This window comes from Rhinoderma darwinii, chromosome 8 (genome assembly GCF_050947455.1).
Source record: "Rhinoderma darwinii isolate aRhiDar2 chromosome 8, aRhiDar2.hap1, whole genome shotgun sequence".
Classification (NCBI taxonomy): domain Eukaryota; kingdom Metazoa; phylum Chordata; class Amphibia; order Anura; family Rhinodermatidae; genus Rhinoderma; species Rhinoderma darwinii.
Genome location: NC_134694.1, coordinates 59,242,057 through 59,386,235, shown reverse-complemented (window position 1 = coordinate 59,386,235; position 144,179 = coordinate 59,242,057). Strand labels below are relative to the sequence as shown.

The following is a 144,179-nucleotide window of genomic DNA, read 5'->3' as shown; positions in this document are numbered from 1 at the left end:
TGGAATGCGCTACCCCAGACAATCCGATTAATTCCCAATATCCAGAGTTTTAAACGTGCCCTGAAAACACATCTATTTAGACAGGCCTATAACATTCCCTAATCTGACTCCTTTCCATGGCCCTCCTTTTAGATTAGTTATCAGAATAAGATTCCCTCACACTCCTTCTCTTCATGTCCGTCATACACGGATACTGGCTGGTGACCGGCTCATGCAGCTTTATGTCACCACCGCATGTGTATAAAAATGGCCTGGACCATTGTACAGAACAAACACTATTACACTTTGTGTCTCCCTTATGTCCTCATACATTGTAAGCTCTTGCGAGCAGGGTCCTCACTCTCCAGGTTTGAATTGTAAATTAACTTTGTCACTATGTAATGTCTGATATTGTTTGATTTCATGTCCCCTCTAAATTGTAAAGTGCTGCGTAATATGTTGGCGCTATATAAATAAAGATTATTATTATTTATTTTAAAACATTTCTGCATCTATAAACGAAGTTAAAATTCTCAACACCTCTAAATATAATAAAGCGCCATACACTGCACCAGTAACTATAATAGCGCCATACACTGTGTCCCTGATTATAATAGTACCATACACTGTGTCCCACACACCATGCCCCCTGTAGGTAGTACCCCCATAGCCCCTGTAGATAGTGACCCTCATAGAGCCTCAGTAGATAGTGCCCTACACAGAAGCCCCTGTAGATAGTGCCCCACATACAGCCCTCTGTAGATAGTGCCCACATATGGACTCCAGAGCTGCAAGGCAATAGTGCTAATCACTGAGCCACCGTGCTGCCCTACATATAGCTTCCCCTATAAATAGTGCTCTACATATAGCCCACCCCTCTAGACTGTGCCCTACATATTGCCCCCTGTAGATAGTGCCCCACAGGTAACCCATCCCTGTATATAGTGTCCCACATATAGCCCACCCCTGTAGATAGTGCCCTACAAACGCTGCCCCTATAGATAGTGTGCCACATGTAGCTCACGTCTGTAGATAGTACCTCACATATAGCTCTCCCTGTATATAGTGTCCCACATATAGCCCCCCCCTGTAGACAGTGTCCTACATATAGCCCCCCTGTAGCTAGTGCCCCACAGGTAACCCACCCCCGTATATAGTGTCCCACATATAGAACCACCCCTATAGATAGTGCCCTACAAATGCCTCCCCTATAGATAGTTCTCTACATATAGCCCACCCCTGTATATAGTGTCCCACATATAGCTCCCCCTGTATATAGTGCCCCACATATAGACCCCCCTGTATATAGTGCCCCACATTCCCATATAGACCCCCCTGTAGATAGTGCCCCACATCCCCACATATAGACCCCCTGTATATAGTGACCCACATCCCCACATATAGAGCCCCCCTGTAGTGTCCCACATATAGACCCCCCTGTATTTAGTGGCCCACATCCCCACATATAGACCTCCCTTGTATATAGTGCCCCACATCCCCATATAGATCCCCCTGTACATAGTGCCCCACATCCCCACATATAGACCCCCCCATATATAGTGGCCCACATCCCCACATATAGACGACCCCCCCTGTAGATAGAATCCCCCTGTAGATAATGCCACTCGCAGTTTTATTAGAAAAAAAACTAAAACTTTACATACTCACATGATCCCGTTCCCGCGCTGTCCAGTGGCAATGCAGATCTGCTTTCTTCTGAGCAGGTCTGCTGGAGCTGAACGACACTTCGTTTAAAGGTGCTGATAAGCAGGGCAGAATGACTTGCCTCGTCAATCAGCGCCTTTCAAGCGCAGAAGTGGAGCGATGACGTCATCACTTCACTAACGTCAGTGAAAGGCGCTGATTGGTGGTGCAAGTTATTTGGCCTCGCCAATCAGCGTCATTGTAAGGCGCTGAATGGTCGAGCATGGAACATGCCCGGCCATTCAGCGCTAATGCATGTATTTGTACCTGCGTGCTATAGATGCAGGTACAATTACTGCAAGAGGGGGTGGCTGTCGCCAGCACCGGGGCCCCCTCCGGTGCTAGCGATGCCCCCGGCCATGAGAGGGCCTGTGTCACCCGGCCCATACATGTTAGAGGCTCGGCGGTGCGGGCCCCATAGTAGCGTCGCTACCGCTGTAGCAGCCATGACGGGCATAACGGGGGCGTGTCGGGTAGCGGCACAGGCCCCCTCAAGCCGTGGGCCCCGTAGCAACCGCTACGCCTGCTACAGCGGTAGTTACACCACTGTATATATAATGTTTCTGCTCTATAAGCAAACTTTTGTAAACTTGCAGAATATCATGGCGGCTGAGGAGAGAGCAGGAGAGATTGTAATAGACCATCAATAGCAAAGCTGACAATGATCAGTGACCGGCACTGAGCTTTCCTATACGGACAGCTTGCCACCTTCCACCAATAACAAACTACTACCAATAAACCAGTCTCTCCATAGTTGATGCGTCCAGTAGTTTCTATTAAGACATTCCACAGCCTCACACTCCTTCCACTGGTCACACACTAATTCTCCAGGATTCTGGGCTCCTTTCATGTCTCCCACAGGATCTGGGTTGTAGTTCTAATAATTAGAAGACATATAGGGTGAACTGCAGAGATTTAGGGGATTCTCCAGAATAACAGAACATTTAGTTGATCATTACTTAGAGTTTTACTTGGACATCTGTGCTCTGCATGGTGACACCACACCCTTGTTCACGTCTGAAAACAGAGGAAATATACAAGAACAGTGTTTTGTCAGGGTTTTCTCTAATAATAAAGGTCCAATCATGAGCCTCCTTATTTAGGTGTAAGCAGATGAATCAGGTAAAAATATGGGCATGTTCTCCTTATTTTTTTTTTTACCTCCAAATACTTCAATGGCAAGAGCATGTGCCCAAAAGGTCAAGACTAGAACAAGCTGCATATGTAAAATGTGTACATCAAATTCACATTCATGTGTGTTGCTCCATTGAGTAATATTGACTCTGTATTTAGGAATTTCCCAGTATATTTTAATAGAACATAGAAAATCTGGCTTGCATATTAGAGGATGTCCAAACAGGAGAAGCTCATTTAGGGCAACAGGTCACCCAGAAATCAGTTCTCATCAGTGCCTATACCTTAAGAATGGGCCTATGTGAAGGGATCAGATAAAAGGGGTCCTGATCTTTATGCCCCTTAATGGCCTACACCTGTCGGAGGATATTATAACATATGATATCATATATTATGCCCCTCCCTACTTATTGTTTAATATCTCACTCACTGATGGCACATGGCTCCTTGGTTAGAATCACTTCAACATCTCTTCATCATTCCATGCGGTCAGTGGCCTATCCCGCCGCTTTCCTCCTTGCTCTTCTGCTGTTGTCTCTAGTGTTATCCACCCAGCTTTCCTGGGTATAAACTGTACTGCACTAACACTACACGTTCGCAACACAATAGGTCCACACCATCCTCTGTAGGCCCCGTGACAGTCACTACCTCTACGGGCTCCGTGACAAAAAAATTCTGTCTTGGTACTCAATTAGGACAACCCGTCCATATGTGCTGTTAGGGCATATGAACAAAATCGGGGGTTCCTTGCTTGAAACCCACCTCTATGAGCAACATGCTGCAGGGGAAATGTATGGCCTGACTATATTTTCCCTAGTAAGAACAGCTTATCTGCAGGAGTCGGACCCATGTCAATTAAGGACAGCAGTAGAATGAATTCCAAGTGATGGTTGGGAAACGGTTTTCATGTGCTATCACACATTCTGAATAGCACCGTCTTTTTCCTGCACAGCTAATTACTGCTTGGCAAACCATGATCATTTTACCGAGAATTGCCACGGTTATGAAATGCTTTTCTTGGCCACAGAGTTTCTACAGGTAAAACAAGTTGAAAGAAGTTGTGCAACCAAAAAAAGCATTGCAAAGCCGCAGCCATTCACAGTAAAACACAGTTTTGCCAAGCTGTATATGGCCACACATAAAAAAAGACAATGCCATTGGCATGTGTGGCAGCACCCTTGTGATTTTAGGTTAATAAAGCTTAATCACTATATACTTGAAAAGTTATACAAGTTTTTTATATCCTTTGTTTCAATTCCTCTTCATTTTTAAAATACTTGTTTGATGTCAGTGATTAAGAACACTCTTGTTTACATTCACAGACTGCAAACCCCTACATACCTAGTCCAGCTGAGAAGTGGATACAATTGTATGCTCTATGAACTAAACAGCCTGGACTCCAGATGGATACACCGTAGCAAACGATCATTGAGATTTGTTCAACTACCCCTGATGTACAGGTTTGCAGCGTGTCAATGTAAACAACAGAGTTCTCATCCACTGACAGCAAATAAATATCTTGAAAATCCTGAGTAATTGAAACACAAAGTATATTGGGGCAGGTTCACACCTGCAGTGGTCTTTCCGTTATTATGCTCCGTTAGAGGAGCAGAACAACAAAACCACTGGCGGCTGTCGGAACCCATTGACTTTAATGGGATCCGTCGAGTTTCCGTCGGGGTGCTCATGGTTTTAACGGAAACAATAGCACAGCATGCAGCGCTATTGTTTTCTGTATTTTTAGCCGTATCTGCGAGAGAGGCCCCTAATCGAGTCAGGACAGGCCTTTAGAAAGTTATAGAACTTTTCATTTATAGCTTTATTTACATAAAACTGGAAAACCCCTTTAACCCCTTAACCCCATCCCCCAGCTTGCATTCTGGGCCCTAATGACCAAGCCATTTTTTACGTTTTCCATCGTCACATTTGAAGAGCTATAACTTTTTTATTTTTGCGTCGACATAGCTGTATACGGCATTGTTTTTTGCGGGACAAGTTGTATTTTTTAATAGCACCATTTTGGGGTACATATAATTTATTGATTAACTTTTATTAACTTTTTTGGGGGGGGGGGTAGAAGAAAACCTAAAATTTCGCCCCTCTTTTTTGCGTACTAAATCTACGCCATTTACCGTGTGGTATAAATAACACAATAACTTTATTAAGCGGGTTGTTACGATTGCAACGATACCAAATTTGTATACATTTTTTCTATGTTTTACTACTTACACAGTAAAAACACTTTTTTTTTTAATTATTTGTTTTTGTGTCTCCATATTTGAACAGCCATAACTTTTTTATTGTTCCGCCGATGCAGTTGTATGAGGGCTTGTTTTTTGTGGGACAACTTGTAGTTTTTATCGGTACCATTTTGGAGTAGATGCGACTTTTTGATCATTTCTTATCACTTTTTTTTAAGTCAGGATTCACAGAAAACAGCAATTTTTCCATTGTTTTTTATTTTATTTTTTTACGGCGTATACTGTGCGGGTTAAATAATGTAATAGCTTTATAGTCAAGGTCGTTACGGACGCGGTGATACTAAATATGTGTAACTTTTTTCCTTTATTTTGTTTTCTCTAATAGTAAAGCATTTTGTAAGGGGAAAAAATGGGTTTTTCACTTTTTTTTCACATTTTTTTTATTAACTTTATTCAATTCATTTTTTTTTCTTTACTAGTCCCACTAGGGGACTTTAATATGCGATCATCCGATCGCTTTTATATAACGCTGCAACACTTTTGTATTGCAGTGTATTACTGCCTGTCTGTTTAAAACGGACAGGCATCTGCTAGGTCATGCCTCTGGCATGATCTAGCAGGCATTCACTACAGGCAGACCTGGGGGCCTTTATTAGGCCCCCGGATGCCATCGGAGACACAGAAACTCCGGGATCTTATCGCCTGGTGTAAGTGGGATGAGCGGGAGCTCCCTCCTTCTCTCCAAAACAACTCAGATGCGGCGCACGCTATTTAGCGCCACATCTGAGGGGTTAAACGGGTGAGATCGATACTAGTATCGATCTCACCCGGTCGAGCAGGGACGCCCCCAGCTACCTTTGGCAGTTGAGAGCAGGGGGATTTCACAGCACCCTGCTCTGTTTATTTATCCTGATGCAGCGCCGTGAAATGACCGCCGTGAAAATCGAGAATTTCACCAGAAAAACAATGATGTACTTGGTTTTATATGAAAAGGCTTATCGGCGGTCATTAAGGGGTTAAAGTCCATGTTTCGTTTTCCACTCCCCACCTTCCAAGAGACATAACTTATATTTTTACGTCAATGAAGTGGTGTGAAGGCTCATTATTGGCACAATTTAAAGTAACATACAGGGTGGGCCATTTATATGGATACACCTAAATAAAATGGGAATGGTTGGTGATATTAACTTCCTGTTTGTGGCACATTAGTATATGGGAGGGGGGAAACTTTTCAAGCTGGGTGTTGACAATGGCGGCCATTTTGAAGTCGGCCATTTTGTATCCAACTTTAGTTTTTTCAATGGGAAGAGGGTCATGTTACACATCAAAATCATCGAGAATTTCACCAGAAAAACAATGATGTACTTGGTTTTATATGAAAAGGCTTATCGGCGGTCATTAAGGGGTTAAAGTCCATGTTTCGTTTTCCACTCCCCACCTTCCAAGAGACATAACTTATATTTTTACGTCAATGAAGTGGTGTGAAGGCTCATTATTGGCACAATTTAAAGTAACATACAGGGTGGGCCATTTATATGGATACACCTAAATAAAATGGGAATGGTTGGTGATATTAACTTCCTGTTTGTGGCACATTAGTATATGGGAGGGGGGAAACTTTTCAAGCTGGGTGTTGACAATGGCGGCCATTTTGAAGTCGGCCATTTTGTATCCAACTTTAGTTTTTTCAATGGGAAGAGGGTCATGTTACACATCAAAATCATCGAGAATTTCACCAGAAAAACAATGATGTACTTGGTTTTATATGAAAAGGCTTATCGGCGGTCATTAAGGGGTTAAAGTCCATGTTTCGTTTTCCACTCCCCACCTTCCAAGAGACATAACTTATATTTTTACGTCAATGAAGTGGTGTGAAGGCTCATTATTGGCACAATTTAAAGTAACATACAGGGTGGGCCATTTATATGGATACACCTAAATAAAATGGGAATGGTTGGTGATATTAACTTCCTGTTTGTGGCACATTAGTATATGGGAGGGGGGAAACTTTTCAAGCTGGGTGTTGACAATGGCGGCCATTTTGAAGTCGGCCATTTTGTATCCAACTTTAGTTTTTTCAATGGGAAGAGGGTCATGTTACACATCAAAATCATCGAGAATTTCACCAGAAAAACAATGATGTACTTGGTTTTAACGTTATATTCTTTCATGAGTTATTTACAAGTTTCTGACCACTTATAAAATGTGTTCAAAGTGCTGCCCATTGTGTTGGATTGTCAATGCAACCCTCTTCTCCCACTCTTCACACACTGATAGCAACACTGCAGCTTGAAAAGTTTCCCCCCTCCCATATACTAATGTGGCACAAACAGGAAGTTAATATCACCAACCATTCCCATTTTATTTAGGTGTATCCATATAAATGGCCCACCCTGTATAATTTCTTCATTGTTCCTGGGTTTGTTTTTTTTGGCTTTCATCGTGCGGTAAAAACATCAAATTAACTTTATTCTGCTGGTTAATATGATTATGGCAATACCAAATTTATGTAGTTTTTATAATGTTTTACTACTTTTACAAAGAAAAAACAATTTGTTAAAAAAAATTGTTTTTTGTCGCCTTAACTTTTTTTTTTTTTCATCGATTTAGCGGTGTGAGGGCTTATTTTTTGCAGGACGAGCTGTAGCTTTTTTGGTACATAAGACTTTTTTATTACTTTTTATTACATTTTTTACCAAAAAACAGCAATTTTGGCGGTTTAATTTTTTTTTATGGCGTTCACCGAGTGAGTTAAATAATGTAATATTGTAATGGTTCATACTTTTACAGACGTGATGATACTAATTTTGTTCATTTTTTACATTACATTAGAGTAAAAATGGGAAAAGGGAGCTTTTTTAACTCCATTTTTTGTATTTTTTTTTTCACTACTGAAAACTTTGACTTTTTTTCCACTTTTTATTAGCCCCCCTAGGAGATTTGAACTAGCGATTGTCAGATCGCTGGTTAAATACAATGCCACACTAATGTATTGCAGTGTATTGTAATTTTTACAGGCTCCTCTTAAGCCCTGCCAGACGCAGTGCTTAACAGGAGCAGAAATAAGGCAGACTTAGGGTCATCATTAGGCCCCCAGGCTGCCATGACAACCATCGGCACCCAATCGCGTAGCGGGGGGCCAAGGTGCTGTAGGATGGCCACCAGCGTATGGAGCGGGCTCAGAGTGTGGGCCCGCTCCATACTTCAGCCCCCTCACCATGACATGCAGTTGCGGCATGGTGCGTTAAGGGGTTAAGATGTAATGATTATTGTTATTGATCTAAATTATTTTACAATCATTAAAAGGGTCTTCTCATAATGATCATTTATCACCTATCCACCGGATAGGCGCTAAATGTCTGATCGGTAGTGGTCTGTCTGCTGGGACCCCTACTGATCCTGAGAATAGTTGTTCCTGAGTGCCCTATGTGAATTGTGCGGTACTGCGCATGCCCGGCCCCTGCTCCTATCACTTTCTATAGGGCTGCTGGAGATGCCCAGCGGTCAGACCCTCACCAATCAGACATTTATTACCTATTTATAGTGGTGATTATGAGAAAACCCCTATAATAAAAATTACTCTGCTAAACAATTGGTTCTGATTGATGGAAATCAACTTCATTACTTGGAAGAACCTCAGGCAAAGTGTCTTCTTTACAATAGTTTGCAAATAAAAATTCACAATTATTGAATTTAAAAATGATTAATATTGTGGGAAATATCTTTTTGTGTATGCCTTTTTCCCAACAAGTATTCTGATGCTAAAAAAGTTTTAACACTGTTCAATTGTGTAGTCTTTACACCTATGGTCAGCTTAAGAAATAGATCTAGTCTAAAAGTGGCTAGGGGTATCTTTAATAAACTTGCACTGAAAAGTAATTGAGACCATTTATGGGTTTACTTATCCTTTAAGCCTTCGACTAGTATTGTATGCTACAAAATATAACCAGATAAGGGATTTATTTTCTGTAGCCTCCTCTTTTATGTTTGAAATAAGTAGATGTCAATTCTATGTCCTGACTTCCCAGAGGGGGTATCATTATCTTATAAAAGTGAGTGTTATGATTACAGTAGATGCAAGATTAAGGAAAAATAACAGAGATGAAAGGCTTTTCTGAGATTATACATATTGACAATAATAAATGATGCATGAGTCCACATGTGTGCTAGAAGAACATTGGCCGCCACACCAACCCTAACAACATGAGAGTGATGGATAATGAATTGGGACATGGTGCTGTTGTATATCAGCTCAGGCAGATTAGGGCTGCTCAGGATCTGTGGAGCTGGCTTCCTTTCAGATGTCTTGGTTGTAATAGATTAGCATCAGTCAGAGACACAGGTTAGGGAGGAAGCTGTTGGCAGATAAAAGGGACCACATTGGTAACAAGGGAGCTCTGTTTGTAAGTAAATGGGGTGTCTTAAGAACTCTAAGGATATGCAGGATAAGAGGTCACTGTAAGAAGAGTGTTTAACTGTGCATTCGGACAGCGTTCTTTCTGTAATGAGGTGATTGAAAGGAAAATGGAGGTTCAAGATAAGAACCAAAGCTGGGCTTTGCGACATTCAGGTGATTCATTCTAGAGAAAATAATTCTAAACATAAACTAGTATTATAGATAAACTGATAACGGTAAACTGTAACTAGAACTATGCAGCCCAGTACGTTATTGATTTAATCTCCGACTACAATGATTACAGAAACCTCATTATGAACAGGACGGGGAACTAGGGTTAAAGGGAACCTGTCACCAGCATTTCACCTATTAAACCAGCAATACCTGGTGGAAGTGGGTGAAAAATAATTTTTATGTAACCTATAATTATCTTCTAAGCAGTCTCTGTACCTTTACTATTCAGGTTTTAAGTGTTTCCGCACCGTATGCTAATGAGCATAAAAAAGTTATATCTTCGTTTGAAAATAGTCATATCTTCATTCCTCAAGCCTTTCTGAGTTAACCCCGCCTTCATACTTTTGATTGACAGCTACTCGCCTCCCCCATGCACACACAAAATCCCACGCTTGCACATCGATGTTCTGTTCTGGTGCGTGCACACAACGGGACACCATAGCGGCGTATGCGCAGTAGCTAGATTTGAAGTCCGGACGAAGCAAAAATGTTTGCAGACCGTTATTTATGGTCAGAGGTGGACTATAAGAGAGGGGATAACGGCAATGAACTTTTGACAGAAGTGGCCAGCGAGGGGTGAGTAGAGTTTAATAGGTGAAATGCTGGTGACAGGTTCCCTTTAAAATCATTATAGTTGTAAACTGACATTTTCGCCCCATTGCATTTGGAAATCCTTTTGTAAACATCAGTACATTTTGTAGCACAAAATTAATTATATAAACATTAAAAAAATATATCAATTTGTGATGGAAATAGGCAGTTTTACAATAAAGAAAGAAACATTACACAAAATAAAGAATAGAAAAGATTCACACAAAAAAAAACATTTTGAGCCAAAAAATTCCCCCATCCCTTCCCACCAGGCGTGGAAAGCAAAACACAAGAAAGCCCAAGAAATTTGCCTAGACAGAAAAGAAAGTTAGTCTAATGACAACATGTAAACTGTATTCCATGTAAAAAACAAAACAAAACCTTTTTAATTGCTCAGTTCATTCTAAAACACAAAACTATTGTAACGTCTATGGCCGCGGTCCATTGTTCTAACTTACCCCTCAACGACCGCGGCCATGGATATTCTGCTGCTGTGCTGCGTCGTCCCCCTGTGAGGCGCCGGCACTCACTTCCGGGTATCGAGACAATTTCCCAGAGGGTGCGCACGCTCGTGCCCGCTCTTAAAGGGCCAGCGCGCGTGCATGAAAATCATCATCATGAACTCACATGATTTCTTTCCTGGACAATAAAAAGGCCACCGCCCTTCTGATCCTCGTCCGAGTGTTGTTGTTGTTTCCCAAAGTCTGTCTTGCAAATGGTCTCCTAAGTGTCTTCCAGCTTTCCAGTGTATCCCGTACCTGTATCCTGTATCCCGTGCTATCCAGTACTCTCCTGGTCTACTGCCGTGCTGAGCTGTTGTCGTGCTGTGCTGCATTTCCACGCCTGTTCTGCTGCTCCACGCCTGACGTCTACCTGCCGCCTGATCCCAGCTGAGACTGTCTTGCTACGGTCTACATTGCATCAGGTAACCTTTCTGGACTATAGACTCTGTACCATACCTGTTTGGCCAGCTGCCATCCCGCCACATGGCACGGCCCAGTGGGTCCACACCCCGTATCGTGACAGTACGCTCAGGCCATGGACCCCGCTGGTCAATTTAAGGGCATGTCACCCTCCCAAGCCATGCAGGCGGACCTGTAGGATCTCCGAGCAAGACAGGATCAACTTCTTGTGGCAGTGGACTCCATGGCGCAGCAGCTAGGGGCACTAGCTGCTTCCCTTCCTGCCTCTATACAAGCTCCTCCAACCTCCTGGTGGTTCCGGTTCGGATCCTCGGTTCTCGCTACCATTACCTTCTCGGTTCCATGGAGACGCAAGTACGTGCAGGGGATTTCTGAACCAATGCTATATCCATTTTACCCTGCACGACCGAGCATTTCCGTCAGACGGAACCAAGATCGCCTTCATCGTGTCTCGACTTGCTGGCAAGGCCCTGGCATGGGCGAACCCAATCTAGGAACATCAGGGACCTGAGACTCAAGACTTCCAAGGGTTTGTGCGGTTGTTCCGTACTGTTTTTGAGGAGCCAGGACGAGTCTCATCGGTAGCCACTGCTATCTTCAACCTGTGCCAAGAGGACACCTTTGTGGGCGAATACACCATCCAGTTCCGGACCCTGGCAGGAGAGCTATCCTGGAACAATGAGGCCTTGGTAGCATCCTTCTGGCATGATCTATCGCCCGAGATCAAGGACGAACCTGCTGACCGAGATCTACCACCTGCCTTGGATGACCTGATTCTGCTGGCTACCCGGGTGGATATAAGGCTCAGGGAGAGATCTCATGAGGTTCCACAGGAGAGACGACCAACTTCCAGTAACCCCTCTTGCCATCCTCTACTGCCTTGCCCAAGGTTCCGATGCAGGTGGATCGCCTAAAATTGTCTGTACAAGAGAAACAGCGCAGGCGCACCTCTGGACTCTTGCTCTGCAGCTAATTTCATCTGTCAAGACCTTGTGGATCTTCTCCAGTGACCCACTGTCCATCTGGAAAGGCCGTTGAGTGTCGCCTCGGTAGATGGACTGCCATTGCCTGACCCAGTTTTGTCTGTGACCAAGCCATTGAGACTTCAAGTGGGAGCTCTTCACACTGAGCTCATCTCCCTGTTTGTCCTGCTCAAGGCCGTCAACCCCGTGCTGCTGGGTATGCCTTGGCTCCGTTTGCACGCCCCAGTCCTGAATTGGAACTCTGGAGAGGTTCTCCAGTGGGGTCCCAAGTGTCTTGACCGCTGTCTGGGTCATATTCATCCACCATCCATCCAACCCTGCCACATCAGTCATTGGCAGGGTTGCCTTCTTGTTTCTCTATGTTCTCTGATGTCTTCAATAAAAGGGAAGCGAGGACCTTGATTGTCCGATCGACTTGGTTCCTTATTCATCTCGTCCTCGCGGTAGAGTATACCCTCTCTCCCTGCCAGAGACTCAGTCTATGTCGACCTACATCAAGGAGAATCTGGAGAGGGGCTTCATTCGTAAGTCCTCATCCCCGGCCGGAGCTGGGTTCTTCTTTATCAAGAAGAAGAATGGATCCTTCTGACCCTGCATGGACTACCGAGGCCTCAATCGGATCACGGTGAAGAACAGGTACCAATTGCCTTTGATTTTGGAATGGTTTGATCGCATACGGGGGGCAGACATTTTTTCTAAACTGGACTTGCGGGGGGCCTGCAACCTGATTCGGATTCGTCAGGGTGATGAGTGGAAGACCGCATTTAATACACGCGATGGGCAATATGAATACCTAGTTATGCCCTTCGGCCTGTGTAACGCCCCCGCAGTGTTTCAAGAATTTGTCAATTACATTTTTCGTGACCGCCTCTATATCTGTGTTGTGGTGTATCTCGATGACATTTTGATTTTTTTCCCCAGATCCGGTAACTCATCAGTCATGTCTGCCAGGTGTTGCTTCGTTTAAGGGAGAATCATCTTTATGCCAAGCTGGAGAAGTGCATGTTTGAAAAAAGAACTCTTCCCTTCCTGGGCTATATCATCTCTGATCAGGGCCCCAAGATGGACCCTGAGAAGATAAAGGCTGTCCTGGAGTGGCCACGCCTCCAAGGCTTAAGGGCCACACAATGCTTTCTGGGATTCGCCAACTTCTCGTCATTGACAGCCCCCATCTCTACCCTCACAAAAAAGGGTATGAATGCCAAAATGTGGACTCCGGAGGCAGAAGCCGCATTTTAGACCTTAAAAAAAGCCTTCACGTCAGCCTCTATTCTTCACCACCCTGATATGTCCCTACAGTTTTCTTTAGAGGTGGAGGCTTCCTCTGTTGGTGCAGCTGCACTATTGTTCCAGAGAGGTTCTAAAGGCAAGACTGTGGTATGTGGCTACTATTCCAAACTGTTTTCTTCCGCAGAGCGCAACTACTCGATTGGGGATCGGGAGTTACTGGCCATCAAGCTGGCCCTGCAGGAGTGGAGACATCTACTGGAAAGCACAGTCCATCCTATCCTGGTCTTCACGGATCACAGGAATCTTACCTATTTACAGACGGCTCAATGGATGAACACTCGTCAATCCAGGTGGTCGTTGTTCTTTGCTCGGTTCCGGTTCGAACTCCACTACCGACAAGAATGTGAGGGCCGATGACTTTTCTAGGTCGTTTGAAACTGAGGACACTGTGGAGTCCCCACAGAATATTATTGACCCTTCCTGCATCTTCTCTGGGAACCCTCTGCAGGTTAGTGACATTCCTCCAGGAAGAACTTTTGTACGTCTGACAGAGGAAGAATCCTTCGCTGCGGTCACAGTTCCAAGCTGGCAGGTCACGCGGGTGCCTGTAAGACCCGAGACCTAATCGCCCGTCAGTTCTGGTGGCCCACTCTGCCCAAAGACGTCATGGACTTTGTCTCCTCCTGTACGGTGTGTGCAGCAAACAAAGTTGCCCACTCCAGACCAGCCGGTCTGCTCCAACCACTGCCTGTGCCCAATGCCCCCTGGCGGCATGTTGCTACGGACTTTATCACAGATCTGCCCCTCTCTTCGGGATGCAGTGTGATCTGGGTGGTGGTGGATTGATTCTCTAAAATGGCTCATTTTGTTCCCCTGACTGGCCTGCCTTCTGCTGCTCGACTGGCTGACCTCTTCATACAACACATCTTCCGTCTGCACGGCTTGCCTCTGCATATTGTCTCAGATCGAGGGGTCCAGTTCACCTCAACGTTTTGGAGAGCACTCTGCGGCCTCCTCAGTGTAAAGTTGGACTTCTCTTCAGCCTATCATCCCCAGTCCAATGGGCAAGTTGAAATGATTAACCAAATTATGGTGAACTATCTACGTCACTTTGTTTCCAGGCGACATGATGACTGAGTGCAGCTGCTTCCGTGGGCAGAATTCTCCTATAATAACCATAATAGTGAGTCCACCACCTCGGGCCCGTTCTTCATAGTCTACGGCCAACATCCTCGAATACCTCTTCCCGTCTCTACTATGTCCCAGGTGCCTGCAGCTGACTCGACCTTCAGGGACTTTCTGCAAATATGGCAACAGACCTGATCTTCTATTCTGCTGGCAGTTGACCGCATGAATAAAAAAGCAGATACTAGAAGACGGGATCCTCCTCAGTTTCTTCCAGGTCTGAGGGTCTGGTTGTCCTTAAAGAATATCCGGCTGAGGGTGCCGTTCTGCAAATTTTCTCCCAGGTACCTCGGACCCTTCAAGATCCATCTACAAATTAACCCGGTCTCTTACAAACTGCGGCTGCCTCCTACCCTCAAGATCTCTAACTCCTTCCATGTGTCCTTGTTGAAGCCCGTGGTCCTGAACCGCTACTCTAGGACTCCTAGTTCCGCAGTGGCTCCTGGCGGCTCATCAGGGACTTAACGAGGTAAGGGAGATTCTAGCCACCAAGAAGGTGGGAGGAAGGATGTTTTATTTGGTGGATTGGAGGGGATTCGGTCCAGAAGAGAGGTCTTGGGAGCCAGAGGAGAACATCGATGCCCCTGTCCTCATAAGGAAGCTTCTCTCCCGCTCTGGCCCCAAGAAGAGGGGGCGTAAGAGGGGGGATACTGTAACATCTATGGCCGTGGTCCGTTGTTCTAACTTACCCCTCGACGACCGCGGCCATGGACATCCGCTGCTGTGATTTGTCGTCCCCCTGTGAGGCGCCGGCACTCACTTCCGAGTATCGAGACTGTCTCCCGGAGGGTGTGCGCGCACGCTCGTGCCCGCTCTTAAAGGGCAAGCGTGCGCGCATGATAATCATCATCAACTCACATGATTTCCTGGACTATAAGAAGGCCACCACCCTTCTGATCCTCGTCTGAGCATTGTTGTTGTTTCCCAAAGTCTGTCTTGCAAATGGTCTCATAAGTGTCTTCCAGTTTCCCAGTGTTCCCTGTACCTGTATCCTGTATCCCGTGCTATCCAGTACCATCCTAGTCTACTGCCGTGCTGAGCTGTTGTCGTGCTGTGCTGCATTTCAACACCTGTTCTGCTACTCCACGCCTGACGTCTATCTGGCGCCTGGTCCCAGCCGAGCCTGCCTTGCTACGGTCTACATTGCCACAGGAAACCTTTCTGGACTATAGACTCTGTACCATACCTGTTTGGCCAGCTACCATCCTGCCACGCGGTACGGCCCAGTGGGTCTACACCCCGCATCGTGACAACTATTATACGTTTGTAACCTTTTTAGAACACATTCCCCAGAGATTGCAGTACAAAAATCAAAATTATTGCAAAGTGGTATTTTACATGATGATAGTCTTGATATTCTTTGCTCCAAAATAATTTTGGTTAGTAAACAGTATACTAAAGCCTTGTCAGAACATTTTATTAAATACATTTCTACTTTACAGTATCACCCGTGCCAAGATCCGTTACGTGTTCATGCAATGGTCTTCTTTGTCACTACTTGCACAATTACCTTATGTGGCATAAAACGGCATTATGTGTGCAAATAATTTTTTGTGTTAAAAAATTATATGTTGGTTAAAACTAAAATATATTTTCCATTCAACAATCTAAGCGACTGAGTGCTTTCTTGTCTAAGGTCAATATCCATACACTATATGGACAAAAGTATTGGGACACACCTCTTAATTATTGAATTCAAGTGTTTCATTCAGTCCCATTGCCACAGGTGTATAAAATCCAGCACCTAGTCATGCAGTCTGCCTTTACAAGCATTTGTGAGAGACTGGGTTGTTATAAAAAGCTCACTGAACTCAAGCGTGGTACTGTAATAGGATGTCACCGTTGCAACAAGTCAGTTAGTGAAATTTCTTCCCTCCTAGATATTCCACGATCAACTGTGGGTAGTATTATTGTAAAGTGGAAGCGTTTAGAAACCACAGCAACTCAACCATGAAGTGGCAGATCACGAAAACGTACAGAACTGGGTCGCCAAGTGCCGAGGTGCATAGTGCATAAATGTTGCCAACACTCTGCTGACTCAGTAACTGTAGAGCTCCGAAACTCTTCTGGAATTAACATTCGCACAAAAACTGCGCCGGAAGCTTCATGGCATGGGTTTCCATTGCTGAGCAGCTGCATGCAATCCTTACATATCCAAGCACAATGCCAAGCGTCGGATGGAGTGGTGTAAAGCACAACGCCACTGGATTCTGGAGCAGTGGAAACATGTTCTGTGAAGTGAATAGAAAGATGAATATAAGCAGCACTCACCAATCCTTTTAAAACTGATTTATTTAATTCATACCAGCGTATTGCACAGGAGGACAATGCTTCCTTGGGCCGAGGAATCATTGTCCTCCTGTGCAATACGCTGGTATGAATTAAATAAAGAGGTTTTAAAAGGATTGGTGAGTGCCGCTTATATTCATCTTTCTATTCAATTATTGTGGGACTTTTATTTAATTGGCGTGCACCACCAAAAAGAGCTGCATGTTTTACCAAGTTAATCCTGTGTTCTGAGTGGAAAGCTGCTGGAGTGGAGCGGTGCTGGTGCAGTGTTTCTTTGGAGCACAAAATGTTCTGTGAAGTGATGAATCACTCTTGTCTATCTGGCAGTCTAATAGACGGGCATTTAAGGAATGCCAGGAGAACATCGCCTGCCTGACTGCATTGTGCCAACTGTAAAGTTTGGTGGAGGAGGAATAATGCTATGGGGTCCTTTTTCAGGGGTTAAATAAAATGCATGGTTGAGTGAGTTTGGTGTGGAAGAATCTGACTGGCCAACACAGAGCTCTGACTTCAACCTCATCGAACACCTTTGGGATGAACTGGAACGTAGATTGTGAGCCAGGCCCTCTTGTCCAACATCAATGTCTAACCTCGCGAATGCTCTTCTGGATGAATGGGCAAGAATTCCTACAGACACACTCCAAAATCTTCTAGAAAGCCTTCCCAGAAGAGTGGAAACTGTTTTTGCTGCAAAGGGGGAACCAACTCCATATTAATGTCTATGGATTTAGAATGGAATGTCATAAATTCTATACATTTTGTCGATATAGTGTATCAACGGTGTTGTTCCCCAGAACAATATACACCAATCTTTATTACCAGTGAAATTGCTCAAATGAATACTCATAGGTATTGAAAAAAATGGCTCAACTAACTGCTTTAGCTCATTTTATTTTTTTGTGCTAAAAGCTGCTGCATGTAAGTTCTGAATTTCCCATATGCTCTTGAGCTGCAGAGTAGCCTGATCTGCTACATATTTGACTATCCACAATGATCACAATGTGGAAAGATATCACTGGCCTGAATGATATTACAGCATATAACTAATGGGCAGGAAAGTAGGTGGCTGCCCATATAACCACCAATTATGAGTAGAATGGGTCTATAACAAGCCTTCTCTGAGGATAAAAGGGGGAATTTATGAAAGGCTTTACACCAATTCTCTGGCGTTAAAAAGTCACAAATTATGGCCATATTTTTGCAATCATTTGGTGCTTTGTGCAGTTTTTCGACACTCGTGCCACCTTTTATAAAAACAGTAGTGTCCGGGGCTTACGGAAAGTGGCAGGGCCACCCATGGCCTGGCAAATTTACTATCATTTATTCCAGAAACTTGCATAAATTATAGCTGAAATGTATGCCAACTGGCGTAGATTTCACTTTCTTTATTAACCCCTTAAAGACCAGGCCAGTTTAAAGAGGCTGTCACCAGTTTATAACTGCCCTATCTTCTACCTAATCTAATAGACGTTTAATGTAGATAAGTAATGTGTTGTTTTTTTAAAAAGAAAACGTTTATTTTTGACAAAGTTATGAGCATTTTAAGTGTTATGCAAATTTGTTCTTAATGCCCAAGTGAGCGTTTTTTTACTTTTCACCAAGTCGGTGTTGTAAAGAAAAGTGTATGACGCTGACCATTTAGCGTCATACACTTCTCTTCATTCATGTTCGGCTGTACTCACAGCACAGTGTAATTTCGCGAGATCATGATGTGCTGTCACTTACTCCCACAGTGTCAGGGGAATGAAAAGACATCGCCTTCAGCCAGGTGGCAATGTCTTTTCATTCTACCAACACTCCGGTAAAGTTACTGTGGGAGTAAGTGACAGCACAGAGTGACATCGCGAGATCACGCTGTGCTGTCACTCCCACAGTAACTTTACCTGGCTGGAGGTGATGTATTTTCATTCTCCCGACACTCCGGTAAAGTTAATGTTAATGTGGGAGTAAGTGACAGCACAGCGTAATCTCGTGAGATCACGCTGTGCTGTGAGTACAGCCAAACATGAATGAAGAGAAGTGTATGACACTGATTGGCCAGCGTCATACGCTTCTCTTTACTACGCCCACTTGGACAAGAATAAAAAACTCCCACTTGGACATTAAGAACATATTTGCACATTTTCTGTGGTACTTACAGCAGTGCAAGCGTAATCTCGCTGTAACCTGTCATTTACATTTGAAGTGTCGGGATTGTGAATAGACATCCCGTTCTGGCTGGAACGTTAGTCAGTAACGTTAATGTGTCAGTATAAGACAGCACATACTGATCTAGCAGGATCCCTATGCGCTGAGTAAATGAATGGGGAGAAGTGCATGACGCTGATTGGTCAGCGTCATACACTCCCCTGTACAATGCCTACTTGGAATAAAGTAAAAACACGCCCAGTTGGGCATTAAGAAAGTAATTAGCATAAAGCTAAAATCGCTCCTAACGTGGTGAAAATAGATAGTTTTTCTAAATAAAAAGCACTGCTGTCACCTAGATTACAGCACTGATCTCCTTATGTAGGAGATAGGACACTTATAATGTGGTGACTGAGCCTCTTTAGGTTTTTTCATTTTTGTTTTTTCCTCCCCGCCTTCCAAAAGCCAGACCTTTTTTATTTATTTGTCGACATAGCCATATGAGGGCTTGTTTTTTGAGGGACAAGTTGTAGTTTTTCATGACACCATTTGCTGTACCGCATAATGTACTGGGAATCTGAAAAAAAAATTATTTGTGGGGTGAAGTGGGCAAAAAACAGTGATTACAACATTTTTTGGGGGGTTTTATTTTTACGGCATCCATCAGGCGGTAAAACATATTCACCTTATTCTACAGGTTGATATGATTACGGTGATATCAAATTTATGTTTTCTTTTATGTTTTACCGCTTTTAAAAAATATAAAACTATTTGCTAAAAAAATAAAATATATTTTGTATCGCCATATTCTGAGAGCCATAACTTTTTTATTTTCCCATCAATTTAGAGGTGTGAGGGCTTAAATTTTGCAGGGCAAGCTGTAGTTTTCACTGATACCATTTTGAGGTACATGCAACTTTTTGATCACTTTTTATTCCTTTTTTTTTGGAGAGCTAAGGTGACCAAAAAACAGCAATTTGAATTTTTTATAGCTATTTTTTTTTACGTCGTTCACCGAGCGGGTTAAACAACTCTATAATGTGATTGTTCCGACTTTTACGGACGCGGCGATACCAGTTATGTTAACTTTAAATTTTTTAATATTGCTTTAGGGAAAAAATGGATAAGGGTTTTTTTTTTGGAACATTATAAAAATCTTTATTTACCTGTTTATTTTTTTTATTATTCCCCCTAGGGGACTTGAAGCAGGGATCATTGGATCGCTTGCATGATATACTGCAATACTAATGTATTGCAGTATATTGTGATTCTGACAGTCTCTTTTGCAGGGCTTCAAAGGAGTACAAAGATGGAAGACCTGAGGACCTTCATTAGAGTCCCTGTCTGCCATAAGAACCTTCATCACCAGCCGATCCCTTCGCGGGGGGGGCACGATGCCTTGTTCGAGGGGGCGCCCCCCTGATTCTAACAATCTAAATGCCTCGGTCGTGATTGACCACGGCATTTAAGGTGTTAAACGGGCGGAATCAAAGTGATCTTTGATTCCACCCATTACAGTGAGGTGTCGGCTGTATAACACAGCCGTCACCTGCTGAGTATGGAGCGAACTCAGCCCGTGAGCCTGCTCCATACTTCCCCTTAACAGCTACCGCATACCAGTACATGACATGTCGTTAAGGGGTTAAAAGTGTGCGCCTCTTAATAAATTTATTGCATCTTACTTCTGCAGGCTTCAGACAAAACCTGGAATATGGAAAGCCAGTCTTAGTAAATTGGCCCCAATGTGCTTATGTTTGATCATACATCTCACAACCAATACTGGACAATTGACCCAATGACACATAGTGTATTCATTTAACCCCTTAACGACCGCCCACCGTCTTTTGACGTTAGGCGGTGCATGTACTCAGTCTACAACGACGCCTTTTGGCGTCGCTGTAGTAGAGGGGGTTTAGCGGCACCCTGGTGAAGTCTGCACTAAAAACCGGCTGTAAGTAACAGGTCCGGTTCTTAGTGCAGCCATCAGGACCTGCCGATTTCGTCGTAACAGCATGTGACCGCTGTGACAGCCAATCACAGCGGTCACATGCTGTTACTGTGTACAGAGCCGCCGGGAGTGTCTAAATGACAGCTCCTGCTCTAAGAATGAGCTGTTGCTACCAGCTCTGTTCTTAGAGCAGTGATCAGGAGCCAATAGTATTGGTTCCTGATCTTTTGTGATCACTATGAGATCCAATCATAGTGATCACTACTGTAAAATAAAAGTAAAAACATGTATCTGTTTCTCCTCACTCTGTTCTAGCTGTGGAGAGAAACAGATACAAGTGTGTCAGTGTCCCCACACAAAATCACTTGTTCCTCACACACAGTTTAAAAAAAAACAACAATTTTTTCAGTATTTTATAGTATACACATATATATATATATATATATATATATATATATATATATATATATATATATATAAAAATATAAGTATATTTACTGTATGTACTAAGAATCGTACTATAAACTACTTTCTTTTTAGGGTACGCTGTTAGACGGCGTGTACGCTGTTAGACGCGTAGGGTGCTGTTCTGGGCTTGGGTTTACGGTTTGTGTTAGGCGTAGGGTTTAGGTTTGAAAAAAAAGAAACGTAAAAAAAAAATAAAAAAAACAAAAGAAAAAAGTTTAATTTCTTCAGTGTTCTTAGTTGATTAGTTGATAAAAAAAATTAAACCGCTAGTTCCATTTATTATTTGCGGTTTAGACTGTATTATCATGTATGGTTGTGTTCAGATGGCACTGGTTTCTTTGGGTGCTCGAGGTAGGGTCCCAACCCGGATGTAGGTTAAGAATTGTAGTCGGCACACCTTGCTTGTGTTACAAAAATATATATATTTATTGGATTCTCAGGATGGATGCCAGAGGCTACATGTGCGACGTCGACGTTTCGGTCGATAAGACCTTCGTCGGGCACTGAGCCGTTCATGGACGCCCATGAAGAGCGGTAAGCCGCCAAATTACTCATCATAGCAGCGCTACAAACGCAGTATATTTTGCACCGATCCAGTCCCCAGTACGGCTCAGTGCCCGACGAAGGTCTTATCGACCGAAACGTCGACGTCGCACATGTAGCCTCTGGCATCCATCCTGAGAATCCAATAAATATATATATTTTTGTAACACAAGCAAGGTGTGCCGACTACAATTCTTAGACTGTATTATCATTATGGCTGGCAGAAGATACAGCGTTGAGGAAGCCTATCAGATGCTATGCTCAGATACGGATTCTGCATCTGAAGTTGAGCTTTTACTTGAAAGTGACAGCGAAAGTGTCGCTTCAAGGGATTCTACGGCTATGAGACCCAGTACCAGTGATATGGGAGACGGTGCAGTTGCCACAACGTCCGTTCAAAGTGCAGCCCCTGAAATTGCACAACCCCACCAAACCGATTTAGTGTGGGAACCCACAAGTTTATTTTCTCCCAAGGTCAGTAATTTTTCACCACTAAATTATTTTAATATTTTTATTACGGACCAAGTTTTGGAACATTTTGTGCAGGAAACAAATTTGTATGCCAGGCAGTACATTGCAAATAAGCCTTCGTCACCTCATGCCAGGTTGTGGAATCCCACAAATGCAATGGAAATAGAAAAAAATTCTGGGCCTAACCCTTAACATGGGAATTATAAAAAAAAACCTCTATTAGGTCATATTGGGCATCAAGCCCTATACATACCACCCCCATTTTTTCTGGCATTATGTCACGCAGCAGGTACGAAATACTTATGCGATTTCTCCACTTTAGTGACAACCTACAGGCACCCCCTTCCAGCGACAGAAGCCGTGACCGGCTGTATAAATTAAGGCCTCTGCTAAATTTTCTTAATTCCTCCTTTTTAGGAGCATATACCCCTGAACAAAATTTAGCAGTGGATGAATCGCTAATGAATTTCAAAGGGCGTTTCTCATTCCGCCAATTCATACCCTCAAAAAGTGCAAAATACGGGGTAAAGATCTACAAGTTATGTGAAAGCACTACTGGCTACACATGTGCATTTAAGATCTACGAGGGTAAAGACAGTGAATTTAATCCACCAGGGTGCCCTCCAAATATTGGTACCACTGGTAAGATTGTGTGGGATTTAATTGGCCCTTTCCTACACAAGGGGTATCATGTATACACTGACAGTTTTTATACCAGTGTGCCATTGTTTAGCGCCCTTCATTGTGCCAACACCGGAGCTTGTGGCACAATATGCAGGAATCGCAAAGGTTTCCCACGTCAACCTGTGGATAAAAAACGACGGAAGGGGGAGTCATGCACTTTTCAAATTGAGAAGATGCTGGCTTTAAAATTTCGTGACCGCAAGGACGTCTACATGATCAGCACTATCCATACAAGTGCAACAGCAACTGTTAGAGAACGTGGGGCTACTGCAGATAGACAAAAGCCTGTGTGTGTCATCGGCTATAACAAATTCATGGGTGGGGTAGATTTGTGCGACCAGATGTTACAACCTTATCTGGTTAAAAGGAAAACCAGAAAGTGGTATAAGAAAGTGGCAATCTACCTCATCCAGTTAGCGATGCACAATGCATTTGTCCTGTACAAAAAAATCAGCGGGCAGGGCGACATTCTTTGAATTTCAGGAGAAAGTGATTGAAGATCTCCTATTTCAATCTGCAGACCAGAGAGTAGTCCATGAGTCACAGGATGTACGCCGACTTGTTGAAAAACATTTTTTACACCCCATCCCTTCAACATCTAACCAAAAATACCCCAAAAAATGGTGTCGGGTCTGCAGCAAACGAGGACAGCGAAGTGAGTCACGATATTATTGTTCCGCTTGTCCTTCCAACCCTGGTCTATGCATAAGTCCCTGTTTTAAAATCTATCATACCGTCGCACATTACTAATTTTCTTTTGTGAGCTATAAAAGTTAAAATGCAGGATTTAGTTAGGATTTTATTTTTCTGTAAACCTCTTTTTTTTTTTTTAGGGAAGCAGCTTCGCTGTATATTTAGGAGATGCCAAAATTTAGGGTTCTTTTAGAGATTTCTTTTTTTTAATCACTTTTTTTGGGAGGGAGGGAAATATACTTTTCTAGATTGAGTCATTTTGGGATATAACCCAGTTATAATAAGTGGAATAAGGCCCTGAAATTCATTCAAGATAAAATTGTGCCCTGAAACCTTTTTATTTCCTTTTCCGTTATGACTATGTCCTGCCATAAATAGCTGTTACTGACTGGGGATACGGCATAATTTTTTCTTTTTATTCTGAGGATTTCTAATAAGCGAGCTGTTCCTTATCAATACACTATGGGCTTTATTACAGTTTTGTTCGGGTTTTTGGTGGACCTCTTACACCCGACAATACTTCTAGAAATAGCGACATTAATTTGGGGAGTAGTGGTCCTTTACTGTATCTATACATACGGTGTGGGACACTGCCCCTTTATATATTCTACAGGTGATTGGTTGTTTTGTGCACATGGCGGTTCCTACCTTGCCGGGCAGGGGCTTGTTATGGTGTACCGCGTCACTTGGCACATTCGTCCCTTATATAGGGATTGATGGAGCTAAAGAGACGTTGTATGACCAGTCACTTTGAATAATAAAGTCATTACAGCCCTACAAATTTTCTTTCATCCTGTGAACATGCTCTAGTTTTCCACATAGCTGGATACATTCTTCCTCCTTTTTTTTTGGATATATTGCCTTTTTCCGCCAACAGTTTAATACATTTTCCCACTCTAACTTACTATATATCAGAGCGGGTTGATATACATAATGTCTATGGACATGATTTCAGGACAGCTGCTTTCTTAGCACGACATGGTCATAGGGTGTAGAAACTGTTAGGGACATATATTTCTCAATCTAGAAAAGTAGAATCCTCCCATTTTCAAGCAAAATGTGTGTCCTGAAAGCCTCCGGGTGCTCCCTTCCTTTTGGGTCCTGCCGTGTGTCCAGGAAACACATTAGGGCCACAATGGGGATATTTTTGAACACAGGAGAAACAGGGTGATACATTTTCTGGTGCATTTCCTTATTCTCATGTCCTCTGTACAAGAAATCTGACCTTAAAATGACACATTAATTCCTGCGAAAACTGTGGGGTCAAAATACTTAGTACAGACCTAGATGAATACCTTAAGGGGTCTAGTTTTCAAAATGGGGTCATTTTTGGGGAGTTTCTATCTTTTTGGCAGCTCAGTGCCTCTATAAATGTGTAATGGGACCTGAAACATTTTCAAGCAAAATGTGTGTCCTGAAAGTCGTCGGGTGCTCCCTCCCTTTCGGGCCCTGCCGTGTGTCTAGGCAACGCATTAGGGTCACAATAGGGGCATTTTTGAAAACAGGAGAAACAGGGTGATAGATTTTGGGGTGTGTTTCTTCATTCTCATGGTCGCTTTACAAAGAAATCGGTCTTCAAAATGATACTTTTATATAAAAAGTGTTGTGTTTTTTTTATTTCACCTGCTATGCATTAAATTTAGCAAAAAACTGTGGGGTCAAAATACTCACTACACCCCTAGATAAATACCTTAAGGTGTCTAGTTTTCTAAATGGGGTTGTTTATGGGGAGTTTCTATCGTTCTGGTAGTTCAAAACCTCTCCAAATGTACAGTGGGGCCTAAAACATTTTCAAGCAAAAATGAGACCTGAATGCCTCCGGTTGCTCTCTTCCTTTCGGGCCCTGCCGTGTGTCCAGGCAACGCATTAGGGTCACAATGTGGGCATTTTTGAAAACAGGAGAAACAGGGTGATAGATTTTGGGCTGTGTTTCTTCATTCTCATGGTCGCTTTACAAAGAAATCGGTCTTCAAAGTGATACTTTTATGAAAAAAGTGAAATTATATTTTTTTACGCCTGCTTTGCATGAATTCTTACAAAAAAACTGTGGGGTCAAAATACTTACAACACCCCTTAATAAATACCTTAAAGGGTGTCGTTTTCAAAATGGTGTCACTTGTGGGGGTTTCCACCATTCTGACACCTATGAGCCTCTGAAAACCTGGCTTGGTGCAGGAAAACAAAATGTACTTCAAAATGTATAAAATTATTACTAAACTTGTAAGTCTACTAAATTGCTCTAAAAAAATATTTTTTTTCAAAAGTGCTGCCAAAATAGAGTAAAGCGATGGAAATATATATTTAATAAAAAAAATTGTACAGTATGTATGTACATATGTGACATATTGCAGTTAAAAATAGGGAAAAATCATAATTTTTACAAAATTTCTTCAATTTTTTAATTAATTTCCGCAAATCGTATCAGTCTACTTTTACCACTAAAATAAAGTACAACATGTGACGAAAAAACAATGTCAGAATTACTTGGATATTCAAAACTTTCGCAGAGTTATTCTCTGATAAAGTCTCTGATAAAGTCAGACATACCAGATTTAACAAATCTGGCTTGGTCATTAAGGTCTTTTCAGGCCCGATCATTAAGGGGTTAAAATATCCCCCTTTCATACAATATAATAATAATAATCCTCCTCCAATTAAGAACAATTTTGTTAAAAGTTCTAAAAAATATGCAAGAGGAGATGGCCACCATGTTGAAAGTAGTATTACATCCGACTTGGTCCTACCCAATAGAATTAAAAAAAATAATAATAAATCTATTAATTTTATATTATTGAATCACTATTTACATCAGTGGGGGTATTCCAATATTACAGCAGGGGGGCGAGGAGAACTCAAATCCCCCGTGTCTTCCCTATCTGCAGGCTACATATTGTTTTACATTCATAATATATTCTATGGTGTCATATTCACAAGCCAAGGGCTCCGAATAACATAAGCATGTAGTCTGCTGGTGGATTTCTAGGGCAACCACAGAAAATGTTAGGTTGCCTGCAGCCCTACTTACTGATAAATGGAGGGATCCTAAAGCAAAAGGACTGATCCTACTCATGACCCTATTTTAGGGAATTTCTGATTAAGCAATTCTCTGATAAAGTCACAGAGGTTCCCCAAAACCCAAAAAACGTGCCAGTGTTAATAAAGCCAGTATTGTTACATAATAAGTCTGATGAATAAGAATCTGTATGTTTTTTCGTAACGCATGCTCTTCTTTTAACTTATATTCATCTTATTGGATTTTTATGTTTGCTTTCCTTTTTATGTAAGTACAGTATTATATATGATTGCAAGCAAAATGTGAATCACTGGTAATGTTTATGTGGAGAGATTTGACTATACAATAAAGTCACATAAAAGATAACAGGATAACAGAGACACTGTAGTGATTTTAAATTAAATAAGTTCTTTTGAATGTGGCTACCCTTCCATATCACTGGGTAACATACTGCCTGGGTCACTGGCTGCTCCCTGACCTCCCATATGTGTCATTCACATTCAGCAACGACACAATGCATGCCCCACAAGCAGCAACCACTGACGTGATTCTTTACCTCCATCCCAAAGACCTGGCCAATGAACTAGAACAACGAGCCTGGCATACAATACAGCCTAAAGTGTCATGTAACGAAATGACACAGGTGTCAGGAACTAAAGGCTTCTTAAATGAGTGACATTCACAGATTGAAATAGATGGACTGAGTGATCCGTGCTGTCACAAATTGTACATATCGGTGTAATTAGGCCTTATGTCAATCCATTGAGATTGCAGACCAGTGTGGAAGATACATTAAAGGAAACATAAGGGCCAATCCTGTCTCCTCATATGGTAAGAATCATTTCCATTAGTCCACACTCAAAGGTGGTTAAAGTGGATTAGATCTGGCATCTGTGACATCGCTGGAGCTGGGTAATTTCTGCGGTTTTACAAGGACTACGTGAATTTAGGAGCATGCCCAAAATTGAAACTGGGTGCTAATTCTGCAACCTATCCAACAGTGTCAGGAAATCACATGAAGATATATTCATCCCAGTAAATATGACATTACACATATAGTGGAAACATTCCTTCCTGAATCCCTAATGGCAATTGTACAGATTTATAGATCAAGATTTTACACTGTAATACCAGTAATCTCAAAAATGATAACCAAGTTATGCCATATTGTGTCCATTATCCCAACTTTTTGGTCCCAAATAGCTCACAGGAAACCAAACGTATATAGATAGATTCGATTATTATTTGATTATATTGTGTACTGGTCAATTTAAATTTCAGCGTTATTGGGCTGTTAACATATATAACACTCAACAGATAAATTATATATCATTATATACTTGACTACATAATTTATTAAACATGAGATGATGTGTATTGGCAGGGAAGACCTTTGCAGACTGGTCTCCAAATAAGACATTGAATTGGATACTACTCTCCACTGGCGCTCTATTGTCCCTCTCTTCTCCTATGCACTTTACTTTATGTTAAAGGTGTTGCCTGAACACATTTTAAATATCCTATTCGAGATTTCATAGTTAATAGAGGGAAGTTCCTCATTCAGGGCCCTCATTTATTAGCCAGATTAGAGTGACTGCAAAGACCTTCTCTCGTTCTGAGGACCCAGTATGTCTTGCATTACATTAATATCCTATTGATTTTAATGAGAGACATGTAATGCTTAATTTCCTCTGTGGTAGTGTTACAGGGGAATAAAACACTTTCTCCATGTTCCCACACTAGCAGATTATTGGGGATCCCAGAAGCGAGAAACCCTGTGATCAGCCTATTGTCATGGGATGAAAGCAGTCCAAAGTAGACAACTCCTTTAACCCCTTCCCAACATTTGATGTATCCAAAGTCGGGTAGGGGAAGTATGGAGCGAGCTCACGGAGTGAATCCGCTCCATACGATGCGGGTGTCGGCTGTTTGTTACAGCCGACACTTCAGAGTAACGAGCGGCATCGCGCTTATCTCGTTTAACTCGTTAAATGCTGCAGTCAATAGCGACCGCAGCATTTAAATCGTTAGAAAGAGGTGGGCGACCCCCTCTAACAGCTCATTGCGCCCCCGCAATGCAATCACGCGGGGGGGGGGTGATGGTTGCTATGGCTGCCTGGGGGCTTAATGAAGGCCCCCAGGTCCGCCATCTTTGTACACCTATTAAGCCTTGACTCCGGTAGGGCTTAATAGATGCCTGCCAGAATCACAATATACTGCATTACATTAGTATTGCAGTATATCATGCAAGCGATCTAACGATCGCTGGTTGAAGTCAAAATAAAAACCTTTTCCCATTTTCCCCATAGAGCATAGTAAAAAAAGAAAACATAAACATAATTGGTATCATCGCATCCATAAAAGTCTGAACTATTACAATATGTCATTATTTAACCAGCACGGTGAACGCCGTAAAAAAAAAAAAAATGTAAACACCAGAATCTCTTGTTTTTGTTCACCTAATCTCCCACAAAAAATTTAATAAAAGGTGATCACACCGTCGCATGTACACCAAAATGGTATTATTAAAAACGACAGCTTATCCCGCAAAAAAATAAGCCCTTATACCACTTAATCGACAGAAAAATAAAAAAGTTATGGCTCTAGGAATTTGGCGTCACAAAATAAATTTTCGTTTTTACACTTCCGTAAAAACGGCGCGCAAAAAAACATGGAGGAAACGCTGCTTTTTTCATTTTCTACCCCACAAATAATTTTTTTCTTATTTCCTAGTACATTATATGGCAAAATAAATGGTGCTACGAAAAACTACAACTCGTCCCGCAAAAATCAAGCCCTCATAGTACTATATCGACGGAAAAATAAAGACGCTATAGCTTTTGGAAGGTGGGGAGGAAAAAACGAAAATCTGAAAAAGGGCTGCGGCGGGAAGGGGTTAAGATGCAGTGTGATTAAAGAGGAGGACTAATAGAGTGATTGTCAAGTTTCTAGGTGCAATGTAACTATCATGTTTATATCACTTTAGATTGAGACCATTTTATCAACATTCTAATATGTCATTATCACATGTATAAGAAGCGCTGGTTGTCCTGGCATTTTTCATGATGTCCAATTATCAATATTTATACTCCAGGATTATGTTATGTTAGTAAAACGCCAGTAGTGTTCTAATGGAAGATTATTATAAAAGTAAGGCCTCATGCACATGAAAGTGCTTTTGCGGCCGGAATTCCCCCGAAAATCCACGGGAGAATTGCGGCCCCATTCTTTTCTATGGGGCCATGCACACGACCGTAGTTTTTACGGTGCGTGCATGGCCCGGGAGCCTGCACCGCAGAAAGAACGGAGATGTCTTATTACGGCCGTGTTCTGAGGGTCGGGCTCATTGAAAATAATGGTCGCGGCCATGTGCATGGCCCGCGATTTGCGGGCGGCTCGAGACTGACAGTCCGCTGCCGGCCGACACGAATATCACGGCCGTGCACATGGCTAGGGTCGTGTGCATGACACCTCCTGATGAAGGTTGCGAAACGCGCGTCGAGGTGCTTGGTGTCCAGGTGTCCTATCCTCCCAGTATCATGTCCTTCACAGGTATTGTGTTCTACTTCTAACTTTTTATAGCTTTTTTCTGATTAGGTCTCCTTTATCATAAGCATGGTTGCTATATTCTATTGATTTGAGGGACCTGTCACCTCATACATATGGTATAGCTATCACTTTACCTGGGATGTGATCCCTTTTTGGGAGGAATTATTTCTCTATATATAATTTTTGATATTGTACTATGTGAACCTGGTATATTTTAATTATATTTTATATGTCTATAGTATATACTTGGGAGGGGGGTTATTTTTGTATGTCCTGTATTTATTGATGTGTAATAAAGTACAAATAAATATATTTTGATATAATATTATTATGTCGAGATTTTTCTTTTCGGTTTAATATATATGGATTATGTGAAATCTTGAATCTAATGAATTGGCTAAGAGTATATATATATATATATATATATATATATATATATATATAGGTTATAATTGGTCGTGTGCATGAGGCCTAACTTTTGGTTAATGTCAGAGCAACATATTGTTCAAAATCCATGTCCCGGTGGCACTAATGTTCTTACTGTCATATTTCCATGACCACTTCAAAAGAAGGAAAGGAAAAATGCTGCAGAAAGTCCTCATTAAGAATAGAAGTGAAAAATATGGTTAATGGGTAAGATGCAGCTTATATTCTTTGAACAAGCAGTAAGCACTCTTATAGACAACAGCAAAATCATTAGAAGCCAGTTCAGTTCAATATAAACTTCCATTGTCTGGGATCCGGGTGCTGTATTCAGTATTGGATCTCCGTGACTTCTCCCCTTTGTTTTACATAGATGTTCTAAATGCTTTCACATTAGGAGACACATTAGTTTAATGGCAAACATTGTGGTTTTGGCTCAGTACACACACCAGCTGAAGACAGAGACAGAAAGAGAAGGAGGATACACATTAACTGCAAAGAATAAAAAGAGGGACGCTACAGCACAAACTAAGGAATAGAGGCACACACACGGACTCCTGATCAAATATCACAGAAGCATCCATGGTGCTAAACTTCCTCTCCACGCCTCATCTCTCCCTTCCTTCTCAGGTGTCCTTTATTCTTGCAAATAACATGGTTTTAGGTTTCCTATTCCTCCTTTTCTCTTCTCTTCAACCCCCACAGCTTCTGTCTGGCTATTTTGTTTGGTCCTGAGGGATAATCTGGATTTAAGTCAAGAAATGTAAATACCTTAATCTGGTTTGATGTGCCAGTAGGTAGGGCAACCTGGGGATTCCTAGGTGTTGACTGGACATATGAGTAGCCATACATCTAATTGTATATCCATAGAAGGACAAAAAGCTTTAAGTGTGCAGGGAAATGTGAAAAATTGTGTTGCTCAAAGGCATAAACAAGTTATAAACAGGTCGCAGTTACCTAATAAAAGGTGAATGTGGGAACGCTTACAAGACTGAGGTCAAAAGACCTCAGTCCTGAAGACAAGACAAAACATGGACCTTCAGACAATTCAGATACATAAAGAGATCACAAGTATTGGGGTCACTGTCCCATTTATAGTTCAGGAAATACAACCTCAAACCTCATGGGTAGAAGATGTCAAACTCATCAAAGTAAAATCCCTGTCCTTCCCTTTAGTCATAAGCTGCACTTTACTATTTCTTGAAGGTTGTTAGTGCTTGGTGCTAGAGGGCAGCTGTAAGGTCTACATCTCCAGGGTTGTTTGGCCTTGTTCTTCTCAAGACTTATCTTAACATGTGTCTTACATGAATGCATACTATCAGAAAAAATGAGTGTCTAATACAATCAAAGTTAAATACATTTTAATCTAAATCTACATAATGATTAAAAAGCCTGTGAAGTATTTGTTGAGAGGGAGACACAATTACTAGACACATATTTGATTTATTCTTATTGCAGATGATATTGTTCTATCATGATCATCATATGACTATAACAGTGGCAAACATTGAAGCTTCTGGGCAAAGGCTTAACCTTTCCCCCACCTTATTACTTATGACTTCACATGTGCCATGTAAAATGAAATCACACTATACAGGATCTATATACAAGATCTCTATAGCTAATACACTGGCAAAGCATTGTATGTGCCCTGATTATAAAAATACACAATATCTTTGGTAACCTTACTCCATCCAATAAACTATTTCCTCTAATGGTATACCACAATTTCCTATGTTTTACATATGTAAATGGTACAGCAGTACTACAACCACTACAGTATTTTATACTCCCACTATGTAGGGTTTTATTTTCGGTACTGTACAGTATATAATGCCTAGTCACAATACATAAGGCCTCATGCACACGACCGTAGCCATGTGCACGGCCGTGATTTTCGTGTTGGCCGCCCGCGGAATGTCACGCGCGAGCCGCCCGCAAATCGCGGGCCTTGCACATGGCCGCGTTCATTATTTCCTATGAGCCTGGACCGCAGAACACAGCCGTAATAAGACATGTCCGTTCTGTCTGCAGTCCAGGCTCCTGGGCCATGCACGGACCATGGAAACCACGGTCGTGTGCCCATAGAAATTAATGGGGCCGCAATTCTCCCGTGTATTTTCGTGGGAATTGCGGCCGCAAAAGCACGTTCGTGTGTAAGGGGCCTAAGACTTTTTCCACACACTGTTTAAATAAGAATGCATTCATTAATAGTTCTTCAAGGGGGGCCTGTCAGCAGGTCATTACTTTACTATATGTGCTTTGTATACAGGGCATTATGAACTCTGTACAAAGCAAAAGTAAGTAAGGTTTTAATGGCATTCCATTCTCCGGTCTTGAGCATATAGATCTCTCTTTGGCAGTCAGCCACTATTCATGTAATTATAAACCATAGGGTACAGTGTTTATTATAGTACAGAGCTGAATTCATAATTCTGCAGGCTTCAGAGCTAACATTTTCCATCATTTCTTGCTTTCTCTCGTGATTTGCATTCTGGGGAGCACAGTACTCTCACCAAGCACTGTATAGTAATCTGATGAAGGAAAAATTAAATCTCCTACTGCATCATAGCTATAACAACAAATTCCTCCTATAGTGTTTGCAGCATAATTATACCCACAATAGCAGTGATTTGAAATAATAGTTGCTCTTCGTATTCACCAGCAAGTTATAGATCACTGTGTACAGTATTCTATAGTTCACAAATAGGAAGCAGACCGTAGACTATCGTAAACTGACCTAAAATCTGCTGACAAATCCACAGAGAAGCTAGAGTATCCAAATCTCCTGACTGCCCAGCTCTATTTGGGATTGTTTCTATGGGTAATTGGAACTTTCCTGTTTTTAACAATATTGTAGAATTTCTATTTAAATGTGTTGTCGTATCTATTAGGCCATATGGACTTCATAGAGGGGATTCCTGCTCGGCACCCCCTATGCAAGCCAGAGCAGGGAGCAAATAGTGGCTCTTGTTCTGGTGGACTCATTTGAATGGGTGCCATGTAATGGGAAAATGATCGGCCGCACGCAGCTTTCTCTGGCGAGCTCAGGTAATCTCTGGGAGTTAGAGAAGCCAGACCCAATGAGCTCAGTTCAGTTGATTTCTGACACCATTTTAATAAGTTATCTTAATACATTTCCATAATATATTTAGTAAATTACCCAAGAAGTAAGGGTCCTATTTAACCCTTTCAAGACCAAGGGTCTTTGATGCCCCTGTGTGTAGGTCAAATTTTCCATTTCTGATATGCACTTCTTTTAACGATAATATCTTTACAACCGCTTTGAATATCACAACTATTTTTACTTTGTTTTTTTTTTTTTTTACAAAACTCATAAGGCTTTCATATTCTAGAAAAGTTTAATTAATTTCATGTTCCACATTTTTATTATAAGCAGACAAATTACTTAAAATGTGAAAAAAACGAAACTTTTTTGCAATTGCAGATATATCTTTATCTATTTATTTATTATATGTATACAGTTATATACACTGTTGCAGCTCTGTAACAATTAGTCTTCTCTCTCCGTCAGCCTTGATTCCTGTGAGGGGAGAGTGAAGAAGGCTGTATTCACACGACAGTGGGAAAAAAAAGTTTTTCACAGGCATTTTGCATTAGTGTGTCTCAAAATTTTCATCCATTTCCTGGCCGTCTGACCGTTTTTAACCACCTTTTGTCATCCTTTTTTCGTGGCTGTTAAAAAAAAGGATGAATTTCCTTTGTCAGGGATTTTTTGGCCCAACCCCCTGAAAACACCACAATGCCCATGTAGCTAGTGCAACAATGCCCCCGTGGATAGTGCTACAGTGCCCACTGTAGATAGTGCCCACATAAATAGTGCCAGTGCCCAAAGAGATAGTGCCACATACAGTGCCCATGTAGATAGCGCCAGTGTCCCCTGTAGATAGTGCCTATATAGTGCCACAGTGCCCACGTAGATAGTGCCACACCCTAAACGTAGATAGCACTACATCCAGTGGCGGATCATCATTAGGGCCGAACCGCACATGACCGCACAGGCCCCCTCATGTCCGGTGACGTCGCTAACAACGGAGGGGGACCCAGTGCTAGCGGCAGCCACATTCATTTGTATCGGAGTCCTCAGATACAAATGAATATTATAGGCTGCAGGCCACGTTAGGCCTGCAGCCTATAAGGCGCTGGGAAGACTCCCAGCGCAGGCCGGCGTGATGAGGTACTGTATCACGCCGGTCTGCGCATGCGTCTAGTCCGGAGGATTCACATGCGTCCAGCTGGAGCGGCCGCTACGGGGCAAGGTAAGTCAAATATACATATTTTTTTTAGGTGGGGGTGTATATATTCAAGGAAGGGGGGGGGAGTGCTCCGTGATACTATATACAAGGGGGGGGGAGTTTTCCGTTACACTATATACAAGGGGGAGTGCTGGGTGGCCCTATATACAAGGGGGCGGGGAGATCTCTGTGGGCCTCTACAGGGGGCTATGTGTGGCGCTATCTATGGGGTTGTGTAATATCTACAGGGGCTGTGTATGGCACTATGTACAGAGGGCTGTGTGTATGTGGTGTTTTACAGTGTATGGTATTATTATATTATATTTAGGGGCACAGTATGTGGCACCATGATGGAAATCCTTGTATTTCACAAAAAGTCTTTCTGCAGTCCAGGACTGATAGACAATTCCCCTTGTCAGGAAGATGTGTCCCAGCACAGTGTGATACTGTCAGTATGTAGGGACACAGCCCCGTGACAAGGGGAATCGTAACACCCATTTGTTAATGCTTGCCCAAAAAGGTAGTGTTAAAAATAGTTGAGGCGCGGCAGGGCGGCGGTGCGGAAGGGGGGCCCAAGTTTGGGCCATCCACCTGTATATAGCGTCACACACCCCCTGTAGATAGTCACACACTCCATAGATTGCACCATCCCCCGTGGATAGCGCCACTGAAGCTCCCTCAAGGAGTGGAATCCCCAGCTAGAGTTGCCGACGCTCTGGCCGGGGATATCGTTCCTAGAGGTAGCCCCTGACGTCACTGTCTATATATGTACAGTAACATCAAGGGCTTTCCCAAGTCAGGAGTGCCATTCCACAGCACTTGCAATGCTCTAGCCGGGTACTCTATTGGGCAGAGGGCCAGCAGACAGGAAAGTGCAGCGCTGCACACATTAAAGTCTGTTCCACACTGCCAATGTTTATATATTACTAAAATAGGAAATAAAAGGAGACACGGCGCCACATAGTGCAAAGTAAAAGCAGGATGGGGCAGAGGAGCAATCTTGTTTAAGAAAACGCTCACCTGGCCCAAGGACACAAAGGTAGTGGTGGTAATGAAACTGCTGCTGCCAAGTCCAAATCACAACAAAAGAGGTTTGCTGTCCCGAGAATATTTGTAAAAAAATATAAAAATAGGACCATCGGCGCTGGACGAAGAGACAGAAAATTGGACGACTTAGATGACCATCATGGCAATATTAATGGAAGGGCTACGCGTTTCGACACCGAACTGGTGTCTTCATCAGGCCAGTACAGACTGTGCAGAAACATCATACATTTATATACATACTGGGAAGGAGAAAAGAACCGCCAAAAACACAGCAGGTCAAGGGTCAGACACAATACAAAATTAACACATGACAAAAAAGGACAATAATGATAACTAAAAGTATGGTGTAATAACACCACATCAGACATAAAGATACATATGTTAATAAATAAAAACTAGAACAATAATGACAATGGCCGAAAAGCACAGTACGGCTCACCTTGCCGACTTTGTATGAGGCGAAACATTAGTGAAACATTACCTAAGTGGTCCCAGTGGTAACCACAGCGGTAAGTAGTTGATACTTAGCCAAATTGAGCATGGGTTATTGATAGAAGAAGCACTAGAATCGCTAGATTTCAGTGCCGCTGGAGTGGCGTCCCCGGTTGCCTAGCAACCCAGACAGCACTAGAGCCGGAAGTACGTACTAAGAAGCGAGCTGAACCGCATACAGACTTAGAGGCAAATAACTGAATAGTGACGATCGAATGTGTAAGGAATCCATTACAACAGGTAAGGGGATTCACAGTGGGTTATAATAAAGCATATTAAAATACAAGGACATACACATACGCGTCCCTGGTTGCCTGGTTTTTGTCATGTGTTAATTTTGTATTGTGTCTGCCCCTTGACCTGCTGTGTTTTTGGCGGTTCTTTTCTCCTTCCCAGTATGTATATAAATGTATGATGTTTCTGCACAGTCTGTACTGGCCTGATGAAGACACCAGTTCGGTGTCGAAACGCGTAGCCCTTCCATTAATATTGCCATGATGGTCATCTAAGTCGTCCAATTTTCTGTCTCTTCGTGCAGCGCCGATGGTCCTATTTTTATATTATATTTTTTTACAAATAATGTTTATATATGTGACAACTGCACGGGGCATCGGCAGTTGGAACATATATAGCCGTATGGCTGACGTGAAGGGTTTAATCTAAACCTTGCCTTTTAAAATCCATTAATCCTCTTCATTTTATGATTTTCATTCACTATAGTCACTACATTACCTTCTCCTTTACTTGTACACATATAGTAGTAGAACACATGTAAAATTGCTGAAGATAACTGTAGGATACATTTACGAGTCCATAGCTTATATTACTGGTGTATATATGTATATTGTAGCTTGGTGCTGGTTTGCATTACAATCTCTCTGTATTGTCCACCATTGCTGTTCTCGTTTCATGCTATCACATTAATGTAACTGTACTGGTTTGGCTTCATTAATTATTCATTTCTCATTTACCCCTTTGTTTGCACATCTGTGCAGATTTTCTTTTATTGAGCAAACTTGGCAAAGCAGTTAACATTACACAATCTTATCTAGAAGCCCAGTAGCTGCATTTATCTTTTATTTAGAAATACCTAGGTATTCATGCATGAAGCCATTATTCCAAATTAAAATAAAGATATTGAAGACTGACATTCCTGCAAGCTTAGACTGGTTATTTCTAATGTATGTCATCTGGGCATTTGGTGCGGAATAAGTCAAATATGTGCACTCAGACCTTTTACATTTGGGATGTATGATGTCTAGTCAGCACTTCATTACTATGCCATCCGTTCACTTTCAGTGAGAGGTCCCATGTCCTAACCTGTGTTGCCCTCCCCCTTACTCTTAATGGATTGTTTTTCTGTTCAAAAGCACAAAATCCTGGGGACATCAAAACCCTGAAATTCATCACACATCTCTCTGGTTTCAACACCATTAATCAAGTCCTGATGAAGAAGTCACAGGTCTTGACCTCTGACCCTGCAGAAAACTTTACAATGCCCAAGGTGTGGCAGGACTACTTTATGCCACCAAAACATTCCACTTGTGTAATCTTGTTGGACTGAAATTCAACTACAAAAACTGATCAATTTGTGTAGGTTAGTTTATTTCCTTCTATATGTAATTTAGGATCTTAGCACAGAAACCAGCAGACCAGAGAGCCCCACTGAGCCTGTTGATTGGCTGCAGCGGTCACATGCTACGTACATGTAAACAACCACCGGGAGTGCCGCTGGAGCCTCAGCGCTGGATTGTCGGGGGCAATGATAGGTAAGTATTGCTTTTTTTGTTTGATTTATTTAATTTGCAGGCCCTAAGAAAAAAAATTCACTATCGTGATGACGTCTTTAAACTCTTTTCTTTCAATTATAAGTTATATGGCCTCAATATAGCTCACAGAAGGGCTGTCACCAACTTTCCCAGACTCCTTAATTGCTATCTGTCTAGATGTGAAGTATTACATCCTCTGCTATGATATCACTGCATAACGGAGTAGATTTATTATTCTAGGGTTCTAGAAAAACTCATTGCAACCCCAGTGCGCGCTGCAATGGTGGCCAAAGTGGTTGTAACCAAAATTTTGAGAAAAAGAAGAAATGACTGGATTTTTTTATTTTATATTTTAGGTGGAAATGCATGTTTTTATATTGGCTGAGAAGTTATATTTATGGCAAGACTACACTGGGATCATTTCATATTAAAGGGTATTGAAAACTTTGAACACCATTTTACAGCTAAGGCTCTGTTCACATCTGTATCTTGGTTTCCATTTATAACGGCACTCCAAAGGGCTCTAATTTAATTAAAAATGGGATCTGTTGGGTTCAACCGTGGAGCCTGAATTAAAGAAAAAAATAGCGCTGCATTATGGAATCTGTGATGGCGGCTTTGACATAGACTTGGAATTCAAACACAAGACTCTTGTGCCAAGGGCTGATACAGTGAAACATATAAATCACCTGTATAGTTGTCCATGACTTGAAGATTTTTTTTCTCCCCCAAAACTAACTGTCCATACTTGATGGCCATGGCTGCATCTGAACATTGGGGATGCGGCTCAGCCCGTACATCCTTTCCTTCCATACTTTGTATGGAGATATATGTATAGAACCTTCTGAAGAGCGGCCACCTGACCTAGATCTATGACCGCTTCCTCTAATAGATCTGGCACTGTGCAAGTCAGAAGTGGATCACAAAATACTGGTTTTGACTCAAAACAAACTACATCCAAACTTGCCTTATCCGGATACCTTGCACCTTTGACTGTGCATTCCCAAATATATATAAATATATTTTAGAACTCCCTTTAACATTTATGCTGACCGTTTCCCAGGGAGCGGCAGGACTTTCACTTCTGTAATTGGCTGTGATTAATGATGGACTGTTTAGTAGCAACTGGCAGACAGTGACAATGACAGATGGACACCTCCTGGCCGTTCAAGAGAGGCAGGGTAAGGATAGAGTCATAAGTGAACCAAGGACCAGGACCCAACAATAAATGAATTATAACAAATATGTTTGGTCAGAAAGTGCTTTAGGTCATGTTCGTAGACAGCAGAAGTCTTCTTCATATATTGCATACTTATATTTATATGAATACGTAGATATTATTATTATTGATCTTTATATAGTCATAAACAACAATACTTTACTAGGTTAACCTTTGTTTTATTTTTCTGTCATTATTACCATTGTATATCATCAGCTGGTGAGAATTTTGAGGCTGTTTCTTTAAGGGAAGACCACAATGAATAAACTTCTTGCTATGCTCAAACATTGCCTCACATTCGGGAACAGACTATTAAAGTCTGGTTCAGGAGTGAGAAAATCTGATTGGTGTGTTGGGAATGGTAGTTTTATTCTCAAACAACCTTCGAAGGGTTACCTGCATTTGAAAATGACTCACTGATGCTGTCTATTCACTGATTCTTCCGTCTGGAGGAGAGCTATTTTACACACTTTTTCCCCAGACCCCCTATCAGCTGGATCTCTGCTGGAAGAATCAGTACCTTCCAAGAACAGGGATTCAAGAAGCACCAAAGAGAGAATCCTTGTGTCACGCACTGCCCCCTTAAGCCCTGCACTAGGCATAACACAAAGTATAAGCCGTATAAGTGTTCCCTTAACATTACTCATGTACTACACATTCCTAAGCAGAATTAAAAGTAATAGGAAAACATATGGAGAAAATGTGGGCAGGAATAAATAATGCTCTCGTTCCGTTTATTACGTACACACAGTGTTCACAGTTATAATATGCAGAATGGCTTGGACACTGCTCATGCCAAAGAAAAGCTTTGACCAGAGGGAGAGTTCCCAGCAAGGTGTGGAGGATTTTCTCCAGCGGAACAGATGCAAAGAAAGGAAACTTCAGTCTTTAATGGATACTCCTTGCTTTGATAGAGACAACATGGTAATTTACCCCCAGTATTTAGTTCATGCTCTACTATGTTGACCCGGTAATAATCATTCATAGGAGCATTTACGGTAGAGGACTTCATATACAGAAGCCTTTGTACACATTCCATGTTCTGAAGCCATGGCCCTTAGGCCACTTGCACATGATGCGTATTATGTGCGCATTTGCCATGCAGATCTTCCTGCGGCAAATCCGTGGCATAAAACAGTACCAGCAAAGTAAATGAGATATCAAGTAATCCCATCTACACATTGAAGAATTTTTCCGCATGTAAATTGACCTAAGGTGTAGATTTTAAAATCCATAGCATATCAATTTATCTTGATTTCTCTCAGAATTGTATGTGACAAATTCATAAACAAAATAAAAAAAAATGCAGCAAAATCTGCAGCATAAAAATGTAAAAACCGCACCTAAAAACGAATATAAAAAGAAAACATAAGGCTAGGTTCCCACGTAGTGTAAACGCTGCGGCATTTCCGCAATAGAATTCTGTGTGGAAATTCTGCAGCGTTTACAGTAGCAGCAAAGTCTCAGGCCCACGCTGCGGAAAAAAAAACGCAGCGCAAACGTTAATAACTTGACCTGCGGTGTGGAATTTCATTCTGCAGCATGTCAATTTATGCTGCGTTTTTGTTCTTTTTCCGTTGCGGGTTTTCCCCATTGAATTCAATGGGAATGCAAAACATGAAACAGAAAGCCAAGCGTTGTGACTTTTGCGCCGTAATCACAGCGTTTATGCCGTAAAAATCGCAACGCTGAAAGAAAAAAAAAACATACCCAGAACGCCCTCCTTCTTCCTGCAGTCCGGCCTCCTGGGATGACGTTGAATCCCATGTGACCGCTGTAGTCAATCACAGGCTGCAGCGTCACATGGCCTGAAACGTCATTTAGGTAGGCAGGAGCAACCGTCAGAGGAGGGAGGGGGTAAGTATGAACGGCTTTCCTCCGCAGCGGAATTTCTGTCCGAAAAATCACCACAATGTATACAGTATTATAGACAAGTCTATAGTACATTATTATTTCAGGCAACTGATGCTACAAATAAAACCATTTCTATTCTTAATTCGATTGGTGTAATTAATGGAAAATGAACCAGAGAAAGTAAATTACGGTAATTGTGAAAGATTGAGAGAACAGTGAAAATGTTAAAGAAAAGTGCTTGGGGTGAGAAATCTCAGAAATGAGAGAGGCAGCCAGGTGAGAAGAGATGGAGACCACACAGGATCCACAGACAGTGACTGGAATCAGATAAGAGATATGCTGACACGCACCCATACACCAGCCAACCCTCCCTCCGCCTGAGGGGGCTCTGCGCTGCCAGGACAGGTATGTGACCGAGGAAGAGAGAGAGAGAGAGTGAGTGCGAAAGCGGGAAGCAAAGACAGTATGAGAGGTCATGAAGTAATATGTGACCGTGACCCGTACTTGTAGTTACCAGACTTCCATTCTCCACTGTCACAAGGGCTCCCCTTCCTCATGTTACATAGCTTGGTGCTTTTCATCACCACAGATAAATGGTACTCCACGAGTAGAACATATATGAATAAAATGTATTATAGCATTCTGTAATAAAAGGACAACTGCTTAACTGACGTCAAATATACTTATTTTGTACCGGCCACTGCCGTGTTGCCCCTCAAGTTTACAATCCTGAGCAGCTCAAAGTGAGTGGCACTGCAATGTGATTGACAGCTCCGCTCTTAGGTCTTTTTATGCCACAGTCCTGTGTCTGAAAAATCAATACACACAGCCAGCAGCACCGTGAACTGTCATCTTCACAGCTGTAACGTGCAAGATCCACTAAAATGTTGTGTCATTGTCAATGAATGTTCAGTTACACCTTTTTGGGAATTGTTATTATTTTATTTACTGCTTGCCCTGTTGTGAATATGTTGTATCTATATACAGATCGTTATTATAAATATTTTTGCAGATATATAGACAGCACAATGTCCACCTATATCACAACACTGCTAGTACACTAGGGGTTATTTCTTTTTTGACCTTGTATTATACTGTTTTACCTTCTTTTACTCTGGGTAGACAGTATAATAGGTGTAATCAATATGTACACTCCAAAAACATTTGTACTATGGCCTGGGCACGGTTTACAACAGAGACGTCCCCCCATAATTTACCATATAGGCAGCTCCATATTATAAACCATACACAGAAGAGAAAAACGAGCTTATAGCCAGATTGTATATAATCTGTACACACACCCCCCTCCCCTGAGGAAGCACCTTTAGCGAAACGCCCGTTGGGGTTCATGTGAAGGAGCGAGCACTGACTACTACCTTACTGTTATGGGTAAGGCGGTTTGATTCAAATGGTATTTTGATGCACCTAGCACTTTATTCCATCCCCCCCCCTTTCCTGTTCTACTACTTACTGAACATATATATATATATATATATATATATATATATAGTTCACTAACTATTAAATAGGGTAGCCTCTCCCCTTTGGGTTTATACATTATTTATAGCCCATATGCCTGTATACAATACTTAGCAAGAGTCATTAATTGCTCCTATGTTCATACTAGGGTCTTGTCCTTTTGTTCAATTTTAAAACTTTGTTTGTCATATGTGTTAAATAAATTCTACTTTTTCTATACAATCTGGCTCGTTGTTCTCTTCTGTGTATGGAGTATAATAGGTGTATTTGACTCGGTCAGGTATATATCGAGGGAGAATCCATATCTAGCGATCATACTGGAATATTTATATCACAGCTCATGCTGTCCTTTATCGTAATGTTCTACGCCCTATACCTCATTTACTATACAGTACTAATGCCAAATCCACAAGTCACCGATACTGAAATAGCAGTAAAATGTGCCCCTAACTCCTCTGCAGGACATTGGGGGAGATTTAATACTAATGCAGCGTGAAACAGATTTATCATCCCAATAGTAGAAAAGTGTCAACAAACTTCAAGAGTAAGTTCACGCGGGTCAGATACGCTGCGGACTGCGTATCTGACCCAGAAACCGCAAGAAAGTCAGCTGGAACGTACACACCAAATCGTGCTTAGTTAGGTGCGTATATTCAGGTGCATTTTCTGCTACGGAAATCAGCCAATAGAAAACAAAATACTTTCACCTCTCCTGGTGCTGACATAGCGACGCATCCCCGCTCCCCCTATGGAGGGCTCCATTTGTGGACACCTTCATTGTGTCATTTTTCCGCAGTGTGTGGATGAGATTTGTTAAATTCTCATCCACTTTGCGGCTACTGCAAAATGCTGCAGCTTTGTCACCCACTAATCTGGATGTAAATTCTGCAGCGTATTTGCTATATACAGATATTTTTCAATGTATTTACAACACAAATGTGCCATAAATACAGCTGCCCCAGTATTGCTGCCAGCATGGCCATGCCGTGTGCTCACTATGGTGTGGCTTGGGTGATGTGGCAGGATCTCACTACATTCTTCACTGGATCACAGGATCATTACAACCTGCTCTGATCCTTGCAGCAGTTATGTGTCTTGTCTCCCCCCCAGGAGCGCAGATCGTATCTCCCGCATTCCTGCCCTGTGTGAGGGGCGCAGGTATGTGCAGACACTGCAGAGCATCGCGCCTGTCACATCTGTCGGCGCTGTATTATCTGTGCTGCATGGCAGGCAGGGGGTAGGAATGGCAGTGTCTCGGCTTTACACTATAATATTCCTAGATTTGTAGACGTCGTTCGGTTTCCTGGGCCGCTCGCTTGATTGTGACGTTGCATTTCCGGTCTTGTCATTAGGGACAAGTACAAAAACTGGTGTTATCTCACTGCTGCAGTTCCTGCGGTTACCAGTAAGGGGAGCTGTTGTTCCACTAATGACAAAAATGAATCCCCTGTTCTCAACTAAAGCGCTTGAAGACATGAAAACCTGATGTCCCCAGCAAGAGATCCCACCGCGTCCGCTCTGCTGTAGAGCCGCGCACCTTCTCTTTATTAAGACTGGTGTTTCTGATGTTTGATCGTTTGTTTCAATTAGATGTAGTGGAAAGCATAGAATAAGTTAGAAAAAAAATGTCACAACAAAAATAAAATGCATTAACATTCGACATAAATAAAGTGTACTATTGTTTGATGACTAGAGTTGACAAATTATATACCCCAAGAATATACAATCATATATTTCCCAAACATAAGGCCTTGTTCACACAGAGCAGATTTTGCTGCAGGTTTTGCATGTATTTTTTAAGCGAAAACCAGGACCCGAACCAAAACAGAAGAAATGTATGAAGGAAGGCCTTAGGCCTTGTTCACACAGTGCAGATTTGATGCAGATTTTTGCATGGGGGTTTTTCAAGCCAAAACCAAAGAACAGAAGAAATATATAAAGTTTCTCCTCTACTAGATCCAATTCTGGTCTGAGCCTTAAAAATGCATGCGAAATCTGCCTCAAATCCGCACCATGTGAACAAGGCCTTATAGGTCTGCTCTCCTGGATCCAATTCTGGTTTAATAAATGCATGCAAATCTGCACTGTGTAAACAAGGCCTAAAAGAGAGCCCTCTGCCAGTTACATATAGGGATCGCACATTCAATATTCTGTTACATTTATGAACTTTCCGTAAAGGCGCATTCAGACAAGAATTAGATTTCCCTCTGCCATCGACATGTATTATCTGCACTGCTCATAATATAATATGTAAAGGAACTTCCCAATGTTTGTATCTTTACATCCACATTGTATGGATACAATCTCTGTTAATAACTTTGGGCCATTATTTTACTAATCATTCTTCATGCTATTTGTGACTTTTTTTGATCATTTTATAGCAGCACAATTTGCGGCAGAACTAGGTTTAGATGTTTTAATACCTATATGTTAATTTATACAGAGAATGTGCTAGCTGAGTTACGTAGGTGTAAAGGTAAACATATCCTGTGCTGGTATATTACACATTGTGGGTGTAGTTTCGAGCTCTGTTTATATAAAGAGATTATCCTTCCAGTTTAAACAATTACAAAAATTCATAACAATAATCTCATGTAAATGAGCAAAACAATCAACAAGAAATCTATTTCATTCATTGGTTTATATATCGATTTGGGAGTAATCCCCTATGAAAGGAAATGTATTGTTGTGCCAGAGGAGAGAAAGAGACGATCCATTTGTATGAAGCCTGGGTGACTCTGTGACAAACAGTCGGTGCTAGAGTAGAGGTAGACGAGGTCAGGAGTGTAACCAGCTCTGGTAGGAAGAAAGCACAGCCCAGTGATAGAGCTCTCAGCAAAGCGGTTTAGATTTTATGAAGGTTGCACTTTACGACGTTCTAGTGAAAATCCACAAAGAATAGTTGTTTTCCATTGTTTGGCTCTTCATCATTGCTCTGTAATCTAACTCCATGTGGTCAACAATCACAAGACTTAATCCGTATATTACCTACAAAAACGGCCCTTTTATTGAGCCGTCGCCTTCACACCTCACAATAACTGCGCAGATTCTTATCTAGAAGCACTAAAAAAGCTTGTAAATCAGATAAGTAACAGAAAGGAGTCTCCTCTCTCAGCACCGACATTCCCTGCCATGATCAGTGCCTGAGGTGACTTCACACATGACAACGGCCGGCTAATCTGTTTATTCAGACTTCTTAGCACTTTCTTCCATTCTTGCCCTGCCCCCGCAGGAGACCTGAGTGCATTAGTGACCTGTATGGGGGGGGGGGGGGACACCTCCATGTATTGTCTTCTTCCCTGCCCCCTCAATGACAAATAAACACAACTCCTCTCATACCATTTCAAACCAAATATTTAGGCCTATTTTCTGCCCACAGACCTGCGTGTATCTGTCACCTCCTTTAGGGTCAGTTCACACTGAGCTTTTATTCGCTAATTTTAATGTGGAACCGCGTTGAAATCAGTGCCAAAAAACAGCAGAAACAGTCCCCCATTGGTTTCAATGAGAAGCAGAAGCGTTTTTTCCCGGGCAGGTCGCGGAAAAAAAGTGCATGTTTTTTCTTGCAGCAGTTTGCGCATTTTTCCCTGCATTTTTTGCCCGCAGTCCTTGCATTAGATTCAATGACCATGGGAAAAAAATGCAGCGAAAAACACAGGAAAAAAAGCACAGACAATTCAAAATCTGACTCAGAATTCCCGAAGGAATTCTGCCTGCATAAAACTCTGTGTGAACAGGGCCTTTTCAATCACTTAACCAAAACAAATGATCGTTTTATTTACTTTTCCAAACAACTTTGATTTCAGTTTGTGTAACCATAGCGGTCAGAGCAGCCGAAAATAAGGAGCCGGTAATTTTAATAATTGTAAAAGTAATTGTCCCCTTTAAGGATCCAGACAAATGCGGCGTAATAGGCCGATAAACATTGCATTACCTTTCCTGTCAGTCCATGTGGTGCTGTATGAACACAGAAGACAGATGTACCGAGTGTAGCCTTCATATTTAAACATCACTTCCCTATAAAAGAAAAATAATTGTCTTACTTATTTTATTTCCTGGGAAAACTTAGTGAAAAGCACCCAAAAGGCTCCACAGAAGTTGTCACCCAGCTTTCCCAGTCACTGAAAGGCAAATGTGCCTCACTAGGCAGGTCTTTATAAACTCCTTCCATGCTTCTATATAACTAGGCAGTCCTTCTTTTCTGGAGTCTGGGAAAGCTGGGTGACTAGGTCTGCGGTAGTCGTCATATGCCTTTCTCAGCTTTATCTGCCATTGTTATTACTGTTTAATAGCAAACATGAAATATTCAGGTGAAATAATGCAACATTTTCTGGACAGGGTAGAATGGCGTAAAGACATTACGTCTGCTTGTAATAAAAATACTTTCACTCAAACAAAACCACACAAACAAAATGTGAAAAAACTTCAGGCACCTGGATTTCAGCGTATAAATCTGAGACATAAAACAGTCAGGCGGGCATCTTTTAATCCCCCCTAATATGACCTAAAAATAAAGGAAGCCTTTAATATGACCATAAACTTGTCATTATTAACCAGTGAAACTCAGACCTCACCTTGTGTCAGACGTGTCGCCGCACATTCCAGCAGAAATCTCAAATCCATTCCAGCCCATTTCACAAGCTGGAGAAATCCCGGCTTCACAAACGTCTTCAAATTGTGCTGCTTCAACTAAATATCAAGAGTCAGATTATAGGATTATGGTCTACTCAAGTTTTCTACATTTCCTCCCTCAATAATTCCTCATGTACTCGGCTGTATTATGGCTCCACTTCTAGAACTATCATATGGCACCCATAGAAGTCTACGGTACCCCAGTGTTCCTCCGTATGCCAGGCAGACAGTGGTTTCTGTATGATTCATACGACAAAACAATCGTGGCATGCCCATTACTTGCCCGATTAAGGTATTTTTTCCCTTTTTCGATACGTTGGCACAAAATTTCAATATAATAGATTTTATAAAAGAAGGGTCCCCAAGAAGATTTCTAGTAGGTTATGGAAACCAAGGTATGCCAGGTGCTGCGCAGTCCCAAGTCACTAATCCTGGAGATTAAGGGTATGTTCACACGCACTAATTACGGACGTAATTCGGGCGTTTTTGCCCCGAATTACATCCGAAAAATGCGCCTCGATAGCGTTGACAAACATCTGCCCATTAAAAAGCAATGGGCTGACGTTTGTCTGTTCACACGAGGCGTATATTTACGCGCCGCTGTCAAATGACGGCGCGTAAATTGACGCCCGCGTCAAAGAAGTGACCTGTCACTTCTTTGGGCGTAATTGGAGCCGTTATTCATTGACTCCAATGAAAAGCAGTGCCAATTACGTCCGTAATGGACGCGGCGTTCAAGCGCCTGCACATGTCGTTACGGCTGAAATTACGGGGATGTTTCCTCCTGAAAACATCCCCGTAATTTCAGCCGTTACGGACGCTGCCGTGTGAACATACCCTAAGACTGAAATTATACACAACGTATTGCTGCGTTTTTTTGCAGTGTTTTCACTGGGTTTTTCCTGTAAAGTTTATAAATAAATATTTAAAAGGCTACATAAACTGCATTTTGGTTTGTGGATTTTATGGTGACGTTTTAGGTTGTGTCCTTTTTTTTCAAAATGCAGAATGTTTAGGGTGTGGTGTTTTTTTGGGGCGCTTTTCCCATTGGCTTTGCTATAGTACTTGAAAAACACCATAAAAAAATCATAGATGACATGTTTCAAAATAAAAACTGCCGCCAAAAACACATGTGAAAACACCATAAAAAATGTATTTGACATTTATGCGTTTTCACGTGTAGTTTAAAACTAGTAATTAACTGTGACTTGACTGCACTGTGTGAACGTGGCCTAATGCCGCTTCCAAAAACGCTTTATTTGAAACAGTTTAGGCATTTTAAGGTTGCACTGTTTTATAGATTCTCTTATTTAGAACGAGCAAATCTATAAAAAAAAAAATCTTGAAGAATTGGAAACGTTTCAGTAAAGTGAAGCTCCAACTTGAATGTCAGGGAACTTTACTATTCTATAGTATATACATAGATACAAATATATATATATAGATTCCGCCTGAACCTCCCAAAAGTCAATGGGGGGAGGAGGAAGCTTCCTGCCGACGGCAGGAATTAATTCTACGGCGGGCCCCGCAACGCAAAATCCGCCATGTGAACTGACCCTAAGGGTATGTGCACACGGCCTATATACGGACGTAAATCGGGCGTTTTTGCCCCGAATTACGCCCGAAAATAGCGCCTCAATAGCGCTGACAAACATCTGCCCATTGAAAGCAATGGGCAGACGTTTGTCTGTTCACACGAGGCGTATATTTACGCGCCGCTGTCAAATGACGGCGCGTAAATAGACGCCCGCGTAGAAGAAGTGACCTGTCACTTCTTTGGCCGTAATTGGAGCCGTTATTCATTGACTCCAATGAATAGCAGCGCTAATTACGGCCGTAATTGACGCGGCGTTCAAGCGCCTGCACATGCCGGTACGGCTGAAATTACGGGGATGTTTTCAGGCTGAAACATCCCCGTAATTTCAGCCGTTACGGGCCCCCGCCGTGTGAACATACCCTAAGACGTCCCACACACTGTGGTGAATTGTGAATAACGTCAGAAAGGTGTCGGACTCCTCAGCACACATCCTAAGTGCGGTACAAGAAATACAGTCACTAGGTAGTTGTAATAAAATGTGAGAATTCTGGTTTCCTGGGAACTGAAATGTGAGAGGACACATGAGAGGGATCACCGCTTGTCTATTTAGGGTGTAGAACAACAAGAAGCTAAACTAACAAGTTTACACAGAGCTGAATAGAGCTTTCTCATTGTGCAAGAGGCAGAAAGGAGAAGGACTGAGGGGAGGGGACAATGTGCACAAGTCAGGAGGTGACCTGGCCATTGTCTTCTTCACACTGGACCCTCTGTGAGGGAGAAAATGGCAGAAATAATGTAGTCAGTGAAAAGAGACTACTTCATAAATAACAGAGTCCCGCCCTTTCCCCACTGCAAGCGAATACATCCATAAATCCCATTATCACCCCTGGCACGGTCCCTGCAGCAATGCGGTGCCTCAGACTGTGCCCTCCTTCCACTCAGTGTGTCATGTGTATGGCTGAAGTGTCCCGACAGTCTCCGCTGACATTTATAAAGCATAGTCGTGTTTAATGTCAAATATTTATCGCCATGACATCCAATGCACGTGACTGAAACTTCACCTCTCATAGTTTTTCACTGTTGTGTGACATTTTGAGAAAAACGTCGCACACGACAAAAATGAAATCGACAAGAGCGGCAGTATTGTTACACAGCCCCCGATGTGACTGCAGCCATTGAGAGCTAGGCATTGGGTTTTTATTGTGTGTCACTGGAACCTAATTGAATGAAGTGCACAGTAATGAGCGCCTGGATGACTGATATTGTTCTGCTGTGGAGAGGATCCCGCTCTATACCTACCGTAAAGGCATGGAGCCGCTCTTCAGCATTGAGAGAACTCAGATCCTTTAAGGGGTGTGTTTTTCTCACTAGGCACGGGGCGGAGTCTCGCGAGGGATCCTCATTAGATTAATGTCATTGGTTGACTCCTGAATTATGCAGGCCACGCCCCCGTGGACGGGTGCGATGCGAGCGGCGGGTGCCCAGTGCCTCAGTCTGAGCCGGGCGGCTGCAGGAGAGAACATCGTGGCTGTTTGTCTGGCTTCGTGGAGACCTGGAGCGCGCATTGGACGGGACGCGGAGGACTGTGTACTGAGCCCGGCACTGGTTGCTGTGTACTGGCTGGAGATTACTGTTGTATGGAAAGTGGCATGGAGCTGTGACCAGCCCCCGGGACTAGGGGATTACAATTCATCGCTCTGACACCAGGGGATGGGAAGCCTGGATACCTGACGGCGCTTTGGGCGGGTTCTGAGGTTGGACGGGAAAAGTTCGGATAGTTCGGGACTGGCACGGTGACCCCCGCCGGGAGTTGGGATGGAGGGTCTCCGGCAGCTACTCTGGCTCCTGCTCGCTCTGTGCCGTGTGTGTGCGGTGCTCGGCAAGATCCTGGAGCCGGTGACTTGGAACTCGCAAAACCCGCGGTAAGACTGCTGCTCGGGAGAGCTGCGATCACCTGCTCGTATCCCGCGTATATACCGTGCCCCGTCCTGATTTCACATCCCCACACTCTGCCCGCTCCAGTACCCGGCTGTGTGCCCGTGTCTACTCTACAACCAGCCCAGCTCCCCAGTGTGTGCCGGCGGTGCATCGCGGAGGTATTAGATGCCAGCGACAGCTCCCGGCACTGGGCAGCAGGGGCTCACTACATACAAGGTCTCTTCCTTTCTATATTGGTTGGGTCTGAGGTTTGATTATAGTATTTATTACACTATTATAAGGGCACAATGCCTACTGCGGGCGTAGCGTCTGCCTGGCACATCTTGTGCGTGTGTATGGCACAGGACTTCTGCTGGCATTATACTACAGAGATCATGTGCCCTCAGAGGGGATTATCGGGCGCTCTCTAATCGTTAGGGACACGGCACTGTTGGCATGCTTTGCTGGTTCGGTATGTGGTGCTGTTGGCAGTGTATGATTAGTTGGCACTGTTGGTCACTGACTACTGTATGTACTTGGTAATATTGATCACCGTATAGGTTATGCGCTCTGTACTCCTGGCACTGTTGGTACAGTTGGTAGTATATGCTGGTTAGTTACCTGCTACTGTTGGGGCATGTTTTTTCAGTAGTGTCGGCAGTGTGTGTGGCTTAGTTATGTGGTACTATTATACATTATACAATATAAATATTGCTGTTGGCTGGCAGTATGTGGGCTAGTTTTCTGGTACTGATGGGCACGCTGTCTGTGCTGTTGGCTATGTGTGCGGCTCAGTCTTTGGCTTGTTGTATAGATCTGAGCTCTACCTCATCCTCCAGGCCTCTGTCTCTAGAACCTATAAGTAGAACTTTCTCTGAAGTTTCTCAGCTGGTATTTGAGAAGACCTCCTCAGGGGTCTGGTAGATTGTGTAGTTGTGGCATGGAGCAGGGCACACTGGCATGGTTGTCTATGTACAGTACTCTGTATCTTGTGGGCAAACAGGTTACCTATTGGTATCTCAGTATAAATTACTGACCGTAAAACGTTTGTGATGAGCTGCGTTCTACACCAGGATGTGTTGCTGAGGTCTTGTATGGCTGGAGCACCCTTGTCTTTACAGGCCACTATCACACGTTGTAAGGGTGGTCTTTGTAATTCCAATGAGGTTGTGGACGAGCAGATAAGATCTCCCTCGCTTCATGTCAAGAGGCCTGTTCTCCATGTACTTTAAGTGACACTTCATTGCTATCCACACTGATACCCAACCTCCGTTGTAGAATTAAATTTTAATGTAAATTATTTCTCCCAAGTTCTAATAGTTGTGACTTTTTCTTTTTTATTGGGCTTTTGGTTTTTTACATGGGGACCTTTACAAACACCCTGAAATATGATGCAAGGATTAGGATTTTTCTTATTAAATACCTTTTTGATGCTGAAGATTTTCATTATAGGCCATCAATATGACTTCCTGCTGTTTTTATATGGTCGATTTGGGGTTAATGCAGACTCTGCCAAAGTCTTGGAGGGCCAGGCAGGCCTTAAAGGTGAATAATTCTGGATGCGAGCAGTTTGCTGTTCCAACGTGTTGACCTTCACAATGTGGCAGTGGTCGCTCTACGTCAGACCGTCTTCTGTAGGAGGAAAGTCACTTTTCACAAGTCTCCTCTTATGCTGGATTCACACATTGTGTGTACTCAGATTTTCGTTGGCATTTTTGCATATATTTCCCCCCCCCGCGACCAGATGTTTTATAAAAAAAAAAAAAAAAACTGCCCCTAAAGATTTTTTTTAAAAAATAATCTGGAGTAACGCATGTAAAACGGCAGAAAACTCATTTTACATGTTAAATCTGCTGGTGTTTTTTAATACAGTTAAGATTGCCAGACAACCCTGTGTGCAGGAAGCCCTGATGATGACTTTGACCTCATTGGTGGTTTTAGTTGCTTTTCTTAGTTCCCTCACTCAGTCGGGTCATTCAATCTCTACTAATGCTGGTTCTTAACCTTCATACGTGAAATAAAACTGGCATAAGGAAGGGTCGGTCGGATGCATACATTATATTGTGTGGTGCCGCCGATATATTTTACCAGTCTTATTGAGAGGCCGCTCTGTGTAATAAGTGTACAGGGTGCGGCAGGGGTTTCTCCTTGAAAGGGTCTTTGTAAATGGTCTGGTTGAAAATAAACCTGTGTTGCTGCCAGAGGGAGTTCTATCCAGCGGTAATGATGGCATTCTCTACAGTGAAGTAACACTGGGCATACACAGACCGGAACGTACATTAGATAGACTCTGAGATTAGCGGCTCTGACGTACGTGCGCTGTAACGTTGAAGCGGAAATCTTACAATCTTGCCACACACGTTGCGATGTTCCATTGTTATCTGAACATCAAAGTGGCTGTCACCTAGAAACCTTAAAATGAGCAGTATCTGTAGAGAAGTGTCTGCTCACATATTATTGTATGGCGTATCTGTGGAGGAGGTTTTTTTTTTTATATCTGGATTTCTGAGAAATTCAATTAGTTTAGTTTCATGGATTACAAATCAAAATTGCTTTGGTTTTTATCAAGGGCATTCGAGACCATGGAGACAATTTTATGCAGGGTTAAAATCACTCTACACATTTTTGACATTTTAATTTTTCTTTTTACGGTTTGTTCCCCACCAAATTTCCGCCTGGCGTTTCATTGTGCGGTCTTGGCAGTATCGTGATGCATCTCATGTGCTTACAATTCTGGGTCTACATCACAATGATAATTGGTCAGGCCGGGACTTGTCTCTTGCATTATCTCATGGGAAAGGAGGATTTAAGAGGCCACTGTTTGTATGTAATTTGGAACATAGCTGTGACACTAATAGTAGTTATTTTTCCAGTAACCTATATGTAGAGAACTTTTTGATAGAATAGCGAGCAATGTTTTTGCCAGAGAGGGGGCATCCAGAGCACGGTACGGGGAAGATGTCAAAGCCCGACTGCTTTTGCTTCCATAATCTTAATTTTGACACCTGTAAACTCCCTGCCAAGTTTCGATGTTTAATTGCCGGCCTTCGCCCCTTTTATACGTTTCACAGCAAGCAAGGCCCATGTACCCTCTACTATATAATACTTTTAATACTATGAGATTAAAAAAAAAAATTTCCTCTAAGACCATGTGTGTTCTATCCACTATATAAAAAGCCCAGATTACAGAAATGTAGAAAATAAAAAAACTTTAAAAGGTGGTTGGGCATTTTTGGCAAGAACAATATTGCAGTAATATCAAGAACCTGTGCCCACACTAGTATTTATATTCCGCAATAACGTTTCATTAAAGTGAAGGGCTTTGACAGCCGGGGGATCGACCATAATTACCTTGTGGGACCCTTTTCCCATCACTAAAGTATGACGGCAGTCTGACTATTTTTTTTTTATTTTTTTTTATATTCACAATTTTAAAGAAAGTAGAACTTGGGGATTTGCTGACATATCTGTGTATAGATATTAAATGTTTTTTTTTCCTTTTTATAATTGTTTAAAATCAACTTTTTTTTTCTTCTGAAATTCTATGTATCCACAGGCTTCATTAACTTCTATTTTTTTTAACGTTTTTTTGTTTTTTGTTTTTTCCCTCATTAAATCATTGTTTGAAATCCTGTTTTTTTGTTTTTAAAATAGTTTGACATACAAAACCATTTTTTTAATTTGGCAAGAAAAAAATATCAAGCGACTTTAAGAAGTTTTGTGCGATTTCTTTTCTTACTGTTTGTTTCTTATGTTGCAGATAAAACATCTTCCGTATCTCTTTGCCATTAAGCCTCCCTTCATTTATGGACTAGTAATGTTCATGTTGGAGCTGGTCTAGAATGGAAATTGCTCCACTTTTTGATTGGTTGCTTGTGTCAGCTTAATGTGTGGTTGCAGAGCGCAGTTAAACAGAACAAATACTTTATTTTGAGATCTTCTGTATCCTGTGTTTTTTCCCAAACTTTAGGCGTGGCAAGTTAACCCTTTTCATTTCTGTTGCATCAAGAGTTACTGTCTTCTGTAATTGGCTGACAGCTATAAACAGGGGTTAATATGTAGCATGTGGTTTTAAGAAGCAGTGACATTTCTGCTACATTTGCGGTAAATAAGACAATAGTGGTCTTGTAATTGCGCTCCTCTACGTTAGCAAGTGAATTGTGCCGGGAGTGGGTGGCTCCTCTTACAAGCCCTCGTTTGTAGCCGTGACATATTTCTCTCTGCCGTAGCTTCAACTCTCATCCTTTTTACAGGGCAGTTTTATATAGTGGAGTCTATTTCTGTAAACTCTTTGCGTAGCAACCAAATTATACTGCTCTTCGGGACTGACTGATTTGTTTTCAGTCTGTGCCTCTTTCAGGTACAATTACTAGTCTCTATAGACACAATGCAATAAGGCACCTCAGGGCCTGACGTGCCCACCTCCTGTAGTGCTGCCTTCACTAAGCTGATGTGACAGGATCTGCCAAGCAGACGCTCCATGTGGGCACGCTTCACCAGATACCCAAGGGGGCTATTTTATGTTAGGTTGACGGAGATGAATGCTATGACAGCATATTCCACAAAACCTAGGGAATTGTTGTTCTACCCCATCACTTTGTAGACTGCTATTGATAGCACAGCAAATAGACAGAGGTTTTCTCGGTGTTGGCAGGCGTCTGACTCTCTCCCCTTCTCTGGGTTTGGTTTTTGTTCTTGTTTTATTTGAAGTATTCCTCTGTCCTCCTTCGTTCTATCTGTTTTACTTTCTGCTCTGCGGAGAAAGTGTACACTGCCAGAAGTAGAATTACTATTTGGTGCTCATTCTTTCGTTTCTTATTTCCATTGGGTATCATCTTCTCTGTGCCAGCGGGCAGGATCACTTGCTAAAATCTAATTTTGTGAAGCACCTTCTATTCAGAGACATGTGGCCCAGCAGACGTGAAGCTAAGAACTGCTCCTGATACACTGTGCTGGGCTTTGTAATCTCCTGTGAGAAGTCTGTCTGCATGCCCCGTATGGTACCATTCTGCCGTAAATACGGTCTTTGCATTGTCCCTCATTGCTTCACGGCTTAATCTTGTTCACTAAACTGCATTAAAGTCTCCTAAAAGCCGCTCTTTACCATGCCATAGTAGCCATTTTTCAGACTGCTTTGTATGTGAATTTCCAGTGGAGCGAAAGTAATTGGCTCTTATGTGGGCCCTTCTCTTTGGAATGTCCGTGTCTGGACCAGACATTACGTACGAGCAAGTGACTCTTTTGGTTGTAGGTTCTTCTCTGTTGACCTTTTGCAGCGCTCTAGTACTGAGGCATCTCGCCTCCCTTTTTAGTTTGTGTGCAGTTCACATAATACTTTATGGGCCGCTTGCTGCATTTCTGTTTGTACTATTTATGATTCAGGCTCTCTGTATTTGCTTCATTGGTTGCTCGTCGGCTCTTCTGCATATTACATCCTATTTTCAGAGTAAAGTGATTTCTCTTTTCTCTGGTAGGTTCTTGTTTGAGAAGGTTTCACCCTTGTTAACCTCATGTCATAGTAGCATTTAAACAGTCATTTATCTTTAAAAAACCTACAACCCTTATCAGCTGTGGAGTGCTTGTCCAAACATCGCCTTTCCTGGCCCTTGGAATCCTGTTTCAATTTCGCTGAAATACTTGCTCTTATCTGGAATAATTTACCAATTAAAATCAATGATCTGGATTCCAGTCTGAAGCAAACTGCACCCCCAAACGTTTACAGTATTTGCCCTACCAATGCTCAAAATATAAAAAAAAATTCTGGGGTGAATACAGTTCTCTGTTCTTCCGTGCTGACATTACTCTTGGGTAACAAGGAAGTTGAGATTTGGGGTGTTTGGTGTCCTCAAGCTGCTATAGCTGTCCCTCTACCTGTCTGTGTAATTAAGGGAAGTCGCTATGTATAGGGGGTTTTATTTATCTGACTAATTTATCACCTCTATAGACCTACCACTTTATAAGTCAATGTTACAGGCAGGCACAGGCTTCAGTGTGTTGGTCTTGTCAAACAGCTCCCCGTATCTCTGCTTCCTGCATGGTTGAGAAGATATCATGAAAGGCAGAGTACTTGTGGAGCGTTTTTCATAGACCTCTCAAGTAAAATGTCTCTGCGGATCCAGATGTTAAACAATAAAAATCTGAAATTGACGTTTTGTAAAAAATAACACTTTTAATAGAAATACTAGTAAGCAAAACTAGGCCCCATTGAGCTGGTAACATCGCTCCCCTACAGCAGCTTGTCATTCTGTCCCTTCTGGAGCTTCCTCACCTGACTTGCCTAGAAGCCCTAAATGCCATTTTGAAAATCCATTAGGAAGACGGAGCTTCTGCCAAGAGAGAACCATAAAACAAAGCAGCGACTTGTAAACGTGTTAATTAGTCTTGGGACTCGACAAGCTGCACCATAGCAGATAATGAACTTTCCTGGAGTGTGCGACATGGTGAAGCTGTGGCTCTGAAACGGTTAAAATGCGTCTTTTGTTCAAGAACCCAACACTTTAAGTGCATTTGTTCATCCATGCAGCCGGAGGGACTGGAGATGTCTTGCAATACAGTATTTGTCACAGCAAAATATTAAACACATGAATGGAATTGGCTTTGCCCTCAGATCCCCTTCATATTGCTTTTCTACTGAGCCAAAATAGACGCTCTGTCTTTAGAGTATGGTATGTAATAAGGCAGATCATGAAGAACACGGCTATAAGGGTGCGTCAGTACAGACGGTTCATATAAAATAAGCCTATGCATTTGGAGACTCCTTGATTTTCACATGTAGAATATTTGTTGTTTCGTGGCCGTCAGTTTTCCAGAATCAGATTTATTTTTTTTAAATCTATTTATGTAAACCATTTTACCACGAGCTGTGAAGATTATTTGCTGACTCTTTGGGGGGATTTGAGCTTCTGCACATGATTTTAACCCATACCATAGAAAGGAGTTAATAAGTCTGTCGTTCTGTAGTTTTCTAATCAACAAATCAGTCCTTCTAAAGCTAAACCTAAAAATCGGGGATTATCTGCCAAGTCCTGTTTAATACGCTGCTTGTGGCAATTCTACTGGTTCACGGTTTAAGACTTCCTTATACTGGATGAAGAGGACACATTTGTATCTAAGGCTACATACACACAAGCGCGTCAGTTTTGCGCACATACAAAATGCAGCGTCGTCCTATATTTGTGGTCCGTGCGTATTGGCATCAGTGGGCTTTGCGTGTGGCATGTGTTTCACATCCGTGCAAGCACCTTTTTATTTTTTTTTTGCTTACATTTCTCTGCTTTTCCATGTATTTGATGTGTGAAACACTGTCTGCACCCAGATGTCGTCCGTGTGCTGTCCATGGTTTTCATTCACCCATAGACTTCAATGGGCGACTAGGTGTATGAAAACAAACTAATCTAGGACACGCAGTGAGTTTCACACAACGGACACTTGCTGCTTGTAAAGCAACACATGTGAATGGGCCCCATAGAGACCAATGGGGCTGTGTGTTATTGCAGCACACGGAGTATTACGCTCGTTTGAGCCTTTTTTTTCCTCTTCTCCCCCACCATGGACTACAACTCTAGTCAGGCACAGTAATTTTGCCTATAGCTGGTTAATTGTCTACCTGCTGAGTGCTAGGAAAACTCCTTGCATGTTGGTTTGCATTAAATGATGGCATGTCTGCAGAAATGATTCCATAGCAGGGCTCCGATCTGTTCTCCTAAAATGCCCCTGATTGTTCATGGTAATTTGGTTGTAGATGTGCTGCCTTTGGTAATCCTGTTAAAACCTCATCTATCCCTGGTTAAGGATTGTACACTTAATCCCTTTGCTGAAGGAGCCAAATGGACGTTCGTGTTTTGCTCTGACTACGTGCACAGCCAGGCACAGGAGCTTTAGAAGTTTCTACCAATAAAAGACAATTCATGCAGTGAAACTTGTCCTGAACTGCTCAGTAACAAAGGCTTTTCTTTCCATCCATTAGGAAATAATTGCCTCTGGTACCTGCAAATTTCTAGAGCAACCAGATTTCTGTCATAACGTGGAGCTGCGTTGGGCTGTTTTGATGTCAATGTTGCGCTAAAACAAGGTTCTGAGTCTTGCTAGAATCTATTGCAGATCAGATACAGTTTGGTCCAGACCTCTTATCATAACTCTGTACCGTCCATACTATTTCTTCAGAACTATAATAAATGGAGATCATAAATCTCTCCTTTTCCAGTGCTTTACCAACAGTGATTTGTCATTCTGATAAGTGGCACCACTGCACATTCATCATTTATTTTTTTTTGGTAGTTTCTTGCCTTTGACCAAGGACTAGTGAATACTCCTACTCTTGCAGATTTTGCAGTGGTCTTTTGCTTTTCTGTTGGCCTGTATGTGATTACGACATCTGCACAAAAGCTGAGGCGAAGAATGTGCTACAAAATTGTATATAGTCCAGCCGTACAAACACCCCCCCCCCCTCCTACACAGGAGTCCGGTCTTTGTGACCAGGAGTTCGCATGTTAAAGAGGCTCTGTCACCACATAAGTGCCGTATCTCCTATATAAGGAGATTGGCGCTATAATGTAGGTGACAGTAATGCTTTGTATTTAGAAAAACTATCTATTTTTACCATTTTATTAGCGATTTTAGATTTATGCCAACGAGTTGCTTAATGCCCAAGTGGGCGTGTTTTTACTTTAGACCAAATGGGCGTTGTACAGAGGAGTGTATGATGCTGACCAATCAGTGACTAATCGGCGTCAATCACTTTCCATTCATTACACAGCGCATAGGGATCCTGCTAGATCCTTATGTGCTGTCTTATACTAACACATTAACAATACTGAAGTGTTTAGACAGTGAATAGACATTCCACGGGATGCCTATTCACAATCTCTGCACTTCGTTACTGTTTCTGTGGTAGTTACAGCAGAGGAAGCGTAATCTCGTTGTAACCTGCCGCCTATAGCATAATCTTGCGAGATTACGCTTCCTCTGCTGTATCTACCAGAGTAACAAAGTGCTGGGATTGTGAATAGACATCCCGTGGAATGTCTATTCACTGTCTAAATACTTCAGTATTGTTAATGTGTTTGTATAAGACAGCACATAGAGATCTAAATGGATCCCTATGCGCTGCCTAAATGAATGGAGAGGAGTGCATGACGCTGATTGGTCAGCATCATACACTCTGTAAAACGCCCACTTGGGCATTAAGCAACTAATTAGCATAAATCGCTAAAAGTGGTGGAAATTGTTTTTCTAAATAAAAAGCACTTCTGTTACCTACATTATAGCGCCGATCTCCTTTTATATAGGTGATAGGGCACTTATAATGTGGTGACAGTCTCTAACTTTAGGTGTGCACTTTCTTGACCCAGAAAAATAAAACAAAGTTAATTTGCGTTAGATGTAGTTCACAACTGCTGGTTTTTGTATTGTATGTAAATGTCTGGACTCTGGAAGCTTAGAACTAAACATAGAGAAAGTGGAGATCAGGGGCAGTCACAAATCTTATAAAAGAACTCTTTAGTTGACCTGAAATGGCTGCTTACAGAAATACATTCTCCAATTGCACCTCAGTTTTAGGTGCTTTAGTGAGTCCTGTGCCATTCACCAAATCCAGTATAACTCCGCTCATCCCTGGCTGACTGCTAGTAAGTAGTCCATCAGCAGCTGGCTGGCACAAGTTTCTGGTGGTTACTACGAATACGTTGCATGTTTGTTAAATTGGGGTCAGCGTTGTAATGGTACAGGAACGGTCATGGGATATTCCTTCTACTCTACAGCTCCTGGGTTTAATCCTTCCCAAGACGCTGCAGATGTCGGAGAAAATCCCCTACTTGAAAGTGGAAATTGATCTGATGATCGGAGCTGAAAGTGACCTCTTAATCTTCATCTCACATCTCTGAATTATTTAGGCTGAAAACAAAATTGTTGTGCTTGTTTGTGCAAACACGAAATGTATGGGGGTACGGGCTATCCCTGAAGTCTGTATGGATGCTTGTATTTACATTCATGTGCTTGCTAGGTTAAGAATATAAAATCTAGACCTCCGGAATGACTATTTCCACCACCTTGTAGCAGCTATTGAGTTACGTTAGGTGGGAATTTCAGCAATGCATGTCTCAATTTAGACCAGAGCTAGGTAACTTATTTCCACGTGATGGAACCCAACAGAAGGGGTTGTTTCATGGCAACAAATTGAGTAGCACAATTTTATACAACTCTATGCATCTGCAATGAATCCACAGCCAAAAGTTGCAGTGACCTTCAATCTGTGCGATTCAATGCTGATGCTCCCTAGAAGCTAATATAGAAGCGTGTTACGTCTTCAAGGGGAAAAAAAAAAATTACCCAAAAGTGTGTGACTTTGGTTTTTGTGGCCAGGTTCGTTCCATAAAACATTGAGCGGGAGATTGATCCGCTTCTATTCATTGCTATTGGGCGCATCAAATGTTGAAGTGCATTCAAAGAGCATGTAATATGTCTGAATGTCAGGACTATTTTGGATTCTACTAATGCAGCTACAGGTTTATGCCTCATTGTGCATTATGTACACTCTGCGCACAATTTCATCTGTAAAGAAGTGTTACCGAGCCATTAGTAGGTATTTAAAACCAGAACAAATCTCCTCTGCTGCCTGATCCCTGACTTGACACTCTTCGTACTAAGCATTAATCAGACTTTTTCTTCTCGGTCTTGCATATCCTCCTCTCCTGGTGCACCAACTTCTTGTTTCCCCTTCTGTTTGTTTTTTTTGCCGCTATCCATGAGCCTGGACAGGTGTTCAGCTTGTTTCCATTACTCAAACGTACCTATTTCCATTACGAAGCATCTCCTCATTTGGTGTGTGGTTTAATTGATTTATTGCCTCATAATTGTCTAATTGCCCTGATTCATTGCATAGGTAGGATGTGATCTGTGGTTATGACAGCATTGATGTAATATATCGCAGGTTCAGCGTGCACACCTAGTTACGTCACTGACCTGACCCTGTGCTGTACAAGCTTACCCCCCCCCCCCCCCTCTCTACTATTGTTTCCTTGTGAATTGCTCATTGTTCCTGGACTCTGGCAGAAGTATTGTCCAGGGCCTTCCATACTTGCGAACGATACTGTGACAATCATGGGATGATGGGTAGTAGTCCCCTTTTTTGAGTGTTTTTTGCGATGGTGACTTGTCGTCATGTTGAGGCACATAGTTATATTTGTTCTATATTACACAAGTGGCCTTCTTTTACCGCACACAGCCATTGAGCAGCCTTGTTTCTACCGTGATCTTTGTGCTTCTTATGGCTAAACAAGTGTCTTCAAAGTCTTCAGGCAGACGCCGACACACGACAGGAAAAGTGACTTGAAGACATCCTTGTGATTCAAGTAGTAACACCGGATGGGAGGCAACGCACGGGAAGACTCTCCTCATACAACAATGGGCTGGCTTCCAAAGATTACCACTTTCATCTTCTGACTCTTTCCATGCCGGCTGGCAGGCAGAACAATCCACCACCTACAGTCTGGATTTAGACTTTGGCATAAGAATATATATTTTTGTATTTCTCAAACCAGATGTCTTCACCTTAGGCCTGTACTATGGGAGAACATGCGTCCTTGGAAATGTAGGGGTCCTGGGGTGTTCGTGTCCATGCTGGGATGTATACCAAGTTGCTTTTGATGAATTCAATTTGAGAAAGTAATGGCATGTTACCCATGGGCATCATGAGTGGTGGTTTAGATTTAGTATTAAGATTTCTGTGGTAAACAACTGTATGGTGTGCACCATTATGACTGCACTGTGGGCAAATATCCGCATTCAGAGTTGCGAGATTCATAGACTGCCATATGCATCATGTTCACGACATTTGTAATCTGATCTTGGCTTTCTTGTTACTAAAAGTAATTAATTTTAACCTACTGACTGAGGGCTGGAAATGACATGTACCATCTGACAAGACGTTCCACCAAATCTGGGCTACTGAATTCTGCAGACAAATCTGACATTTTGTGTCACAACAAACTGTTCAATAAGTGCGGCCACGGGTGTCTTATGTCCGTGTGTTCTCTGAGTGGTGTGGGGGCAAGTCTGCTTGGGCACTTGATCTGTGAACTGCCTAGATTATTTTTAGGCTGTCTTGTTCTCCTGATCTGTAGACCACCATGTGAAAGTTTTCTGCTAAAATTGCTTTGCCCTTTTTATCCCGTTCACCCTTCTCATACAGCTTTAACCTCCTTGTTCTCGTCATCTATCCTTCTTTTTTTTTTATTCTGGTTTGACAATCTTACGCACTAGACTAAATGCCGCTGCACTCAACGCTTGTTAAAGAGGCTCTGTCACCAGATTCTCAAATCCCTATCTCCTATTGCATGTGATCGGCGCCGCAATGTAGATAACGGTAACCTTTTTTTTTTATTTTAAACGTTCATTTTTGGCCAAGTTGAGCTATTTTATATATATATATGCAAATGAGCTTTGAAATAGACAACTGGGTGTTTTGTTTTTTTTTCGTATGTCCAACTGGGCGTGTTTACTTGTGTTACTAACTGGGCGTTGTGAATAGTGTATAATGCTGACGAATCAGTGACCAGTCAGCATCATGCACTCCTCTCCATTCATTTACACAGCAGCATCACATTCTTACTAGAACACGATGTGCAGCCACATACACAGACATTAACGTTAATCAAGTGTCCTGATAATGAATATACATGACCTCCAGCCTGGACGTCATGTGTATTCAGAATCCTGACACTTCTGAATCTTTTCTGTGAGATTCCAGCAAGCCACGCGTAATCTCGCGAGATTACGAGGGAAACAATATTTCGTTTCCCTTGCTGGAAATCTCACAGAAGAGATTCAGAAGTGTCAGGATTCTGAATATACATGACATCCAGGCTGGAGGTCATGTGTATTCATTATCAGGACACTTGTGTATGTGGCTGCACATCGTTCTAGTAAGAACACTATGTGCTGTGTAAATGAATGGAGAGGAGTGCATGATGCTGATTGGTCACTGATTCGTCAGCATTATACACTTCTATTCACAACGCCCAGTTAGTAAAACAAGTAAACACGCCCAGTTAAAAACACAATACGCGCCCAGTTGGACATACGAAAAAAAAAACACGCCCAGTTGTCCATTTCAAAGCTCGTTTGCATATATATAAAATAGCTCATAACTTGGCCAAAACGTTTTAAAAAAACAAAACTTTGCTGTTATCTACATTGCAGCGCCGATCACATGCAATAGGAGATGGGGATTTGAGAATCTGGTGACAGCCTCTTTAACTCCATGCAATCTGTATTTAAAGGACTCCTAACAGCACAAACTGCTATGTAGGCTGGAGACGACTGGTGTAAAAAGTAATTGGTTTTGCTTGCTATAACCGCTCCTCTGTGCATGGCACACATTCATGGGACACTTTTTTTTTTTTTTTTTTTGCTGCGATAGTTCTTTGGCTGTGATCTTGCGCAAAGGACGGTTTGTTTGTCAATCATTTCTCCAGCAGAGTGCTGTCCAGACACTTCTAAATCCAACCCAGCAATGTTCTCCCTACTTTTTTTTTGTATGAATTTGTTTCTAAATTGAATATGTATATTTTTTTTGTTTTACCTTTTTTAGATGCCTATTACTATCGGCATTAAACTTTTTTAATCTTTTGTCCACATGTACCCTTCTTTGAAGTGGGATACAATGCAGATCATTGGAATGTTCACAGCGGTTGGAGATGGCTGTGCTGACCTTGTGGGAGGCAGTGACCTGTCCATGTCATGATTATAGTAATGAAGGGAGGGCTATCTGACAAATGCTTTGTAGTGAAGGAGGGGATCAAATGAGATCACTGCTAGATAAGAGCAGGGTCAGGTAAGACTTCTGACATGTATGCAGCAATGATGCCATAAGCATCTCTAAAATAACTTGTAATGGAGTGTAATAAGGGACTTGTCCACTAGAGGGACCCAAGCTTTGTTTTCCAGAACTGAAGTTTGCTCTGACGTTCATTCACCTAACTTGTCAATGCTCACAATTCTGAACTCCCCCTTTCTGATCCATTTGTCTTGTTGTAACTTCAAATCCAGCCCTGGGAGAGGATCCAGGGAAGTGACAGCATGTTATGATGGTGTTACAGACAGACTCCTTTCATGTTCCCTAATGGGCTTGCTGTCTGTCAAACTCATTACCACAATTCCCCCTCCCTGGCTTCTCCTCCATGCTCTCCTTTCCCATTGCACTCATTTACTTTGCTGTGTTTTTTTCAATCCCTCTTTTCCTATTTTTATGACCCCCCCCTTATTTTTCTCCTACATCAATTATTCTGAGTTAGAACTTGCAAATATTATTCAGCGAACCAAAGCCAGGAATTTGTTTTCTTTCTGCATGCTTGGCCTGAGCGGGGAGTTCCGTGTCTTCTGGGAGATTTCTGGTGTGGTCTTTAACTACAAAACCCATTTTACTTTATTTTCCTATGACCATTGACCCACAATGCAACCAAAGTATTTGGCTGTTATTAGTATTAAGTGAACGTATAAATATGGCTTTAATATTTATTTTCCTTTTTTATTTATTTTTTTTGCTTGTAGGTTTCTCCTAGTTGTATACTAAGTAATGTTACAGTAAAGAGTTAATCTTACCGATCCTTCCGCGTGACGTCTTTGATGTGCGTTTTTTTTACTGGTGTAGAATCTAATGAAGTCTGTGTCCTGTTCACTTTCCATCATATGTTTCATTAGCTTTTAAGACATTTATTGTTTTTTTTTTGCCCTGACTGGATTGTTCTGCTTCCCCCAGTTTTTGGCCTAGCTGTGGTCCAGTTATGAAGGAAGTCTCCCTCTGGGTATGGGAGTGTCTTGGTCTTCCCAGGATTCATTCTTGGCCTTCTTTTATGTGTCTAGTAATCTATCCCAGCTGGGCTGCTGTGTGGAATCCAGCCTGCTGAGCCTCCTCGCCTTTCTCACTTTTGCTTCAATTCTTTGTTCCTCATCTTGCTGTTGCCTGACTCAACAGCTGAGGTTTTTTTTGCTACAAACAGGGGGAGTCATGTACTGGAGCACCCAAAGTGAACTTTCCTAAATTGCTCTGTCGCGCCTATAGGAGAAAATACAAAGCGTGTCCGTGGTCTCTATCCTCCTGTACGGATCTGTAATTGCAGATAAAAATACTGACCCATTCATTTATATTTACGGTGTGTCCAGGCTGGAGAAATGAGCTTCAAAAAAATGACATGTTCAATTTTTTTTTTTTATTTTGTTTTTGCATTTACAGGCCGTCTGCCTATACCTATTACTGTGGGCACGGTCTGCAAATACAGATGACTCTGCGGCCCGTCCGTGCAGTATTTACTGACCGTAAATACTGCACGGACATGTGCATGGGGCCTTATTATTCTTAGATCGTCCAGTATTAACACTTCCAGATTTACATTAAAGCTTAAAATAAAATCTGCCCTATAGATTATTTACCATTTTGCTCCACATTCATGCGTTTTGTCGGCCCTGTACTGAAGTCCTCGTTCTGGATGCTTTGGTAAAATCTTTAGAGCGTGCTGTCTCCTATGAATTCCTGTTCAGTATATAGATTCATTGTGAGGTCCTGTGGTGGATCCTGCACTTCAGTTTTTCTGATGTGACGGAACAGAAACGGAACCATTTTTACCAAATTGTCGAGTTCATGAGGAGCAGCAATAAGTCATGCATGTGGTACAAAGTGATAGTTGTCGGGTAGCTGGAGACACCATCTTTAATGTACTAATAGTGGGCCCTCATCTGCTAGAAACCCAGGCTCTTAATTCCTACACATGTAATCCTAGACTAGCACATTACCATTAAGCAGGTTGGTGTCAAGTTTGGTAAAAAAAAACATAGATTGGAATAGCAATCTTGTTAAATAGACTGTCACATTCTCTATTGACCAATTTCGAGTGAGTTAGATGTCCTTGTCAGTGAAAGTTAAAAATAACTATTTTGAGCATGGATGAGTATTTCTAGTGGGAAATGTACTTGTAAAATGGAAGAAGTTAGATTTTTATTTTTTTATCTGTGCTGTCAAGAGCGAAACCTCTTCACATAGAGTAAAGGATGTGGTTAACCAGCAGATGGACACTAATGCAGGAGTCTTAAAGGGGTTGTCCAGTTCCTAAAACTTGATGGCCTATCCACTGGATAGGTCATCAATGGCTGATGGCTCTGACTCCCAAGACCCCTGCTGATCAGCTGCTTTGAAGAGGGTGCAGCACTCGTACGAGTGGTGATTCCCCTTAATTTATTACTCACTGTGAATCGTCGACACGGATGTCTCGATTCACAGGTGTTGCAGCTTTCTCCCATCCTCAGGATAGGCCATCAATTTTTAGGGACTTGTCAACCCCTCTAAAGTGTACCTAAACTTTCAGGTGACTTTTCAGAATAAGCGGTCATGTGTGTACATGAGGAATATCACTTTCTGGCCATATGACTTGTATTCTGCGTGTTTTAGCAGTTTTCCCCGTTCCCTGAGCCAGTGGGTAGCGCATAACAGATCGGTCATCTATACACTACACACAGGAGAATCCTGCTCTTCTAACTTTAATATACTAGCCCTTCTCAGTTAATTAGAATATCATAAAATTTAATTGATTTCAGGAATTCAATTGAAAAAGTGAAACTCATGTATTATATAGATTCATTACAGTGATCTATGTCCAGCATTTTTTTTCTTTCAATGTTGGTTATGGCTAACCGTTAATGAAAACCCAAAATTTAGTGCCTCAAAGTTAGACTATTATATAAGCCCAATTTCAAAAATGATTTTTAATACTGAAATGTTGGCCTACTGAAAAGCATGTACAGTATATGCACTCAATACTTGGTCGGGGCTCCTTTTGCATGAATTACTGCATCAATGCGGCGTGGCATGGTGGTGATCAGTCTGTGGCACTGCTGAGGTGTTATGGAAGCCCAGGTTGCTTTGATAACGGCCTTCAGCTTGTCTGCATTGTTGGGTCTGGTGTCTCATCTTCCTCTTGACTATACCCCATAGATTCTCTACGGGGTTTAGGTCAGGTGAGTTTACTGGCCTATCAAGCACAGTGATACTGTGGTTATTAAACCAGGTATTGGTACTTTTGGCAGTGTGGGCAGGTGCCAAGTCCTACTGGAAAATGAAATCAGCATCTCCATAAAGCTTGTCAGCAGAGGGAAGAATGAAGTGCTGTAAAATGTCCTGGTAGACGCTGCGTTGACTCCGCACTTGATATAACACAGTGGACCAACATCAGCAGATGACATGGTCCCCAAACTATCCCTGACTGTGGAAACTTCACACTGGACCGCAACCAGCTTGGATTGATGCCTCTCTCTTCTTCCAGACTCTGGGACCTTGATTTCCTAATGAAATATTTACTTTCAGCCAAAAACATGACTTTGGACACGGAGCAGCAGTGTTGGTCCACTGTGTTATATCAAGTCCAGAGTCAGCGCAGCCGTCTAGCAGGAAATTTTCAAGCACTTCATGCTTCCCTCTGCTGACAAGCTTTATGGAGATGATTTAATTTTCCAGCAGGACTTGGCATCTGCCCACACTGCCAAATGTACCAATACCTGGTGTAATAACCACAGTATCACTGTACTGAATTGTGTCCATCACACGGTCATAGACAGAATCTTAAACACTGGAAGTAAACCTGAATGTTCCTAATGAATAACAGCAAGCAGATCTTGAAAAACAGGAGAAATTAACTCAAATTATAATTTGAAATTGTATTTTTTATTCATTTTTTTTTAATTCTACAAAAAACATTAATATGCCGAAGCCAGACAACCCCTCAAAGTCTTAAGGCTTAAACATTAGTTACAACCTAAACCTTTTCCTGTTTTTATAATTCAGACTAAGTTTTGTCCTATGTCATAAAATATTCTCAGTCTTGTATGAAATCTTTGTGGCGGACTTGTAATGTGAGTCAGGCCTCATGAGATCTTTACCGTATCAACCTTTAAACTCCGACCTTGGAATGGGCCTCGCTCCTGTGTCGACACAGGTGGGGATTGTTGAGTGACATGGTCTCCGTAGAAACCCAAGCCATCTCCGGGATCAAAGGCATGGAATGTGTTTGTTGGGGTAGAGCAGCGAGTGTTGACCCTGATGACTGCACACTGTTAATGATCTAAATTGGACAGCCTGTGAAACAATCCCTTTTACTCCAAGTGATGGGAAAGGCTGAAACTTCTATAAACTAGCGATCTCAAATATCATTATTTCATAAATATTTCTGATTACTTATTTCCTGTAGAACATTAAGGATATGGTGACACAGGACAGATATGCTGCATAAAAACACATCCTATCCGTTCTAGAACCCAAAGAGGATTCCAACTGAAAACATCAAATTGGGGTGCAGATTTTCGGGCCAAAAACAGTGCTAAAAAAAAAAGCTAAAACGTACCTCCCCCGGGCATTGTCACAGCGACACGTCCCTCTGTTCTCCGTGCAGTCTGACCTCCTGGGATGATGCTGCAGCCCATGTAACCTAACCGCTACAGCAGTCGCGTGGAATAAAACGTCATCCCAGGCGGCCAGGATGCACGGAGAGCAGAGGAACGCGTTGCTGTAAGTATAGTAGTTTTTTGAGGTTTTAACGTTTTTAATTCCCACCCCCATTTGCTACTTGTCGCGGGTTTCACCACCATATTGAATTTGGTAAACCTGCAGCAATTCCACATCATTTGACATTAAAAATCCACACTGGTCAATTTATAAACTTGCTCTGTGGCTTTTTCTGCAGCATGTGGCTGAAAATTGTTCAAATCTCAAACTCTGCTGCTACTGTAATACACTGCAGATTTTCCACAATAAAAATCTCTTTGAGAGAGCCTGCATCTAATCCACCCTGTGTAAACCTAATCTAAAAGGGTTTTCCCAGGATAGGTAATTGTCCAATTACTGGGACACCATCGATTGTGAGAGCAGGGATACCGAACCCCCTGTTCGTCCTCTCTGCTTAACCACAGTGAGAAGAACATTGAATGCAGCGGCAGTCGAGCTGCGTTCAATGTTGGAACAACAAACAGCAGAGTACATCGCTCGGCTGTTTCAGTCAGTGCCATAGGTTTTAAATGGAGCAACGGGTGAATGCTGTGGATAGGTGACAATTGATTTTGGGAGAGCCCCTTTAATGGTGGAGATTTTTCATGTCTGTTACAGATGGAAAATTAGTATCAGCGAAGTGGGGGAGATGTAACAAATCTCATCCAGTTTTTATCCCTGGCAGGCACTGCATAAATATTGCCACATACCCTATAAACCACCGTATGCAACACCACACAAGCTGGTATGTATAGAAGGCAAAAAATACCATAGAATGACTATGTATAACACACAAATATATTTTCTGCAGAGTAAATACACCACATAAATGATTAAAAACATAAAAAAAAGTATATACATGCTAGACAATATCTCTTGGGGGTTACCACCAAAAGTGGCCAACAAGCAAAGCCCCCACACTCACCTAATCCCCTCAGCATGCGTTCCTAATATTTAAGCATGAATCAGAAAAAAATGTTGCATCAAGTCTGCTGAAAACAGCATTGATTATTATAAAAGTCTGTTCACAGTTAGGCATACTTGACCGTGGTGTTGGCCCCGGCGCATGCGCACCACATACGAGCAGACGCCGCTTCTAGTGGCAGCATGGCGCTCACTGGTGGAGAGAGATAGGTAAGTGTGCCGGACTGTGCAGACTTTTCTAATCATCAACTCCATGTGTTTATAAAGTAAGAATACACTTCATTACAGAAATAACCCTTGGGGAAGCCACATTTGTGGCGATATGCGTGGGGCGTTCAGTCCCCTCTCTGGCCATCACGTAACTATGCGGTTTTCAGCAGATTATTTGATGCAACATTTTTTTTTTTCTGATTCATGCTTAAATATTAGGAATGCATGGTGAGGGGATTAGGTGTGAGTGTGGGGGCTTTGCTTGTTGGCCACTTATCAGGGTGGTAACCCCCAAGAGATTTTGTCTAGCATGTTTATGCTATTTTAAATGTTTTTAATCATTTATGTGGTGTATTTAGTCTGAATAAAATATTTTTGTGATTTACATAGTAATTCTATTGTATTTTTTGCCTTGTATACATACCCTTTTGTGTTGCATACAAATCTCACCCATACACTGCGTAAAATTTACGTGCAGAAATTGACCTGCGGTGCGTATTTTTTTTTTTTTTTTGTACCACAGCATGTCCATTCATGCTGCGGATAGTGGACTGAATTACTGTCTTTCAGAGGAGATGTCACAATCTCCCAGCATGGAGAAAAATGCAGGAAATGCGGTTTTTCAACAGCAAAATTTCTGCTAGTTTCTGCAGAATTGCTGCAAAAATTTTCTGCAGTCATTCTGTAATGTGGACAAGCCCTAAACCTCCATTGTCCTTGGTAGACAATGTAGTTTTCTGATTTCTTAGCAGTAAACTGTAAAACTGACCAGAAAAAAAACAGCTGCTATAGAACCTACAAGGACCGGTAAGTTTTATTTAATCCATATATTTGATGGTTATTTAGTTAATGGAGCCTTCAATCTGTTGGGCACGATTTTCCAGTGTATGGCCTCCATATGTTTTTAAATTTCTGTCAATTTCCTTCAAAATGATGTCTAAAATCAATTGTACGTATAGCATAAATTTTTAAGAAAATCTGTGTCCGATTAACAGATGTCCAATTGGTCGTACAGCTCTTGCTCATTCCAGCATGTCTTAAGCACATGAAACCGTTTTGTTTGCTCACCTGGTTCTTCTAGTCGGGTGGTCATGCCTGTCTGCTACCAGTCAAGACTCCATGTAACTAGGGAACGACGCTTCTATATTTCTTCATAGGGACGACGCTTCTATATTTCTTCACTTCAGGGCTGCTCTAGTATGTGAAGACTATTCAATCAGTGATTTTTAGCTTCTAAAGATCAGTATTTTGTGAGCTTGGTGGTATGTTTAAAGGGGTTATCCGGGAACCAAATTTGCATTGCAATGTATTTGTGAAACTAAGTAACTTACCAATATACTTGAATTAAAAATTCTGTACTAAAGGGGGCAGTTCAAACCTCAAATTATTCAGAAAGTGCTGGAGCTTTTCTAATGACGCTCCGACACGGCCCCACGTGACTGAGCTCTTGCTACATGTGCTGTTCGTGAACATGACCGCAAGGGGCTGTCATTGCCTATTGCTTGAGTCCCGAGCAGAGCATCAGCTAGCGCTTTGCTCAGGACTCCAGCCCTGCTTCCGACGACCATATTTGGCCAATTCAGGGGTTTCCTATCGCTGGAGTCACCGACCAGAGCATCAGCTGATGCTCTGCATGGGGACTCCAGAACTTCTGCCGACGTCACTGTCCATATATGGACAATGACGTCGGCAGCCATACTAGAGTCCCCAGGCAGAGCAATCTACTGAAGCTTTGCTCGTGGACTCCAGGACTTCTGCCCACATCTGTCCATATATGGACAGTGATGTTGGCAACAGTACTGGAGTCTCGAGCAAAGTGCTAGCTGATGCTCTGCTCGGGACTCAAGCAATAGGCAATGCGACAGCCCCATGCGGTCATGTTCACGAACAGCACATGCAGCAAGAGCTCAGTCACGTGGGGCCCTGTCGGAGCGTCATCAATATTCGAAAAGCTCCAGCACTTCCTGAATAATTCACAAGATTTGAACTGCACCATTTAGTACAGAATTTTTAATTAGTATATTGGTAAGTTACTTAATTTAACATAAATACATTATTGCAATGCAATTTTTGGTCCATGGATAACCCCTTGAAGGCAAAACCTAACACTTGGCATAACTGAGTTATTTTCTTAAACTGACACAACCTTAAGGTCTTGTTAACATGGAGTTTTTTGACATGGACACCACTGCTAGAACAGGCTCTGCTCCGGGACTCTGTGGAATTCCCTGACATCGCTGTCCATATATCGACCGTGATATCGGGGGCTTCCCAAGAGCAGGAGCCCCAGTGATGTCAGGAACACAGCTGAACTCCCAGGGAGAGCCTACTAGCGCTCTGCCCAGGACTTCAGCTCCGGGGTTGCCCCCTGATATCCATGTCATATGGACAGTGATGTGATGTCAGGAGCAGAGCTAGAATCCCAGGCAGAGTACTAGAAGTAGCTCTGCTCTGGGACCCCAGCTGTGGGCAAGCCCCTGACATCACTGTCCATATATGGACCGTGATGTCAGTGGCTTCCCCAGAGTTCCAGCACAGAGCCTATACTAGTGCTCTGCTCCAGAACACCGGCTTTGGGGTTGGCCCTGATATCACATTCCAGACCAGGAGGACCCCCTGACATCACTGTGTACGGACAGACGTCAGGGGCTCCAGCAGCAGAGAAATCCCCAGCCAAAGCGTCGGCAATGCTCTGTCTGGGGATTCCACTCCTAGATGGAGCCCAATGGTGCGATCTGCAGGGGGTGTGTGTGGCATTATCTGCGGAGGGCACTGTGGCATTATCTACAAGTGGGTGTGGCAGTATCTACAGAGGACACTGGCTTTATCTAGGGGCATTATCTACAGAGGACTCTGGCAAACACGTCAAGATTGGGCAACCCCTCTTTATATTGTGCCACAAACGATGCCAACTGAGCCGCCGGACTGCATTTAGCGACACTTAAACTGGAAAACTGGATTGTTGAAATAAGCACGTGGAGAATTCTAATTTTAAACCTAGCGGTATTATAGTAATAGTGTTATAGTAGTTCAAATGATTATTTGATTAACAATTTTGTATTGTGTCAAATTTGAAAGTAATGCGGCCCCGTCAACTTCCCATTTTTTTTCTATGTGGCCCACTTACCCGGCCGAGTTTGAGACCCCTGCTCTAAACAGTCCATGTTTTGTGCCCTACTCAAGCTGTGGGAATAGCTCTACATGCACAGTAGAGGAAATGACCAATTATATTTCTGCAAATTAAAACAAGCGCAGCTGTTACTCACCGTCCACCCTATTCCCCATCCATTATGTGACAGGTGCATGCTTCACACAAAGTGTTAATTAACAGGTGTCACTCCTTATTTACACACTTCACCCGTCTTGAGGCTCAGAATGTGTGTTCTGGTGTAATTATCCACAAGTTCAACAACAAAACACCAGGTTTCATGAACTGTCTTTCAATAAGGTTTCCTTGCAAAAGTTGGTTGTTCGGTATTGTGCAAAGTGGTGCGCTGGCAGTTGCTTTTGAGTTCTGGCACCTGTTGTGGGGTTTTTGTTCCCCCCCCCCCCCCTCCCCTGTTTCATACATCTCAGCAATGTAATGGCTGGCATTCTGCTCCTTGGACTCCTCTGGTCTTATAGTTTTACTTACCTCTGACTAGTGAGGACAGTAAAGTCTGCTAGAAGATGGAAGCGAAGGTTACAAATTTGGTTTTCTGAGGCTTATGGTCACATCGAACCTTCTATGTCTTTGTAGATACCCCCCCCTCCCCAGCGGCAGGGAGGCTCCATGGTTGGGCTTTTTGTAGTCTTGTGTAACTTTGTGGTAGCAAAGATGGCCCCTGCACATCCTATACAACAATCTCTCATCAAGCAGCCGTATCCCTGATGTACAATGGGAGGAGCTTCTTCGTCTGTGTACAATACATGGACAGTAATTGGATTGGTAACGCTTGCTTTTTTCCTCACAATGGCGGCAGCAGATCAATTGCCAAAATGCTTATCCACGAAACTTGAAGTCATTGAAAGGATTTCAGTGCTGGCCTTGGAAAGAAGATTTGATTAAAATTTTTGTTTTTATATTCTCTGCTTAGGTGGTACATAAATAAGTGAACTGTTCTTACGTTGATACGTTACGGTCAGTGACACAACCAAGAGATTTTATCCGCAACAGAACGATTGCTATATGTATCCTTACTTTGTAAATGGGTGGATGAGGTGTCCTGGAGCTTAGGTTGTCTAGTTTATAACACACACATTTTGATCTACCCTGTTAGGGAATTCTAAGTTAACTCTCATGACCAAGGGTTGTTGAAATCCAGGTCAAATTTTCCATTTCTGATCTGCACTTCTTTAACCCCTTTAAGACACAGCCTGTTTTGGCCTTGTGGACACAGCCTATTTTTTCACATCTGACGTGTCACTTTATGTGGTAATAACTCCGGAATGCTTTTACCTATCCAAGCGGTTCTGAGATTGTTTTCTCGTGACATACTGTACTTTATGTTTGTGAAAAAATTTGGTCGATAAATGCAATATTTATTTGTGAAAAACTTCAAATTTTAGCAACAATTTGCAAAAATTAGCATTTTTCTAAATTTAAATGTATTTGCTTATGAAACAGATAGTAGTACCACACAAAATAGTTACTAGTTAACATCCCCCATATGTCTACTTTATGTTTGCATTTTTTTTTCACGTACTTTTATTTTTCTAGGACGTTACGAGGCTTAGAACTTTAGCAGCAATTTCTCATATTTTCAATAAAATTTCAAAAGGCTATTTTTTCAGGGACCGGTTCAGTTCTGAAGTGGCTTTGAGGGCCTTATATATTAGAAAGTCCCCATAAATCACCCCATTTTGAAAACTGTACCCCTCAAGGTATTCAAAACCACATTCAGAAAATATTTTAACCCTTTAGGCGTTTCACAGGAATTAAGGCAAAGTAGAGGTGAAATTTACAAATTTCATTTTTTTTGCCGAAATTCATTTGTAATAAAAAAAAATCTAACACAGAAGGTTTTACCAGGGAAACGCAACTCAATATTTATTGCCCAGATTCTGCAGATTTTAGAAATATCCAACATGTGGCCCTATTGTGATAATGGACTGAAGCACCAGCCTCAGAAGCAAAGGAGCAGATAGTGGATTTTGGGGCCTCCTTTTTTAGGAATATATTTTAGGCACCATGTCAGGTTTGAGGAGGTCTTGTGGTACCTAAACAGCCGAAACCCCCCCCCCCAAAGTGACCCCATTTTGGAAACTACACCCCTCAAGGCATTTTTCTAGGGGTATAGTTAGCATATTGAGCCCACAGTTTTTTTGCAGAATTTAGTGGAATTAGTCTGTGAAGATGAAAATCACCTATTTTTCTGTGGAAACATAGAATTTTTACAAGGAATAAAGGAGAAAAAGCACCCCAAAATTTGTAAAGCAATTTCTCCCGATTACGGCAATACCCCATATGTGGTCGTAAACTGATGTTTGGACCCACAGCAGGGCTCAGAAGGGAGGGAACGCCTTTTGGATTTTGGAGCGCAGATTTTGCTGGATTGGTTTTCAGTGCCATGTCGGGTTTGCAACGCCCCGGAGGGACCAAAACAGTGGAAACCCGCCAAAAGTGACCCCATTTTAGAATCTACACCCCTCAAGGAATTTTTCTAGTGGTATAGTGAGCATTTTGGCCACTCAGGATCTTTTTTTAGAGCTAGGGTGACCAAAAAACAGCGATTTTGGCGCTTTAAATTCTTTATTTATTACAGCATTCACCGTGCGCAATAAATTACGTTTTAATTTATTCTGCCGGTCGGTACGATTACGCCGATACCATATGTGTATAGTTTACGTTTTGAAGCGTTTGCACAATAAAATTAAGTTTCTATAAAATTTATTTTCTGGGACACGCTATTCTGAGCCGTAACTTTTTTATTTTTTCGTCAAAAAAGCTGTGGGAGGTCTTTGTTTTTTGCGAGACGGGTTGTAGTTTTTATTGGTACCATTTTGGGGTAAATGCGACTTTTTGATCACTTTTTATTCTATATCTTGGGAGGGGTGGTGATCAAAAAATAGCGATACTGACAGTTTTCCGTTTTATTTTGTTTGCGGCGTTCACCTTGCGGAAAAATTAACATTATAGTTTCATAGATTGGGTCGTTACGAACGCGGCTATACCAAATATGTGTACTTTTTTTTAACGGTTTCAATTTTTCCCTATAATGACTTATTATAGGAAAACAAAACCTTTTTATTTTTACACTTTTATAAAACATTTTTATTAACTTTCTTTTACTTTTTACACTTTTTTTTTACCTGCAGCTCTGATCGCTGCTAGAATACATTAAACTACCTAGGTAGTGTAACGTATTCCAACTGTCAGTGTGACGTCATAGTCACTGACAGTTGGTCTACGAGGATCAGCAGAGGCTGATCCTCATAGGCTGACATACATGGCAGACTTGGGGGCCGTTGTCTGGCCCCCGGGTGCCATCACAAGCATCAGAAGCCCCCACGATTGCATGGGGGCTGCTGATGAGCTACAAACCCGCTACATGCGGAGATCGCAATCGAGCCCCGCATATAACGGATTAATTGCCGAAATCAGCGGCGATGAGCCGCTGATCGGCAACACTGGAGAGTGTCAGCTGTCGGGGACAGCTGATCTCCAAGTTCCCGATGCACACTGTCGCCGACAGTGTGCATCGGGAACGGCACAGTGACTTTCTGTCACTCTGAATGGAAGCCCATCAGGACCAGCCGAAGGTTGGTCCTGATGGGCTTCCGTCCATGGCAGACCCGGAAGCCATTGTTTGGCTTCCGTTTGCCATACTAACTATCGGCAGACCCCGCGATTTCGGACGGGGGTCTGCCGATATGTTAGAAACCCCTAAAATTCGTCGATTGCACCCGATCGCCGAATTTAAGGGGTTAATGCGCCGAAATCAGCGGCAAAGGACCGCTGGCCGGCAAGAGGGGAGTGTCAGCTGTCGGCGACAGCTGACCTCCTGGTTCCCGGTGCACACTGTCGCTGACAGTGTGCATCGGGATTAACTCAGTAACTGTACGTCCTCGTGCGGGAAGTAACCTCCCGCAACGACGGACAGTTACGTCCTGGTGCGGATAGGGGTTAAACGATAATATCTTTGAAACCGCTTTGAATATGAAAACTATTTTTTTTATGAGACTTGAGGCTTTTATGTTCTAGATTAGTTTAATTTAATTCCATATTAAAGGCTGTCACCACATTAGTAGCCCATCTTCTACATTATATGATCAGCACTAATGTAGATTACAGCAGTTTTTTTATTTTATTTAGAAAAACATTTTTGACGGACTTGTGAACGATTTTAGCTTTATGCTAATGAGTTTCTTAATGCCCAACTGGCCATGGTTTTTACTTTTTGACCAAGTGGGCGTTGTGAAGTGTATGACGCTGACCAATCAGCGTCATACACTTTCCATTCATTTACACAGCACATAGTGTTCTTTAGTGTATGCACATACACGCACCAAGTGTCCTGACCATGAAAAGGCATCACCTCCAGCCAGGACGTGATGTGCATTTTGAATCCTGACACTTTGGTCACGTCGTGGCTGGTGGTGATGCCTGTTCATTGTCGGGACACTTGAGTGTGTGTATGTGGCTGCACATAGTGATCTAGTAAGAACACTATGTGGCTGTGTAAATGAATGGGGAGTAGTATATGACGCTGATTGGTCAGCGTCATACACTTCTCTCCACAACTCCCACTTGGTCAAAAAGTAAAACACGCCCAGTTGTTCATTAAGTAACTCATTAGCTTAAAGCTAAAATCGTTCATAACTCCGTCAAAAATGATCGGTGTTCTAAATAAAAATAAAAAACTGCTGTAATCTACATTACAGTGCTGATCATATGTAGACGATAGGGCATTTATAATGTGGTGACAGAGCCTCTTATTTTTATTATGAGCAGACATACCACAAAGAATGTAGCAAACTTTTTTGAGTATATATGTATATATGTGTGGGTTTTTAACAATAAAACATATATACTGTGCAGCACTTTAACAATCGGTAGTCTTCTCTCAATCACCCCGGATCACTGAGCGGATAAGAGGGCTATAAGGCTATATTCACATGCCTTGAAAAAAAAGGGCAGTTAAGAGATCAACTGCCAGTTTTTCATTGCGGTCTTGCATCGATGTGTCTCAAAATTTGATTCCATCTCACGGCTATCTGACCGTTTTCACCGCCATTTGCCATCCATTTTTCATGGACGTTAAAATAAAAAAAAATGGATGAAATTTTTTTATTTTTTTTTGTCCCGGCTACCTGAAAACACCAGTGCCCATGTAGATAGTGACACAATACCACTGTAGATAGTGCCAGTGCCCATGTAGAAAGCACCAGTGTCCCTTGTAGGTAGTGCACATTAGGGATGTCACGATACCAGACTTTGGGCTTCGATACCGATACTTTGTGTAGTATTGCGATTTTGATACCAATACGATAATTTGCCAACAGTAATAAAAAATACATTTAAAAAAAGTTCTTCCGTTCTGATGTGAGGCGCGTGGTGTGGTGAATTTAATCTCCACGTGCCTCACATTAATAGTAATTATCCCCATTCTGTTTCTCAGGCATAATGGGTTAATGTATGAGGTACATGATGGGATTAATTACTATTAATGTGAGGCACATGGCGGTTAAATTCATCACCATGTGCCTCACATTAAGTGAAGTTTTTTTGGGGGTTTTTGTTTTTTTACAGCGTACACCTCATAAATGACACACAATTTTTTTGTTGTGCAGGTTATTACGGCCACACCAATATCAAATGTGTGTTAAGACTTATTTTAATGTTTATTGTTAAAAAAAAATAATTAATTTTACTTTGTTTTTTTTTTCTTTTATTTTTAAACTTTAATGAACTGTCATATATCAGATATATGCCAGTACATTAGCCTGTGTACGTCTAGTACACAGGCAGTTGTTAGGACATACCTAAGTATGCCCTAACAGGAAATATGGTAAGACAGCCCTGGGGTCCTTCAATGGACCCTGGGCTGTCTGGCCGTATATGGTATGGCCCTCTATCACGTCACAGGAATTCCCTGGGACTCGATCCAGGGGCATCCCCCCCCCCTTTCATTTTCTCCTGAATGCTGCACTCAGGGGAATAGCGACGGAGATGAGAGGATTCTCTGATCTCCGCTGTTACACAGATGCAGCCCCGCTCTATAATACAGCCATTGCCCCTCCCCCACCTCCAGACAAGTGCACGCGGTCAGCATGAGGTGATGCGGCCGGCGCTGCACTGAATACAGAATATGGGGGTGTTTTGCATAGCGCCCGCCATGTTCTGTCTTGAGTGCCGCCGCTCAAAAGTGCAGCGATGGCCGCATCGCATCATCCTGACGCATACTTTTCAGGACTCAGGAGCGGGGTAATGGCTGTATCACACAGCCACAGCTCCGCTCTCATACATTCATGTATTACTATACTGTGCGACGGCACAGCTTAGTATCGAAATACATGAAATAACGGTATCGAACAGTTTGGGGATGCACAGTATCGAAGTTTCAATGCATTGTGCATCCCTACTGTCCATATAATGCCAGTGTCCATGTAGTTAGAACCACTCCCTTCCTGTTGATGGCACCACTGTAGCTTCCTGTAGAAGCAGAATTCCGCTTCGAGAGGGAGCCCCTGATGTGACATCAGGTTCTAACTCTAAAAGCGGAATCCTATGCCTGAGCGTCGGCAGCGCTGTGGCCAGGGATTCCACTCCAGGAGTAGCCCTTCCCGTCAATCCATACATAGATTATTGAAGCCAGGGGCTTCTCCAGAAGCAGAATCCCCAGTTTGTCAGTCAGGGATTCCGCTTCTAGAGAGCCCCTGACAGCACAGAGCGACCGGGCATTCTACTCCTAGTGGGGGTTTAGGTGGCGCTACAGGGGGAAGGGGGGTTCAATGCCATCTACAGGGGGGTGACACTATTTACAGCAGGGACTTGGTGAAATCCGGGTCTCACTCTGAGGGCAATCCGCAGTCAGAACGCTGGCTGGGCGTTCCGCTTTTAGAGGGAGCTTAGGTGGCGCTATCCACGGAGTTTTTTTTGTGTGTGTGTTGCCATGTCTACAGTGGGGGGGTGTATTCCGGGGGCTCTTAAAGCCCCGGCAGACAGAGTGCAGCGCTGCTCACACTGAAGCAGCACTGCATTCCTTAAAGCCCGTTCCAGGCTGCCAACATTTTATATATGTGACAACTGCACGGGGTATCGGCAGTTGGAACGTATATAGCCATATGGCAGTTGTGAAGGTGTTAATAGATGGAGGTCCTGCATTCATGACCCTCCCCTAGAAGACCATGCAGAGAGCCGCTACAAATGCTCCTTTGACTTTCAGTGGAAACTGTGTATAATGACTTATGTTCCTGGTAGTGCTGCTGTGGAATCGCACACTTGCTTCTGTGCTCCCCCACAGGTTAAAGCTGATCTTTGGTGGCCCAAGCCATAGAATAACCTGTGCAGGTTCTGGGGACTCTTCTAACCAAATGGTTTGTCCAAAGCAGGCAAATCTACAACGGAGTTCATCATATGCGCTGCAAAGGGTGAAAACCTGTCACTTTTGAGACTTCGCTTCCTCACTGATTTGATTTGTTTATTTTGGTGGGGCTTTCTGCTACCTATGGATGAGGTTTTTAAAACCCTGACAACATATATTGTTGCCAATCTTCAGTGCGGATTCCAGATGCAAGTTCACCGTTAATGTTAAATGCAGCATGTCCTTGTCACTTATGATTAGTCAGGTGCTTCGCAGAGATTAGTTACACATATTCAAAAAATGTCTGAACCTCTGGGGCAAGTTGCAGTGGTATCTTGTCAACCTACAGTTCTTCCATTTTTGCCTGTTCACGAGTATGACATGAAGTCACCGCAAACTGTTACTTTCCTGCTCTGTCTTGGCTGCAAATCTGTGTACATGTTGTGCTGGTGTTCATTGTCCTTTTTAAAATAGTATGGCTTTAAACCATTTCCTTCATTGCTTTGCTAATGTGTTGTCTTAAGAATGCTTGGTCTGCATGATGGAGATATATGGAGATTTACATTATACATTGGGTGTCTATCACTAATGACATTTCCACAACCATATAAATGTTTTCCACTTCTGGCTGTCTTGCCTTAATTTGTGTAGGAGGAAGCCGCATCGAGAAGTACAGTAATCTGGCTTGCCGTGTAAGACGGCCGGGCCCTATAGTGCAGCTACGGCTCATGTAACCTTGGTCATTGCCGTTCAGATAGTTTGCAGTAGAAACAAGCAATTTTCAGTAATACTTCTGAAATTATATGAAGGAAGAGGTTACATGTGCCCTGGAGTTACTTTACACTTAAACAAGCCTATGTCACAAATACTGATGGGGTATATTGAGAATGGGGTGGGAGTGGACGCTCTTCTGAGGAATTGTTTCATCATAGATGTCTTTCATTAGAGGTCATGGCTTTATTGCAGTCTTTCAGGTCAAGGCAAGATATTGTTTCTTAGATGTCTGCTGACCTATTGTCTCACGTATTAAATCTTCTCTTGTCCTTTCTTGGTCCTCTGTTCTAGCAGAGGGACAGTGCTGCTTGCTAGCTAGGCCGACCTGCCATTTGCCTGATGACCCCCACAGTTACTTAGCAGGTAGCTGTGGCAGCTTAAAGTGATACATAATTTCGGGCAAGATGTCTCGCTCTATAATGGGTTTTCTTCAACGTTTCGGCAAGCTCAGATTATATCTTTAAAAGGTCCCTTGTCTAAATCCTTCCTAGTTACATGAATTGTGATTAACTTCTTGCTCTATTAATTTGAGATTTTGGTCTTTCCAATGTTCCCATCTGCGAATTAACTCTCCCATACACTGCTTAGCTGCCCTGGATCCAGCACCTCCCTTTCCTGATCCTTTTCATCAGACCTCGTCTTGTTCTCTTGAGAGGCTCACTGAAGTAGGTGGGGGCTTTCTGAAATTTGTCATGGTCCCTTCACTTTATCAATCTTCTTGAAATAAAGAAATTGGAAGGGTACTGGGGGGGGGGGTGGATAATGCTTACCTCCCTCCCCCTGCCACTCTTGTTCAGAGCCCTCTCACTCTCAATGGGTTTCTGAATAGAAATCTGCAGTAATTGGATGCAAATTATACGGAGGGAGCCTGAGGCTGCCTGAAATTCCTTTGGGGGACAGGAGGCGAGGGTATCATTAAGATGGCAGGAATTAGGAGGAAGAACTTGAGAGGGGTGGGACAAGCATTCATTTGGATTTTAATCTCCTTATTGTTTGAGGAAAGTACTTTATGATCACTGGATATGCATTTGTTTTTCTGGGAAGTGTTAAATGCCCAGTATATGGTGTAAACTAGCTCATCTGATTGGCACACAACTGGTAACTACCTGTTTTGGAACTCAAAATTTATAGACTTTAACACGTCACACAATAAATCAATCCCAGGAGGGTTCTTGAATATTGTAAAGAAAACTAAATTGTATTTTTTCTAATATAGTAGATGACTGACCTTTTTAAGTTAATTCCGAAGTTTGGTGGTCGACTTGAAGGCACTGGTGGTGCCCTGGCTCTCAAGTACAGTTATGTAATCTATGTACCTGTTGTATTGAAACTTTGGTGATCCCTTGAAGTTTGTCCTTTTTGGGTCCCTGGGAAAAGTTCACTTTTACATCAACAATTGAAGCCCCCTCCCATTCTGAGGGGAAATGTTTTGTTCTTTAACCTGTACTTCATAGGGCAAGTCCATGGACTTGGTCCTCTACTCCATTGCAGTGACTAGTTCAGCATATTGTACTATCCGGTCTAATGGATAATGATATCCTATAAAAGTGTATGCATAGAACTGGCAAGTAGTGGGCTCCCTGTCCTTTACCATAGAATATATAAATGGTGTTAGGTGCTCAGACTAATCTACCTGCAGGTCTAGCTGCTTTCTGGCTTTTGAATATATTCACAAGAATTGCCTTTCTGCCCAGGAGCCCTGCACTCCTTCTCCCTGCGGGGATTCATCTACCATGCAGGGAATGAGGTAAGAGGGTGGGCCGCTAGGTTTTTTCTTTTCATGGGAGAAAGACGGGCAGAAAAGTTTACAGGAACTTGACAGGAAATGGCAGTAAAGGAACAAAAAAAAGCCCTGAACGATGTGACTGACAGGCCCGGCTTTTAATTGGAAAGGAGACAATGAGAGCCTCCAGTTCTGTCTGGTGGATGCAGGAGATCCTGACGGAAAAATGAGGCCTAGAAGGTTTTAAAAGTAACAAGGAAGTTGAAAGGGTTAACACCTTGGGGGGGGGGGGGTGGTTGCCTTTCTGCCATTATTGCAGACCGTTTTAACCTTTTAATTACTTGTCTTTTCGCATACTCTATCATAAAACATTAGATAATTCTGGTAGTATCAACTAGGTGAACAGAACTTACCAGTATGCATGACTCTACACTGATAGTTGTACGGAGACTATATATATATATATATATATATATATATATATATATATACATATATACATATATATAAATTTTTATTGTTTTTCTATGATGGAGGGCTGATGTGTTCTCTCAGACTTTTTAAAAATCAGAGGGTACAGTGTGATCTAGCACAGTCCATCTGTCGGTAGGTTTCGTGCTCATACTATGGACCCTTCGGCTTGGAGGGGTTTCCCAGTTGCAGCTGTGATCTGCTCTGTCAGGCTTTTCTGCGGGAGGGGGGGGGGGTTAGTTTTTTTTTTTTTTTTATATAGCTTTCATCCTTTAACTGAGGTGGGGAGCTACTGATCAGCAAGATATGTTGGGAAAGGGGGGGAAATAGGGGTAGTCTAGAGAAAGCTAGCAAAGGTTGCTATAGAAACCAGTTTCTGCCTCAATGGTGCATCTCGTAAATCCATTTGGAGACCAGAAAGTGGGAGTGTAGGGAGTACATCAATAGAGGCCGGTGTGTGTGAAACAGAAGAGCTTAAGTGTGTCTGTAAGAAGGAAGCCCCGTGAATAAGCAAAAGGAATAGAGACACAAAGAGCTCTGCCTGTCCCTTGTCGCGGACAGTCCATTAAGAGTCGCCCTTTAACCCCAGACAATAGAGCTATACTTGTCTCAAGTATATAGGCTCGTTCCTTTCCCCCATTCTGGCCTCTGGGTGGAGTTTTTTTTTAATTACCAGGGATGGGGTTTGGTTCTCACAGTAAAGATGCTCTCCGCCCTGGTTGTGTACCTCTGCAACAATACTGTGTAGATCCAGTGTCCGCTCGCATTCTAGATCTTTTATGCCACTGTTTCAGTAGTGGCGTTCTGTGTTTTAGCAGGTCGCCCCCCTTGAACATGATCGGTTTTACGTAATGATACAGTGCTTCGCTATTCAGCCTTGGGGTCATTGAATGAGCCCTGGTGTTTAACCCCTTGCAGTGCTGGAGAAGATGCACTCCAGGATACACTGGGACATACCCACCCTAGCACCTGCTAGATAGTGACTAGATGACACTACTTTTATCGGTGTATAGTTTATCCTCCCATAATTGCATAGCTTTTATTGTTGTGTTGGAAATCCGTTATGTAATATACACAATATTCTGAAACTCTAGTGTATCACTTAGTCCACACAATACTCAAAGGGCTGATTGAGACGACCGTGGTGTTTTTGCGCACGCAAAACACGCAGCGTTTTGCCTTTGCAAAAGCCACTTACCTGCTCCGTGAGGCAGCATCATATGATGCGTGGCTGCGGGCTTTTCGCGCAGCCGCCATCATTATGACATGCCATTTGGATGTTTTCTAAACAGAAAAGCACGTGGTGCTTTTCTGTTTACATTCATCCTTTTGACAGCTGTTGCGCGAAACAGGCAGTTTGCACGGAAGTGCGACCTGCGTGGTTTTCACGCACCCATTGACTTCAATGGGTGCGTGATGCGCGAAATATGCGTAGATATTGAACGTGCCGCGCTTTTTACGCTGCGGACAAACGCGCAAAAAGCACGGACTGTCTGTACTGGCCCATAGACTTCTTTTGTGAAAACCACGCGACCTGCACGGACGCAATTCAGTCGTCTGAATCAGCCCAAAGGCTGAAGGTTGGGAGTAGACCATAATGTTACGCATAACAGAAAGTGATGTCTGCACATTGTTAAAGAACTTCTTAGCTGATGCAGTGTAATGTGGCCTCTGTACTTCAATTGCATGACGAGCTGCAGATGAAAGTTGTCACCATCTTGGTCTTAGACAACCTAAGCGTTAGACTTCAGAGCTTTCTCAGACTAATAATTTGTCATGAGAAGTGCTCGTCTAAAATGTTTCAGCCTAATGAGCTATTCACATCTGTGGTTGAAGTAGAAAATCATTTATTTGCGTTGGCCTTCTACTTGAGGAGCTATTTTTGTGCTCATGGGTGCACTTTGCTATAGGCAGCACCATTCCCTGATGGCAGTGGGGCAAGACTTGTTACTATACCAACAATGGAAATCCAAAAACGATCTTGTCTACCTCCCCAAGCACCGATCTCCTATGGTGGTCTCGAAGGTCAGGAGTTGGCACCTGAAGAGAACAGTTCATGTAACATCCACTGATCAGCTACTTACATAAGTTCCTGGCTACTGACAGGAGAAGTGGGGACTCCACTGAAGCGAACATAATAGGTATTTGTAGAACACTGTGCTGTGGCTAGTAAAGGGAACCTAATTGGGCATTTGCAAAGACTGTCTTAGGTCTTGTTCACATCCCATTATTTATTTTGGGAAAAGCTTCTGAGGTATATGTGGAACGTAGGCTGCCATCCCTGTCACCCATAGATTATGGTATCTGTTTAATGTATAGGTTATGATGTATGTGCTTAATAGATTCCTGCAACATATGTTGTATAGTGGCATAGGACACCCATAGGCTACCAAAAAAGTGCCGCACAAGGGTGTTTTGTTGTGTTTTGGTTTTTTTTGTGCAGGATCCTGTTGGATGGAATGTTATAGTCTACTAGACAACTCAAAAATATACCGACGTACACAAGCCCAGAGGACTCAGGACACTTTTGGCCTCCACCTGGCTAATGAAGCCCTATAGAAACATTTAGCGTGCATACCCAGAAAGCTCCAAACGTATAGCAAAAACGCGATGTGAACAGTGCATACAAGACAAACAGCTTTTTTAAGGTTTATAGCTATTTGTCAAGTTCAGCAACTCAAAGATTTCCCATTTAAACGAAGCATTTCTGACACCAGGGAATGCAGATGGTGAATAGTTAATTCCTCTCTAACATAAGGTTGTAAAATGTGTTAGGAGTTGCCCTGCAGTTTGTAGACCATTGTGATAGAACTAGACCCTTGTTTGACGTCATGGCGTCTGTCTGCTGAAGAGGGCATCTTGTATATACCATTACGGTTAAGGTTTTTTTTTTTTATAGGTTTTTAGGCACACCTTGCGCAGGCTGTGTCCTGTCTTCACAAAGCTTGTTAAACTATTTAATAATGTGGTATTTTTTTTGTTTCTCCAACACTTTCAGGGTTTTGTTTTTTTCCAGCCTTAAAGAGGCTCTGTCACCAGATTTTGCAACCCCTATCTGCTATTGCAGCAGATAGGCGCTGCAATGTAGATTACAGTAACGTTTTTATTTTTTAAAAACAAGCATTTTTGGCCAAGTTATGATCATTTTTGTATTTATGCAAATGAGGCTTGCAAAAGTCCAAGTGGGCGTGTATTATGTGCGTACATCGGGGCGTGTTTACTACTTTTACTAGCTGGGCGTTCTGACGAGAAGTATCATCCACTTCTCTTCAGAACGCCCAGCTTCTGACAGTGCAGATCTGTGACGTCACTCACAGGTCCTGCATCGTGTCGGACGAGCGAGGACACATCGGCACCAGAGGCTACAGTTGATTCTGCAGCAGCATCGGCGTTAGCAGGTAAATCGATGTAGCTACTTACCTGCAAACGCTGATGCTGCTGCAGAATCAACTGTAGCCTCTGGTGCCGATGTGGCTGACACGATGCAGGACCTGTGAGTGACGTCACAGATCTGCACTGTCAGAAGCTGGGCGTTCTGAAGAGAAGTGGATGATACTTCTCGTCAGAACGCCCAGCTAGTAAAAGTAGTAAAAACGCCCCGATGTACGCACATAATACACACCCACTTGGACTTTTGCAAGACCATTTGCATAAATACAAAAATGGTCATAACTTGGCCAAAAATGCTCGTTTTTAAAAAATAAAAACTTTACTGTAATCTACATTGCAGCGCCTATCTGCTGCAATAGCAGATAGGGGTTGCAAAATCTGGTGACAGAGCCTCTTTAAGTTCACATCAAGATTTGAGACTGACTACAGTCTGCCATTTTATATACTTCAGATCATGGGGAATTGCGTTTATATCCAGCTATTTTATTGGTTGTGTACATCTAGAGATTAATAGAAAAATAACAACATAAAAAAGGTTTCTTACCAGTAGCAATTTTTTGGGATAACTGGCAGCCTGGCTCCTGGGTTTTGTCTACCCTCGTATAGGGAATCGGGGAAAAAATGGCCTGATCTCGCTTGATCTTCTTTTTCAATTCATAATTAATTTGGTTACCTTCCGCAGTCACTTCGTTATCTGGCAGTAAAGGAACGTGCCAGGAATCATGATGCGATTTGAATGTTTTTGGGGAGCTATGAACTAAAAGTAATGGTAATAAAGAATGTGGTTGTCTTAGAATTATCAATTACAACCCAATTTTACAAGGCAGTCTACTGTAATTTGAGAAGAACAAAGACCGTTTGGCATAGTCATGTGGTGTTTTTACATAGTAATTTAAATGAAGGTTCTACCAATCAGTGGTCCCCAGATGGAATTAAAAGTAGAATGCTTTACTGAATAGATTTGTTGTAGTACTGTCGTGTTTCTTGATTGTTTTAATGTTCTGCTTGGTGATTCTGCTCTCTGGAGTAGAACCAACAATCGTATTACAACCCTGATTGAGAAAGCTTTGAAATACTGCTGCCGTATTTTACGAAGAGCAAATGATGGTGAAATATAGCCATGAATCGGTTGGTTAGTCCCCCTGTATACATGGCAGATTTGAAGCGGATTTTCCATCTGGATTTGCGGGCAGAAAATCTGGTGGATTCTGTTGAACATTTCCGCACAAAGATTAGAGCATTCTGCCCGTTTTTAAATCTGCAGCATGGTCGTTCTGTTCAGGATTTCACCATTTTCATTGTTGAAGGGGTGAGTTCTGCAGCAAAATCCGCAGGGAACACGTGTGGATTTTGCTGCAATCTGCTAGGTGTGAGTACCTCCTTAACCTGGATTTTTAATAAATTAATTTCATCAATATTTGCTGGTGTTAAAGTTTTTTGTTTTTTTTTACATATTCATGGAAGTCCTATTTGCTGTAGGCTTTACACCACTCCAGGAGACATTGTCATTTATTTAGTAGCCTGTAAATACGTTAGTTAACAACCGAAAAATGTAGGCACCATTCGCAAGTTTGTGTATTGGCTGTGTTGTACTTGGGTCCTGTTGACCATATAAATAGTCATAATTCTCAACACTGAGCACCAAACGTGATATGGCTACGATTTGGTTAGAATTATTTTACCTGTGAAAACCGGGTTTTTAAAGAGGCTCTGTCACCAGATTATCAAATCCCTATCTCCTATTGCATGTGATTGGCGCTGCAATGTAGATAAAAGTAACGTGTGTTTTTTTTTTTTTTTTTTTTTTTTTTTTAAACTATCATTTTTGGCTAAGTTATGAGCAATTTTATATTTATGCAAATGAGCCTTTCTAATGGACGACTGGGCGTGTTTTCTCTTATTTCTAACTGGGCGTGTATTGTGTTTTTAGCAACTGGCTGTGTTTATTTCTTTCACTGCACAATCACACTGTGCTGTGGATCATGCTGGGCTGGAACAATGAGAAGTGCAGGACACTGATTAGTCACTGATTGGTCAGCCACATACACTCTGTACAACACCCAGTTGGTAAAAAGTAAAAACACGCCCAGTTGTCCATTGAGAAACTCATTAGCATAAATCTAAACTAGCTCATAACTTGCTCAAAAATGATAGTTTTTCCAAATAAAAACCACTGCTGTTATCTACATTACAGCGCCAATCAGATTATGTAGGAGATAGGGCACTTATAATCTGGTGACAGAGCCTCTTTAAGCAGGAACTTTGAATCGTGACAGATCCGACTAATAAGTCAGTGATTTCACTACAAACAGTCTGCAAAGTTTTAGTAGACCCCCCCCCCCCCCCCCCCCCCTTAAACCTGGATAGTCTCATCACCTTTTATTGTTTTTGTTAGGCTGGGTTCACACGACCTATTTGCAGACGTAAACAAGGCGTATTATGCCTTGTTTTACGTCTGAAAATAGAGCTTCAATACGTCGGCAAATATCTGCCCATTCATTTGAATGGGTTTGCCGACGTACTGTGCAGACTATCTGTCATTTACGCGTCGTCGTTTGACAGCTGTCAAACTACGACGCGTAAAATGACTGCCTCGGCAAAGAAGTGCAGGACACTTCTTTGCAACGTAATTTGAGCCGTTCTTCATTGAAGTCAATGAAGAGCAGCTCAAGATTACAGGCATCAAAGACGCCTCGCAAAATGCGAGGAGGAGCTTTTACGTCTGAAACGACGCAGCTGTTTTCTCTTGAAGACAGTTCTCGTGTGCAGATACCTTTACTGTTGATACCTGATGAAATAGTGTCAGGTGAAGCAGATGGGGTCGGTGAATGATCACTCACTATGAATTCTTCGAGATTTAGTGGCCTTTGTTCAAATTCTCTTGCTCGGTTGCCAACTGGCTTCTCAGTCCCACCCCCACTGTGCCAGTCTTTATGCGGCTGAATGGGTGAGGAATGTAAGCCGTATTACACAGCTTTGATCGTTAACTTCCCCTCTTCATCAGGGTAAGAGAGTTGTGGGGATTTGAGAGGGGGGCTTGTTTAGACTCTCTCATATGCAAATGACCAGTATTGAGAGCCGTGGAACGTAATGAGATAACACGGCTTTAGAGACCCCAGCACAATTGTGGAAATCCTAAAACAAAAGCCAAGCCGGGACGTGAAAGGGGTTTGTCAGGCAGAGACTGGGGGGGTTTCTTGTTCTCTCCCTCCCGGCACACACACAACAGATTTCTTTCCCACCCCCAGTGGAGCCAAAAGCCCTAAGGATATGCAGATTTGCCATTTTAAAATTCATGCATTTGTCAGGCAGAGGTTCTAGCCTGGCAGCGTTCTTAGGCCTTGTTCACATGGCGCTCAAAAAAAGTGTCAAACGCTAGAGTTTTTGTAAGCCGCTGTTTAAAGTACAGGCATTTCTAATGCGTTGTCATGTTTTCCGCAAGTTTTTTTTTTTTTTTTTAGGGCGCGAAATTAGGACTCCCATTGTCAATGGGAATTCGGCACATTTTCCGCGTGCTTTACGTGCAAAGATTTGACCTGATGCTGCTTTTTTACACTACATGTTTTTAAGCAAGGGCGTGTAAAAAAAACGAACGTGTCGTATGCACTGTGCTTTCCCGTTGTCAATGGGAAGCTTAGATCATGCGTTTTTAGATGCGTAAATCACGTCCAATACACGCAGTGTGAACTAGGCCTAGCTCTTTTAAAACTTCATTTTCCAGCCTGTGAAATAGTCTGCCATGTATAGTCGATATTCTGTATAATGAGACTGTGCATATCTGTAGACTTCATAGAGGCGTCACCCATGTGCCGTAATCTTCCTTAGGGATACTGTCAGCAGGCTTTGCTAGAATTAGTTTCCGTGTAGTGTACGCAGGTCCATGCATGTCAACATACACACATTAAACGTACGCATTTATCACACAGCTTGTGAATCCGGCCTAGCAACAAAGCAATTCTTGTTTACCCAACTCGAAGGGATCATTTTTCAGACCTCACAAATCCCCCTCTTCACCTTTCCCATCAGAAAACACCTCCCTGAACAATAAGAAAATTGGGGCCTGCCACCTGATAGCTCTCCCAAGGAACCAGGGAGAGAGGAATGTGCAGGGCTAGCTGGCTCCTGTGAGCCGGCCTTTGTCTTCTGTGTCTGAATTTTCTGGGGGACGCCCTGCCGAGGTTTTATGTCTTTCCCTAGAGACTGCAATATATATGTTTGTGTGTAGAAATATATCTTTTATATAGGCCCAAAGGGCTGAGACCTTCTCTGTATGATAAGTAACTCAAACACTAACCACTTCATACCCTTGTGGATGGTGACTTTCAATGGCTTCTGTATAGGGCCACATTGTCATAGTATGTGAGACCATATTTTACGCTTTGGCTTTTTTAATTTTTTTTATTAAACTGGCCAGCAGCTTAAAAAAAATAAAATAACTGGACATAGTTTCTCTGGTTCTTTATTGCAATGGGCAAAAATGTTCAATAAGATGCTATAGAATGGGCACCAAATCTAATGTTTAAAAAAAATAAATAAAAAAAGGGGGGTTTTGGGGATCTTCAAATTCAATCATTGTGACCACTCAATATTTTACACGTCAAGGTTCTCTATCGGCATATTCATGTTGCCGTATGCTTGTAAAACATCCGCTGCATATATCCATTCACCCGACTAAGGCCAAAAGTGTCCTATTGGCCTCTGTTGGGCCGGTATATATCCCCATACCTTTTTCGTCTGCTGCGATATTCCATACATAGGCATATAGTACCCAAAAAATATATATTTTTTTTCCACATTGGAGCCTGTAGGCCACTGTATACCTATAGAGTGGCATCAGTCAGACGGCAAACTCCTAATAGATCTATCTAGAGAGATGTCAGAGAGATGGATAGATATCTGTCGATCTAATATCTCTGTACTCAGTTGCCCGATTTCCTAAATGTTTGTTTGTTTAGGGATACTCAAGTTTACTTTATATACTCTGCTGCTGATTTATGGGCTGGGTGGCACATTGGCACTTGAGGGGGTAATGCGTTTGTTCTTTTTACATAATAAATCAACAGTTTACAGGGCTCAGTGTTGTGGCCATTAAAACTGGCCTAATACATTGGATTTTAGGTGACCTGTGTTCGGTTGCCCTGTTTAGGAACTGCATATTTCTATTAAACAATGAAGATTACGTTGTAAATATTCTCGCTTTTGCAATGAAAGTTGGTTACGCTGGATGATTTATCCAAGTGAACAGGGGAATTTCCGTGTCTGAAAGGTGCATTTGAGCATGAAATGTGTCGCTGCTCCTTCTGTAGCAGGTCAGACTGGAAACTCATTCACATCCTTCTACTGGGACTAGTAATCGGATATAGCAGACTCTGGCAATCGTATGGTTAAATATTTAACAAGACTCATTTTCATGGTAAACCTGTTTTTATTGTACTATAAATGAATACATCCATTAGTCAAACAGGGAGATGGCTAGATAAAGCTTTCCAGACAGAAAACCGATTTTTATTTTTCCCTCTCGTCAGAGTTGACTTTTGTTTACCAATGAACTTCTATCGTGTTCTGGTCGGGTTCATTCTGACACTTGGATCACCCCCATATCCTATTGTTGACCTGTATAGTCCATCATAGATATTCCTTTTAGTTCGATTAATACTGGTGTCTGAAAATGCAGCATTTTGGGTTAATAAAACATGTCTCACAGAGCATTTACCTCAAAAGTATAAAAATCGAAGGTGACAAGAAGCTTTTGGGTTGTCTGCTACGTAATTGGGATGTCTTGCCGTTCAGCACAGCTGGGTGTCAACACCTGTGGGAGATATGATGGCAGGAATACTTGGTTTTCACTAAACTCTTCCAGAAGCCGAGTATTTGAACTGGGCAGGAAAGGCCAAGACAAGGAAATGCAGGAATTCTCTTTTCTTCAGTTTTGTCATCAAAAAATGGTATAAGTTTGCGGTAAACATTGCAGCTTTTGTGTGGGTTCTGTTAGTCCTCTCAGTGGAAGGAGCACGGCCACCAGCAGCCTGAAAAAATTACTATCATTTGCCCCAGAAAATGTTTGTTTTGGCTGGTGTAAATTTCACTTTCTGGCAAACTGACAGCCACAGATTTATTTCATTTATTTTTCATTTCATTTTATTTATTCATTTATTTGTAGCCGTGTGCTTCTTACCAAGTTGGGTGCGTTTCACTCTAACTTTTATATATATATATATATATATTAAGACCGACATATGAAAAGCCAGAATTAATAAATATCTCCCCCCCCCCCCCCCCCCCCATGGTGTAATAATTATCGTCTATTTGTACTAGATTTGGGCAGCCACATCCTTATGCTGTCCACATTGATGGCAATATTTCTGGAACATTAGGAAATAAAGCTCAGCCATGGACTTTATGGTGTGTGAAGTAAATTCTTGGAAGTCCTTTAAAATTGTACAAACTGCTGGGTTGTGCTCATATCTCCTGCGTGAAGAATCCCGGGGGTTAAGACAGACAAGTGATTCACATGTCTGTACCTATAGGCTTGGCCACCTGAGACACCCTTCCCTCCTGAAATGACCATGTTTATTTGTTTTCTCCATGTATTTTTTTTTTTGGGTTGTATGTGTAGGAGGGAGAGGCTGACAACTGGTCTTCCTTCTACGTTACTATTGAATTTCCAATCTTACCTGATCGACTTGGAGCAGCATCGGGATGTCTCTCTTTGTGGGGTGCCAGCTGCCTGCAGCACACACACCCAGACTCCCCACAGGTTTTTTCATTTTGGGTGATATCCAAATGCCAAACCCCATTTTAAACTACGGCAGTGGCGTGGTTTCTGGGCTCCTACTTCCTTGCTGCAGGCACTTGATGATCAGATTACGTATTTGATCTCCTCTGGCATGTTTCTTCGTTCTGCACCTTCCCTTTTTGTGTCTGTATAAAAGGACACGTTTAAGGATGCTGAAGTTTGGGTGGTGAGATCTGAAATGTGATGAATGTGGGAAATGTCTGAAGGTGTGGTGGTCTGGTAACAGCTGCAGCTTACAGGGTGGTTGCAGAAAAAAACTGCCATAAAGCTATATTTCTAATCTTTGCTTTTTGTCTCCTGCAGGTTTCTACCTGGAAAAGGCTTGGTTTTATACCCAGAGATTGGAGACCGTTTGGACATTATTTGCCCCAAGGGGGAGCCATCGCGGCCTTATGAGTATTACAAGTTGTACATGGTTCGCAGGGATCAGGCAGAGTCCTGCAGTACAGTTATGGATCCCAATGTCTTGGTCACCTGCAACCAACCTGAGAAGGAATTTCGTTTCACCATAAAGTTCCAGGAATTTAGTCCAAACTACATGGGCCTGGAGTTCCGGAAAAACCAGGACTATTTTATTACATGTAAGTCATTGCTTCCATCTGGGAGCCACCAGCTCGTCCCTTGGGCAGTAATGATTTTAAAGCACCGACCAGTGTCTTATAAACTCGTTTTATCTAGTTACGATCTAATCTGCAAAAGTTCGAGGTTTGCTCTTAGGGAGGGTTTTTTTTGGTATGAAATAAGCATGCACAGCAGTGAGCACATCTCCAGCGCTCCCTTTAGTGGGGCTTGTGGCCTGTTAAGTAGAAGGGTTTCTGGAGTTTAGGGTCATAGTAAGGTTTATTGCAGCCCAGGGCACTCCAATAATTGCAAACTCTTCCCCGCCCCTTGCAGTAGTAATTGTGTTCTTTAGACTGTGGGAACGGTATGAAAGGTGTATTTATTAGGGAGTGCAATTTTTTTCTCTGCCAGGTCGGAGTTTGAGGCATACATTTTTTTTTTTTTTTTTTCGTTCAATACGTGGAGTTGTGTTAAATCTCTCGTATCTTAATGTTACATACACTGGGAACAAAGTTTATTTACTACTGTAGTCTGAGTACCGTAAGTCTTGCAGCGAAAAGCGTTTTAGTGGTCTGAAGAGTTTCCCTGAGACTTTCGTACCCTGGACTACACCAACCAGTACTTCACCCATAGTGGTGCTTGTCTGTGTGCCCCCATGGCCTTAAGCTATTTGCAACCTTCAAAGGAAATCCATCTAAAGTCTGCGCCAGTCACTTTTACTTCTCTTTAAATGCTTACCCAGATTTTCTACCACTCTTTTGCTGTTAAATATTTTGTAATATAACCTAGACTGAAGTGGTTGGGCCCAGGCATGCTGCCATCTTTTTGCTATAAATGGGTAGCTATTTCTTTTCTGTGTTCCCAGTGGATTCTCATACATTGTATACAGGTTCACTATGTATTTTTATCTATTGGTATTTTACTACTTGTGAGGAATGGAAAGTACCTTTAAGGACACTTTCACTGCATGTGACTTATTATTTTGAAATAGCCTATACTTTATTTGGGCCCGATGGTGCAAGTAATGCAGCTCTGCTAACTGAGCCAGTCTCTTACCGCTGGGATTCAGAGCATGAAATGGCAGAGCAAGGCTAGGCACAGATCTGTCTGGTGCTGGCTCCAGCATGGCGTAGGTGTTTGCTATAGGTATAGGTTTGCCATAGTTTTTTTTTTTATTTTTTTATTACTCCTGAGCATTTGTAGCGTTCGGTTAGATGGGTGGAGACAAAAGGCCCATAGCTATTGCTGTCATCAAATGTGGTCTTGCTGCTTTCTTGTCACGTCCCTTTCTTTTCAGACTTTGACTCCCCCCTATTTCTTTTCTCCTATTTTTGTCGTTTTTCTTTCTTCAGCCCTAGCCCCTGGCACTGGTTGGCTGGCGGGTGCGAGATCTTTCACAGCCGCTCACATCTGGAAGTATTCTGTCCTCAGCTGGCAGGCGATTTTGTGTCCAGCAGATACTGGAGACATTCTGCAGATACTGTGGGTATCGGGGTTCATTTAGAAAGTGTCTGCCTCCTGAATTCGCATGCCTTGCCTTCCTTCTCTGTTTTGTCGTCATGCTCCGTCTAGGCTATTTCATGCCATTATTTGAGACCCAGCGCTCTTGCTCTAGCACGCCTACATCCCCATATTAAATGTCATCTCCTGCTTTGTTCTGGCTGTGTTTGTAAGACTTTCATATTGTTTGGAGGATTCAGGTAAAGCATACACCATTTAAGTGTGAGCATTTTCACACACGATGTTTGGGACAGGTCATCAGCATGACTGCACTGTATCCTATATAACCAGTTTACAGTTTTCTAGCTCACCCACATGACTGAGTGGGTTTCATGTTTTATAGAAGGATTTGCCCGCCTATAGACTGAGCTGAGGGATGGGTTGCATTTCAGGATGGTTGGTTAGCCGCATTGTATTCGGTTTATCAGAGTACTTTAAATTGAGACCCTGTCCTTCTTTCTCTTGGTCTGATATTTTTTATTTTATTTTTTTGTATCCTCTGGCATTGCCTTCTTTCTCCCGCATATCTCCTCCTTTCTGGATTCCTTGCACTTATTGCCCCAGCCATATTATGAGAAAACACAGCAGTGTTCAGCAGCTGATTGTTGTAGGGTCCTGTCATAATAAAGCTGCTACCTGCAGAATGGCATTTACTGTGCCCGAGGAAGTGGTCCGTATATGACCTTGATGTCATGTCTGTAATCCAATTGGCTACATTGGTCAATTTAGATTGTAATTCAGTGACTATGCAGATCGGTGCACTGTAAATGCGTGTTCTGACTTTCACTGGTCTGGCCGTCGTCTTTGACTCTCCAGTAGCTGTGTGCAGAATCTCTCCTACTCATAGTGCCTCCAGTCATTCTTGTGTTGTATGACCCCCCTCTACCCTCTCTCTCTGCAGACCTCACATTGTGTTTCTGTGGAAAGGAGGGTGAAAAATAACTTTCATTCCATTGGGTTTGCTCTTCCATATTTGGGGCTTGAGTTGAAACTGCACGGTGTAAAGAACTGCCATGTGTGACACTAGAGCTGGGAGAGCAACGCTGATCCGAGGCTGGCGCTGACTGAGGGATCTGCCAGTATTCACAGGAACCAGTCTGCACACTGGAAGCCGTGGCATTTGTTTAATGAAACTAAAAAGTGGCGGAAGTGACAGTCTCATTTTTGGACAGCTTTCTAAATCTCATGGACCTAATTTCCATTTTGGAGGTTCTAGTAACCAATTGCAAGACCTTTAAATACGCTGCAAGAGAATGTCACATATTGGCTTTTACCCCGACTGCCTCTTGTGTTTAAAATATTTACCCCTTCTTACTGTCCTACAAGAGGGTCTGTCATGAAGACTGGCTTTATTCAGGGCATACCTGTATTAGGGCATTTTAAAGAGCTGTCATAGTGGGAAAGTCTTTTAAAGTTTCACAAAAAGCAAAGGCCTTAATCTCTTCTGGCAAGTAATTTCATTCAGTTTCGCTTTGTATTTCTGTGAAAGCAGAATGACCACAAATAAGCTGCCATTGCAACTACTATAGGGGTTTTTACCCAACTTGGCGAACAAGCCTCTAGTTATGCAGTGAGTAAAGATAAAGCCCAACATTCCACATCTTTTACCCCGATGTTTTCCATCAAGTGACACTTTTTTTTTCCAGTGCCCCCTTATTTCCAATACATGTGATATGCCATAAATGTTTTAGAAGCAAGTCCCATCTCTGGGACCCCCACCTATCTCTAGAACCGTGTTCACCTGACAACTCCTGCCAAATGAGACGGCTGCCACATCCAGGTGGAGAGTCACTGGAGAAGTGGCTGTATATGGTGTTATGGAAACAGCCAACCTGGATCTATCGACATCTATTCCGTTGCTATGCCATAAATATCTTCGGTAGGAATAACCCTTTCAGGCCCGCTTAAACGGATCAATTCTGATATAATTCATCTTTTGAGAATTAGTGTATAAAATCACAAAATCTATATTAAAATACATTGCAGCCACAATCCATTCTGCATGGTATGTACAATAATTGTAATGTCGGTCCATCCAATGCTCAAAGCAATTTTTTGGTCGGTCAGTGGTCTGATGTTTAAATTGTGCTTTAGTCTCGTTGTCCATCACATTGTGTCCGTGCCATGTTGCTGTACCAAAGTGCGTTTTTGAAAAGGTTTACTTCAACCTCACATTGAAGAAGTCAGAATTTGTTGTTTTTTTTTTTTCTATGTGTAAATGTGAAACATTCCCAAATGTGAGAACAGAAGCATTGGACTTTAGGGAGGTCCACTGCTTATTCTGCTCCTGCTGCTAATAATCCCCCCCTTCCATGGCCTGGCTGGTTTTGCCTGGAGCCTTCCGATGCTTTAGATTTCTTTTCTTTCTCCAAACCCCATGATCCAGCTTCCCAGACTGGGATAGAAGTTTAATTTCCTGTGTGGGGGAATCCTGCAGGGTTTGGGAGGAGACGCTCCAGTTAACCCTCTGCACGCTTGGATGTGAGCTGATGCACACCCCTGCCGCCTCTGATTGTAAGGGAATAATTTGTAAGTTAATTGTGGGTACATGTCGCGTGTAGGACTCATGAGTGACTCGGGGGGGACGTGGTGGTTGGCCTAAGGGCTCTCCATCCCTCATTTTATATAAATTGTCAGAGCTGAAGGCAATCCCCCTGTCATTTTATGATTTGCAGTTGATATCTGGATTAATACTGGACCTGATATATCAAATCTGTGTAAGGAAAAAATTGTTTCAAATAACCAGTCGTGGGTTTGGCTTTCATTTTCTGAGCTGTGCTGGAAGAATTATCTCTGGTTGCTATGGGCACAAGGCCAGTTTTTCTAAAACTCGAGGGTCACTGAAGTTTTTTTTTTTTTTTTTCTTTTCTCTGCCATTGATCTCATTTTACAGCTCTGCCAGGGTAAAGCTGTCACTACTATATATTGCGTGATCTCTGTTCTCCTCAGGGCTGTACAGTACAGAAGTGATCAGACATGGGCATAGTTTAACGGAGACACCTTAGTTTTTAGTCCCCAGACTGTATCTACCAGGCCTAAAGAACGCAGCTCTGAGGCTTCAGCAGCTGTGACGCATGTGAGACAAGCACTCGCTCTATAAACCTCCCAGCCAGTGTGGTCTTCAGAAGGTTTGTGTCGCTGCTTAGGCTGTTGGATATATCTAAATAATACCAAGCTAGAAATTCAATGCATGCACACAAGCTCTATAGGTGGCCTTCAGTGTCTATAGTGGTCAGCGGGTGGGCACTAAACATCTGAATGTTTCTGCACATATGGTGTAAATTACATATGTTCTTTGTTACATTGGAGACATATGTCCCATTTTTAAATAAGGGCAGTGTCATTTGGAACAACTTTTCCTGGTATCACAATTTGGTATTCTGTATTTTCTACATAGGGCTGCTGGTAAAGATACTATCTTTGGATGTCCGAGTGCTCACACGTGCTACTTGCTAGAATTAAGGGGCTCATGTGCTCTCCTTTTTAAATAAAAATAAAATCTTCATGATGCACATACAACGCAGCTTCAAAGTGTTAACAAATTGTGGTTTGTTGCATATCTGTATAGCTATCTCGATCTCTCCATCTCGCACAGGAGTATATCTGCTGTCCCAGATGAAGTTGTGATCTTCACATGGTGTTATCTTTTTCTGAGAGCCTCTGTATTGAACTAAAACATATGTTAAACATTTTTACATAGTTTTCGTAGCCCTGGGTTCGTACAGCTGCTGCTCTGCTTATTAGCATATGTTTGAACATGGCCATTTCTTGCAGGTGTTTCCATAGAACTGCTTTTATAGAATACCTAGTCTTATAAGATGTCTAAAGGAAGGGGGCAACTAGTTAAATATTACAAGGTGGCATTTTATTCATAAAATGCTCGAGGAATGAAGTCTACTTCCTGATAAAAGGTTGCCTATATTGTACAAGCCATTTAGACTCTTGCTTTAATATCCCTTTTTAATGTGAATGGGAAGACTCCTCGCAACATTGGATAAGTGTAGGCTCTTCCCAGGCCTGCGGGCACTTAGAGGGAGGGTCTCCTTCTGCTGAGATGACTTCTTCCTATTCTAATCCAATAACAAGCCCTAACACTCCGGTATTTCTCCGTAATTGTTAATGCGGTAATGAACCCATTTCACGGTTGGCTGTATCTTGTAATGCATGTTATTATATTGCATAGCCGTTTGATCTGTTAGCCGTACAGTCAGTCTGGGTGTATATAGACTACTAGTTGAGGGTATGCAAAGCACAATGACCTATCTCGTCTGCTTTCCTGCAAAAAAAATAATTTGGCCAGAGGCAGGCAACGTGTGGCTGGTTTCCTACTGTAGAACCACAAGTTTCAGCTTGTCATGTGGCCCCTAAATCTGAAGGATATAGCCTATTAAGCATTGAATCTTTAAATAATACTGCTGTGATATTCTGGCTTAATTTAATTTAGTTGTGATGGTCCTTGTAACATTTATTCTTCACACTGCAGCTACTTCCAATGGAACTCTACAGGGTCTTGAGAATCGGGAAGGAGGGGTATGCCAATCACAATCCATGAAGATCATCATGAAGGTCGGACAAGGTATGAGAAGCAGCTTTTCAAGTTATACGGTTCTTTTATGACCAATGTGTTCCGATTTGGTATTTCAAGTTTGCAAGCCATATTGAGCTCACATTACTAATTTAAAATGTTATTTTTAATGTTGGCAATAGTTTTGATGTTCTAAAATGCATCTGTTTACAGACCCGAATGCAGTATTACCAGACCGTGTTACAACTAGCCGACCAGGCAAAGAAGCAGATAAAACTGGAAAGATGGCAACACCCGGACCGTGGAACAATGTGTTTGAAGGGGAAGACCATGGAAAGCCAGGTGAGATATAAAGATCGAACGTTGAATTGGCAAGTACATGAAGCGACTACTCTGCCCCATTCTTGTCATAAGCAAAGAAGTAGCTGAATATAAATGTAACTTTTAGACCCCAGGATCCCAACTTTACATTAGTCCTGCAGAAGTATGCTGCTTTTCGCAGCAGGTGGTCCTGAGCAAGATCATTTTACTGACTGGTCCTTGATTCTCTACAATCCCCGGCTGTCTCTACAGCCCGATCATCTGAAATTATTTGTTGAATGCATGAAAATGTTGTTAAACCTGTAATGACTTGTGAAATCCATACAAATGTGCTCAAGTCACTAATTCCACCTTTTTGCTACCAGCGTCTTGATGGACCTCTATGATAAACCAATAGTTCCATTACATTTTGAAGATGAGGATGTTTATGCTGTTGCCAATAGCAAAGCATTAATCTTTTTAGCTGTTTTGTAGAATGGAAATTGCTACATTTCTTTGCACACAAAAAAGCACGAGAAACCTTTTAATGACCTCCTCTCCGGTTCTTTTTTTTGTCATGCTCACGCCAACTTTGTTTCCTATTTCAGATACTGTGAACCAGGCAAATAAACCGTCCTCTGGAGGGGGCGTTGACAGCTTCTTCAACTCTAAAGTGGCTGTATTTGCTGCCATTGGTGCAGGATGCGTCATTTTTATTCTGATCATAATCTTCCTAGTAGTTTTGCTCATCAAAATCCGAAAACGTCACCGCAAACATACACAGCAACGGGCAGCTGCTCTATCCCTTAGCACATTGGCTAGCCCTAAATGCAGTGGAAATAGTGGCACTGAGCCAAGTGACATAATCATCCCGCTGCGGACTACAGAGAACAATTACTGCCCACACTATGAGAAGGTGAGCGGAGATTATGGACATCCTGTGTACATTGTGCAAGAGATGCCACCGCAAAGCCCTGCAAACATTTATTACAAGGTCTGAGATTAACGGACAACTCATCCTGCTCCCCATCTGTGGGACGGCCAATCAAGCGCCAGGAGCACAGGCCAAAGGTCACTCTGCATTACAGGACTCTGGGAGACGGAGCAATAAGACTAACTTTCCCTATGTTAGGTATTTTTATATAGTTTACCCTGTTGTTCTGCTCCCTTTCCTGTCCAGGGAGGGTTGTTTGGATCTGCACTTTGCACACCCGCAGTGGTCATCCCGTACTTTACATGCAAGGGCAGTCTGAATGGTCTTCAACCATTCTTAATGTGGAGGCACACAGATGCAGATAGTACTGATGGTTGTGACTTTAGTATTCAGCAAAGCGATTGCTCATATCATGGTAGCAGAGGGGTTGTCATACACTTAGTAACCTATGTAACGTTGCGCTGGATGCCCTGATTTTACAAGTATTGTGCCAGTACGAATGAGTCTAGGCATGTGGTGATGGTATGGGGCATAGAGATGGGGAGGCCTATCTGGGACCTGACCTACGTAGATCCTGTGGTCTGTTCAGTTAATGAGTGGTATAATTCTGCGTGTCTTGTCCAGTCTAAACGCACCCAGGCTTACTCCGCAGTAAATCCTGGATGAGCTGTAACCATTCAGCCATGCATGCACACAGTACCTGTGGCACTGGTACACACCGCGCCAGCTACCTGTGTACACATATGCACTTAATTGCACACTTCTTTCAATAGGTTACATCTCCAGTACTGCCCGCTGGTCTCATTATAGTAAAATTGGGAAAACTGTGGGCATCGTGTGTCTATGAATGGTATCACATGGATGCAATTACTACTATACTTGTATGTGCTGGATCCAGCTTTGTGGCAGTTGCCTGACACTGCTCAGAAAAATATTCAGGATAATGACAGACCTATACCCAATGAAGGGTCTTCTGAAACCCTCTTATCTGTAACGTCCTATTTTTTTTCTTCTTATTGGACCTAGTCCCATATGTTCTCGTGAGAAGGCGTTTGCATACGGTAGAACTGATATTCATAATGTACATCAAGAAAATGTGGTGCGACTGACTGGGGAGGGCTCTATTCTGAATTGCCACATTAATACTACTAACATGAGTTAGCATTTTGCTACCTGATTACTGGTGACCTGTTTGCATAGTTAATGAGCGGCACACAGGACCTTCCAGTGCATACCGGTAGAGCCTTGGTGTTCTGTTCACTCAGGAACTTGTGTGTTGCTGTTTTCTGAGGTAGTTGATGCTAATATGGTGGTGACCGAGTTCCTTCAGTAGCCTTTAATGGATAACGTTTCTGCTATTTTTACCATTTACATTACACCTTTACTGCAGACTTGTATGGGATTCAGTTTTATAGTATTGAAAAACGTAAATACCAAACTTGCATTTTCACCCTTGCAAATGAAGTGTCCGAAACTAGAGACTTGAACACCTTGTCAGAAGTTGAAGCAGCAGAGTGATTCATTTCTGCTTTTTGGCACCTTAGTCTGAATTCAAATATTAATTTACTGTTCAGCCTTTCACCACGGCCAACGTGCTACAAGATGCAGATAGTGACCCCATCTTTGGTCAAAAATGTATTTGTGTATAGGTTATGATATGATGGATGCCATGGAGGTGTGATCTTTTAAGGGCGCAGTACGCTATTTAGGACCATAGTAAGCTGTGTCAAACAACCTGCAATTCTGATTAAGTCCTTACAAATAATGCGGTCTCCAACACGACCATAAACAGAGGCGCAGTACAGTCCCACAGAATGGAATATACAGAACTGTCAGACTACATATATTGGAGGGACCACCACTTACCTATAAATGCTTATGCAAAAACCCATTTATTGACTGACCAGACAGTTGTTTAAACCATACTTGTCCACGGAGCTTTGCACTTGACAGTATCCACTACATAGTTTTACTAATGGCTTTCCTACATTTCTTCAGCTCTTTTCCATTCTATTCCTGGATCTAGCATTACATTCTCCTTCACCACTCAAGTCCTTTTCCTCCACAATTTCTCTAGCCACCTCCTTTTTTTAAAATATTTTTTTATTTATTTTTTTATTTTCTCATGGTTTTGTTCCTTTATATTGCCGTCACTCACTTCCTAATATATTTCACATTTTTTACATGTCTTGGTGTATTTTGCCAATATGAAGACTACTTGTTACAAGGTGAATACCACTGCCTTATTCCTTCACATGTCTTGGTGGTTCTTACTATTTGCAGACTCTTGTATACTGACACATGCATATACTTGTTCATGCCTCCGCACTTAACACACCCTGTTGTAAATCCTGTTGTGAAAGGGTTCCCTTGCCTGAGCACAGCGGCCGAGTCAGGACATGTGCTGCATGTCTAACTTCACTGTGCCTCACAACATTGGAACTTTGTACGTAATGCCATTCATGAGCATCTCCTTTCCGAGAGCAAATCCGTATACATGAATTCTCTATTAGAACATATGACGGTTGTTTCTTGCCCATGCTGGTTGTACATTTCATGGTCTTCTGCTATCGGGTTTTCACACCCTAGGTATACCCCGTCCAGAACAGCGCATCTGAATACTGAGAAGTTGCATTAAGGGCAGGGTTTGGTGTGTAATTTTTGCCATAACTACCTGCCTTGCTAGTGCTGCCTCCAGCACATCTTCCTATTCTTCCCCCTGGGCATCTCCTGTGCCCTGTCTTACATTCTATGCAGAGTTGGATCTGGTGTCCTTTTTGTATTGCTGCAGATTAAGGGCTTGTGTGCTCTAAGGCAGCAGCTGTCTGTCTGCTGGAGAGGGGCTATGAGACACTTGGTCTCTAGGGACAAGGAAAAAGGCCTTAAAATAGAATCTAAAAAGCGCCACACGCCAAGTCCTCCACCTCATGTTTGCATCAAGCACTGTCCGATGATAAAAACTCATTATTTACATTTTTTTTTTTCTCCGGAGTGGAACCTGCTGGGTTTTGCTGAGCAGGCCACGGGTGTGAATTGTTTTTAAGCACATGACATAAGTACTTCTATAAAGTTCAGCATTCTTATCTACATTATTTTAAGGTCTCTGTACATATGTGTTCATTTAAATTCTAGACATTTTTTTGTTTTTTGCCAATTGCTCCTGTACAGTATCAATGTTAGGAGCAGTACAGATTCTAAACTCCGGCTATAGATTATATATAAATGTCATGCCAGTCACCTTTTTACAGACCACTTCATAGTTGGGTGACTGGACTTTTTAACGTCCCAATGCTGCAGCAATATGTTCTTTTGTTTGATTTCTTTCATCCATGTACCCCATGCCCTAAGCACCATGTACATATGTGAAAATAAAAGGTGAACTTTAAATTTATTAGCACCTTTTGTTAATTTTTCAAATTGATTTTTCTTCTGTACCTTTTTAAGAGATTAACTTTGATATTTTTTTGTAAATGTGTTTTTGAAAAGAATACTGTAAAGCTGTTTTTTGTATAAACTCCAAATTTATTTTCATTTGTTCTTGTAGTAAAAAAATTTTTTTTGTTTTTACATCCAAATACAATGCATATCTATTCAAATCATGCATCCATAAGTCACCCTGACAATGTATTCACAGGATAAGTGGCCGTGGTAGTAATACTTGGTAATAACAAACTATTCTCAATATTAGAGGAAATCCACCAGGATGTGGCTTTAAAAAAAAATCTGAGAATAGTCCTATTTTTTTTTTACTTCAATGGAAATGTGTAACGCTGGCTGATCTCCCTACAGGTGATTAGAACTTGGAGGACCATTGACCGTTCATCTTCAGACATGTACTTGCAGCTCCACTGCATTCTGGTGGTTAAATAGGTTTTCCGGATAGAGAAATTGAATGGGCCCCATTCAAAATAGCTGATTGGGGGGGGGGGGTTGCACACTCACTGATCAGATATTGATGGATAGCCATTATTTTTCACCCTCCAGGAACTCCTTTCAGGGTATGTTTTTATGCCCATGGAAATCTTACAGATTAACCTACTGCAGCTGAAACCTGTGAAACATTGGGTCGTTTGCAAATGATCAGCATTATAGAAAGTTGCACTTTCCTTCTGCAGTGGCACTTTCTGGGCTTAGAATAAAAAACAGGAAAATGAGGTCCTTCATACTACTAGTGGTTTATCTTAATGTTCGCCCCAGGGTGGGTGCCAACCTTAGCTTGGCTGTATTAAGGAATGTCTTAACTGTTTGCTTGTAAATGACCCCAATGGTTCTGTACAGATCCTCCAGTGACCACTCTTCATGCCAAGACTGGCACTACACTGTCTTCTACCGAGCAAGAGGACCAACTCATTGTCTTGTCCCTTACGTAATTGCATGGGATCTTGCACTGACCTCTCCGTGCAATAGATGTAGTTCAGACTTTGTAACCTTGCACCATTACACCATCGTAATGCATTTCAATGGGCTAGAAGTAGTCTTGGAGTCCATCACATGGCAAAAGTCCCTGTATAACCTCTGTCTAAAGCAGGACTGGATATGTCTTCTGTGCTCCACTGTCCTCTTAATGTACCATAGGCTGTTGGACGTATGGGTAACTAAATTACAATTGTCTGATAAATGACTGTAATGGCCTAGATCTTCAGGGGACTGCAGTTTAAGATGCCTGGAAAGGGAAGGGCTACTAAAAAATTACCCTAAGCAATAACTCTTTGAAAACATATATACAATCGAAATTTCCAAAGGTTTTTATCATGTAATACACTTAAGCCACAACCTCTTTTCTAAAATCTGAAAGGGATTAATAATCTTATTCTTCTAGAGTAATGTGGACTGTGCACACAGTTCCCTGTCCCCAATTTAGTTCTTTTAAATGTGTTTTGTGTATATGTGCGTGTGTTCAGATAAGGGTTAAGATCAGGGCAAGACTTTTGTAATGTATCCATAGAATATTTGCTGCATCTCAGGCAATGGAGGGTGGGCAACTTCCCAGGATCCTTTTAATATCCTTGCTGGCGGTCTCCTCTGTACCCCGTTTTAGCTTTGCAGAGTCACCGGTGCCACAGACTAGGACATCATTAAACAATAGTAGGATAAATACTTTTATAAAAATTTTATATATTTTATTTTTGTTTTACTTTTTTGGACTGTGCCTTGTAAACCCTGGATTCTCGGATGGAGCTTGTGGCTCCACCCTGCTATGCACGCCATTTCATGTCCGAGGCCTCTCCGTCAGGAACGCTTGACTCATATCGCCTGATGTGGGAGGCAGGGTTTGATTCCATCACATTTAGTGAAGAGCTTTCCGTGCACACATTCAGTTTTCACTGTAATCCACTTCCTCAGATAACACTTCTGTTTGCTTGTCATTCCTCAGGCACTCTATTTTATATTTTCATGCCTCACATGAGATTTAATTTTATTTTTTGTTTCCTGTTGAATACATTTGCCCTGCTGTTTAAACTTCACCCCATGTCCACGTTTAATGCCTGGAACTCCAGATCCCTGGAACTATGTTGGAATCCTGATATATTGTTAAATAAAGTTTTTTTCCTATGGAAATGGACTAGTGTCTTAATGTTTATTTCTCACTTGTACTTTTTATGTAATTTCATGAGAAACACTTGCTTGCACATGCCTAAGGATCATAAATTATTTGGGTTCAAGTCACTTCTTGGAATTATAACCACATACAGTACATGGGCAGTGCTTTCCTCCACGTGCCTTGGTTTTTGCTCCTGATATGCATTGTCCGCTGTAAGACCTTATATAGACAGGGGTGTGTCTTTCCAAATCGTGTCCAATCAAATGAATTTACCACAGATGGACTCGAGTCAAGGTGTTGAAACATTTCAAAGATCTAGAGAAATGGGAGGCCCCCAGAGATGCATTTCAAGGGTTATAGCAAAGGGTCTGAATACTTATGTTCATACAGAAGAGGTTTTATTATTTTTAATAAATTTTAAAAAATGTTTAAAATTCTGTTTTCACTTTGTCGTTCTGGGATAATGAGTGCAGAATGATAGGGAAAACTTGAATTTATTTTTCATTTTAGCACAAGGCCTCATCATAACAAAAAGTGAAAGGGTTTGAGGACTTGCCGAATGCACTGTTGTAGCTGCAAATGAGTTTCATGGAAAAGGTCAGTTATGCCATCACCAGTGATAATGTGACTCCTCATGAGTGCCCAAACTGAAGTAGTTCTGGCCACATCCTTCCAAGCCGGCGGGAAGTTTGTTAGCATTGGTGGATTGAACACAACACAGACCAATCGCTTTTATTCTCGATCCTTTTTGTTGAAGCTGCATCGGGAAATTGCAGATCCCCCTGAAAATAAAATTGTGCTTAGTTACATATAAATAACTCATTTACATGAGCTCTCAATCCAGTAACATTTGGGTCCTGTTCAGAGTTTTTGACGCGGAAACCGCACCAAAAAACACGGCCGAAAATGCCTCCCATTGATTTCAATGGGAGGCGGGGCGTGTTTTTTTTTTTTTTTTTTTTTTTTTTTTGCCGCGAGCGGTAAACAAAATAAGCACCATCTTCGGGCGTCTACGCCTCTGACCTCCCATTGACATCAATAAGAGGCAGAGAAAGTGTATTTTGCAGCGTTTTTGCCTGTGGCACTCAATGGGCACGAGTGGAAAACACATTGATAACCGCGTGTAGGCAGATCAAAACCCCAAACTGAATTTTGAGGCAGAATTTTCCTCCTGCAAAAAAACTATCTGAACTCAGCCTTACAGTTTTGTATGTTAACCAGTGATAGTAAAGGGAACACTTTTGTAATTTTCCAGAATCTGCTTTTAAAGTTGATCTGGTTTAACAAAAATAAAAAATCTGCCCCGTTCTTTTGACTCGTGTTTAACTGTAAAATCAGGCACATATGGACAGATGTAATATGGTTTCTTGAAAAGAAAGCAGATCCATTAATTCTGGACATCCACTTTTAAGTAGCTGCTGAGTGGATAAGAAAATTGTAAGGCTGAATGACAAACCCAGGAGACCAGACAAAAAAGGGAAAGGTTTAAAGGAAAGCCTGGTATGTCTCCCCTCTTTTGTATCAAATCCTGTTTTGCTCAAAACCGCATCAAAACTAAATGTGTGAATCAAGTGTAACCGATCCAAATGGCAGATGGGAGCTGTTGGTTTCTCTAACCACATTCACACTACATACGTGTAAAATAATACAGCAGTTGTGTTCAGAAAATGGAACTCCTAAAACAGAGAAAGCTTCATTAGATATTTTAATATAACTGCTGTCTTTGGAACCCCTCCCTAGTAACTGTATACACCGCTTAGGTGACTACCGGTTCAATCCGTGAAGCTACATGTACTAAGGCCCCATGCACACGACCGTGCCCGCAATCCCGGCCCGCGATTGCGGGCACGGCTGCTGACTGACAGCCGCATTTTCGGGCCGTGCTCCCATACAAAGTATGGGAGCACGGCCCGCAAAATACGAAAGAACGGACATGGTCCATAATTCCCGGAACATTTCCACGGCACTGACACCCTTCTGTAGTGCTACGGAAAGGTGTCAGTGTTCAATGAAAGTGAATGGCTCAGTTTTTGCTGACCGCAGTTGCGGTCCGCAAAAACGGAGGTTTTTTACGGTCGTGTGCATTGGGCCTAAGTGGTCACTGGAAGTTTAGGCCCCCCTATTTGGACAACAGGGAACAAAGGAATCTGCACAATTTTAATGTCGTTTTCTAATGTTCTAATCTTGCAGGGACGATTGGGAGGACTTTTTGTTGAAAGTAGAGAAAAATAAATGCTACCATTCCTGGTACAAATTGCTGTGTTAAGCCTCATTCACACGACAGTGAAAAACGGCCGTCCTTTTAACGGTTTTCACATGGCCGTTTTCAGAACAATGATATTCTATGGGTGCATTCACACGGCCGTTTTTTTAACGGCCCGTGGATAATGGCCGTTAAAAAAATAGGACATGTCCTATTTTTGGCCGTTTTAACGGCCTGATGGCCCCCATAGAAGTCAATGAATCCGTTTTTAACGGCTGTCAATACATGTAACAACCGTTAAAAACTGATCTGTTACATGGGGATTGGCAAGGGAACTACTAGTTCCCTTGCTGGCTATCGTTGGCATACTCACGTTTGCGGCGCTTCTTCAGGTGTGGTCACTCGTCTTCACGGGTTTGAAGGCGCCTTGATGACGTCATCGCCCCGTCGCGCTGCCTTGCCAGATCCCGTGCAGACGAGTGACCACACCTGAAGAAGACGAGACTGCGCTGCACCCGTGAGTATGTGGCATCCTGTACAGGGAGGCTGGTGTGGCACGATCTACAGGAAGGCTGGTGTGGCATGATCTGCAGCGAGGCAGGTGTTGCATCATCTACAGGGAGGTGTGTGGCATCATATACAGGGAGGCTGTAAATAGTGTCTAGGTCGGGTCTCAAACTCGGCCGGGTAAGTGGGCCGCATATAGAAAAAATGGGAAGTTGACGCATTACTTTCAAATTTGATACAATACAAAATTATTGTTAATCAATTTGTTATTTGAACTACTATAACACTATATTACTATAATAATAATACTACATTACTATAATAGCGCTAGGTTTAAAATTTGAGATATTTCTCCACGTGCTTATTTCAACAATCCAGCTTTCCAGTTTAAGTGTTGCTAAATGCAGTCCGGCGGCTCAGTTAGCACACATGTCAAGATTGGGCAGCCTCTTTTTAGATAGTGCCGCAGTGCCCTCTGTGGATGCGGGCCGCAGTGCCCTCTGTGGATGCGGGCCGCAGTGCCCTCTGTAGATAAGGCCGCAGTGCCCTCTGTAGATAATGCAACACACCCCTAGATAATGCCAGTGTCCTCTTCAGATACTGCCACACACCCACTTGTAGATAACGCCACAGTGCCCTCTGTAGAGGCTGCCCCAGTGATGTCAGGGGCTTGCCCAGAGCTGGAGTCCCAGGCAGAGCGCTAGTAGGCTCTTCCTGGGACTCCAGCTGTGCTCCTGACATCACTGGGACTCCTGCTCTGGGGAAGCCCCTGACATCATTGTCGATGTATGGACAGCGATGTCAGAGGCTTCCCCAGAGTCCCGGAGCAGAGCCAATAATAGCGCTCTGCCCGGGACTCCGCTCTGGGGAAGACCATGACACACCGTCCATATATGGGCAGCGATGTCAGGGAATTCCACAGAGTGCCGGAGCAGAGCCTGTACTAGCGTTCTGCCCGGGACTCCGGCTCTGGGGAAGCCCCAGACATCGCTGTTCATATGTGGACAGCGATGTCAGGGAATTCCAGAGTCTCGGAGCAGAGCCGATACTAGCGGCTCTGTGTCCCGCGGGCCGCAGATGACAGCCCCAGGGGCCGCGTGCTTGAGACCCCTGGTCTAGGTGAACATGTGACCTTCCTTTGGTTGTTTTCTGGGGGTTGGGGACAAAAAAAGCCTGACCAATGAAATTCATCAGTTTTTTTAAAGGCCATGAAAAACTGATGCAAAATGGATGTCAAACGGCCATTAAAAACAGACAGATGGACTGGAAATGGATGAAAATTTAGAGACACACTGATGCAAAATGGCCAGGAAAAACTGACAGTTGATCAGTTTTAAATGGACATTTTTTTTTCACGGTCGTGTGAATAAGGCCTTCATGTAGTTAATCATCAGTTTATAAGCATTTTAGGGTAAACGTGAAGCTACCTAATTAATTGCTTATTTTACCACCAGTTGGGCATCGTGTGATTCTCCGTTGTTTGCTACCCGTTGGAACAGCTGGTTAAGCGACGTTTGACTATTCTGTTAACATGCATATGTTTGTTCCTGATTTAGGAACACTTAGAAGGCTTTTTAAGAGCAATAAAATTCCACTGTGTTGCCAGCCATGTCTGTACTCTGCCTTCATTTCCATATTGAGACAAGAAAACATGACCATAAAAATTTAAGTTTATTACCTTTAAAAGTTTATCAGAGTGACGGCGCTCTAATCTCCATTACCACTGCGATAAAGCTGAGCAACCGCATCGTCTGGAATGATTGTATGTTTTCCAATTGGGTCCATTTAGCAGGGGAAGAGATGAGGCATGGCGTGCTTACAGTGAAGCCTAGAGCAGGTCAAATCTTAAGTACCATGAAAGGGAAAATAAACTATTTCTGTTTCATTTCAGTAAAACATATGGCCATGCTAAACTTCAGAGTTCTTAACAGGAGTTGGAGCTGTAAGGGGACTGTCCATGGAATCCCGTAGATGAGGCATATTTGAAACCATTGAGACAACCTGTGTTTTACGTGGAATAAAGCTTTTAGGCTGAGTTCACACAGCGTATATACTGTGTAACGTTACACAGAGTATCTGGCCTGGTGGGTGCAGGGAATGCCGGGACGTCTGCTGTGGAAAGCTGCAGCACTTAGCCGGTTTGCTAGCAGGTCGGCCTCCTAGGATGAAACGTCATCCCAGGAGGCCGGCCCTTTGACATCATCCATGCCTGGCCTCTGGGATGACGTTTCGTCCCATGTGACAGCCGATACAGCCTGTGATTGGTTGCAGCGATCACATGGGATAAAACCATCTCAGGAGGCCGGCCTGGAGGACGAAAGAGTTGTGGGTAAGCATAAAAAAGTTTTCTGAGTTGCGTTTCTTGCGGTGGAATCGCTGTGAATCCGCCGCAAAAAAAAAAATCCAACAACTGCTATTTGCTGTGAGTTTTACCTCTCCAATGAATTCAATGGGGGAAAACTCGCAAAAAATCAGCAGCGTTTACGCAAATACAATTGACATGCTGCGGCATAAAATTCTGCGCCGCATGTAAATTTTTAAGCTGTTTTTCTGCTCCGTATTTACGCAGCGTGTGGATGAGATTTGTTCGATCTCATCCACACTGCTGCTGTATTGTGCTGCGGATTTTCTGCAAAAAATTCAGTTGCACAAAATCCGCAGTATTTATGCAACTGACGCTTAGGGTATGTGCGCACGCAATTAAAAACGTCGAAAACCGCTCCATATTTTCAAAGGGAAAACAGCTCCTGATTTTCAGACGTATTTTTATGACCGTTTTTGGAGCTGTTTTTCTATAGTCCATGAAAAATTGCTCCAAAAACAGCTCAAGAAGTGACAAGCACTTATTTTTTGCGGCCGTTTTGAACAACATCCGTGTAGAAAAATGCCCTGTCGGAACAGCGCTGTATTTCCCATTGAAATCAATGGCCAGATGTTTGTAGGTGTTGTCCCGATTTTTCGGGATGTTTATGGCCCAAAAAACGGCTGAAAACACTACGTGTGCGCGTACCCTTAGGGTATGTGCACACGAGAAGTGGCTTTTACGTCTGAAAAGACAGACTGTTTTCAGGAGAAAACTTCTGCCTCGTTTCAGACGTAAAAGCTCCTCGCATTATGTGAGGCGTCTGTGACGCTCGTAAATCTTGAGCTGCTCTTCATTGACTTCAATGAAGAACGGCTCAAATTACGTTGCAAAGAAGTGCCCTGCACTTCTTTGCCGAGGCAGTCATTTTACGCGTCGTCGTTTGACAGCTGTCAAACGACGACGCGTAAATAATAGGTTGTCTGCACAGTACGTCGGCAAACCCATTCAAATGAATGGGCAGATGTTTGCCGACGTATTGGAGCCCTATTTTCAGACGTAAAACGAGGCATAATACGCCTCGTTTACGTCTGAAAATAGGTAGTGTGAACCCAGCCTAAGGCTGGATTCACACGACCATGTTACGTCCGTAATGGACGGAACGTATTTCGGCCGCAAGTCCCGGACTGCACACACTACAGGGAGCCGGGCTCCTAGCATCATTGTTATGTACGATGCTAGGAGTCCCTGCCTCGCTGCCGGGCAACTGTCCCGTACTGTAATCATGTTTTCAGTACGGGACAGTTGTCCTGCAGTGAGGCAGGGACTCCTAGCATCGTACATAACAATGATGCTAGGAGCCCGGCTCCCTGCAGTGTGTGCAGTCCGGGACTTGCGGCCGAAATACGTTCCGACTATTACGGACGTAACATGGTAGTGTGAATCCAGCCTAAGAGTGGATTTTCACACATTGCTTTTAGGAAGAACTCATGGTTTTCTGTGGGTTTTTTTGCGGTATTCTTAGTGGCAAATAACGCAGAGGCCAGATGTTAGCTTGAGTCAATGGGGAAATATAAATCGCCCTACAAATATCGAATTCTTTTTGGCATTTTCTTATTTTAACTTGGGGGTCAGTGGTGTTTTTAAAAAACAGCAGCAAGCTTGACTTTCGCTTTTCTTGCATCATTTAGTAGGGTTTTCATCCCATAGACCTCCATTCGGAAATGCAAGTGTGTGGTGTTTTTGTTGTTTTTTGTTTTTTTTTGTTTTTTGTTTTTTTTATAAATAGCATGTGTTCGAAGAGGAATGTTTGAATGAAATTTTTTTCAATGTGATAAATTCCAAATAAAAAAACTGGCATAGTAAAACACTATTTTGAGAAAAAGTCCCCAAAATCACTAGGAAAAAAAAAGTGAAAAAGTGCATGTACCATTTTCCAAGTAAACTTTTCTGTGTTTGTTTTTTTTTTTTTTTCGCTTTTTTTTCCCCAAAAAATAAATCGCTTAGACCAGGACCACTCACATTTTTTTATTTTTATTTTTTTGCAATTTTTGGCTTCGTTTTTTGAGCCAAACAGCAGTAGGAAAAAAGATGCATCTGTCTTTTCTTTATACCTTTCCTTTCTTTCAGATCCACTTCTGGATTTAGCTAAAAAAAAAAAACAGCTAAAATAACTGCAACAAAACGGTGTCTGTGTGTGTCTGGCCTAGAAGTGTGCATGGAGGAATCCTAAAGGCTGCTTTCATATGTGCCGTTTTGATGCAGTTTTTTTAATTCAATTTGGGGCATGGATCGTAAAGGGAGGGGAAGTGCAAAGGACAGATTCCACGTGGGTTTTATTTTATTTTTTTAATTACTCCTGGGTTTTTCAAAAACTACATCAAAACGGCAAATGTGAAAGTGCTTTTAATTGAGAATGTGTGAGATCATAATTGCCCCTTTCGTTAATTAACCATATGTTGGGTGCCCCAACATGCAGTGAATAAACATTGGTGCATTTTCTCAGAAATGGCAGGACTACCAAAAATTTCTTCAAGAACATACAGACTACTCATCCAGGAAGTCTCAAAAGAACTGAAGAATTGTTGGTGTCGCTTACCTCCGATGTGGTCAATATTCATGATTCCACTATTAAAAAGATTGTATTCATTAGAGAGCTGCAAGGTAAGCGGGACTTTGTGATAGACATGGGTCCTGTTTCATCTGGTGCAGCGCTAACAATATGAAAGTGCTATTTAAGCAACAGGAAATAAAAGCGGGACTTCCTTTTTTTACTTGGGTAATATGGGTTCTAGATGTTTTCTTTCCTTTGTCCTGTATGAAGATCTGAAACAATTAAGTGTGACAAAAATATAAGAGATCACGAAGGGGACAAATGTAAACATATGGGGGAGGTCAGTATTACATAGTACGGTTTAAAAAAGACACATGTCCATCAAATTCAACCAAGGGTTGGGAAAAGGGAAGGTAAAAACTTCTACACATAGGAGCTAATATTTTTTTGTGCTAGGAAATGATCTAAGTCTTTTTTAAAGCCATCTACTGTCCCTGCTGTGAGCAGCTCCTGCGGTAGACTATTCCATAGATTCACTATTCTCAAAGTCAAGAAGGCTTGTCGCCTCTGCAGAATGAACCTTTCTTTATCCAGACGAAGGGAGTGCCCCCTTGTTTTTTTTAGGGGGTTTTACATGGAACAGGATTTCACCATATTTTTTGTATATGCTATTAATATATTTATATAAGTTAATCATGTCCCCCCTTAGTCGTCTTTTTTTCAAGGCTAAATAGGTTTAATTATTTTAATCTTTCCTCATAACTTTAGATTCTCCATCCCCCTTATTAGCTTCGTTGATCTTCTTTGTATTTTTTCCAACTCCAGGGCATCCTTTCTATGAACTGGAGCCCAGAACTTAACTACATATTCTAGATGAGGCCTCACTAATGCTTTTTAAAGTGGTAATATTACATCCCTGTCCCGCGAGCCCATGCCTCTTTTAATACATGACAATATCTTACTGGTCTTTGAAGCAGCTGATTGACATTGCATGCTGTTATTCAGTTTATGATCTTCAAGTACACCCAGATCCATCTCAACAAGTGACTCTCCCAGTATAGCTCCCCCCTAGGACATATGATGCATGCAGGTTGTTCGTACCCAGGTGCATAATTTTACATTTATCTACATTAAACTTAATTTGCCAAGTGGACGCCCAAACACTTAGTTTGTTTAAATCCGCTTGCAATTCAAGAACATCTTCCATAGACTGAACAATACTACATAGCTTGGTGTCATCTGGAAAAATATAAATAGTGCTATTAATCCCATCTTCTATATCATTAATAAATCAGTTGCATAATAGTGGTCCCAGCACGGAACCCTGGGGTACACCACTTATAACCGGGGACCATTCAGAGTAGGAATCTTTGACCACAACTCTCTGGATACGGTCCTTGAGCCAATTCTCAATCCAATTACAAACTATACTTTCTAAACCTATAGTCCTTAATTTACCCTTTAGACGTCTATGAGGGGCAGTGTCAAATGCCTTTGCAAAGTCCAAAAACACTATATCCACAGCGGCCCCTCTGTCTAGGCTTCTGCTCACCTCTTCATAAAAACAAATCAGGTTGGTTTGACAACTTCTGTCCTTCGTAAAACCGTGCTGGCTGTCACTTATAATACTATTTTTTGTCACATAATCCTGCATATTGTCCCTCAATAGCCCCTCAAACATTTTCCCCACGATGGATGTTAAGCTTACTGGTCTATAATTATCCGGGGAAGACCTAGAGCCCTTTTTGAAAATAGGCACCACGTTTGCCCTGCGCCAGTCCCTTGGCACTTTACCAGTCACTAGAGAATCTCTAAATATTATGAAGAGGGCGACAGAAATAACTGAACTAAGCACTTTAAGAACTCTAGGATGTAGCCCATCTGGACCCGGGGCCTTGTGTACATTTATTTTATTTAGCTTGGACCATATCTACATTCATCCAATTCAGTATATCAACTGATATATTAACAGCACTGGCACCGGCTACATCAGCTGCTCTTTCTTCTGTTGTATATACAGAGCTGAAGAACCCATTTAGTAACTCTGCCTTCTCTTGATCCCCTGTGACCAACTCCCCATTACCACTATCTAGGGGTCCTACATGTTCAGACCTTGGCTTTTTTGCATTTATATACTTGAAGAATTTTTGGGGATTTGTTTTACTATCCTTGGCCCACCCGCCTTTCATTTTGTATTTTTGCTGATTTTATTACCTTTTTACAGTTTTTATTAAGCTCTTTATAATTTACAAAGGCTACAGCTGTACCCCCAGGTTTGTATTTTTCAAATGCCATTTTTTTTGTCATATATTGCCCTTTTTACAGAAGGTGTAAGCCATGTGGGGTTTAATTTTAATCGTTTATATTTGTTACCTATAGGAATAAATTTTGCACTATAATTACCCAGAGTAGATTTGAAAATCTCCCATTTATCATTTGTACCATTATTTGACATTAGTTCTTCCCAGTCTATATCCTGAATTGCAGCCCTCATCCTGGGGAAATTTGCTTTCTTAAAATTAAGTGTTTTTGCTCTCCCAGCCTGTGTTTGTTTTTTACAGTATAGGTAAAATTTAACTATATTGTGATCACTGTTACCAAGGTTTTCACGAACACTGACATTCCCAACAAGTTCTGCATTATTAGAAAGTACCAGATCCAACAGAGCTTCCCCTCTAGTCGGGTCTTCCACAAACTGGCCCATAAAATTTTCCTGCAACAGGTTGAGGAAATTTTTCTCCTTTGCGGTTGAAGCCGAAACATGACACCAATTAGTATCCCGGTAATTAAAATCTCTCCATTATCACTACAGTAACCCCTGTGCTGCCCGCTCCATTTGTTTATATATTTTACCTTCTATCTCCTCAGTTATATTGCGGGGGGTCTATAGACAACACAAAAAGTAATTTTTTCAGTGTTTACCTCCCTTTGTAATTCCACCCACAAGGTTTCAACCTCCTCACAATCTTCACCCACTATTGTCTCTTTCACACTCGCCTTCATATCACTTCTCACATACAGACATACACCACCACCTTTCCTATTTGTCCTGCCTTTCCGAAACAGTGTAAAACCCTCTAGATTTACAGCCCAGTCATGAGAAGAGTCTAGCCATGTTTCAGCAACGCCAACTATATCTATAAGTGCCAAGGCCTCTAGCTCCCCCATTTTGCTTGCTAGGCTTCTCGCATTTGTGAACATACACTTTAACTTGCCTTTAATTTTTTCAGTTTCAGAAATGTGATTATTTGACATTATTTACGCATTTTTATTTTCATTGCTGTTTTGTAACAAAAGGATCTCCTTATGCTGTTGTCTGTTCCTCTCCCCCCCACCAATATAGTCTGACCCCTCTTTAACCTAACTACCCCTTTATTTTCTACATTTACCTCCCTCCTCAGCCCTAGTTTAAATACTCCGCCACCCCAGCTAGAATTCTCTCCCCCAGCACAGCGGACCCCCTTCCATTTAGGTGGAAATCATCTGCAGAATACAGTTTGTACCCCAATGAAAGTCAGCCCAGTGCTCTAGGAACCCAAAGCCTTCTCCTCTACACCAAGACTTCAGCCATTTATTTAACTCCCTGAGCTCCCGCTGTCTTTCCTGTGATGCGCATGGCACAGGCAGTATTCCTGAGAATACAACCTTGGAGGTCCTTCCCTTCAGCTTGTAGCCTAGTTCTTTACAATTATTCTTAAGGCTCCTCCACCTTCCATGTATTCTGTTGTTGGTACCCACATGGACCACGACAGCTGGATCATCACCAGCCCCTCCCAGTAATTTATCCACCCGTTCCACCACATGCCAAACTCTGGCACCAGGGAGACAGCAAACCATTCGATTGGTTATGGAGAAAGATATTTTCAATGGACATCCCCTAACTTATCTCATTCATGGCACTTTGAGGCTTGTTTTAGAAGGGCTTATAAAATACTTATGCATTTGACAGCAAACTTTTTCAATTTTAGTATAAATACTGGTCCATGTCCTGATATTTGGTTTGAGGAGTGAAAGAGAGGGGTGACATACAAAGATACACTAATGCATTTGGTCAAATGCTTTTTACTTCTCTAGTTAAATCAGACAATGCAGATTTTTTTAAATACATTTTTTGTACCTCCTACAAGTTTTTAGTATGACATGCCTATACGGCTTGATGACATAAATTCTGGGAGATTTGAGACCAAAATCTTTCAGCATTGTGAATGTGGCTCTACATGAGAATGAATGCAATAAAATAGGCCTTATCTTTACAAGATAAAGCAAAAATTTCACTTGTAGGCTGGGTTCACACGGGTCGTTATGCATCGTATCCAACCTAGAACCCGCAGCACATTCCGTTAGAAAAAGCGCGCCACATTGTGGTGCAGTTCTTCGGGCGGCATTTCCGCTGTCGAAAGCAGCGCTAGAAGAAAAACAAAAAACTTTCATACTTACCATGGCGACGCATCCTTCTGACGCACTGCAGCCCGGCCTCCTGGGATGACGTTTCATCACATATGACCGCTGCAGCCTGTGATTGGCCTGCAGCAGTCACATGGGATGAAACGTCATCCCTGGAGGCCGGGCTGGACGCAGGAGCAGAGAGTTCTGGGTAAGTATAAGATTTTATTTTTTCACTGAGTTGTGATTTTTGCAGTGGAATTGTAGCTTTTTTCTTGCAAAAATCGTAGCATCGGCTATTTGTTGCGAGTTTTACCTCCCCATTAAATTCAATGGGGATGACCCGCAACAGAAAGGCAGCGATTCCTCAACATGAATTGACATGCTGCAGATTAAAAATCCACACCGCAGGACAATTTATGAATGTTTCTTCGGCTGGTTCATTACGTAGTGTGTGGATGAGATTTCTTCAAATCTCATCCACTTTTCTGTTGCAGTTTTTTTTTTCTGTTCTGTTTTCCGATATGCAAATTAGACCTTTGACTGTCAAGTGGGCGGTTACCCCTTATCGACTGACAGGTGTTACCCGCTCACTTGACAGTCTAAGGCCTCATTTTCATATGGGACACCAGAACTAACGGCCCATATATTTTAGGAACGGTGGGGGCTAGAAGCAAAAAATAAAAAGCTACAAAATCTGTGGGGCCCCTGCAATCCAAATGAGATGCCCGCCACAGTTTTTTGAGTAGGTAACAGGTCCTCTTTAAAATTTAACCTAGACGAGTTGCTCTCCTGGTTCCAAGCATGTCTAAACTCTCTTAGTCTGTCAATCAGACTACGTGTCCTCCCATTCTCCACCCCCCCCACCACTCGGCCTTATTCTGCTCTCCCTTTTCAGCATTAGGAAACAGCAGTTAGGGTCTATTCACACAGTGTGGTCAAATCCTGTTTTTTTGCCACGATTTGACCGCATTGTCTCAATAGACCCTAAAGGATATATGTGTTTACAGCACAAGAAATCCCCAGAGTACGTCATGTTTCTGAATCTCCAGGTAGTCTGAACATTAGAAAGATAAGAAATGTAGATAGAGCCTCCAACTGAAATTTTTTGCAGTATAGCATGCTGCTGACAAAAGGCAGGAAAATATTGCTCACACGCACATGGGCATTATGAAAACGACTATTAGGCCGGGTTCCCACATAGCGTAAATGCTGCAGAATTTCCACAATGGAATTCTGTACGGAAATTCCGCAGCATTTACAGTAGCAGCAAAGTGGATGAGATTTTGAAAATCTCATTCCCATGCTGCAGGAAAACATCCATAAATTGACCTGGTGGTGCAGAATTTAAATCTGCAGCATGTCAATTTATACTGCGTTTTCTGTTGCGGGTTTTCCCCATTGAATTCATTGGGGATGCAAAACACGCAACAGAAAGCCAAGTGTTGTGACTTCTGCGCCGCAATCGCAGCGGTTCTGCCGCAAAAATTGCAACAGAAAAAATATACAAATTCTTACTTACCCGGAACTCCATGCTACTTCCTCCAGTCCAGCCTCCTGGGATGATGTTTTATCCCATGTGATGGTTGCAGCACTCACATGGGCTGTAGTGTCATCCAGGAAGGCCGGACGCGCCACCATGACAACGTCCTAGGTAACTAGGGACGTTTTTTCTTTACCTCTACGCTGCTTATCGAAGTGAAAATTCCAATGTGGTGGGGGTTTTCGGACGGAATGTGCTGCAGGTTTCTGGTCGGATACGCTGTGTGGTTGTTACGCAACGTATCCGGCCCGTGGGAACCACGCCTTAAGGTTATTAGTAGACGCTGCTTCCGATGTACCTTGTAGAAATGAATGGAACATAAAGCCAGGGTCATTGGCAAGGGAGGTGAGTTATGCCGTTAAAACTCCTCCCTTGCACCCCTTTCAACTGTATCTGCTTCCCTATGATGCGGCTACGGTTGACTACTATGGTGGAACAGGGAGCCTGCCCCACCATATACTCTACTAGGCGTCGGCAACTCAGTGTATGCCAGCGCGATGCAGGGACATTATCGCGCTCACCTATACCACTGATGGTGCAGGCTACAGACTGGGAGAGGTCTGTAGCCTAAGCTGCTCCATTCATGGGAACGAGGTTAGGTGAATTGTGTTTGGAGCGCTGCGTCTTCTCTCCAAAAGGGGGAGTAGAAAACTTTTTCCCAGATAACCAGTAGCCACATCCACTGCTCAGCCTGCTGTAGTAGGAGCTACTGTATGAGAATGGGGGAAGTGCAGTGTATACATCACTCCGAGTTAGGTCAAAGCTTTGTAATGATATTTGTTAACTCCCCGACCCTGAGAAAATCCTGCGTGCACCTCTGATTCCAGCAATTTAATTTCCTTCGATGGGGCAAATAGACTGTGTATGTTTTTTTATGATGACTGATTATCAATTATTATTAATAATTTATATAGCGCCATCAACTTCTGTAAAGCTTTAAATAGCACAATATTTGGGTAATACATTGTAACAATTAAAAAAGACAATGTGGTACAGACAAAGGAAACAGTGTTTACAAGATACATTAGGTGGGAGCCCTGCTCATACAAGTTTACAATCTATAGGGAATAGATAGGAGAAGTCAGGGAAGGGAGTAAGCAGTTCTAGACTTGGTGGAGGCAGTGCTGGCATACGGGTTGGGGACTCTGCAGGCAAGATTATATGCTTGTCGGAAGAGGTACTGTATGTGAATGGAATAAGAGAGCGGTAGCACGAGAGAAGTATTGTACCTAATGCCTTATTCACACAAGCGTATTTCACGTCCGTGTTACGCGCGTTAAAACAACGGACGTCACACGGACCTATGCAAGTCAATGGGGCAATTCAGACATTGTGGTTTTTTTCACGCAGCGTGTGTCCTATACTTGTGCATTTTTTGTGCATCACACACCCATTGAAGTCAATGGGTGTGTTAAAATCACGGACAGCACACGGGCGCACATCCGTGTTCTGTCCGTGATTCACGCAACAGTTGCTAAAGAAATGATGAGAAAAAGAAAAACACCTTCAGTTTTTTTTGCTGACGTAAAAAACGGATGACATACGCGTGTAAAAAATGCAGACGCGCACCATACACGGATGTCACACGGAACTGCAACAAAAGAACAACGCTGCGTTTTTTACGCACGCAAAACGGGCACGTTCGTGTGAATAAGGCTTAAGAGTGTGAGGAGGTGATTAAACTGCTAGAGAGGAGATTGTCATTGGCAGACTGAAGGTTGCATGTTGGCTGGTGTCATAATTAGAAAATAAATGCAGGACGGAGCAGAATTGGATAGAGCATTGTGGGTTCGGGTGAGAGTTTTCAATTGGATGCTTTGTGTGATGGGCAGAAAGAGGATTGACAGAGGGAGGTTGCATTAGAGACTCAAAGTAAAGGTAGATGGGTCGTGCACTTGATGGTCTGCTTTAGGCTAGGGCTTCGTTGTGACTATTTGTGAATTTCAGTAAAATTAGTTCGATTTTATGCAATGGTTGCAAGGTCTCTTGGTACTTTTTCTCCCATAGGGAAGCATTGAAGTCATGATGCAGTCACGGTTTTGCCCGCCATTTAAAATTACAAGCACATCCCAAGAAATGCTTAATAACATCACAGGGATCCCAGTTGATTACTTGTTCCTGTCATCATAATCTAAGACATAGTAATAGGGAGAGGTTAAAGGGTAGCTAAACGTTCGACAAACTTCTGACATGTCATAGGGACATGTCAGAAGTTTGGATTGGTGGGGGTCCGAGCACTGAGACCCCCACCAATCGCTACAACGATGCAGCTGAAGCGCTCGTGTGAGCGCTCAGCCGCTTCGTGTCTGCTCGGCTTTTTTCAGAAATGAAATAAATGTATCGGTATACGGACTCAATACAAAGTCTATGAGCACGTACTCCGATACATCGGCTTTCCAGAAAAAGCCAAACAAACACGAAGCGGCTGAGCGCTCACACGAGCGCTTCAGCTGCTTCGTTCTAGCGATTGGTGGGGGTCTCAGTGCTCGGACCCCCACCAATCCAAATTTCTGACATGTCACTATGACATGTCAGAAGTTAGTCAGACGTTTAGCTACACTTTCATACAATTTTTCCCTTCTATGTATTAACTATACTTGGTACGACCTATGCCACTTCCCATCATGTTGACTTACTTACAAGTAAAAAAAAAAAACATACAAGTTTGCCTAGATGGTAGGTTTATGGGTCTATCAAGTCTTTTATGTATACCTGGGCACAGGGGCGTAGCTAGAGGCTCATGGGTCCCGATGCAAAAATTCTTACTGGGCCCCCCCCACCGCAAACTTCTCATGGCCGACGGTCCGCAGCTTTCAGCTGCATCGCTGGGTCTCCTAAGTGACCCAACAATGCAGCACTAGAAGCCGGGGGCGTCACTAAGGCTGGGTTCACACACCCTATTTACGGACGTAATTCGGGCGTTTTAGCATTGAATTACGTCCGAAAATGCGGCTCAAAAGCGTTGGCAAACATCTGCCCATTCATTTGAATGGGTCTTACGATGTTCTGTGCCGACGGTCATTTTTTTTTACGCGCCGCTGTCAAAAGGCGGTGCGTAAAAAAGACGACCGCGTCAAAGAAGTGCCTGTCACTTCTTCAGACGTAAATGGAGCCGTTTTCCATGGACTCCATAGAAAAACAGCTCCAATTACGTCCGTAATGGACGCAGCAAAAGACGCCTGCACATGCCATTACGGATGAAATTACGGTGCTGTTTTCTCCTGAAAACAGCACCGTAATTTCAGCCGTAACAGACGCTGCCATGTGAACATACCCTCAGGGCTTAAAATGTCAGGGAAATAGCCCCAATACATATGTGTCCGCCCAAAAAAATGTGTGTATAGGAGACAGCATAGCATATCTATAGCACTACGACTCTATAAACTATGGATAGGATTAGATACAGTGGCTCAGCAGACAGTATCACACATGATAGGATTAGATACAGTGGCTCAGAAGGCAGTATCACACATGATAGGATTAGATACAGTGGCTGAGCAGACAGTACCACACATGATAGGATTAGATACAGTGGCTGAGCAGACAGTATCACACATGATAGGATTAGATACAGTGGCTGAGCAGACAGTATCACACATGATAGGATTAGATACAGTGGCTGGGCAGACAGTATCACACATGATAGGATTAGATACAGTGGCTGAGCAGACAGTATCACACATGATAGGATTAGATACAGTGGCCCAGCAGACAGTATCACACATGATAGGATTAGATACAGTGGCTCAGCAGACAGTACCACACATGATAGGATTAGATACAGTGGCTCAGAAGGCAGTATCACACATGATAGGATTAGATACAGTGGCTCAGCAGACAGTATCACACATGATCGGATTAGATATAGGGCCCAGCAGACAGTATCACACATGATTGGATTAGATATAGGGCCCAGCAGACAGTATCACACATGATCGGATTAGATACAGGGCCCAGCTCGCTGACATTGCGGCTCCAGCGCTGGACCCAGGATAGGTACGAATAATAATTTTGCTTCTTTATGTGTTACAGATTATTTTTGTGTGTTTGTGTTTTTTTTACAGGTTCGGTTGTTGGACTTCGGATTCGAGGACTTCAATGACGGCGTTTTTTTTATTCTCAATAAAATGGTTAATGTGGGTTGTGTTTTTTTATTTCAATGAAATATTTTTTCTATGTGCTTGTATCTTTTTAAACTTTATTATAACCGCATTAGTAATGGCCGCTGGCTGATTGACAACCTCCATTACTAAGGCGGGGCTTAATGTTAGCCGGTGCAGAGGCTACACTAACCCCCATTATTACCCCGGTACCCACCGCCACCAGGGGTGCTGGGAAGAGCCGGGTACGAACCAGCACACGACCATCTGTAGTGACGGGCAGGCAACGGGGTGGCCGCAGGCTGGTAGTATTAGGCTGGGAAAGGCCAAAAACAGTGGCCCTTCCCACCCTTGTAATGCTGCCTGCTGCTGCTGTGTTGTATCTGGCTGGTTATGAAAATTGGGGGGGACCCCACATCGTTCTTTCCAATTATTATTATTTTTTATTTTTTTTAAATGACGTGGGGTCCCCGCAATTTTTCATAACCAGCCAGATACAATAAAGCAGCAGCAGCCTAGCATTACCAGGGTGGGAAGGGCCACTGTATCTGGCCTTTCCCCTCCTGATAATACCAGCCTGCGGCCACCCCAGTGGCCGACCATCACTACAGATGGTCAAGTACTGGATCGTACCCGGCTCTTCCCAGCACCCCTGGTGGTGGTGGGTACCGGGGTAATAAAGGGGGTTAGTGTTCGCCTCTGCACCGGCTAACACTAAGCCCCGCCTTAGCAATGGATGCTGTCAATCAGCAGGCGGCCATTACTAAGGCGGTAGTAATATAGTTTAAAAAAAAACACAAAGACATAGAAAAAATATTTTATTGAAATTAAAAAAAAACCCACACAACCCTCATTAACCATTTTATTGATAATAAAAAAAAAAGCTGTCATCGAAGTAGTCCTGGAATCTGCCGTAGTCCAACGACCGAACCTGTAAGAAAACACACAAAAAATTATTAGTAACACGTGTGTTAGGCTTAGATACAGGGCCCATGTGTGATACTGTCTGTGGGACCCTGTATCTAAGCCTACCACAATGTAGGCTTAGATACAGGGTCCAGCAGACAGTAATCTTATACAGTATAAGATTACTGTGTGCTGGGGCCCTGTATCTAAACCGACAGTGTGGTAGGCTTAGATACAGGGTCCCACAGACAGGATCACACGTGGGCCATGTATCTAAGCCTACCATGTGATTGTCTTAGATACAGGGCCCAGCAAACAGGATCACACAATCTGTGATCCTGTCTCATGGGCCCTCTAAGCCTGCTACATCGTAGGCTTAAAGGGGTTGTCCAGTCCCTAAACATTGATGGCCTTTCCTCAGGATAGGCCATGAATAGCTGATGTGTCTGGGTCCGACTTCCGGGACTTTCCTGTTTCCGGATCGCAGCGGAGGTCCTGACGTCACAGCGCTATGCGCCGCTCACAACAATGAGAGGACAGAACTTCTGCCGAGGCTGAAGAGGAAGGTAAGATTAGTTGCCCTGACTGGCGGGGTCCGACTCGCCGGGACCCGCAAATCAGCTGTTTTGAAGGGGCCGCAGCACTCGTACGAGAGCTGCTTCCCCTTCATTTCACTACTCGCTAACACTGTGAATCGCCGACACCGATTCACAGTGTGACCGGAATGAAGGGGTAGCAGCTCTCGTACGAGTGCTGCGGCCCCTTCAAAACAGCTGATTGGCGGGTTCCGGGAGTCGGTCCCCGCCAGTCAGGGCAACTTATCTTACCTTCCTCTTCAGCCGCGGCAGAAGTTCTGTCCTCTCGATGTTGTGCGCGGTACATAGCGCTGTGACGTCAGGACCTCCGCTGCGATCCGGAACCAGGAAGGTAAGGTCAGTCTGTTACTATAGTAACAGGGGCCAGCGGCCCGAGTTACTATAGTAACTTTTTATTGATGTGGTGCGGAGGGGCTGTGGGCCCCCCTGGCTTCGGGGCCCGGTCGCAATTGCGACCCCTATAGCTACGCCAGTGTAGATAAATAGATAGATAGATAGACAGACAGACAGACAGACATGAGATAGATAGATAGATAGATAGATAGATAGATAGATAGATAGATAGATAGATAGATAGATAGATAGATAGATAGATAGATAGATAGATAGATAGATAGATAGATAGATAGATAGATAGATAGGAGATAGATAGATAGGAGATAGATAGATAGGAGATAGATAGATAGATACTTTGTCTGTTATGCTAATCTGTCAGCCCTGAGGTGTGACTGATCAGCATGACAGACATACATACACACAGTGAAGGGGTTAAGAGCTGGATTACTAGTTGCTACTTACATCTGCTGTGGGGTCAGCAGCTCGTACTGCAGGGGAGCAACAGACACGCACACCATCTTGTTGCTGTAGCCATTCCTTTCCCTCTGCACAGGTCACGAGGAAGAGGGAAACAGCAAGAAGTGAGCTGATTGGGTGGACAGTACAGTGGGCGGGCCTGGGTCTCGTAAGATGAGTGGATTCATCTATCATTCATTTTCCACCCTCTTGTTCCCCCTCCACGCAATGACTCTCTGACAGCTGAGCTGCCACCAATGCTTTAAGCTACATTACTGGGTCTCTTTTGTACCACAGCAGGGACCCAGCAATGTAGAGCAATCATTGCAGCGCTAGTGTGGTGAGGGGGGCCTGCGGGCCCCCCTAGCTACGGGGCCCGGTCGCAGTTGCGACCGCTGCGACCCCTATAGCTACGCCACTGCCTGGGCAATTCTAGTCTCGGTTGTCTGGGTATATAAGGGCTTATGAATTCCTATGGCCTCACCTGTGTTTATAAGGCTGCAGCCTGCACTTCAACTTAAAAAGCCTCTGTCACCACATTATAAGTTCCCTATCTCTTACATAATGAGATCGGTGCTGTAATGTAGGTAACAGCAGTGTTTTTTATTTAGAAAAAATATCTATTTTCACCAAGTTATGAGCGATTTTAGCTTTATGCTAATGACTTTCTTAATGGCCAACTACGCATGATTTTACTTTTGACCGACTGGTCGTTGTGGAGAGGAGTTTTATGACGCTGACCAATCAGCTTCATACACTTCTCTCCATTCATGTAATCAGCACAGCGTGTGCTGTCACTTACACCCACAGTAACATTACTGAAGTGTCTTGACAGTGGATAGACATCACCTCCAGCCAGGATGGGATGTCCAAGATAGGGCACTTATAATGTGGTGACAGTGTCTCTTTAAGTGCAGCATATGGTTACAATTCTGAACAGTTGAAGTGTCTGCCCCAAAGTGATGCTTAATCAGTGGCATATTTATTCTCTATTTATTTTCTTCTCTTAGTAAATATTGCCTAATGGTATTTTACTTGCTAGCCAGCCAACATGTAAAAGGGTATTTGGTTGTGGTTCTAAAACAACAACTGCTTGCCTTATATCAAGGTCAGTGATTTCACATATATTCACACAGGCAGGGGATTTCATTTGTATAAGGCTTTATTCACACAAACGTGTAATACTTCCCTGTGACGGCCGTTAACCCCTTTAGGACACAGCCTGTTTTGGCCTTGTGGACACAGATGATTTTTTCAAATCTGACATGTGTCGCTTTATGTGGTAATAACTCCGGAATGCTTTTACCTATCCAAGCGATTCTGAGATTGTTTTCTCGTGACATATTGTACTTTATGTTAGTGAAAAAATTTGGTCGATAAATTCAATATTTATTTGTGAAAAACTTCAAATTTTAGCAACAATTTGCAAAAATTTGCATTTTTCTAAATTTAAATGTATTTGCTTGTGAAACAGATAGTAATACCACATAAAATAGTTACTAGTTAACATCCCCCATATGTCTACTTTATGTTTGCATCATTTTTTTTCACGTACTTTTATTTTTCTAGGACGTTACGAGGCTTAGAACTTTAGCAGCAATTTCTCATATTTTCAATAAAATTTCAAAAGGCTATTTTTTCAGGGACCAGTTCAGTTCTGAAGTGGCTTTGAGGGCCTTATATATTAGAAAGTCCCCATAAATCACCCCATTTTGAAAACTGTACCCCTCAAGGTATTCAAAACCACATTCAGAAAATATTTTAACCCTTTAGGCGTTTCACAGGAATTAAGGCAAAGTAGAGGTTAAATTTACGAATTTCATTTTTTTTGCCGAAATTCATTTGTAATAAAAAAAAATCTGTAACACAGAAGGTATTACCAGAGAAACGCAACTCAATATTTATTGCCCAGATTCTGCAGATTTTAGAAATATCCAACATGTGGCCCTAGTGCGGTAATGGACTGAAATACCGGCCTCAGAAGCAAAGGAGCACCTAGTGGATTTTGGGGCCTCCTTTTTTTAGGAATATATTTTAGGCACCATGTCAGGTTTGAGGAGGTCTTGTGGTACCTAAACAGTCGAAACCCCCCCAAAGTGACCCCATTTTGGAAACTACACCCCTCAAGGCATTTTTCTAGGGGTATAGTTAGCATATTGACCCCACAGTTTTTTTGCAGAATTTAGTGGAATTAGTCTGTGAAGATGAAAATCACCTATTTTTCTGTGGAAACATAGAATTTTTTCATTTTTACAAGGAATAAAGGAGAAAAAGCACCCCAAAATTTGTAAAGCAATTTCTCCCGATTACGGCAATACCCCATATGTGGTCGTAAACTGATGTTTGGACCCACAGCAAGGCTCAGAAGGGAGGGAGCGCCTTTTGGATTTTGGAGCGCAGATTTTGCTGGATTGGTTTTCAGTGCCATGTCGGGTTTGCAACGCCCCGGAGGGACCAAAACAGTGGAAACCCCCCAAAAGTGACCCCATTTTGGAATCTATACCCCTCAAGGAATTTTTCTAGGGGTATAGTGAGCATTTTGGCCCCTCAGGATCTTTTTTAGAGCTAAGGTGACCAAAAAACAGCGATTTTGGCGCTTTAAATTCTTTATTTATTACAGCGTTCACCGTGCGCAATAAATTACGTTTTAATTTATTCTGCCGGTCGGTACGATTATGGCGATACCATATGTGTATAGATTTTTTTAAGTTTTGCAGCGTTTGCACAATAAAATTAAGTTTCTATAAAATAATTTATTTTCTGGGACACGCTATTCTGAGCCGTAACGTTTTTATTTTTTCGTCAAAAAAGCTGTGGGAGGTCTTGTTTTTTGCGGGACGGGTTGTAGTTTTTATTGGTACCATTTTGGGGTAAATGCGACTTTTTGATCACTTTTTATTCTCTATCTTGGGAGGGGTGGTGACCAAAAAATAGCGAGGCTGACAGTTTTCCGTTTATTTTGTTTGCGGCGTTCACCGTGCGGAAAAATTAACATTATAGTTTCATAGATTGGGTCGTTACGAACGCGGCGATACCAAATATGTGTACTTTTTTTTAACGTTTTCATTTTTTCCCTATAATAAATGACTTATTATAGGAAAACAAAACCTTTTATTTTTACACTTTTATAAAACATTTTTATTAACTTTTTTTTACTTTTTACACTTTATATTTTTGTTTATTAACTTTTTTTTTAACTTTTTACACTTTCTTTTTTTGACCTGCAGCTCTGATCGCTGCTAGAATACATTACACTACCTAGGTAGTGTAATGTATTCCAACTGTCAGTGTGACGTCACAGTCACTCTGACAGTTGGTCTACGAGGATCAGCAGAAGCTGATCCTCATAGGCTGACATACATGGCAGACTTGGGGGCCGTTGTCTGGCCCCCGGGTGCCATCACAAGCATCAGAAGCCCCCACGATTGCATGGGGGCTGCTGATGCGCTACAAACCCGCTACATGCGGAGATCGCAATCGAGCCCCGCATGTAACGGGTTAATTGCCGAAATCAGCGGCGATGAGCCGCTGATCGGCAACACTGGAGAGTGTCAGCTGTCGGGGACAGCTGATCTCCAAGTTCCCGATGCACACTGTCGCCGACAGTGTGCATCGGGAACGGCACAGTGACTTTCTGTCACTCTGAATGGAAGCCCATCAGGACCAGCCGAAGGTTGGTCCTGATGGGCTTCCGTCCATGGCAGACCCGGAAGCCATTGTTTGGCTTCCGTTTGCCATACTAACTATCGGCAGACCCCGCGATTTCGGACGGGGGTCTGCCGATATGTTAGAAAGCCCTAAAATTCGGCGATTGCACCCGATCGCCGAATTTAAGGGGTTAATGCGCCGAAATCAGCGGCAAAGGACCGCTGGCCGGCAAGAGGGGAGTGTCAGCTGTCGGCGACAGCTGACCTCCCGATTCCCGGTGCACACTGTCGCCGACAGTGTGCACCGGGATTAACTCAGTAACTGTACGTCCTCGTGCGGGAAGTAACCTCCCGCAACGACGGACAGTTACGTCCTGGTGCGGATAGGGGTTAAAACAACGGCCATCACATGGACCTATGTAATTCAATGGGGCTGTTCACATAGCCGTTGTTTCAATGGACCGTGTGACGGGTTCGTGAGAAAATAGGACATGTCCTATTTTTTTGCACTTCAAGCATCCCTCCATTGACTCTAGTTATCACGCATCCCGTAGGGAAAAGCACGGATGCTCCACGGACGTGAAAATAGGCTAGATTCACATGAGCGTTGCGATCTCGGACATGAAAAAGTGCGTTTTCTTACGTCTGAGGTGCATCTGTGCTGTATTCTAACGGGTCGCGTTATCACGCATCCCCCATAGAATAGAGTCTATGGAGGGATGCGTGAAACGCAAAAAATAGGACATGTCCTATTTTCTCACGGACTCTTCACACGGTCTGTTGAAACAACGGTCGTGTGAACGGCCCCCGTGAATGAAATAGGTTAGTGTGACGGCTATTGTTTTACCGGCCGTGACACGGACGTATTACACGTTCGTGTGAATAAGGCCTAAATGTGAAAGTAGTATTTCTAAAACTACAGGCATGCCACATCTGATTTACAGTTTTGTATCATCCGGATGACATGAGGTTTGTAAATTTACTATTACCATTTTTATGATCTTTTACCTGTTAAGTGCTATAAAGGGTGTATATTATCTCTAATCCTCTTAATCTGTACAAGTCTGGGCTCTTGAAATTATACATCCTGAATAAAACATTTCCATTTGGGAAAACCTGGAAGACCTATTTAATACTCACTAACACAAAATGTTGTGGAAGTAATCCCATTTGAGCTGTAGATCACCTTCCAATGCATTGTGTTCATTATAGTTCTCAGCTGCTTCTGGACAGGAGTCTTTAAATAGCCCGCTTAGAACAGATGAAACTGTAAAAAGATAGGAATTTGCGCAGAATATAAATTAAGACTAATTAAGCTTAAAGTGAAGCTCTCTCCAGCAGAAATCAATTAACAGCAAGGACTCTGGCTTAATTGAATTAATTATATTTCAGCATTGTCTGGATCATGATTCCCATCCAGCTTAGGTTTATCTATGGTCTCCAGCATCATGGGCATGTAGGCATTGATTTAGAAAATCACTAGTGAAATTTAGACGTTGATTCTCCCGTCTCCCTAGCTCTATGCACCCACTCTAAAAGCATAGCTATCAGATCGTAAGACTCTCAATTGAATGCCTTTAGATTGGTCTTATTTCAAACCCATCAAACTGATATCAATATCTGGAGAGTCTCAGCTGCTAGATATTTTGTTTGTATTAAAACCAATTTTTAACCCCTAACGACAGCTATTTTTGCCCCAATTTTGACCAGAGCAGTCTCTTCTTTATTGCCCCTCGGCTCTCTGGCTGTCAGAAGTTTTTTTGTTGTAAAGATAGTAGCACGTGCATGTATATATATATATATATATATATATATATATATATATATATAACAAGCAAAAAATAGAGGCAGCACTCCAGATTGTAAATAAAAAAGTGGTGTGTTTTATTCACCCCAGCAACATTTCAATCCAACTCAACGTTGCTGCCCCCCCCCCCCCCATAGCCTGAGTCTGGGAGAATTTATTTGCACCCACCCACTTGAGCAGTGCTGCTTTCTTTTTGTTTTATATATATATATATATATATATATATATATAAATATATATATATATATATATATATACCGTATTTTTCGGACTATAAGACACACCCGACTATAAGACGCACCCAGGTTATAGACAGCAGAAAATAGGAAAAAATGTTTCCTATTTTATTAGTTTACAAAGCAAAAACTATTTGTTAAAAAATCATTTGTTCTGTTTCACCACATTCTGAGAGGCATTTTTTGGTACATACGATTTGTTTATCACTTTTTATTTCACTCATTCCTTTTTTTTTTTTTTACATTGTGCTTGGGGAAAAATGGGGAAAGGGATTTTTTTTTTAATTTTTTAGATTTTATTTACACTCCTGAAAATGTATCTAACTTTTTTTTTACACATTTTATTAGTTCCACTAGGGGACTTGAACCTGCGATCTAATTAGATCGCGGGTACAATGCACTGCAATACATGGATGAGTTACGGAAACAGCGTAACTCGCTGAGGTACATTGTTTCCGTAACTCCCATAGTAGTGAATGGCAGTTACAGAAGCGGCGTAGCATGCTACGCTGTTTCCAAAACTACTATTCAGCTCTATGGGAGTTACGGAAACTGCATAGCTCAGCGAGTTATGCTGTTTCTGTAACTTGACCATGTACGCTGTTTTCAGAGCTGCCGAGTTCCAGAAACAGCGTAGTTCGTGGTGCTACGCTGTTAACGTAACTCCCATTCACTTCTATGGGAGTTACGGAAACGTGTAGCTCAGCAAGCACTCGGCTGTTTTCGTAACTCCCAACCACCTAACCAGGAAGTGGCCGGGAGACAGTGGAGCGAGTAAGCTAGAACGGGGTTTAGGGGGCCCCGTACCACAGATAGGTGGGTGTTCCAGAGGTGGGATCTGCATCTATCTGACATTTATAACATATCCTGTGGATATGTCATAAATGCCCTTCATGGGAAGACCCCTATAAATGCTGCGGTCGCTATTGATCACGGCATTTAACTAGTTAAACGGCCAGGAACAGCACCATTGCTATTCATGGCCGTTAGAGCAGCGTGTCAGCTGTAAAACACAGCTGACACCTGCAGTGTGTCACGGCGCGGGGTGTGGACCCACTGGGCCGTACCGCATAGCGGGATAGCAGCTGGCCAACTAGGTACAAAACAATGTCTATAGACTAGAACGGGTACCTGAGGCAATGTAGACAGTGAGGAAAAGAAAAAACAAAAACCTGGTAAAAAAGGCACTCGGCTCAATAAAGTCGCAATTTAATTATCAAAAGTTTATTAATATATATGTAAAATTATGCAATCTTGCACAAAAACCTACAAACAGACATCACAAACCCGGCCGGGTAATGAATGGCAAATAAATCAGTTTTAAGAATGGTGACACAACTTGACTTTCACTGTAGATGGCACAGTAGATGCAGCGGAAGACACGACTTGACTTTCACTGTAGATGGCACAGTAGATGCAGTGGAAGACACGACTTGACTTTCACTGTAGATGGCACGGGATACAGGGTACAGGCAGCAGGAACGGGTAACACTGGGAACTGGAAAACACTGGAAGACCATTTGCAAGACAAACTTTAGGTAGACAACAACGCTCAGGCAAGGATCAAGTGGGCAGAGCCCTTTTTATAGTCCAGCAGCATTCTGGGCTAATTACTGATTAATGACAACTGTACCCCGTATTGGCCCTTTAAGGCCATGCACGTGCCGGCGCGCACGCCCTGTGAGAATCAGTCCCAGAACCCGGAAGTGAGTGCCAGCATCTCCCAGGTGGGAGATGCCACTGAGAACACAGATGTCCATGGCCGGGGCCGTCAGAGGGTAAGTCTGAACGATGGCCCTCGGTCATAGACGTTACAGTATCCCCCCGCTTACACCCCCTCTTCTTGGGGCCAGAGCGGGAGAGAAATCTCTTCACGAGGACAGGGACATCAATGTTCTCCTCTGGGTCCCAAGACCTCTCTTCAGGACCAAATCCCCTCAAATCCACCAAATAAAATGTCCTTCCTACCACTTTCTTGGTGGCCAGGATCTCCCTCACTTCAAAAGTCCCTGACGAACCGCCAGGAGCCACTGCGGAACTAGGAGTCCTGGAGTAACGGTTCAGGACCACAGCTTCAGCAAGGAGACATGGATGGAGTTAGGAATCTTGAGGGTAGGAGGCAGCCGAAGCTTGTAAGACAGGATTGATTTTTAGCAGAATCTAGAAGGGTCCGAGGAACCTGGGAGCAAACTTGCAAGACGGCAACCTCAGCCGGATATTCCAGGAAGACAGCTAGACCTTCGTACCTGGGAGAAACTGGGGAGGTTCTCGTCTTCTAGTGTCTGCCTTTCTCTTCATGCGGTCCACCGCCAGCAGAATAGAAGATCGTATCTGTTTCCATAACTGCAGAAAGTCCCTGAAGGTAGAGTCAGCTGCAGGCACCTGGGACATAGTAGAGACAGGAAGAGGTATACGAGGATGTTGGCCGTAGATCATGAAGAACGGACCGGAGGTGGTGGACTCACTAGTATGGTTATTATAAGAGAACTCAGCCCACGGGAGCAGCTGCACCCAGTCATCATGTCGTCTGGAGACAAAGTGCCGCAGATAGTTCTCCATAATCTGGTTAACCCTTTCGACTTGTCCATTAGAGTGGGGACGATAAGCCGAGGATAAGTCCAACTTTACACCGAGGAGGCCGCAGAGTGCTCTCTAGAACTTCGAGGTGAACTGGATCCCTCGATCCAAGACAATATGCAGAGGCAAGCCATGCGGATGGAAGATGTGTTGAACGAAGAGGTCAGCCAGTCGAGCAGCAGAAGGAAAGCCAGTCAGGGGAACAAAATGAGCCATTTTAGAAAATCGATCCACCACCACCCAGATCACACTGCACCCCGCAGAGAGAGGTGAATCTGTGACAAAGTCCATAGCAACATGCTGCCAATGGGTGTCTGGCACAGGCAGTGGTTGGAGCAGACTGGCTGGTCTGGAGTGGGCAACTTTGTTTGCTGCGCACACCATACAGGAGGAGACAAAGTCCATGACGTCTTTGGGCAGCGTGGGCCACCAGAACTGACGGGCAATTAAGTCTCGGGTCTTACGGGCACCCGTGTGACCTGCCAGCTTGGAACTGGGACCCCCAGCGAAGGATTCTTCCTCTGTCTGCCAGATGCACAAAAGTCCTTCCCGGAGGAATGTCTCTAACTTGCAGAGGGTTAACAGAATAGATTCAGCCATTGAGCCGTCTGTAGATAGGTTAGGTTCTTGTGGTCCATGAAGGCCAGGATTGGATGGGCTGCGCCTTCCAGTAGGTGTCTCCACTCCTGCAGGGCCAGCTTGATGGCCAGTAACTTCCGATCCCCAATCCAGTAGTTGCGCTCTGCGGGAGAAAACAGCTTAGAATAGTAGCCACATACAACAGTCTTGCCTTTCGAACCTCTCTGGAACAAAAGTGCACTGGCACCAACAGAGGAAGCGTCCACCTCTAATGAAAGCTGTAGGGATACATCAGGGTGATGAAGAATAGAGGCTGACGTGAAGGCCTTTTTTAAGGTTTTAAATGCGACTTCTGCTTCTGGAGTCCACACCTTGGCATTCATGCCCTTTTTAGTGAGGGGGGAGATGGGAGCTGTTAATGAAGAGAAGTTGGGAATGAACAGCCGGTAGAAGTTGGCGAATCCCAGGAAGCGTTGTATGGTCCTTAAGCCTTGGGCTCGTGGCCATTCCAGGACATTCTTTACCTTCTCAGGGTCCATTTTGAGACTCTGATCGGAGAGGATATAGCCCAGGAAGGGTAGAGACTTTTTTTCAAACACGCACTTCACCAGCTTGGCATAAAGATGATTCACCCTTAATCGAAGCAACACTTGGCGGACATGACTCTGATGAAGATCTGGGGAAAAAATCAAAATGTCATCAAGATACACCACAACACAGACATAGAGGAGATCACGAAAAATATCATTGAAAAATTCTTGTAACACCGTGGTGGCATTACACAGGCCGAAGGGCATGACCAGATACTCGTAGTGTCCATCACGTGTATTAAATGCAGTTTTCCACTCGTCACCCTGACAAACCCGGATTAGATTGTAAGCCCCCCGCAAGTCTAGCTTAGAAAATTATTTTGCCCCCCCGTATGCGATCGAACAGTTCAGAAATCAAAGGCAATGCGTGCCTGTTCTTCACCGTGATCTGGTTGAGGCCTCGGTAGTCAATGCAGAGTCGGAGGGATCCATCTTTCTTCTTGACAAAGAAAAACCCGTCTCCGGCCGGGGATGAAGATTTATGTATGAAGCCCCTCTCCAGATTCTCCTTAATGTAGACTGACATAGATTGAGTCTCAGGCAAGGAGAGAGGGTATACTCTACCGCGAGCAGGGGAAGAATCAAAAACCAAGTCGATAGGGCAATCATACGCTCGATGTGGTGGCAATGTCTCTGCTTCCTTCTTGTTGAAGACATCTGAGAACAGAGAGTAACAAGGAGGCAACCCTGCCAGTGACTGATGCGGAGGAGACTGAGGCGGATGGACATGCACCAGACAGCGGTCGAGACACTTGGGATGCGACTGGAGAACCTCTTCAGAGTTCCAATCCAGGACTGGGGTGTGTAGACGGAGCCAACGCAAACCCAGCAGCACGGGGTTGATGGCATTGGGCAGGACACACAGGGAGATGAGTTCAGAGTGCAGAACTCACACTTGGAGTCTTAACGGCTTGGTCACAGACAAAATTGGGTCAGAAAAAGGCAGTCCATCTACCGAGGCAACGATCAACGGCCTTTCCAGCAGAACAGTGGGCAACTGAAGAAGATCCACAAGGTCTTGGCAGATTAAATTAGCTGCAGAGCCAGAGTCCAGATAGGCGGAGACTGGATGGGGTCTCTCGCCAGCAACGATGATCACAGGAATGAACAGTTTGGAGGAGAGTTCTCTATTAAATGTAGTATTGCCCAGGGTTGTCTCTCCAACCAATCCTAGCCGTTGGGGTTTTTTGTCTTCTGGGAGCACAGACACACGACATGGCCAGCGAGGCCGCACTATAAACAGAGTCCAGAGGTGCACCTGTGCTGTTTCTCTTGAACGGACAGTTCAAGCTGATCCACCTGCATCGGAACCTCGGGTGGAGTAGTAGAAGAAGGCAAGAGGGTTTACTGGAAGTTGGGCGTCAGTCTAGGAAGCCGCCTCTCGTGTCGAATCTCTTGACGTCGTTCTCTAAGCCTTATGTCCACTCGAGTAGCAAGTAGAATCAGGTCATCCAAGGCAGCTGGTAGATCTCGAGCAGCAAGTTCGTCCTTGATCTCGGGTGATAGACGATGCCAGAAGGATGCTACCAAGGCCTCATTGTTCCAGGACAGTTCTCCTGCCAGGGTCCGGAACTGGATGGTGTATTCACCCACAGAGACGTCCTCCTGTCGAAGGTTTAAGATAGCAGTGGCTGCCGACGAGACTCGTCCAGGCTCCTCGAATACGGTATGGAACAACCGCACCAACCCCTGGAAGTCTCGGGTCCCTGTCGTTCCCAGATTGGATTCACCCACGCCAGGGCCTTGCCGGCAAGTAGAGACATAATGAAGATGATCCTGGCTCCATCCGAAGGAAATGCTCGGGCGTGCAGAGTGAAGTGGATATGGCATTGGTTCAGAAACTCCCTACACGTACTTGTGTCTCCAAGTAACCGAGTTGGCAATGGCAGCGAGAACCGAGGATCCGAACTGGATCTGCCAGGAGGTGTAGCAGGGGGGGGTCGATCGGAGGAGCTTGCATAGGAACGTAGGAGGAAGTAGCTAGCACCCCTAGCTGCTGTGCCATGGAGTCAACTGCCACAAGAAGTTGATCCTGTTGTGCTCGCAGATCCTGCAGGTCCGCCTGCATGGCTTGGGAGGCAATGTAGACAGTAGCGGTGACACAACTTGACTTTCACTGTAGATGGCACAGTAGATGCAGCGGAAGACACGACTTGACTTTCAGTGTAGATGGCACAATAGATGCAGCGGAAGACACGACTTGACTTTCACTGTAGATGGCACAGAGGCACGGTAGCACGGGATACAGGGTACAGGCAGCAGGAACTGGTAACACTGGGAACTGGAAAACACTGGGAGACCATTTGCAAGACAAACTTTAGGTAGACAACAACGCTCAGGCAAGGATCAAGTGGCCAGAGCCCTTTTTATAGTCCAGCAGCATTCAGGGCTAATTACTGATTAATGACAACTGGACGCGTACTGGTCCCTTAACAGTCCCAGAATACGGAAGTGAGTGCCGACGTCTCCCAGGTGGGAGATGCCGCCGAGAACATAGACGTCCATGGCCGGGGCAGTCAGAGGGTAAGTCTGAACGACGGCCCTCGGCCATAGACGTTACACAGTGTATGGAGCGGGCTCAGCGCATGAGCCCGCTCAAAACATCATCCCCTCCCCGCTTCATGGTGCACCAGCACATCATGTGTCGGGAATTGGTTAAGTAAGAATCGGTCAGGAGGCCGGGTCCCTTGACTGCCGACTATAAGACGCAGGGACTTTTTAGCAAGATTTATTCTTGCTAAAAACTGCGCTTTATAGTCTGAAAAATACGGTATATAAGCATAAAAAGCTTGTATTATGCTCCAAAATACTCTGAAAAATACATTTTCCCATTGAATTAACTGGGTAATACACTGTGTAGTCCATATGAGGCATATGATTACGCAGCTGAATTAAAAAAAATAAAAGCCTTGTAAAAATATAGGACTTGCTTAGAAAAAATGCCTAAAAAATACATTTGAAAATACTTGCAAAAATTAAAAGTGCTTTGAAGATCTTCTCCAAAAACGGCTGGATTCAGAGGCTGTTTTCTCTCTAAATCAGCATCGTAATTCATACACTGTGTGAACATAGCATTGTAATGTTTAAACTTTTTTTTTCTATTTTGTTACATTTTTGTAACACGTTCAGGAGGTGTATTTTTGATAATTGGTTTTACAGTATTGTGTACGGCATTACTTCATATGTCAGTGTATTTAGCCTAGGCATAATATGAGTAGACAATTGAATTTAGAAGCCACATATGGAGATCGCCAGTGCTTAATCAATTGTATCTGGAAGGTCCAACTACTAATGAGTCGGTTGATTCACATTACGAAATGTAAAGAACATATCACTGCTGTATTCCCGAAGAGCAGGCCCAAAATGCAAAAATGCAGGCAACCATGAAAGACACTAAGAAGGGAAAACACTTATGACAACTGAAAGAGAAGCTTTCTGCCTGGTTTCTTCTCTAGACACAACTTTATGGGAAAGTGGCAGACAATTGTTGAAAAAACTAATATGACATCTCATCTACAGTTTGCCAAAGGGCTGAAATCATTGAGACAGGTCAGAAGATTGTTGGAAGTTTAAAAGTTCTTACTGTCTCTGATTTAATCTTCTGACCTGTCTTAAAGAGGCTCTGTCACCAGATTTTGCAACCCCTATCTGCTATTGCAGCAGATAGGCGCTGCAATGTAGATTACAGTAACGTTTTTATTTTTAAAAAACGAGCATTTTTGGCCAAGTTATGACCATTTTTGTATTTATGCAAATGAGGCTTGCAAAAGTACAACTGGGCGTGTTGAAAAGTAAAAGTACAACTGGGCGTGTATTATGTGCGTACATCGGGGCGTTTTTACTTCTTTTACTAGCTGGGCGTTCTGACGAGAAGTATCATCCACTTCTCTTCAGAACGCCCAGCTTCTGGCAGTGCAGACACAGCGTGTTCTCGAGAGATCACGCTGTGACGTCACTCACAGGTCCTGCATCGTGTCAGACGAGCGAGGACACATCGGCACCAGAGGCTACAGTTGATTCTGCAGCAGCATCAGCGTTTGCAGGTAAGTAGCTACATCGACTTACCTGCAAACGCCGATGCTGCTGCAGAATCATCTGTAGCCTCTGGTGCCGAAGAGAAGTGGATGATACTTCTCGTCAGAACGCCCAGCTAGTAAAAGAAGTAAAAACGCCCCGATGTACGCACATAATACACGCCCAGTTGTACTTTTAATTTTCAACACGCCCAGTTGTACTTTTGCAAGCCTCATTTGCATAAATACAAAAATGGTCATAACTTGGCCAAAAATGCTCGTTTTTTTAAAATAAAAACGTTACTGTAATCTACATTGCAGCGCCTATCTGCTGCAATAGCAGATAGGGGTTGCAAAATCTGGTGACAGAGCCTCTTTAAGACTGGACCTTCACTTTGTGGTCTAACAAATAATATATGTTGAATTAGTCAGCATAGGACAATCAAATTTGGATCATTAAAGCCAAAGATCGGGGGTTTTATCCACAACTCTGCTAGTGGAGGCAGGTAAGTAATTGCTCCAATAGATAATAGCAGGTAAGACCTAGTGGTTCTGTAACATCTCCAGTAATTCTACATTAATAAATAAAACAGGGAACTATAATGGTGCATGTTAAAACTGACTTTTTTTTGTAGATATGAAGTTGAAAAAAGAGCAAGCACATGTGGCATATCTCTAAGACCTCCGCCAACTATTCCTTTGCATGGCTTCCTAACGCGGAGTTTTTTATTTTTTTTGTATAATATGTGTCACGATCTGTGGGTTTGTGATCCCACTGTGCCGTACTGCCATAGTGGGATAGCAGCTGGCCAAACAGTACCATGACCAAGTCTATAGTCCGAGCACAAGAGTACCTGTGGTAGTTCAGACAGTAGTAACGGCTAGGCTCAGATGGGACCTTGGCAGCAGCAGGCGCGGTGTAACACAGCAGGCATGGACGCAAGCAGCACACGACTCCAACTCTACAAGGACCCAAAACGATACAGGTAGCAGGGTACGGGAACACTGGGAGCAGGAAAACACTAAGGGACCATTTTCAAGACTAACACGGGTAAACACAACAACGGTCAGGCGATGAGTGAAAGGGCAGAGCCCTTTTTATAGTCCATGGGAATTATAAGTTAATAACAGATTACTGACATGTGCGTGTACTGGCCCATTAAGGCTGGGCGCGAGCATGCGCGCGCATGTGCGCACACCCTACGGGAGCTAGTTCAGTGATGCAGAAGTGAGTGCCAGCGTCTCTCAGGAGGGAGATACCACCCAGCACTCACTCGTCCATGACCACGGCCATCGGGGGGTATGTTAGAATGACGGTCCGTAGCTGTGGATGTTATAGTATCCCCCCTCTTACGCCCCCACTTCTTGGGGCCGGAGCGGGTGAGAAACTTCTTAATGAGGATAGGAGCATTGAGATTCTCTTCTGGGTCCCAGGACCTCTCTTCTGGACCAAACCCCCTTTAACCCACCAAATAAAAGACTTTTCCTCCTATACTCTTAAAGGCCAAGATCTCCTTGACTTCGAATACCTCTGATGAACCGCTGGAGGCAGCTGCAGGACTAGGAGTCTTGGTGTAGCGGTTCAAGACCACAGGCTTCAGGAGGGAAACATGTTGGAGTTGGGGGTCCTGAGGGTGGGGGGCCGCCAAAGCTTGTAGGAGACAGGTTTGCTCTGTTGTAGGATCTCAAATGGTCCACGGAACCTGGGAGCAAACTTGTATAATGGCACCCTCAGCCAGATATTCCTAGAGGAGAGACAGACCTTGGTACCCGGAAGAAACTGAGGCGGCTCTCTTCTCCTTGTGTCTGCCTTGAGCTTCATGCGGTCTTCTGCCAGAAGAATAGAGGATCGGTTTTGCTGCCAGATCTGCAGGAAGTCCTTGAATGCAGAGTCAGCTGCAGGCACCTTGGACGTAGCTGACACCGAGAGATGAATTTGTTGATGGTGGCCGTAAAAAATGAAGAACGGTGTGGCAGCGGTGGACTCACTTGTGTGGTTGTTATAAGAGAACTCGGCCCCAGGAAGAAGCGGCACCTAGTCTTCATGCTGCCTGGAGATGAAGTGTCGTAGATAGTGCTCCATAATTTGGTTGATCCTCTTGACTTGACCATTGGACTGGGGATGGTAGGCTCAGGAAAAGTACAACTTTACATCAAGGAATATACAGGCGACTCTCCAGAACTCTGAGGTAAACCGGACCCCCATCAGACACAATATGCAGGGGTAAGCCATGCAGGCGAAAGATGTGTTGGATGAAGAGGTTAGCCAGTCGAGAAACAGAGGGTAGGCTGGTCAGCGGAACAAAATGAGCCATTTTCGAGAATCGGTCCACCACCATCCAGACTGTATTGCATCCAGCAGATGGAGGCAGGTCCGTGACAAAGTCCATTGCTATATGCTGCCAGGGAGCATTGGGCACAGGCAGCAGTTGGAGCAGACCAGCAGGGTTGGAGTGAGGAGCCTTGTTAGCAGCGCACACCGTGCAGGACGAGACAAAAGTCCACAATGTCGTTGGGCAGCGTGGGCCATCAGAAATGACGGGCAATCAGATCTCGTGTCTTACGGGCATGCTGCGTGCCCCACCAGTTTGGAGCTGTGTCCCCAGCGAAGAATTCTCCCTCTGTCTGCCAGGCGCACAAAAGTCCCCCCGGGAGGGATGTCTCCAACGTGCAGAGGATTGACAGAAATAATGAAGGATGGATCAATGATATTTTGCGGAGACTCGAATGACCTGGACAGGGCATCGGCCCTCACATTCTTGTCGGCAGGGTAGTGGAGCTCAAACTGGAAACAGACAAAGAATAGCGACCACCTGGCTTGACGGGGGTTCAGCTGTTGGGCCGACTGGAGATAGGTAAGGTTCTTGTGGTTGGTAAATATCAGGATCGAGTGCGCTGAACCCTCTAGTAGTTGTCTCCACTCCTCCAGGGCCAATTTGATGGCCAGTAACTCTCGATCCCCAATCGAGTAATTACGCTCTGCGGAAGAAAGAAGTTTAGAATAATAGCCACATCCCACTGCCCTCCCTTTAGGACCTCTCTGGAACAGAAGTGCGCCTACACCAACAGGCGTCCAACTCCAATGAAAACTGTCGAGATACATCAGGATGGTGGAGGGTTGAGGCTGACGTGAAGGCACTTTTAAGGCTATTAAATGCAGATTCTGCCTCGGAGTCCACACCTTGAATGAATTGCC

At 42.9% G+C, this 144,179-nt stretch overlaps 1 protein-coding gene and 1 long non-coding RNA gene across 2 annotated transcripts; one reads left to right on the top strand and one right to left on the bottom strand.

Annotated features, from left to right (window-relative positions):
• Positions 1-34,269: 34,269 nt before the first annotated feature.
• LOC142659481 (uncharacterized) lies at positions 34,270-50,895 on the bottom strand. Its single transcript, XR_012850335.1, has 4 exons — positions 50,353-50,895; positions 47,459-47,573; positions 46,819-46,901; positions 34,270-34,464 (listed from the first exon to the last, which is right to left on the bottom strand). It is a non-coding gene; the product is annotated as an uncharacterized LOC142659481 (long non-coding RNA).
• Positions 50,539-105,493, top strand: EFNB1 (ephrin B1). Its single transcript, XM_075835652.1, has 5 exons — positions 50,539-50,975; positions 94,590-94,867; positions 100,831-100,923; positions 101,086-101,214; positions 101,781-105,493. The coding sequence occupies exons 1-5, from the start codon at positions 50,869-50,871 to the stop codon at positions 102,170-102,172; spliced, it is 999 nt and encodes a 332-aa protein (XP_075691767.1). The 5' UTR covers positions 50,539-50,868; the 3' UTR covers positions 102,173-105,493.
• Positions 105,494-144,179: the final 38,686 nt, after the last annotated feature.

What these genes read in the sequence shown, in the direction of transcription:
- EFNB1 (XM_075835652.1), top strand. Translation starts at nt 50,869, where the DNA reads ATGGAGGGTCTCCGGCAGCTACTCTGGCTCCTGCTCGCTCTGTGCCGT. An exon ending in TGGAACTCGCAAAACCCGCG is followed by an intron (nt 50,976 to 94,589) that starts GTAAGACTGCTG and finishes TGTCTCCTGCAG; the next exon opens with GTTTCTACCTGGAAAAGGCT. An exon ending in CATCATGAAGGTCGGACAAG is followed by an intron (nt 100,924 to 101,085) that starts GTATGAGAAGCA and finishes ATCTGTTTACAG; the next exon opens with ACCCGAATGCAGTATTACCA.